Below are 144,179 nucleotides of genomic sequence, written 5' to 3'. Positions count from 1 at the left end.
TCACACATACTGTTGGCAGAGACAGACATGGTACATTATATCTAACATTCTGATCAGGTGCCTAAGATCACACTGTGACTGAAGCTTGATTCACCCATCACTGTGATCTAAAGCAGAGTCACACATACTGTTGGCAGAGACAGACACGGTACATTATATCTAACATTCTGATCATGTGCCTAAGATCACACTGTGACTGAAGCTTGATGTACACATCACTGTGATCTTAAGCAGAGTCACACATACTGTTGGCAGAGACAGACACGGTACATTATATGTAACATTCTAATCATGTGCCTAAGATCACACTGTGACTGAAGCTTGATTCACCCATCACTGTGATCTTAGGCAGAGTCACATATACTGTTGGCAGAGACAGACACGGTACATTATATGTAACATTCAGATCATGTGCCTAAGATCACACTATGACTGAAGCTTGATTCACCCATCACTGTGATCTTAGGCAGAGTCACACATACTGTTGGCAGAGACAGACACGGTACAATAAATCTAACATTCTGATCATGTACCTAAGATCACACTGTGACTGAAGCTTGATTGACCCATCACTGTGATCTTAGGCAGAGTCACACATACTGTTGGCAGAGACAGACACTGTACATTATATGTAACATTCTGATCATGTGCCTAAGATCACACTGTGACTGAAGCTTCATTCACCAATCACTGTGATCTTAGGCAGAGTCACACATACTGTTGGCAGAGACAGACACGGTACATTATATGTAACATTTTAATCATGTGCCTAAGATCACACAGTGACTGAAGCTTGATTCACCCATCACTGTGATCTTAGGCAGAGTCACACATACTGTTGGCAGAGACAGACACTGTACATTATATCTAAAATTCTGATCATTTGCCTAAGATCACGCTGTGACTGAAGCTTGATTCACCCATCACTGTCATCTTAGGCAGAGTCACACATACTGTTGGCGGAAACAGACATGGTACATTATATATAACATTCTGATCATGTGCCTAAGATCAAAATGTGACTGAAGCTTGATTCACACATCACTGTGATCTTAAGCACAGTCACACATACTGTTGGCAGAGGCAGACACGGTACATTACATGTAACATTCTAATCATGTGCCTAAGATCACACTGTGACTGAAGCTTGATTCACCCATCACTGTGATCTTAGGCAGAGTTACACATACTGTTGGCAGAGACAGACACGGTACATTATATGTAACATTCTGATCATGTGCCTAAGATCACACTGTGACTGAAGCTTGATTCACCCATCACTGTGATCTTAGGCAGAGTCACACATACTGTTGGCAGAGACAGACACGGTACATCTTATCTAACATTCTGTTCATGTGCCTAAGATCACACTGTGACTGAAGCTTGATTCACACATCACTGTGATCTTAAGCAGAGTCACACATACTGTTGGCAGAGACAGACACGGTACATGATATGTAACATTCTAATCATGTGCCCAAGATCACACTGTGACTGATGCTTGATTCACCCATCACTGTGATCTTAGGCACAGTCACACATACTGTTGGCAGAGACAGACACGGTACGTTATATGTAACATTCTGATTATGTGCCTAAGATCACACTATGACTGAATCATGATTCACCCATCACTGTGATTTTAGGCAGAGTCACACATACTGTTGGCAGAGACGACACGGTACAATAAATCTAACATTCTGATCATGTGCCTAAGATCACACTGTGACTGAAGCTTGATTCACACGGTATGCAACGTTTACCACGCAATTTTTACAACGCACTACCATTACAACGAAACTTTTACAACACAAAACTTTTACAACGCATACCTTTACAACGCATGTTTTTACAACGCAGATACCTTTACAACGCATACCATTACAACGTAAGTATTGGTATGTATATAATTATTTTTAAAATGTTATATGTTTGGGTTTTTGGGTAAAGGGGTATTTTTAGGGTTCAGGGTCAGTTTTCAGTTTTTGGGTAAAGGGGTATTTTTAGGGTTCAGGGTCAGTTTTCAGTTTTTGGGTAAAGGGGTATTTTTAGGGTTATTATTATTATTATTATTGCATTTCTTGAGCGCTCAGCTACCCGTAGGTTTCCCGGCGCTATGGGTGTGAAACAATATTAAAAATGAGAAGGGGAGGAAATCAGCAAACTTACATATTAAAAAGCCAGGTTTTGATACCCTTACGGAAGGTAAGAAGGCACATTTCGGAACGCAGAGGGGGGGGTAGAGAGTTCCAAAGAGAGGGCGCCAGCAGAGCAAAAGAGCGACCACCCATTTTTGCTCTCTTGATGCGTGGGATCCTGAGCTTGTTCTGGGTGGAGGACCTAAGTGTACGAGGTGGAAGATATTGCTGCACCAAAACAGATAGATAGGGAGGGGCTTTTCCTGTCAGAATTTTATGCATAAAACATAAAGCCTTGAATTTAACCCTGCTCTCAATCCGTAGCCAATGTAGGTTACGCAGGTGGGAAGAGGTTGAGGCTCTGGCGGGTAGATTGCAAATCAGGCGGACCGCCATATTTTGTACTACCTGGTACTTCTTAGTGACCTCCTTACAGGCACCTAGAAGTAAGATGTTGCCGTAGTCCAGGCGTGAGATGACAAGAGCCTGGACTACAGTCTTCAAGGTGTCAGCCGGCAGCATCCATGAGATTTTCCTAAGCCACCTGATGATGGTAGTACAGGTGGCAGAGACTTTCACGACATGCTGCCTGAAAGACAGTTGATTGTCCAGGAGGACCCCGAGGTTACGGGCAGACGAGGTTGGAATGGGAGGAGGGCCCATCTCCGGTGGCCAATGATGTGGGCCCCAGAGCGAGGTGTCGGAGCCAAACAGGAGCAGTTCTGTTTTCTCCCCGTTTAGTTTCAATTTATGCTCCAACATCCATGCCGCAATCTGCTTTAGTCCAGTTTGGAGAGAAGAGAAAGGGAGATGTTTGTTGGTGGAGAGAGAGTAGATGACTTGAGTGTCATCAGCGTAGGAGTAAATAGAGAGACCTGCCTGTTCCGCCAAAAAAGCAAGGGGTCTCACATATAGATTGAAAAAGAGAGGACTAAGAATAGATCCCTGAGGGACACCGTGCTTAGAGGGAAAGATAGAAGAGATGGAAGTAGAGGAAAAGACTTGAAACGTGCGATTAGATAAAAAGTTAGAGATCCAGGCCAGGGCAGCACCATCGACACCCACCTCTCTCAGGGTGGACAACAGGATGGAATGGGAGACGGTGTCGAATGCGGCACTCAAGTCAAGCAAAATGAGTGCCACCGTCTCCCCGTTGTCCACTTTCTGCCTGATGGATTCCGACACACCAAGGAGAGTGGTTTCAGTCGAGAAGCCAGCCCTGAACCCGGATTGTGAGCCATGAAGAAAATTAGAGGACTCCACGTGAAGATTAAGCAAAGAGTTGACATGTTTCTCCAAAATTTTTGAGAAACATGAAAGCAACGAAATGGGGCGGAAGTTAGAGGGATTGTTGGGGTCTAAGTTGGTCTTTTTTAATAATGGCACCACCATAGCGTGCTTCCATTCGTCGGGCACGATCGCTTCAGAAAGGGAGGCGTTCAAGACTTTCAAAATAATAAGGAGTAGAGAGGGATCCAAAGAACTCAGGATTTGAGGGGGCATAGGGTCGAGCGGAGACCCAGATTTTATGTCCTGTAAATACTTTTTTAAGAGCGGAAGGGAAATGGGATCCCAGGCGAGAAGTTTGGGAGGCATGGGGGTACTGCAGGAGGACGTGACAACTGGGGGGGTATCAACAGATAAGACGACATGAGTGGACACAGCGGGAGAGGAATCGAAAGTGTCATAGATCTTCTCGATCTTTTCGACGAAAAAGTTGGTCAAAGCTTCACACTGGAGGTTGTCAAGAATGGGGGCCTTGGGTGTAGCAGAAGCCCCTGACAGCTCCTTCACGATTTTGAACAGAGCCTGGGGTCTATTCTGTGCTGTAAGAAGCGTGGTGTTCGCAAAGGAAGCTCTCGCACTATCACATAACGTATGGTAGATTTTAAGAGCGGCCTTATATTCTACTTTCTGACCTGCATCATAATTGGAGCGCCATATGCGCTCCAGTTTTTTGCATTTAGATTTTTCCAGGCGGAGAGCGTCAGTAAACCAGGGAGCCGGTGGATGAAGAATATGTCGTTTGTTCTTTTGCATGGGGAGACAAGAGTCCAAGGCATTGGTCAACCAGCGTTTGATAGAAGGAAATTCCTCTGTAGACAGGTTCATAGACAGGGGAGGCTTGGAATTAGAAAGACACAGATTGAGTTTGTCTGCATCTAGGCGTTTCCAATTCCTACTGTCTTTAAGGGGATGAGTGGGCATGAAGGGGTTAGAGGAGGCCATTTCGATAGAAAAATTTACAATAAAATGATCCGACCAGGGGACCTGTAATGAGGATAGATACGAAATGGTCGAAAGGTTGGAAATGATGGGATCTAAAAGGTTGCCGGCCTTATGGGTAGGATCAGAGTTGTGGAGCTGAAGATCTAGAGCTGCCAGATCCTGTAAAAGACGTGTGGAAATGGCACACGAAGCAGAGTTGAAATGAATGTTAAGGTCTCCAATGACCATAAAATTATTGGATTGAGCCAAAAGTGGAGCAACAAGATCTGGCAGGGAGGAAGCCCAGTTACTCGCTGCGCCAGGGGGGCATTAGATCAATGTGCCGGTCAGAGTGAAATGTGGGGTGAGTGATAGCTTAAATAGACCAGCTTCACAATTGGGGAACTCAAGGTCTTCCCATTTACAGGAGAATTCTCTCCTAAAAATGATGGCAATTCCCCCACCCTCTTTAAGAGGCCGGTTTCGCCCAACATAGGTGTAATCGTTGGGGAGAGCCATGGCGATGTCAGGGCCAGAGCTATCATTTAGCCATGTTTCCGTCAGAAACATGGCAGCTGGACTAACAGTCTGTAAAAGATCGAAAATGTCTCTTTTATGTTTTACGAGAGAACGACAATTACTGCTAATAAATTTGAAAAAGGGGCCGGAGTTGGGTAAATTGGGAGGGGGAGAACTACACGGGAGGACAGGGTTCCAAAAGGTGGAAGACATAGAGTCTAACCGCGAGGGACAGGAGTCCAGTAAAATATTACAAGAGGGACAGGAGGTTGGAGCATTGTGACAATTAAATACAAGGTGTGAAGTACAAGGGGGTCCCCGCAGCTGTAGTAAAGCAGATCGGGAATACGTGACACCGTTTTGGGCATCGGGACTGAGCCCTGTGCCCGTCCTGTCGCGGACGGGCGCAGACGGGCTTGACTCTGGTGCGACTCCGGCGCGCCTCCGTCGCGCCCGCTGCGCACGTCCGCTGCGCAGACGCATGAGGCCCGTCTAAATAGGTAATGACGCCGGGGTGGGAGGAGTCAAGAGGGCGGGGTGGGGTAGGAGGTTAAAAACAACTAAAGTGCCACTCACCGCTTGTAGTCAGCGGGAGAAATGGAATTAAGGCTGCTAGCACTCAGCAGCAGAGAGGCCAACAAAACAAGGTTTTTAAAAGATTAATAAGGCTTCACAGCGCTCAACGCGCAAAACCTCTGCCCTCTGCCACAGAGCTTCGGTTCCTCGCGAGGCAAAGTGGGCGGAGCCTACATAGGCGATGACGCCGGGGTGGGAGGAGTCAAGAGGGCGGGGTGGGGTAGGAGGTTAAAAACAACTAAAGTGCCACTCACCGCTTGTAGTCAGCGGGAGAAATGGAATTAAGGCTGCTAGCACTCAGCAGCAGAGAGGCCAACAAAACAAGGTTTTTAAAAGATTAATAAGGCTTCACAGCGCTCAACGCGCAAAACCTCTGCCCTCTGCCACAGAGCTTCGGTTCCTCGCGAGGCAAAGTGGGCGGAGCCTAAATAGGCGATGACGCCGGGGTGGGAGGAGTTCAGGGTCAGTTTTCAGTTTTTGGGTAAAGGGGTATTTTTAGGGTTCAGGGTCAGTTTTCAGTTTTTGGGTAAAGGGGTATTTTTAGGGTTCAGGGTCAGTTTGGGGTTTTTGGGGTAAAGGGGTATTTTTAGCGTTCAGGGTCAGTTTTGGGTTTTTGGGGTAAAGGGGTATTTTTAGGGTTCAGGGTCAGTTTTCAGTTTTTGGGTAAAGGGGTATTTTTAGGGTTTAGGGTCAGTTTTCAGTTTTTGGGTAAAGGGGTATTTTTAGGGTTCAGGGTCAGTTTTGGGTTTTTGGGGTAAAGGGGTATTTTTAGGGTTCAGGGTCAGTTTTCAGTTTTTGGGTAAAGGGGTATTTTTAGGGTTCAGGGTCAGTTTTGGGTTTTTGGGGTACAGGGGTATTTTTTATAAATAAAATTACATTTAAATTAAATTAATTAAATAAAATTTTAATAAAATTAAATTATATTACAATATTTTTAATTAATTTAAATTAAAAAAAATCTTTTATACTTACCAATACTTACGTTGTAATGGTATGCGTTGTAAAGGTATATGCGTTGTAAAATCTTGCGTTGTAAAAGTTTTGTTGTAATGGTAGGCGTTGTAAAAGTATGCGTTGTAACGTCATACACCCGATTCACACATCACTGTGATCTTAAGCAGAGTCACACATAATGTTGGCAGAGACAGACACGGTACATGATATGTAACATTCTAATCATGCGCCTAAGATCACACTGTGACTGAAGCTTGATTCACCCATCACTGTGATCTTAGGCAGAGTCACACATACTGTTGGCAGAGACAGACACTGTACATTATATCTAACATTCTGATCATGTGCCTAAGATCACACTGTGACTGAAGCTAGATTCACCCATCACTGTGATCTTAGGCTGAGACACACATACTGTTGGCATGGACAGACACGGTATATTATATCTAACATTCTGATCATGTGCCTAAGATCACACTGTGACTGAATCTTGATTCACCCATCACTGTGATATTAGGCAGAGTCACACATACTGTTGGCAGAGACAGACACGGTACATTATACCTAACATTCTGAGCATGTTTCTAAGATCACACTGTGACTGATGCTTGATTCACCCATCACTGTGATCTTAGGCAGAGTCACACATACTATACTGTTGGCAGAAACAGACACGGTACATTATATCTAACATTCTGATCATGTGCCTAAGATCACACTGTGACTGAAGCTTCATTCACCCATCAGTGTGATCTTAAGCAGAGTCACACATACTGTTGGCAGAGACAGACATGGTACATTATATCTAACATTCTGATCATGTGCCTAAGATCACACTGTGACTGAAGCTTGATTCACCCATCACTGTGATCTTAGGCAGAGTCACACATACTGTTGGCAGAGACAGACATGGTACATTATATCTAACATTCTGATCATGTGCCTAAGATCACACTGTGACAGAAGCTTGATTTACACATCACTGTGATCTTAGGCAGAGTCACCCATACTGTTGGCAGAGACAGACACGGTACAATAAATCTAACATTCTGATCATGTGCCTAAGATCACACTGTGACTGAAACTTGATTCACCCATCACTGTCATCTTAGGCAGAGTCACACATACTGTTGGCAGAGACAGACACGGTACATTATATCTAACATTCTGATCATGTGCCTAAGATCACACTGTGACTGAAGCTTGATTCACCCATCACTGTGATCTTAGGCTGAGACACACATACTGTTGGCATGGACAGACACAGTACATTATATGTAACATTCTAATCATGTGCCTAAGATCACAATGTGACTGAAATTTGATTCACCCATCACTGTGATCTTAGGCAGAGTCACACATACTGTTGGCAGAGACAGACACGGTACATTATATCTAACATTCTGATCATGTGCCTAAGATCACACTGTGACTGAAGCTTGATTCACCCATCACGGTGATCTTAGGCTGAGACACACATACTGTTGGCATGGACAGACACGGTACATTATATCTAACATTCTGATCATGTGCCTAAGATCACACTGTGACTGAAGCTTGATTCACCCATCACTGTGATCTTAGGCAGAGTCACACATACTGTTGGCAGAGACAGACACGGTACATTATATCTAACATTCCGATCATGTGCCTAAGATCACACTGTGACTGATGCTTGATTCACCCATCACTGTGATCTTAGGCAGAGTCACACATACTGTTGGCAGAGACAGACACGGTACATTGTATCTAACATTCTGATCATGTGCCTAAGATCACACTGTGACTGAAGCTTGATTCACCCTTCACTGTGATCTTAGGCTGAGACACACATACTGTTGGCATGGACAGACACGGTACATTATATCTAACATTCTGATCATGTGCCTAAGATCACACTGTGACTGAAGCTTGATTCACCCATTGCTGTGATCTTAGGCAGAGTCACACATACTGTTGGCAGAGACAGACACGGTACATTATATGTAACATTCAGATCATGTGCCTAAGATCACACTATGACTGAAGCTTGATTCACCCATCACTGTGATCTTAGGCAGAGTCACACATACTGTTGGCAGAGACAGACACGGTACAATAAATCTAACATTCTGATCATGTGCCTAAGATCACACTGTGACTGAAGCTTGATTCACCCATCACTGTGATCTTAGGCAGAGTCACACATACTGTTGGCAGAGACAGACAGGGTACATTATATCTAACATTCTGATCATGTGCCTAAGATCACACTGTGACTGAAGCTTGATTCACCCATCACTGTGATCTTAGGCTGAGACACACATACTGTTGGCATGGACAGACACGGTACATTATATCTAACATTCTGATCATGTGCCTAAGATCACACTGTGACTGAAGCTTGATTCACCCATCACTGTGATCTTAGGCAGAGTCACACATACTGTTGGCAGAGACAGACACGGTACATTATATCTAACATTCTGATCATGTGCCTAAGATCACACTGTGACTGAAGCTTCATTCACCCATCAGTGTGATCTTAGGCAGAGTCACACATACAGGTGTCAGAGACAGACACGGTTCATTATATCTAACATTCCGATCATGTGCCTAAGATCACACTGTGACTGATGCTTGATTCACCCATCACTGTGATCTTAGGCAGAGTCACACATACTGTTGGCAGAGACAGACATGGTACATTATATCTAACATTCTGATCATGTGCCTAAGATCACACTGTGACTTAGAGCCTGATTGGCTGGCTTGGTGGCCATCGGGTATGTTCCCCCCTGCACAGGCATCCCAGGTGGCAAAAAATCTGGGAGTCAAGTTTAACAATAACCTGACGCTGAGATCCCAGATCCTTGGTTTGACGGGCACATGCTTCGGCATTCTTAAAATGCTCCGGAAGTTTTTGCCTCTGCTTACAGAAGAGCATAGAAAGATCACCGTGCAAGCCTTAATTGGCTCTAGACTGGACTACGCCAACGTCCTCTATTTAGGTCTTCCGGACAGCGGCTGCAGGTTGTGCAGAACTCTGCGGCTCGCGCTATCTTTGGCCTCCATAGGCGAGCTAGAGTGTCCGGTTTGGTGCAGTCGCTTCATTGGCTGCCCATCCGGAAGCGGATTATGTTCAAAGCGCTGACCCTGGCTCACAAAGCGCTTTTTGGCTCTGGAGCAAAGTACTTGCAGCGCAGGCTTGTCTTCCATCGCCCGGCTCGTTCTCTGCGGTCTGAATCCTTGTTTCTGGCCGTGGTTCCCCGAGTGAGGAAGGCCCGTATCGGGGGGCGCTCCTTCAGTCTGATGGCCCCTCAGCTCTGGAATACTTTGCCTCTCGCCTTGCGCAGTACATCCAGTCTTTTTTTGTTCTGGAAGGGCCTTAAGACCTGGCTTTTTAACCTTTAGTGTGTCATGTGTCTCCTGTTTATGTATGGTTTTGTGGTGTTATGTTGTTTCTCGCTGAGCTGCCAAAATAAAGCGCCGGGACACTCTTATTGAGTAGCCGTGCGCTATAGAAATTAAATTTAACATAACATAACATAACATAACTGAAGCTTGATTCACCCATCACTGTGATCTTAGGCAGAGTCACACATACTGTTGGCAGAGACAGACATGGTACATTATATCTAACATTCTGATCATGTGCCTAAGATCACACTGTGACTGAAGCTTGATTCACCCATCACTGTGATCTAAAGCAGAGTCACAAATACTGTTGGCAGAGACAGACACGGTACATTATATCTAACATTCTGATCATGTGCCTAAGATCACATTGTGACTGAAGCTTGATGTACACATCACTGTGGGTACAGAGCGGGAATATCGTCGTAAAAATATCGACTAACATTAATATCGTCACAGAAATATCGACAAGAAGAAATATCGATGACAAAAATATAGTTTGACAAGAATATCGACAGACAGGTAAGTAATATCGTTAACATTAATATAGTTGTAATAAATATCGTTTACAAAAACATCGTTTACAAAAATATCGTTTTTTAAATAATAATAAGTAATTAAGTGTTTTAATGAGTATTGGTTGTCAAAGTAGTATTTTTTGTAGTATTTTATTAGTTAATACCGTATTTTATGTTGAATTTAGTGTTAATAGTTCCGTAGCGGGTTGTGGGTTTATAGGGGAGTAGGGTGGGAAGTAATTTAAATATAATAAAATAATTGATTAATGTGTTAATTGAATATAAATAGTGTAATAAATAATAGTTAATTAATTTCAATTAGTTAATTGATTAATAATTATGTAAATTCATTATGTTAATTGTTTAATTAATTTTAGGTGTGTGTAGTTGAATTTTTAAGTGAAAAAGTAGTGAATTAATTACATTTTAATTGAATAAATATTTAATTAATGATTAATTAAATAAAAATTAAGATTTGTTAATTTTTAAACATTGTAAATATAATAAAATAATTGATTTATGAATGTGTTAATTGAATATAAATAGTGTAATAAATAATAGTTAATTAATTTCAATTCGTTAATTGATTAATAATTATGTAAATTAGTTATGTTAATTGTTTAATTAATTTTAGGTGTGTGTAGTTGAATTTTTAAGTGAAAAAGTAGTGAATTAATTACATTTTAATTGAATAATTATTTAATTAATGATTAATTAAATAAAAATAAAGATTTTTTAATTTTTAAACATTGTAAATAGATTTAGTAATTTTAACCCCTACACTATCCAACGCTTTCCCTACTGTTGCACCCTCTGGAGTGGGAATAGTAATTTTGACCCCTACGCTATCCAACGCTTTCCCTACTGTTGCACCCTCTGGAGTGGGAATAGTAATTTAAACCCCTACGCTATCCAACGCTTTCCCTACTGTTGCACCCTCTGGAGGGTATACAACCTTTACAACGCAACTTTTACCACGACCTACCATTACCACGCATTTTTTACAACGCAGGATCCATTACAACGCATACCATTACCACGCATGTATTTACAACGCAGGTACTTTTACAACGCATACCATTACAACGTAAGTATTGGTAAGTATATTATTTTATTAAAAATATTATTTGGTTTTTTTTGTAAAGGGGTATTTTTTGGGTTCAGGCTCAGTTTTGGGTTTTTGGGTAAAGGGGTATTTTTAGGGTTCAGGGTCAGTTTTCAGGTTTTGGGTAAAGGGGTATTTTTAGGGTTTAGGGTCAGTTTTCAGTTTTTGGGTAAAGGGGTATTTTTAGGGTTCAGGGTCAGTTTTCAGTTTTTGGGTAAAGGGGTATTTTTAGGGTTCAGGGTCAGTTTTCAGTTTTTGGGTAAAGGGGTATTTTTAGGGTTTAGGGTCAGTTTTCAGTTTTTGGGTAAAGGGGTATTTTTAGGGTTCAGGGTCAGTTTTCAGTTTTTGGGTAAAGGGGTATTTTTAGGGTTCAGGGTCAGTTTTCAGTTTTTGGGTAAAGGGGTATTTTTAGGGTTCAGGGTCAGTTTTCAGTTTTTGGGTAAAGGGGTATTTTTAGGGTTCAGGGTCAGTTTTTAGTTTTTGGGTAAAGGGGTATTTTTAGGGTTCAGGGTGTCAGTTTAGGGTTTTTGGGTAAAAGGGGTATTTTTTGGGCTCAGGCTCAGTTTTGGATTTTTGGGAAAAGGGTACAGTGTAAAAATTAAATATAATTAAATTTAAATTACATTAAATTAAATTGATTAAATTAAATTAAATTAATTAAATTAAATTAAATTAAATTAAATTAATTAAATTAAATTACATTAAATTACATTATATTAATTTTAATTAAATTAAATATTAAAAAATATTATATACTTACCAATACTTACGTTGTAATTGTATGCGTTGTAAAGGTATATGCGTTGTAAATACATGCGTGGTAATGGTATGTGTTGTCATGGATCCTGCGTTGTAAAAAATGCGTGGTAATGGTAGGCGTGGTAAAAGTATGCGTTGTAACGTCATACATCCCCTCTGGAGTGGAAATAGTAATTTAAACCCCTACGCTATCCAACGCTTTCCCTACTGTTGCACCCTCTGGAGTGGGAATAGTAATTTAAACCCCTACGCTATCCAACGCTTTCCCTACTGTTGCACCCTCTGGAGTGGGAATAGTAATTTTTACCCCTTCACTATCAAATGTTTTAATTAATAATATATTTTATATTTTAATTATATGTATGTATTATTGTTGTTATATAAAGTAATGTGTTAAATATATGTATATGTACACATTTATTAAGTTATAATGAAAAAGTGTATTTAATTTGTTTTCAATAGTCAAAAAATAAAAGTAATGTAATTTATTTTGTTAATAGTACTTATATTTATTTAATATTGAATGTAATTTTAATTAATTTAAAAATTCGATATTTTTTACAACGATATTTATTACAACGATATTTTTGAGTCGATATTTATGTACTTACCTGTTTAGGTATAGGGTGTCGATATTTTTGTAAACGATATTTTTCCAACGATATTTTTGTCAACGATATTTTTGTAATCGATATTTCAACACCCTACCATCACTGTGATCTTAAGCAGAGTCACACATACTGTTGGCAGAGACAGACACGGTACATTATATGTAACATTCTAATCATGTGCCTAAGATCACACTGTGACTGAAGCTTGATTCACCCATCACTGTGATCTTAGGCAGAGTCACACATACTGTTGGCAGAGACAGACACGGGAACATTATATCTAACATTCTGATCATGTGCCTAAGATCACACTGTGACTGAAGCTTGATTTACACATCACTGTGATCTTAGGCAGAGTCACACATACTGTTGACAGAGACAGACTCGGTACAATAAATCTAACATTCTGATCATGTGCCTCAGATCACACTGTGACTGAAGCTTGATTCACCCATCACTGTCATCTTATGCAGAGTCACAAATACTGTTGGCAGAGACAGACACGGTACATTATATGTAACATTCTAATCATGTGCACAAGATCACACTGTGACTGAAGCTTGATTCACCCATCACTGTGATCTTAGGCAGAGTCACACATACTGTTGGCAGAGACAGACACGGTACATTATATCTAACATTCTGAGCATGTTCCTAAGATCACACTGTGACTGATGCTTGATTCACCCATCACTGTGATCTTAGGCAGAGTCACACATACTATTGGCAGAAACAGACACGGTACATTATATCTAACATTCTGATCATGTGCCTAAGATCACACTGTGACTGAAGCTTGATTCACCCATCACTGTGATCTTAGGCAGAGTCACACATACTGTTGGCAGAGACAGACATAGTACATTATATCTAACATTCTGATCATGTGCCTAAGATCACACTGTGGCAGAAGCTTGATTTACACATCACTGTGATCTTAGGCAGAGTCACCCATACTGTTGGCAGAGACAGACACGGTACAATAAATCTAACATTCTGATCATGTGCCTAAGATCACACTGTGACTGAAGCTTGATTCACCCATCACTGTCATCTTAGGCAGAGTCACACATACTGTTGGCAGAGACAGACACGGTACATTATATCTAACATTCTGATCATGTGCCTAAGATCACACTGTGACTGAAGCTTGATTCACCCATCACTGTGATCTTAGGCTGAGACACACATACTGTTGGCATGGACAGACACAGTACATTATATGTAACATTCTAATCATGTGCCTAAGATCACACTGTGACTGAAGCTTGATTCACCCATCACTGTGATCTTAGGCAGAGTCACACATACTGTTGGCAGAGTCAGACACGGTACATTATATCTAACATTCTGATCATGTGCCTAAGATCACACTGTGACTGAAGCTTGATTCACCCATCACTGTGATCTTAGGCTGAGACACACATACTGTTGGCATGGACAGACACGGTACATTATATCTAACATTCTGATCATGTGCCTAAGATCACACTGTGACTGAAGCTTGATTCACCCATCACTGTGATCTTAGGCAGAGTCACACATACTGTTGGCAGAGACAGACACGGTACATTATATCTAACATTCCGATCATGTGCCTAAGATGACACTGTGACTGATGCTTGATTCACCCATCACTGTGATCTTAGGCAGAGTCACACATACTGTTGGCAGAGACAGACACGGTACATTGTATCTAACATTCTGATCATGTGCCTAAGATCACACTGTGACTGAAGCTTCATTCACCCATCAGTGTGATCTTAGGCAGAGTCACACATACTGTTGGCAGAGACAGACATGGTACATTATATCTAACATTCTGATCATGTGCCTAAGATCACACTGTGACTTCGAGCCTGATTGGCTGGCTTGGTGGCCATCGGGTATGTTCCCCCCTGCACAGGCATCCCAGGTGGCAAAAAATCTGGGAGTCAAGTTTGACAATAACCTGACGCTGAGATCCCAGATCCTTGGTTTGACGGGCACTTGCTTCGGCATTCTTAAAATGCTCCGGAAGTTTTTGCCTCTGCTTACAGAAGAGCATAGAAAGATCACCGTGCAAGCCTTAATTGGCTCTAGACTGGATTACGCCAACGTCCTCTATTTAGGTCTTCCGGACAGCGGCTGCAGGTTGTGCAGAACTCTGCGGCTCGCGCTATCTTTGGCCTCCATAGGCGAGCTAGAGTGTCCGGTTTGGTGCAGTCGCTTCATTGGCTGCCCATCCGGAAGCGGATTATGTTCAAAGCGCTGACCCTGGCTCACAAAGCGCTTTTTGGCTCTGGAGCAAAGTACTTGCAGTGCAGGCTTGTCTTCCATCGCCCGGCTCGTTCTCTGCGGTCTGAATCCTTGTTTCTGGCCGTGGTTCCCCGAGTGAGGAAGGCCCGTATCGGGGGGCGCTCCTTCAGTCCGAGGGCCCCTCAGCTCTGGAATACTTTGCCTCTCGCCTTGCGCAGTACATCCAGTCTTTTTTTGTTCTGGAAGGGCCTTAAGACCTGGCTTTTTAACCTTTAGTGTGTCATGTGTCTCCTGTTTATGTATGGTTTTGTGGTGTTATGTTGTTTCTCGCTGAGCTGCCAAAATAAAGCTCCGGGCGCTCTTATTGAGTAGCCGTGCGCTATAGAAATTAAATTTAACATAACATAACATAACATAACTGAAGCTTGATTCACCCATCACTGTGATCTTAGGCAGAGTCACACATACTGTTGGCAGAGACAGACATGGTACATTATATCTAACATTCTGATCAGGTGCCTAAGATCACACTGTGACTGAAGCTTGATTCACCCATCACTGTGATCTAAAGCAGAGTCACACATACTGTTGGCAGAGACAGACACGGTACATTATATCTAACATTCTGATCATGTGCCTAAGATCACACTGTGACTGAAGCTTGATGTACACATCACTGTGATCTTAAGCAGAGTCACACATACTGTTGGCAGAGACAGACACGGTACATTATATGTAACATTCTAATCATGTGCCTAAGATCACACTGTGACTGAAGCTTGATTCACCCATCACTGTGATCTTAGGCAGAGTCACATATACTGTTGGCAGAGACAGACACGGTACATTATATGTAACATTCAGATCATGTGCCTAAGATCACACTATGACTGAAGCTTGATTCACCCATCACTGTGATCTTAGGCAGAGTCACACATACTGTTGGCAGAGACAGACACGGTACAATAAATCTAACATTCTGATCATGTACCTAAGATCACACTGTGACTGAAGCTTGATTGACCCATCACTGTGATCTTAGGCAGAGTCACACATACTGTTGGCAGAGACAGACACTGTACATTATATGTAACATTCTGATCATGTGCCTAAGATCACACTGTGACTGAAGCTTCATTCACCAATCACTGTGATCTTAGGCAGAGTCACACATACTGTTGGCAGAGACAGACACGGTACATTATATGTAACATTTTAATCATGTGCCTAAGATCACACAGTGACTGAAGCTTGATTCACCCATCACTGTGATCTTAGGCAGAGTCACACATACTGTTGGCAGAGACAGACACTGTACATTATATCTAAAATTCTGATCATTTGCCTAAGATCACGCTGTGACTGAAGCTTGATTCACCCATCACTGTCATCTTAGGCAGAGTCACACATACTGTTGGCGGAAACAGACATGGTACATTATATATAACATTCTGATCATGTGCCTAAGATCACAATGTGACTGAAGCTTGATTCACACATCACTGTGATCTTAAGCACAGTCACACATACTGTTGGCAGAGGCAGACACGGTACATTACATGTAACATTCTAATCATGTGCCTAAGATCACACTGTGACTGAAGCTTGATTCACCCATCACTGTGATCTTAGGCAGAGTTACACATACTGTTGGCAGAGACAGACACGGTACATTATATGTAACATTCTGATCATGTGCCTAAGATCACACTGTGACTGAAGCTTGATTCACCCATCACTGTGATCTTAGGCAGAGTCACACATACTGTTGGCAGAGACAGACACGGTACATCTTATCTAACATTCTGTTCATGTGCCTAAGATCACACTGTGACTGAAGCTTGATTCACACATCACTGTGATCTTAAGCAGAGTCACACATACTGTTGGCAGAGACAGACACGGTACATGATATGTAACATTCTAATCATGTGCCCAAGATCACACTGTGACTGAAGCTTGATTCACCCATCACTGTGATCTTAGGCACAGTCACACATACTGTTGGCAGAGACAGACACGGTACGTTATATGTAACATTCTGATTATGTGCCTAAGATCACACTATGACTGAATCATGATTCACCCATCACTGTGATTTTAGGCAGAGTCACACATACTGTTGGCAGAGACGACACGGTACAATAAATCTAACATTCTGATCATGTGCCTAAGATCACACTGTGACTGAAGCTTGATTCACACGGTATGCAACGTTTACCACGCAATTTTTACAACGCACTACCATTACAACGAAACTTTTACAACACAAAAACTTTTACAACGCATACCTTTACAACGCATGTTTTTACAACGCAGATACCTTTACAACGCATACCATTACAACGTAAGTATTGGTATGTATATAATTATTTTTAAAATGTTATATGTTTGGGTTTTTGGGTAAAGGGGTATTTTTAGGGTTCAGGGTCAGTTTTCAGTTTTTGGGTAAAGGGGTATTTTTAGGGTTCAGGGTCAGTTTTCAGTTTTTGGGTAAAGGGGTATTTTTAGGGTTATTATTATTATTATTATTGCATTTCTTGAGCGCTCAGCTACCCGTAGGTTTCCCGGCGCTATGGGTGTGAAACAATATTAAAAATGAGAAGGGGAGGAAATCAGCAAACGTACATATTAAAAAGCCAGGTTTTGATACCCTTACGGAAGGTAAGAAGGCACATTTCGGAACGCAGAGGGGGGGGTAGAGAGTTCCAAAGAGAGGGCGCCAGCAGAGCAAAAGAGCGACCACCCATTTTTGCTCTCTTGATGCGTGGGATCCTGAGCTTGTTCTGGGTGGAGGACCTAAGTGTACGAGGTGGAAGATATTGCTGCACCAAAACAGATAGATAGGGAGGGGCTTTTCCTGTCAGAATTTTATGCATAAAACATAAAGCCTTGAATTTAACCCTGCTCTCAATCCGTAGCCAATGTAGGTTACGCAGGTGGGAAGAGGTTGAGGCTCTGGCGGGTAGATTGCAAATCAGGCGGACCGCCATATTTTGTACTACCTGGTACTTCTTAGTGACCTCCTTACAGGCACCTAGAAGTAAGATGTTGCCGTAGTCCAGGCGTGAGATGACAAGAGCCTGGACTACAGTTTTCAAGGTGTCAGCCGGCAGCATCCATGAGATTTTCCTAAGCCACCTGATGATGGTAGTACAGGTGGCAGAGACTTTCACGACATGCTGCCTGAAAGACAGTTGATTGTCCAGGAGGACCCCGAGGTTACGGGCAGACGAGGTTGGAATGGGAGGAGGGCCCATCTCCGGTGGCCAATGATGTGGGCCCCAGAGCGAGGTGTCGGAGCCAAACAGGAGCAGTTCTGTTTTCTCCCCGTTTAGTTTCAATTTATGCTCCAACATCCATGCCGCAATCTGCTTTAGTCCAGTTTGGAGAGAAGAGAAAGGGAGATGTTTGTTGGTGGAGAGAGAGTAGATGACTGGAGTGTCATCAGCGTAGGAGTAAATAGAGAGACCTGCCTGTTCCGCCAAAAAAGCAAGGGGTCTCACATATAGATTGAAAAAGAGAGGACTAAGAATAGATCCCTGAGGGACACCGTGCTTAGAGGGAAAGATAGAAGAGATGGAAGTAGAGGAAAAGACTTGAAACGTGCGATTAGATAAAAAGTTAGAGATCCAGGCCAGGGCAGCACCATCGACATCCACCTCTCTCAGGGTGGACAACAGGATGGAATGGGAGACGGTGTCGAATGCGGCACTCAAGTCAAGCAAAATGAGTGCCACCGTCTCCCCGTTGTCCACTTTCTGCCTGATGGATTCCGACACACCAAGGAGAGTGGTTTCAGTCGAGAAGCCAGCCCTGAACCCGGATTGTGAGCCATGAAGAAAATTAGAGGACTCCACGTGAAGATTAAGCAAAGAGTTGACATGTTTCTCCAAAATTTTTGAGAAACATGAAAGCAACGAAATGGGGCGGAAGTTAGAGGGATTGTTGGGGTCTAAGTTGGTCTTTTTTAATAATGGCACCACCATAGCGTGCTTCCATTCGTCGGGCACGATCGCTTCAGAAAGGGAGGCGTTCAAGACTTTCAAAATAATAAGGAGTAGAGAGGGATCCAAAGAACTCAGGATTTGAGGGGGCATAGGGTCGAGCGGAGACCCAGATTTTATGTCCTGTAAATACTTTTTTAAGAGCGGAAGGGAAATGGGATCCCAGGCGAGAAGTTTGGGAGGCATGGGGGTACTGCAGGAGGACGTGACAACTGGGGGGGTATCAACAGATAAGACGACATGAGTGGACACAGCGGGAGAGGAATCGAAAGTGTCATAGATCTTCTCGATCTTTTCGACGAAAAAGTTGGTCAAAGCTTCACACTGGAGGTTGTCAAGAATGGGGGCCTTGGGTGTAGCAGAAGCCCCTGACAGCTCCTTCACGATTTTGAACAGAGCCTGGGGTCTATTCTGTGCTGTAAGAAGCGTGGTGTTCGCAAAGGAAGCTCTCGCACTATCACATAACGTATGGTAGATTTTAAGAGCGGCCTTATATTCTACTTTCTGACCTGCATCATAATTGGAGCGCCATATGCGCTCCAGTTTTTTGCATTTAGATTTTTCCAGGCGGAGAGCGTCAGTAAACCAGGGAGCCGGTGGATGAAGAATATGTCGTTTGTTCTTTTGCATGGGGAGACAAGAGTCCAAGGCATTGGTCAACCAGCGTTTGATAGAAGGAAATTCCTCTGTAGACAGGTTCATAGACAGGGGAGGCTTGGAATTAGAAAGACACAGATTGAGTTTGTCTGCATCTAGGCGTTTCCAATTCCTACTGTCTTTAAGGGGATGAGTGGGCATGAAGGGGTTAGAGGAGGCCATTTCGATAGAAAAATTTACAATAAAATGATCCGACCAGGGGACCTGTAATGAGGATAGATACGAAATGGTCGAAAGGTTGGAAATGATGGGATCTAAAAGGTTGCCGGCCTTATGGGTAGGATCAGAGTTGTGGAGCTGAAGATCTAGAGCTGCCAGATCCTGTAAAAGACGTGTGGAAATGGCACACGAAGCAGAGTTGAAATGAATGTTAAGGTCTCCAATGACCATAAAATTATTGGATTGAGCCAAAAGTGGAGCAACAAGATCTGGCAGGGAGGAAGCCCAGTTACTCGCTGCGCCAGGGGGGCATTAGATCAATGTGCCGGTCAGAGTGAAATGTGGGGTGAGTGATAGCTTAAATAGACCAGCTTCACAATTGGGGAACTCAAGGTCTTCCCATTTACAGGAGAATTCTCTCCTAAAAATGATGGCAATTCCCCCACCCTCTTTAAGAGGCCGGTTTCGCCCAACATAGGTGTAATCGTTGGGGAGAGCCATGGCGATGTCAGGGCCAGAGCTATCATTTAGCCATGTTTCCGTCAGAAACATGGCAGCTGGACTAACAGTCTGTAAAAGATCGAAAATGTCTCTTTTATGTTTTACGAGAGAACGACAATTACTGCTAATAAATTTGAAAAAGGGGCCGGAGTTGGGTAAATTGGGAGGGGGAGAACTACACGGGAGGACAGGGTTCCAAAAGGTGGAAGACATAGAGTCTAACCGCGAGGGACAGGAGTCCAGTAAAATATTACAAGAGGGACAGGAGGTTGGAGCATTGTGACAATTAAATACAAGGTGTGAAGTACAAGGGGGTCCCCGCAGCTGTAGTAAAGCAGATCGGGAATACGTGACACCGTTTTGGGCATCGGGACTGAGCCCTGTGCCCGTCCTGTCGCGGACGGGCGCAGACGGGCTTGACTCTGGTGCGACTCCGGCGCGCCTCCGTCGCGCCCGCTGCGCACGTCCGCTGCGCAGACGCATGAGGCCCGTCTAAATAGGTAATGACGCCGGGGTGGGAGGAGTCAAGAGGGCGGGGTGGGGTAGGAGGTTAAAAACAACTAAAGTGCCACTCACCGCTTGTAGTCAGCGGGAGAAATGGAATTAAGGCTGCTAGCACTCAGCAGTAGAGAGGCCAACAAAACAAGGTTTTTAAAAGATTAATAAGGCTTCACAGCGCTCAACGCGCAAAACCTCTGCCCTCTGCCACAGAGCTTCGGTTCCTCGCGAGGCAAAGTGGGCGGAGCCTAAATAGGCGATGACGCCGGGGTGGGAGGAGTCAAGAGGGCGGGGTGGGGTAGGAGGTTAAAAACAACTAAAGTGCCACTCACCGCTTGTAGTCAGCGGGAGAAATGGAATTAAGGCTGCTAGCACTCAGCAGCAGAGAGGCCAACAAAACAAGGTTTTTAAAAGATTAATAAGGCTTCACAGCACTCAACGTGCAAAACCTCTGCCCTCTGCCACAGAGCTTCGGTTCCTCGCGAGGCAAAGTGGGCGGAGCCTACATAGGCGATGACGCCGGGGTGGGAGGAGTCAAGAGGGCGGGGTGGGGTAGGAGGTTAAAAACAACTAAAGTGCCACTCACCGCTTGTAGTCAGCGGGAGAAATGGAATTAAGGCTGCTAGCACTCAGCAGCAGAGAGGCCAACAAAACAAGGTTTTTAAAAGATTAATAAGGCTTCACAGCGCTCAACGCGCAAAACCTCTGCCCTCTGCCACAGAGCTTCGGTTCCTCGCGAGGCAAAGTGGGCGGAGCCTAAATAGGCGATGACGCCGGGGTGGGAGGAGTTCAGGGTCAGTTTTCAGTTTTTGGGTAAAGGGGTATTTTTAGGGTTCAGGGTCAGTTTTCAGTTTTTGGGTAAAGGGGTATTTTTAGGGTTCAGGGTCAGTTTGGGGTTTTTGGGGTAAAGGGGTATTTTTAGCGTTCAGGGTCAGTTTTGGGTTTTTGGGGTAAAGGGGTATTTTTAGGGTTCAGGGTCAGTTTTCAGTTTTTGGGTAAAGGGGTATTTTTAGGGTTTAGGGTCAGTTTTCAGTTTTTGGGTAAAGGGGTATTTTTAGGGTTCAGGGTCAGTTTTGGGTTTTTGGGGTAAAGGGGTATTTTTAGGGTTCAGGGTCAGTTTTCAGTTTTTGGGTAAAGGGGTATTTTTAGGGTTAAGGGTCAGTTTGGGGTTTTTGGGGTACAGGGGTATTTTTTATAAATAAAATTACATTTAAATTAAATTAATTAAATAAAATGTTAATAAAATTAAATTATATTACAATATTTTTAATTAATTTAAATTAAAAAAAATCTTTTATACTTACCAATACTTACGTTGTAATGGTATGCGTTGTAAAGGTATATGCGTTGTAAAATCTTGCGTTGTAAAAGTTTTGTTGTAATGGTAGGCGTTGTAAAAGTATGCGTTGTAACGTCATACACCCGATTCACACATCACTGTGATCTTAAGCAGAGTCACACATACTGTTGGCAGAGACAGACACGGTACATGATATGTAACATTCTAATCATGTGCCTAAGATCACACTGTGACTGAAGCTTGATTCACCCATCACTGTGATCTTAGGCAGAGTCACACATACTGTTGGCAGAGACAGACACTGTACATTATATCTAACATTCTGATCATGTGCCTAAGATCACACTGTGACTGAAGCTAGATTCACCCATCACTGTGATCTTAGGCTGAGACACACATACTGTTGGCATGGACAGACACGGTATATTATATCTAACATTCTGATCATGTGCCTAAGATCACACTGTGACTGAATCTTGATTCACCCATCACTGTGATATTAGGCAGAGTCACACATACTGTTGGCAGAGACAGACACGGTACATTATACCTAACATTCTGAGCATGTTTCTAAGATCACACTGTGACTGATGCTTGATTCACCCATCACTGTGATCTTAGGCAGAGTCACACATACTATACTGTTGGCAGAAACAGACACGGTACATTATATCTAACATTCTGATCATGTGCCTAAGATCACACTGTGACTGAAGCTTCATTCACCCATCAGTGTGATCTTAAGCAGAGTCACACATACTGTTGGCAGAGACAGACATGGTACATTATATCTAACATTCTGATCATGTGCCTAAGATCACACTGTGACTGAAGCTTGATTCACCCATCACTGTGATCTTAGGCAGAGTCACACATACTGTTGGCAGAGACAGACATGGTACATTATATCTAACATTCTGATCATGTGCCTAAGATCACACTGTGACAGAAGCTTGATTTACACATCACTGTGATCTTAGGCAGAGTCACCCATACTGTTGGCAGAGACAGACACGGTACAATAAATCTAACATTCTGATCATGTGCCTAAGATCACACTGTGACTGAAACTTGATTCACCCATCACTGTCATCTTAGGCAGAGTCACACATACTGTTGGCAGAGACAGACACGGTACATTATATCTAACATTCTGATCATGTGCCTAAGATCACACTGTGACTGAAGCTTGATTCACCCATCACTGTGATCTTAGGCTGAGACACACATACTGTTGGCATGGACAGACACAGTACATTATATGTAACATTCTAATCATGTGCCTAAGATCACAATGTGACTGAAGTTTGATTCACCCATCACTGTGATCTTAGGCAGAGTCACACATACTGTTGGCAGAGACAGACACGGTACATTATATCTAACATTCTGATCATGTGCCTAAGATCACACTGTGACTGAAGCTTGATTCACCCATCACGGTGATCTTAGGCTGAGACACACATACTGTTGGCATGGACAGACACGGTACATTATATCTAACATTCTGATCATGTGCCTAAGATCACACTGTGACTGAAGCTTGATTCACCCATCACTGTGATCTTAGGCAGAGTCACACATACTGTTGGCAGAGACAGACACGGTACATTATATCTAACATTCCGATTATGTGCCTAAGATCACACTGTGACTGATGCTTGATTCACCCATCACTGTGATCTTAGGCAGAGTCACACATACTGTTGGCAGAGACAGACACGGTACATTGTATCTAACATTCTGATCATGTGCCTAAGATCACACTGTGACTGAAGCTTCATTCACCCATCAGTGTGATCTTAGGCAGAGTCACACATACTGTTGGCAGAGACAGACATGGTACATTATATCTAACATTCTGATCATGTGCCTAAGATCACACTGTGACTTAGAGCCTGATTGGCTGGCTTGGTGGCCATCGGGTATGTTCCCCCCTGCACAGGCATCCCAGGTGGCAAAACATCTGGGAGTCAAGTTTGACAATAACCTGACGCTGAGATCCCAGATCCTTGGTGTGACGGGCACTTGCTTCGGCATTCTTAAAATGCTCCGGAAGTTTTTGCCTCTGCTTACAGAAGAGCATAGAAAGATCACCGTGCAAGCCTTAATTGGCTCTAGACTGGACTACGCCAACGTCCTCTATTTAGGTCTTCCGGACAGCGGCTGCAGGTTGTGCAGAACTCTGCGGTTCGCGCTATCTTTGGCCTCCATAGGCGAGCTAGAGTGTCGGGTTTGGTGCAGTCGCTTCATTGGCTGCCCATCCGGAAGCGGATTATGTTCAAAGCGCTGACCCTGGCTCACAAAGCGCTTTTTGGCTCTGGAGCAAAGTACTTGCAGCGCAGGCTTGTCTTCCATCGCCCGGCTCGTTCTCTGCGGTCTGAATCCTTGTTTCTGGCCGTGGTTCCCCGAGTGAGGAAGGCCCGTATCGGGGGAAGCTCCTTCAGTCTGAGGGCCCCCCAGCTCTGGAATACTTTGCCTCTCGCCTTGCGCAGTACATCCAGTCTTTTTTTGTTCTGGAAGGGCCTTAAGACCTGGCTTTTTAACCTTTAGTGTGTCATGTGTCTCCTGTTTATGTATGGTTTTGTGGTGTTGTGTTGTTTCTCGCTGAGCTGCCAAAATAAAGCGCCGGGACGCTCTTATTGAGTAGCCGTGCGCTATAGAAATTAAATTTAACATAACATAACATAACATAACTGAAGCTGGATTCACCCATCACTGTGATCTTAGGCAGAGTCACACATACTGTTGGCAGAGACAGACATGGTACATTATATCTAACATTCTGATCATGTGCCTAAGATCACACTGTGACTGAAGCTTGATTCACCCATCACTGTGATCTAAAGCAGAGTCACACATACTGTTGGCAGAGACAGACACGGTACATTATATGTAACATTCTGATCATGTGCCTAAGATCACACTGTGACTGAAGCTTGATTTTCACATCACTGTGATCTTAAGCAGAGTCGCACATACTGTTGGCAGAGACAGACACGGTACATTATATGTAACATTCTGATCATGTGCCTAAGATCACACTGTGACTGAAGCTTGATTCACCCATCACTGTGATCTTAGGCTGAGACACACATACTGTTGGCAGAGACAGACACGGTACATTATATCTAACATTCTGATCATGTGCCTAAGATCACACTGTGACTGAAGCTTGATTCAGCCATCACTGTGATCTTAGGCAGAGTCACACATACTGTTGGCAGAGACAGACACGGTACATTATATCTAACATTCTGATCATGTGCCTAAGATCACACTGTGACTGAAGCTTGATTCACCCATCACTGTGATCTTAGGCTGAGACACACATACTGTTGGCAGAGACAGACACGGTACATTATATCTAACATTCTGATCATGTGCCTAAGATCACACTGTGACTGAAGCTTGATTCAGCCATCACTGTGATCTTAGGCAGAGTCACACATACTGTTGGCAGAGACAGACACGGTACATTATATCTAACATTATGATCATGTGCCTAAGATCACACTGTGACTGAAGCTTGATTCACCCATCACTGTGATCTTAGGCTGAGACACACATACTGTTGGCAGAGACAGACACGGTACATTATATCTAACATTCTTGTAGTGTAGCTCCTATTTTCCCAATAGGCTCTGCGCATTGGAATAGTACCTACAGCAGTAAAGGCCTAGGCCAGACGTTAACTAGGTCTACTACTGTCGATACTAGACTTAAGTTTTGGGTTTGCCAGCGTAGCTCAGAGTTCGCTAGAAACTTTCTCGAATGTTCAAGGAGGAATTAACTTCCCTGATTAGACAAGAAGGGATTTAGTTTCTGACAACCATAGAACATGACAACTTTGCTCTCCCCTAATCAAGAGTCAATCTCGAGAGTAGTGTGAGCACAAGGCAATTATTTTACTCAGTCAGTACGTGCATTCTTAGTCTCATCAGATTGTAGAGAAAAGGAAGAGACGGGCGTGTTCAATAAAAAGGTGTTATTTATTGATCAGTCTCTTTTCTCGTACAAGAGAAATGGATCGATATTATTGCAATACTTATAGTTAAGTAAAGTGCATACATTAAAAGCAATAGTATAAAATAATACTGTAAAAACATTGATATGGTTTCTGAGCCATATGATGTTCAAAATGATTAAAATATATTTACATACACATATACATTTGACTAAACGTACTCAACTGGTGTTTCTAAATACGCCTACCCCGTGTACCTGACCTAAGTCTAATGCGTGGGCGGGAATAGAAAGTTACAGTTTAAGTTAAGTTTGTTTTTGCCAAGTGAATAACTAAAGGAATTCTCTGTGAGGGGTTATTCAGTTCTGTACCTGGAAGTTAGGATGAATGAGGAATGGTATCTCTTTCTCTGCTCTCGATATTCCAGGCTGCCTGCGAGGGCTGCCCGAAAGCGCCGGTGCTGGGTCTCTCGGCTTGAGATAGCAGCGCGTCTCTCAGCGCATCAGGAAGACGGGGCTGCTGCCAGCGGGGTCTGCTTCTGCTCTCGGCTTCGGCAAGGATGGCTGCTCCGTCTTGTCACCACGCGTGTGTTTGCATAGGGCAAGATCGGCAATATTTATACCTTAAAGGTGCCGAGATTGACGTAAGGATGGACATAGATACGTCAATAAAGATGTCATACGACTTGCTCGTTAGCACATTCTTTACTAAAGTTCTCTGTGAAATCAAAACAATGGCCGCACGGATTTTCCAGGTTGTCATAGGTTTGATTTGTTATGAGAACGTCGTATGCCTTATCAGGGGCTGGAGGAATGTCGCTTGTCTAATTAGATCTCAAGCGTTATGACCTAATCAGATAACACGTTCCTGTGCCGTAGTGTGACTGCGTCAGATAACGGTATCTGCATCATGGGGGCTGTTCTTGCCTCATGGGCTGATTGTTAGTTAACTAGATAGTTAGTTTAACCAGAATAGGGTCAGGAATAGGGGGATCGATTCAGAACCTATAGGAATACATGACACCCACTCCACGCTAACTATGGTCATATTTACTAATCTATGCATAGTATAACATAGTACAACATACTATAGAGTATAGTGTATACCTTACCACCCCAAAATACATAAATGCATTTTGAAATTTTCAAATATACTGGAAAATTGCAGTCATATATATTGTATGCACTTAAGCTATGAATTAAATGCAAAAGTAAACACGCATTTGTATGCATTATTGCTTATTTGGTATATGAGAAATACACATGAAATGGCTCTTAATATGGCTATACAGAAAGGAAGTTCGAGACCATTTCATCACATAATAAAATATTTGTGAACATCCCATCGGGCAACTAAAGTTTATAAAGTATCTAAAAATAGAAATGTTAGTTCTCTAGGAATAGTTTCTTACTTTAAGCAGAAGATAAGTGGCCTGAAAATTTCGTAAAAAATAATTTGGAGCTGCTAAAAAATTGTTGTCCGTGAACTGGTGGGAAGAATTGTTCATGTGACTTTATTTTTAAAGTTGAAGGCCGAATTCAGGGAACGCAGTGTGCGAGCTTGCTCAAAAGTCTCTATTTCTGTTCTGGAGAGAACATCATATCATTAAGGCTTTCGAAAAAACTGTCAACAGCTTCATGGGAAAGTTCCACTAAGTCGGAAATAGGTGAAACCATGCATTTGTGCGCATGATTGTCTGCATTGACATTCTGATTCGCATTGCTGACAGAAGGTCGTACCTGATCGATGCTGCTTTCATCTTGAACTTCACTACTCTTCAATCGTAGTGGTGAAGATTCCACGAATGCCGTCATCAGGATTGGCAGCCTTTGAGGGCAGCACAAAGCGTGAACCTTGGTAGGAACCAACAATGTATCTGCATCCACTGGCGCATCCGATTGTAGCGTCAGACAGGTGTCTAACACGCATTCTTCTCCGCATAGTGACTAGATAAGGAGTCCCGGGCATAAGACTACAACATCTGCGGTCTACAATAAGAATGTAACTCCCATTATAGAGTCTTTGAAAGAATGGTTCTATTTCAGTTGCAAGTGTGCCTTGCTGGTGACATGAAAGGTTGTATGAATTCCCTTCACAGGCTCCATGCAAACTAATTCCGTTACACAGAAGCGTGCCGCTTAGTGACATAGCACAATTGTTGCCACTAAGAAACACTTTCTGTCCTTTATTACTGACACATGCATGTGAATAGGGCAGGTTCCAAGTTGTTTTAAGGTACCCCTTTCCCAATTTCTCGTACATGCCAGCCTGTATATATTTTTGGCAGTATTGAAACCTGAAGGTTGAGATTGGAATATTTATGATTCCGTGTATTATCCATTCACTGACAGGTCGTTCTGACATTGTCATTGGTAATCTTTCTAGTTTTTCAATGCTCAAGATTGTATAATCAGCACCCTTTTGCGCCATACCGATTTGTCTATCAGTAAGGTTAAAGATTTGGAATAGTGACGTTGTGTTGATTAAACGCCAAGGCACATAGCCTGAACGCAGATTTTGTAACGTCCAGCCAAGCTGTACAATGGAACGCAATTGTGACTGACCATGTTGTAATAACAGTAAGTCTTGCGATAATATATCGATTGCTGAAGACACAATGCTGTCCAATGAAAAAATTCTGGAGGACAGAGTCATTAACCCATTGTCCACTACAGAAAGTGATTTTTCCAAATTAATACGGTCAATTTCCCGTATTCTCTCTGCTGTTTCAATTTGAGTAACCTTCCAGGCCTCATTGTATGCTGCATATACAGAGGCTGCTATGAAACGCTTTTGACGCTGTTTGCGTGGTCCCAGTATGAAATCACGCAAGTCAGCACCATCAGTAAGTAAAGTTAGGTGTTGCTTAATTTCAGGCAGTGTGGAAGTTTGTAGCCATTGAAGGCATAATTTCCCCACACTGTAGGTTGTTATTATCCCTGGGTGATGTCTTTGAGGATATCTAGGGTCTGGCCTGGTCATTTTGAAACCCTGTGTTTTATTCAGGAATCTTTCTTGACAGTTATTTGTATCTGTGGGCCAGATCAACCATTGTTTCCAATCAGAATGTGTTCTGTTTTGGTTTAGTATATGGTTTACGTCTATCTCTTCATCTGTATCAGAGCTATTGCTAAACATTGTTGGCTTTGGAATAGACGGGTGATTTAAATCTTTGATTTTGGCTAAGCCAAGACAGGTGGTTTGTTGAACAGTGTCATTTAAAAATATCTTTTGTTCTGGGATCATGCAGGCTCTAAACAAAGCTTCTAAACCCTGTACTTGCCAATCTTTTGTACCCCAAACACTTTTCAAATCAACATTTTTGTCCCAATAATCAAATCCAAAAGTATTCATTTTTTCAAAGAATGAATCTGAATATATCAACTTTGTGTTGGTTATCATGGTTTTCATCCCTGTCTTGTTTGACAATTTAAAATAAAATGTTTCAGCATTACTTGTGTTAAAACCTGAAAAATATGAATATTTGTCATAAACGGTTCTGGAGCTCCCTTTTGGAGGTGTTGCACAATGTTCCCATTGATTATAATTTAAAACATTTCTAGGTTGTGCAGATCTATGTAAAAAGTGATTACCATAGTGGTTATAGCAATACATACTGTCATAATTTGTAGAACCCTGCAAATAATCATGTTTTGTAAATTTAGCAGACATTACTAAGTCAGACATCATGTTATTAATGCTTTCGAAGTCCCAATCATCAGCAAATGAGTTTGGTTTTGCAAAGTCACTCAAGGAGATCTTGATTTGGTGTGGATATTTCAGGATCTCGACCGGACCATAAATTTCATAGTCAGTGTTGTCCCAGGCTACCCCACCAGGTATAGGATTGGCTGTGAAGTTGGCTGAAGAAAGTTCTCTTTTCTCGACGTGTGAAGATGTGTGTGGTTTGAGGACCAAGTTGATGTTCTGACTTGCTGTGTCCATTTTAGCATATTTTCCCTCAACGAAGCGTCCCAAAGTTAATACCATGATGAGCCAAAGTATGAGGATAAATGCACCAAAACCCACCCAAAATTCAATCCATGGATAAATCAGATATGTTTCTTTCAGTTGTTTCAAAAGTTCATTAGCTATGTCTTTAAAGGATTTTGATGATGGCTGTGTCTTTGATTCACTGAAGCCTTCAGAGGAATCATCGAAGTTGATGAAGTACCCGGATGCAGTTCTGTCAATTGTTCCAATTGCTTCAGGATTTTTGTTTCTTGCATTTTCACTTGGTACTTCATTATAGATTGGTGTGTCTCTGCTAAATGTTTTTATTTGGGTTTTCAGAGGTCTTAGTTCTATTGCATTGTTGCATAGCCCTTGTTGTTCTTCTGTAGGCGTTTCGAATGTGATGAGCCTCTTTGTTAGGACCTCTGTACTGGTAGCAAACCTTGGTGTTCTGCTACTTATTGGGAGTCCACTTGGCCTACTGTTTGTTATTGGCCACATGTTGTGGTTTTACCAGGTCGATGGATACAACTCGGTTCTCCTTTTTTCCAGCAAGTGGCGGTAGTACAACTGATCTTGTCCCGTTGACAGACAAGACAGGAACTGCTTTTCTGTAAGAAGGCCCAAATTCCTTCTTTACCGCGATCTTCTCCCTGACTAGATCCCCGACTTTTGGAATCCAGACAGGTCTTGCTGGGACAGGTGGTGATTCTTCAGTGGTCGTTGGCTGTTGTTTCAACTGTATGTTGCTCAGGTCTTTTCTTGTTTTGTTTAAGTCCTGCAAAATAGCCAAACGGTCTTTGACATCAAAGCTTTTTTCTTTAACCACTGAAGTCTGACTGTCGAGGTCAGAGATAATCATTCTAGTTCCAAATAATAATTCGTACGGACTGAATCCCTTCAGAGAATTTCTTGGCAAGTTATTTAGACTACGTTGGACACTTATTAGATGTTTGACCCACCCAGCTCCCGAACCTAATATCCTTTCCATTATAGATTGCTTTCTGCCTTGGTTTTTTCTTTACACTATCCCGTACCCTCAGGAAGGAAGTGAGAAGATTCCCGCTGGACTGTGCTCATTCGGCCATGTTTCCCCCCAGGCTGGTGTGCCTGAGTGAAAACAATGGTCGAACGTAGCATGCTCTTAGCGTATATACCATTTAGACTCGCAAATCTTTGTATAACAGTCCGGACGTCAGCCGAGTGCTGGTGATCTACATTATAAGTGGAAACTAGCCTGTATATGTCAATCGCAAGCCATTCTTTTTACTGGTGATGTTATCTGCAGTCAGATTCCACCGTATTATAGTTTTTCTCTCCCCACTGCGATTTCTGTTGCAGTTTGGGCAGTTTTTTACAAACATGGTATGATGTAGGCTCATGCCTGGCCACCAGTATCGTGATTGTAATTCTTCCAGAGAATCCTTCAGTTTGAGGTGTCCAAGACCCTCACCCATATGTGCATCTGCGATTAACAAGTGTCTCCTGTCCATGTTTGGAATCACTCTATCCCCCACTCCAGGGATTCGAGCAAAAGGGACGGAGTTTGCATCTATTATGTATGTATAATTGAGTGGATAGTTGATCGGTAACGCTGAGCAGTCGCCTTTTGATGACGTTTTCACCGCCAGCAATGTTTCACCGTCAATGTATTTTAATGTACGCTTTTTTCGAACTACGGAGCCGATTTAGTGGCTGCCGCTGCGGCTGTTTCAGCCAATGAATTCCCTACAACGTGAACGCCATCACGTTGATGACTCAGTGAGTGAGTCACGTGAGTCTTTGGTAGTTCTTTTTGTAAAAGAGCTATTTGTTCCCAGAGTAGTTTCTGCTTTATTGGTGCATCTGTGTCATCTTTGTAACCGTTCTGAATCCATGTCTGCAAATCGCTGTTATATGATTTGACGCAGTAATATGAATCTGACACTATAAGTGTCGGAAATTCGCGATCCGCATTATCTAGCGCCATTTTTAATGCGATTATTTCAGTTTGTTGTTCTGAATTAGTTTCTACTGAGTGTGATTTTGTTAATAGAGGTTTTAATATACCTCCGCGTCACACTTCTTTTGTAATCTCACATGTGGGGTTGTATGCTTGTTCTCCCCAAACGGAGGGTTGAGCATGTCCGTCTGTATAGATTACACAGGCGTAATGTCGTAGAGGCAGAATGTCGATTGGCAGAGGATACGTCTTTTCATACTTTAGATTTTTTAATTCTTCTAGTTCTGGATCAAAGTAGTAGTATACTTTGTCCGTTGTGATTGAATTCACCCATTGTATCCATTCCGGATTCAATGTTGTTGTTGGTAAATTACACGGTGTTGTTAGTGCCTCAAAGGCTGATTCTGCTGTTCTGACTGTGATATGTCTACCGTCAGCTATGTCTTTGTCTCTAGCTATTGTGGTTTGAACTGCACGAATGGTTTTTTCTGTATTACTGAATTTCTGTTCAGCTTCTGTATACAAGTGTGATTTGAATGCAATTGGTACCATTTCTCCCTCATTAGAGGTCAGGTATGTGAATCCGCATCTCCCTGGGATGACTCGAATCACAAGATTGCGTGTGTTATCACGTGTTTCTAATTTTGTTTTAATTAGCATGTCTGTTTGTAAGGATCTCAAAATTTCTGTGTGTGTTTGAGTCCAATTGGATCTTTTAAAGTCTGGTTTAATTAGATCATAAAGGGGTTTGACCCTTTCTGCGTAATTTGCAATGTATGTTCTTCCGAAATTTAGGAAGCCTAGAATTGACTGTAGGTTTTTTAGTGTTTTAGGAGCTTGGATTACGGCACATTTCTCTAGGAAATTGTCTGCCAGGCTTTTACCTTCACTTGATAACTCATATCCTAAGAACAGGACTGTCAGATGGGCAATTCTGGATTTTTTAAAGTTGAATTTGTAACCCTCTGCAGCGAACCCAAGTATTATGGTGTTCACTCTTTTCAAGTGAGTCTCCAAGTCATCATCTGTTAAGTAAATGTCATCGACATAAGATAATGCTTCATCATCATATAGTTGTAGTAATTCTGTTACTCTCGCTGAGAATACCCCCGGGCTGTTCTTGTACCCCTGGGCTAACCGACAGAATTGTTTTTGAGTGCCATTTACTGAGAATGCAGTTAAATATCTGCTCTCTGGTGCTATATTTTGACAAAAGAATCCATTGGAGATGTCCAAGGTAGTTTTGTATTTTTTGCGCACTATGTTATTCATTAGTGCAGCACTGTGTGAGTTTTGCACTGCAAACGTTTTGCAACATGTGTTAAGGTGTCGGTAATCCAAAACTAGACGATATGAATTGTCTGGTTTGGAGACCGGAAACAAAGGATTGTTCATTTGTGAGGTGCAAGTTTCAATCACCCCCTGGTATTCTAGCTGATCTAGTATTTCATTTACCTGTTTTTTAGCTTCTTGCTTAATTGGGTACTGCCTTTGTGCAGTAGGTTGTGATTTTAACTGGATTTTGTGAGGAGGAGAATCCTCATCCCATCCTACATGATTTTTATATAAAGCAGGTGCTAAGGCCACTGCCCACTTTCTAGCAAGTGTGTATTTTTTATGGATCGGAATTTGATTCGAGAAGGCAGGCATAATTACTTCTTCGCCATGAGTGCACTCCCCGACAAACTCTGGTGGCCAGTCTTTTTCAGCTAGGAGGATATCATAGCCCTTGGAGAGGTTATCCCAAAATAGTCCCCTTATTTTCCTAGTCTTATCTCCCTCTATACGTAATGTTATCTCGTATATCTTGTGGGGTTTGCTAACTCTGGTGTCTGCAGTTTCCACTTGAAGATATTCATTCGTGTCCACTGTCTCCAGATGATTCATAAGGACTTTTCGAGCTATGCTCACTTCTGCTGCACTGTCTAGCATTGTCTGAGCCCACTCTCCGTTTTTCAGTTGTGTCCTCAGTATTCTCGGCATTGTTAACTACCTTGATACTGGCTACCTTCTTTTTTGGAAATTGTAATTTCTTTTTTAGCTGAGCAGGTTCCTTGTCTTTGGACTTGGCGTGCTCTTCTCTTTGTTCTGATCGTCCTCTTCTTTCCGATTTCTGCGAGGAATTCTGAAAAGATTGAGAGGGACGTGTATCAATGTCTTGATATCTATCAGGTTTTTTAATATTATCCCTATTTCTAAGGTTATATCTATTCCCAGAGGGGTCACTCTGCGGTGACCTGTGTCTCTGGTTCGGAGATTTCTCCCTTCGCCTAGGAGACCTTCCTCGGGACTGGAATTTCTTTTCTTTAGGATTGGATTGTTTGTTTCCATCCCAGTTCTTTTTTGTTGAATTATTATTAAAAAATATTTTTTCTGGACTTTCAGTCAGTTGCGGTTTTACTGGTATTCCACCTAAACTATCTCTACCTAGTTCCTCATAGGATTTTTCTATGATTCTGGCAATTTCAGCTGGTTGGTCTGCTATATCTGTCTCTTTTAACCTCTGGCGGATCGCCACGTTTGCTGCTTCACCTTTTATGTTGGCTAATAATATAGCCGAGACCTGCTTGAAGTCTTTCAGTAATTTCATACCAAGAGTTAAAGCAGGTTCTGGACCGTATTCATCTTGAATTTGTTTTAGCACATCTGGTATCACCGAAATGGATGGAACACCGTGCGTTTTTGTGTAGATTGAAGCAAAGACTGTACCCCAAGTGTCACACTCCTCAATGTGTGGTGCGATTCCCATTGGGAGACATATAGTCAGAATCCTGTGTTTTTCTAGCGGGGTGGTGTCAGGAAACACCGCCTCTATTTGGGTGATTTTCTGTGCCAACCAGAATGGTATCTGTTCCCGTTTAGCCGGAACTTTCCCTAGGCAGGATTGGATGTTCTGTGGTGTGATTTTATTTGTGTTCCCCTGGTGAGGGGTCAGCTGTGGTAGTTTAATCGCTGGCTGAATTGTTGAAGTCCGCATTACATACTGGACTAATTGTCTATGAATTTTTATTAATTGTTTCAGCTGTGTTAATAGTTCAGCTGCAGGCATCCTATCGATGTCTGGATGTGGTGTGTATCCGGCTAAGACCGGCCACGTTGCTCCTGGTCTACCTAAAGGACCGAGCCTTGTAATGTGATTGTTATGTATTAGGGCGCCATCAAATAAGGGCAAATGCTCTTGGAATTTGAGTGGTACTTCCACCTCCTCGAAAGGAGTGTACTCATTAGGAGGTTCCTCTATTTTGTAAAAGTGGAAGTACTTTGTTACAGCATTAGCTGCTGGAAAATGTATCCATGAATAGTATACCTCTGTCTGCCGATATTCGTGTGCCTCAATTACGAATATGACTGTTCCACCTCTAGGTGTCAGTCCATTTTCTATAAGTTTTAAGGTTATAGATTTCCTTTTGATGACCGGGATGAGTATTATATCCCAGTCCGCATCTAGTGCTGCAGTATCAGCTGCTGCTATTTCAGCTGCTAACCTAACTGCCTCTCTTTCATCATCCCTGTCTCCCATTTTACCGACAGGATGGTATTATGTTTATTTGCAGATCAGGTTTCTTATGGAAACAGAGATTAGATGCACAATATTTTGGAACAGTGTATCCTTCAACGTTGACTATACCAAGAACCATACATAGGAGTTCCCTCCTGCGAGGTTTTGGAGGATATTACCTTTCACCCACTCCAGACGTCTTTGGAGTATTTGGGAAAAGGGGTCTGAGTGAGAAAGCACGACTGAGTTACTCTAAATGTCTTACGTTAGTTTTATCGCCCTTTCCAAACGCGTTGGGCCCCATGTAGAGTAGCTCCTATTTTCCCAATAGGCTCTGCGCATTGGAATAGTACCTACAGCAGTAAAGGCCTAGGCCAGACGTTAACTAGGTCTACTACTGTCGATACTAGACTTAAGTTTTGGGTTTGCCAGCGTAGCTCAGAGTTCGCTAGAAACTTTCTCGAATGTTCAAGGAGGAATTAACTTCCCTGATTAGACAAGAAGGGATTTAGTTTCTGACAACCATAGAACATGACAACTTTGCCCTCCCCTAATCAAGAGTCAATCTCGAGAGTCGTGTGAGCACAAGGCAATTATTTTACTCAGTCAGTACGTGCATTCTTAGTCTCATCAGATTGTAGAGAAAAGGAAGAGACGGGCGTGTTCAATAAAAAGGTGTTATTTATTGATCAGTCTCTTTTCTCGTACAAGAGAAATGGATCGATATTATTGCAATACTTATAGTTAAGTAAAGTGCATACATTAAAAGCAATAGTATAAAATAATACTGTAAAAACATTGATATGGTTTCTGAGCCATATGATGTTCAAAATGATTAAAATATATTTACATACACATATACATTTGACTAAACGTACTCAACTGGTGTTTCTAAATACGCCTACCCCGTGTACCTGACCTAAGTCTAATGCGTGGGCGGGAATAGAAAGTTACAGTTTAAGTTAAGTTTGTTTTTGCCAAGTGAATAACTAAAGGAATTCTCTGTGAGGGGTTATTCAGTTCTGTACCTGGAAGTTAGGATGAATGAGGAATGGTATCTCTTTCTCTGCTCTCGATATTCCAGGCTGCCTGCGAGGGCTGCCCGAAAGCGCCGGTGCTGGGTCTCTCGGCTTGAGATAGCAGCGCGTCTCTCAGCGCGTCAGGAAGGCGGGGCTGCTGCCAGCGGGGTCTGCTTCTGCTCTCGGCTTCGGCAAGGATGGCTGCTCCGTCTTGTCACCACGCGTGTGTTTACATAGGGCAAGATCGGCAATATTTATACCTTAAAGGTGCCGAGATTGACGTAAGGATGGACATAGATACGTCAATAAAGATGTCATACGACTTGCTCGTTAGCACATTCTTTACTAAAGTTCTCTGTGAAATCAAAACAATGGCCGCACGGATTTTCCAGGTTGTCATAGGTTTGATTTGTTATGAGAACGTCGTATGCCTTATCAGGGGCTGGAGGAATGTCGCTTGTCTAATTAGATCTCAAGCGTTATGACCTAATCAGATAACACGTTCCTGTGCCGTAGTGTGACTGCGTCAGATAACGGTATCTGCATCATGGGGGCTGTTCTTGCCTCATGGGCTGATTGTTAGTTAACTAGATAGTTAGTTTAACCAGAATAGGGTCAGGAATAGGGGGATCGATTCAGAACCTATAGGAATACATGACATTCTAATCATGTGCTTAAGATCACACTGTTACTGAAGCTTGATTCACCCATCACTGTGATCTTAAGCAGAGTCACACATACTGTTGGCAGATACAGACACGGTACATTATATGTAACATTCTGATCATGTGCCTAAGATCACACTGACTGAAGCTTGATTCACCCATCACTGTGATCTTAGGCAGAGTCACACATACTGTTGGCAGAGACAGACACAGTACATTATATCTAACATTATGATCATGTGCCTAAGATCACACTGCGACTGAAGCTTGATTCACACATCACTGTGATCTTAAGCAGAGTCACACATACTGTTGGCAGAGACAGACACGGTACATGATATGTAACATTCTAATCATGTGCCTAAGATCACACTGTGACTAAAGCTTGATTCACCCATCACTGTGATCTTAGGCAGAGTCACACATACTGTTGGCAGAGACAGACACGGTACATTATATGTAACATTCTGATCATGTGCCTAAGATCACACAGTGACTGAAGCTTGATTCACCCATCACTGTGATCTTAGGCAGAGTCACACATACTGTTGGCAGAGACAGACATGGTACATTATATGTAACATTCTAATCATGTGCCTAAGATCACACTGTGACTGAAGCTTGATTCACCCATCATTGTGATCTTAGGCAGAGTCACACACACTGTTGGCAGAGACAGACACGGTACATTATATGTAACATTCTGATCATGTGCCTAAGATCACACTGTGACTGAAGATTGATTCACACATCACTGTGATCTTAAGCAGAGTCACACATACAGTTGGCAGAGACAGACACGGTACATTATATGTAACATTCTAATCATGTGCCTAAGATCACACTGTGACTGAAGCTTGATTCACCCATCATTGTGATCTTAGGCAGAGTCACACACACTGTTGGCAGAGACAGACACGGTACATTATATGTAACATTCTGATCATGTGCCTAAGATCACACTGTGACTGAAGCTTGATTCACCCATCACTGTGATCTTAGGCAGAGTCACACATACTGTTGGCAGAGACAGACACGGTACATTATATCTAACATTATGATCATGTGCCTAAGATCACACTGTGACTGAAGTTTGATTCACACATCACTGTGATCTTAAGCAGAGTCACACATACTGTTGGCAGAGACAGACACGGTACATGATATGTAACATTCTAATCATGTGCCTAAGATCACACTGTGACTGAAGCTTGATTCACCCATCACTGTGATCTTAGGCAGAGTCACACATACTGTTGGCAGAGACAGACACAGTACATTATATGTAACATTCTGATCATGTGCCTAAGACCAAACTATGACTGAAGCTTGATTCACACATCACTGTGATCTTAAGCAGAGTCACACCTACTGTTGGTAGAGAAAGACACGGTACATTATATGTAACATTCTGAGTATGTGCCTAAGATCACACTGTGACTGAAGCTTGATTCACCCATCACTGTGATCTTAGGCTGAGACACACATACTGTTGGCAGAGACAGACGCAGTACATTATATCTAACATTCTAATCATGTGCTTAAGATCACACTGTGACTGAAGCCTGATTCACCCATCACTGTCATCTTAGGCAGAGTAACACATACTGTTGTCAGAGACAGACACGGTACATTATATCTAACATTGTGATCATGTGCCTAAGATAACACAGTGACTGATGCTTCATTCACCCATCACTGTGATCTTAGGCAGAGTCACACATACTGTTGGCAGAGACAGACATGGTACATTATATCTAACATTCTGATCATGTGCCTAAGATCACACTGTGACTGAAGCTTCATTCACCCATCAGTGTGATCTTAGGCAGAGTCACACATACTGTTGGCAGAGACAGACACGGTACAATAAATCTAACATTCTGATCATGTGCCTAAGATCACACTGTGACTGAAGCTTGATTCACCCATCACTGTCATCTTAGGCAGAGTCACACATACTGTTGGCAGAGACAGACACGGTACATTATATGTAACATTCTGATCATGTGCCTAAGATCACACTGTGACTGAAGCTTGATTCACACATCACTGTGATCTTAAGCAGAGTCACACATACTGTTGGCAGAGACAGACACAGTACATGATATGTAACATTCTAATCATGTGCCCAAGATCACACTGTGACTGAAGCTTGATTCACCCATTACTGTGATCTTAGGCACAGTCACACATACTGTTGGCAGAGACAGACACGGTACATGATATGTAACATTCTAATCATGTGCCTAAGATCACACTATGACTGAATCTTGATTCACCCATCACTGTGATCTTAGGCAGAGTCACACATACTGTTGGCAGAGACAGACACGGTACATTATATGTAACATTCTGATTATGTGCCTAAGATCACACTATGACTGAATCTTGATTCACCCATCACTGTGATCTTAGGTAGAGTCACACATACTGTTGGCAGAGACAGACACGGTACAATAAATCTAACATTCTGATCATGTGCCTAAGATCACACTGTGACTGAAGCTTGATTCACCCATCACCTTCATCTTAGGCAGAGTCACACATACTGTTGGCAGAGACAGACACGGTACATTATATGTAACACTCTGATCATGTGCCTAAGATCACACTATGACTGAAGCTTAATTCACACATCACTGTGATCTTAAGCCGAGTCACACATACTGTTGGTAGAGAAAGACACGGTACATTATATGTAACATTCTAATCATGTGCCTTAGATCACACTGAGACTGAAGCTTGATTCACCCATCACTGTGATCTTAGGCAGATTCACACATACTGTTGGCAGAGACAGACACGGTACATTATATCTAACATTCTGAACATGTGCCTAAGATCACACTGTGACTGAAGCTTGATTCACCCATCACTGTGATCTTAGGCTGAGACACACATACTGTTGGCAGAGACAGATACGGTACATTATATCTAACATTCTGATCATGTGCCTAAGATCACACTGTGACTGAAGCTTGATTCAGCCATCACTGTGATCTTAGGCAGAGTCACACATACTGTTGGCAGAGACAGACACAGTACATTATATCTAACATTATGATCATGTGCCTAAGATCACACTGTGACTGAAGCTTGATTCACCCATCACTGTGATCTTAGGCTGAGACACACATACTGTTGGCAGAGACAGACACAGTACATTATATCTAACATTCTAATCATGTGCTTAAGATCACACTGTTACTGAAGCTTGATTCACCCATCACTGTGATCTTAAGCAGAGTCACACATACTGTTGGCAGAGACAGACACGGTACATTATATGTAACATTCTGATCATGTGCCTAAGATCACACTGTGACTGAAGTTTGATTCACCCATCACTGTGATCTTAGGCAGAGTCACACATACTGTTGGCAGAGACAGACACGGTACATTATATCTAACATTATGATCATGTGCCTAAGATCACACTGTGACTGAAGCTTGATTCACACATCACTGTGATCTTAAGCAGAGTCACACATACTGTTGGCAGAGACAGACACGGTACATGATATGTAACATTCTAATCATGTGCCTAAGATCACACTGTGACTGAAGCTTGATTCACCCATCACTGTGATCTTAGGCAGAGTCACACATACTGTTGGCAGAGACAGACACGGTACATTATATCTAACATTATGATCATGTGCCTAAGATCACACTGTGACTGAAGCTTGATTCACACATCACTGTGATCTTAAGCAGAGTCACACATACTGTTGGCAGAGACAGACATGGTACATTATATGTAAGATTCTAATCATGTGCCTAAGATCACACTGTGACTGAAGCTTGATTCACCCATCACTGTGATCTTAGGCAGAGTCACACATACTGTTGGCAGAGACAGACACGGTACATTATATGTAAAATTCTGATCATGTGCCAAAGATCACACTGTGACTGAAGCTTTATTCACCCATCACTGTGATCTTAGGCAGAGTAACACATACTGTTGGCAGAGACAGACATGGTACATTATATGTAACATTCTGATCATGTGCCTAAGATCACACTGTGACTGAAGCTTGATTCACCCATCAGTGTGCTCTTAAGCAGAGTCACACATACTGTTGGCAGAGACAGACATGGTACATTATATCTAACATTCTGATCATGTGCCTAAGATCACATTGTGACTGAAGCTTGATTCACCCATCACTCTGATCTTAGGCAGAGTCACACATACTGTTGGCAGAGACAGACACGGTACATTATATGTAACATTCTGATCATGTGCCTAAGATCACACTGTGACGGAAGCTTGATTCACCCATCACTGTGATCTTAGGCAGAGTCACACATACTGTTGGCAGAGACGGACATGGTACATTATATGTAACATTCTTATCATGTGCCTAAGATCACACTGTGACTGAACTTGATTTACCCATCACTGTGATCTTAGGCAGAGTCACACATACTGTTGGCAGAGACAGACATGGTATATTATATCTAACATTCTGATCATGTGCCTAAGATCACACTGTGACTGAAGCTTCATTCACCCATCACTGTGATCTTAGGCAGAGACACACATACTGTTGGCAGAGACAGACATGGTACATTATATCTAACAGTCTGATCATGTGCCTAAGATCACGCTGTGACTGAAGCTTGATTCACCCATCACTGTGATCTTAGGCAGAGTCACACATACTGTTGGCAGAGACAGACACGGTACATTATATGTAACATTCTGATCATGTGCCTAAGATCACACTGTGACTGAAGCTTGATTCACCCATCACTGTGATCTTAGGCAGAGTCACACATACTGTTGGCAGAGAAAGACACGGTACATTATATCTAACATTATGATCATGTGCCTAAGATCACACTGTGACTGAAGCTTGATTCACACATCACTGTGATCTTAAGCAGAGTCACACATACTGTTGGCAGAGACAGACACGGTACATGATATGTAACATTCTAATCATGTGCCTAAGATCACACTGTGACTGAAGCTTGATTCACCCATCACTGTGATCTTAGGCAGAGTCACACATACTGTTGGCAGAGACAGACACGGTACATTATATCTAACATTATGATCATGTGCCTAAGATCACACTGTGACTGAAGCTTGATTCACCCATCACTGTGATCTTAGGCAGAGTCACACATACTGTTGGCAGAGACAGACACGGTACATGATATGTAACATTCTAATCATGTGCCTAAGATCACACTGTGACTGAAGCTTGATTCACCCATCACTGTGATCTTAAGCAGAGTCACACATACTGTTGGCAGAGACAGACATGGTACATTATATCTAACAGTCTGATCATGTGCCTAAGATCACGCTGTGACTGAAGCTTGATTCACCCATCACTGTCATCTTAGGCAGAGTCACACATACTGTTGGCAGAGACAGACACGGTACATTATATGTAACACTCTGATCATGTGCCTAAGATCACACTGTGACTGAAGCTTGATTCACCCATCACTGTGATCTTAGGCAGAGTCACACATACTGTTGGCAGAGACAGACACGGTACATTATATGTAAAATTCTGATCATGTGCCAAAGATCACACTGTGACTGAAGCTTTATTCACCCATCACTGTGATCTTAGGCAGAGTAACACATACTGTTGGCAGAGACAGACATGGTACATTATATGTAACATTCTGATCATGTGCCTAAGATCACACTGTGACTGAAGCTTGATTCACCCATCAGTGTGCTCTTAAGCAGAGTCACACATACTGTTGGCAGAGACAGACATGGTACATTATATCTAACATTCTGATCATGTGCCTAAGATCACATTGTGACTGAAGCTTGATTCACCCATCACTCTGATCTTAGGCAGAGTCACACATACTGTTGGCAGAGACAGACACGGTACATTATATGTAACATTCTGATCATGTGCCTAAGATCACACTGTGACTGAAGCTTGATTCACCCATCACTGTGATCTTAGGCAGAGTCACACATACTGTTGGCAGAGACGGACATGGTACATTATATGTAACATTCTGATCATGTGCCTAAGATCACACTGTGACTGAACTTGATTTACCCATCACTGTGATCTTAGGCAGAGTCACACATACTGTTGGCAGAGACAGACATGGTATATTATATCTAACATTCTGATCATGTGCCTAAGATCACACTGTGACTGAAGCTTCATTCACCCATCACTGTGATCTTAGGCAGAGACACACATACTGTTGGCAGAGACAGACATGGTACATTATATCTAACAGTCTGATCATGTGCCTAAGATCACGCTGTGACTGAAGCTTGATTCACCCATCACTGTCATCTTAGGCAGAGTCACACATACTGTTGGCAGAGACAGACACGGTACATTATATGTAACACTCTGATCATGTGCCTAAGATCACACTGTGACTGAAGCTTCATTCTCCCATCACTGTAATCTTAGGCAGAGTCACACATACTATTGGGGGAAACAGACATGGTACATTATATCTAACATTCTGATCATGTGCCTAAGATCACAATGAGACTGAAGCTTGATTCACACATCACTGTGATCTTAGGCAGATTCCCACATACTGTTGGCAGAGACAGACACGGTACATTATATGTAACATTCTCATAATGTGCCTAAGATCACACTATGACTGAAGCTTGATTCACCCATCACTGTGATCTTAAGCAGAGTCAAACATACTGTTGGCAGCAGCAGACACGGTACAATAAGTCTAAAATTCTGATCATGTGCCTAAGATCACACTGTGACTGAAGCTTGATTCACCCATCACTGTCATCTTAGGCAGAGTCACACATACTGTTGGCAGAGAAAGACACAGTACATTATATGTAACATTCTAATCATGTGCCTTAGATCACACTGTGAATGAAGCTTGATTCACCCATCACTGTGATCTTAGGCAGAGTCACACATACTGTTGGCAGAGACAGACACGGTACATTATATGTAACATTATGGGTATGTGCCTAAGATCACACTGTGACTGAAGCTTGATTCACCCATCACTGTGATCTTAGGCTGAGACACACATACTGTTGGCAGAGACAGACACGGTACATTATATCTAACATTCTAATCATGTGCTTAAGATCACACTGTGACTGAAGCTTGATTCACCCATCACTGTCATCTTAGGCAGAGTCACACATACTGTAGGCAGAGACAGACACGGTACATTATATCTAACATTGTGATCATGTGCTTAAGATCACACTGTGACTGATGCTTCATTCACCCATCACTGTGATCTTAGGCAGAGTCACACATACTGTTGGCAGAGACAGACATGGTACATTATATCTAACATTCTGATCATGTGCCTAAGATCACACTGTGAGTGAAGCTTGATTCAGCCATCACTGTGATCTTAGGCTGAGACACACATACTGTTGGCAGAGACAGACACGGTACATTATATCTAACATTCTAATCATGTGCTTAAGATCACACTGTGACTGAAGCTTGATTCACCCATCACTGTCATCTTAGGCAGAGTCACACATACTGTTGGCAGAGACAGACACGGTACATTATATCTAACATTGTGATCATGTGCTTAAGATCACACTGTGACTGATGCTTCATTCACCCATCACTGTGATCTTAGGCAGAGTCACACATACTGTTGGCAGAGACAGACATGGTACATTATATCTAACATTCTGATCATGTGCCTAAGATCACACTGTGAGTGAAGCTTGATTCAGCCATCACTGTGATCTTAGGCTGAGACACACATACTGTTGGCAGAGACAGACACGGTACATTATATCTAACATTCTAATCATGTGCTTAAGATCACACTGTGACTGATGCTTCATTCAGCCATCACTGTCATCTTAGGCAGAGTCACACATACTGTTGGCAGAGACAGACATGGTACATTATATGTAAGATTCTAATCATGTGCCTAAGATCACACTGTGACTGAAGCTTGATTCACCCATCACTGTGATCTTAGGCAGAGTCACACATACTGTTGGCAGAGACAGACACGGTACATTATATGTAAAATTCTGATCATGTGCAAAAGATCACACTGTGACTGAAGCTTTATTCACCCATCACTGTGATCTTAGGCAGAGTAACACATACTGTTGGCAGAGACAGACATGGTACATTATATGTAACATTATGATCATGTGCCTAAGATCACACTGTGACTGAAGCTTGATTCACCCATCAGTGTGCTCTTAAGCAGAGTCACACATACTGTTGGCAGAGACAGACATGGTACATTATATCTAACATTCTGATCATGTGCCTAAGATCACATTGTGACTGAAGCTTGATTCACCCATCACTCTGATCTTAGGCAGAGTCACACATACTGTTGGCAGAGACAGACACGGTACATTATATGTAACATTCTGATCATGTGCCTAAGATCACACTGTGACTGAAGCTTGATTCACCCATCACTGTCATCTTAGGCAGAGTCACACATACTGTTGGCAGAGAAAGACACAGTACATTATATGTAACATTCTAATCATGTGCCTTAGATCACACTGTGAATGAAGCTTGATTCACCCATCACTGTGATCTTAGGCAGAGTCACACATACTGTTGGCAGAGACAGACACGGTACATTATATGTAACATTATGGGTATGTGCCTAAGATCACACTGTGACTGAAGCTTGATTCACCCATCACTGTGATCTTAGGCTGAGACACACATACTGTTGGCAGAGACAGACACGGTACATTATATCTAACATTCTAATCATGTGCTTAAGATCACACTGTGACTGAAGCTTGATTCACCCATCACTGTCATCTTAGGCAGAGTCACACATACTGTAGGCAGAGACAGACACGGTACATTATATCTAACATTGTGATCATGTGCTTAAGATCACACTGTGACTGATGCTTCATTCACCCATCACTGTGATCTTAGGCAGAGTCACACATACTGTTGGCAGAGACAGACATGGTACATTATATCTAACATTCTGATCATGTGCCTAAGATCACACTGTGAGTGAAGCTTGATTCAGCCATCACTGTGATCTTAGGCTGAGACACACATACTGTTGGCAGAGACAGACACGGTACATTATATCTAACATTCTAATCATGTGCTTAAGATCACACTGTGACTGAAGCTTGATTCACCCATCACTGTCATCTTAGGCAGAGTCACACATACTGTTGGCAGAGACAGACACGGTACATTATATCTAACATTGTGATCATGTGCTTAAGATCACACTGTGACTGATGCTTCATTCACCCATCACTGTGATCTTAGGCAGAGTCACACATACTGTTGGCAGAGACAGACATGGTACATTATATCTAACATTCTGATCATGTGCCTAAGATCACACTGTGAGTGAAGCTTGATTCAGCCATCACTGTGATCTTAGGCTGAGACACACATACTGTTGGCAGAGACAGACACGGTACATTATATCTAACATTCTAATCATGTGCTTAAGATCACACTGTGACTGATGCTTCATTCAGCCATCACTGTCATCTTAGGCAGAGTCACACATACTGTTGGCAGAGACAGACATGGTACATTATATGTAAGATTCTAATCATGTGCCTAAGATCACACTGTGACTGAAGCTTGATTCACCCATCACTGTGATCTTAGGCAGAGTCACACATACTGTTGGCAGAGACAGACACGGTACATTATATGTAAAATTCTGATCATGTGCAAAAGATCACACTGTGACTGAAGCTTTATTCACCCATCACTGTGATCTTAGGCAGAGTAACACATACTGTTGGCAGAGACAGACATGGTACATTATATGTAACATTATGATCATGTGCCTAAGATCACACTGTGACTGAAGCTTGATTCACCCATCAGTGTGCTCTTAAGCAGAGTCACACATACTGTTGGCAGAGACAGACATGGTACATTATATCTAACATTCTGATCATGTGCCTAAGATCACATTGTGACTGAAGCTTGATTCACCCATCACTCTGATCTTAGGCAGAGTCACACATACTGTTGGCAGAGACAGACACGGTACATTATATGTAACATTCTGATCATGTGCCTAAGATCACACTGTGACTGAAGCTTGATTCACCCATCACTGTGATCTTAGGCAGAGTCACACATACTGTTGGCAGAGACAGACATGGTATATTATATCTAACATTCTGATCATGTGCCTAAGATCACACTGTGACTGAAGCTTCATTCACCCATCACTGTGATCTTAGGCAGAGACACACATACTGTTGGCAGAGACAGACATGGTACATTATATCTAACAGCCTGATCATGTGCCTAAGATCACACTGTGACTGAAGCTTCATTCTCCCATCACTGTAATCTTAGGCAGAGTCACACATACTGTTGGCGGAAACAGACATGGTACATTATATCTAACATTCTGATCATGTGCCTAAGATCACAATGTGACTGAAGCTTGATTCACACATCACTGTGATCTTAGGCAGATTCACACATACTGTTGGCAGAGACAGACACGGTACATTATATGTAACATTCTCATAATGTGCCTAAGATCACACTATGACTGAAGCTGGATTCACCCATCACTGTGATCTTAAGCAGAGTCAAACATACTGTTGGCAGCAGCAGACACGGTACAATAAGTCTAAAATTCTGATCATGTGCCTAAGATCACACTGTGACTGAAGCTTGATTCACCCATCACTGTCATCTTAGGCAGAGTCACACATACTGTTGGCAGAGAAAGACACAGTACATTATATGTAACATTCTAATCATGTGCCTTAGATCACACTGTGAATGAAGCTTGATTCACCCATCACTGTGATCTTAGGCAGAGTCACACATACTGTTGGCAGAGACAGACACGGTACATTATATGTAACATTCTGGGTATGTGCCTAAGATCACACTGTGACTGAAGCTTGATTCACCCATCACTGTGATCTTAGGCTGAGACACACATACTGTTGGCAGAGACAGACACGGTACATTATATCTAACATTCTAATCATGTGCTTAAGATCACACTGTGACTGAAGCTTGATTCACCCATCACTGTCATCTTAGGCAGAGTCACACATACTGTTGGCAGAGACAGACACGGTACATTATATCTAACATTCTGATCATGTGCTTAAGATCACACTGTGACTGATGCTTCATTCACCTATCACTGTGATCTTAGGCAGAGTCACACATACTGTTGGCAGAGACAGATATGGTACATTATATCTAACATTCTGATCATGTGCCTAAGATCACACTGTGAGTGAAGCTTGATTCAGCCATCACTGTGATCTTAGGCTGAGACACACATACTGTTGGCAGAGACAGACACGGTACATTATATCTAACATTCTAATCATGTGCTTAAGATCACACTGTGACTGATGCTTCATTCACCCATCACAGTCATCTTAGGCAGAGTCACACATACTGTTGGCAGAGACAGACACGGTACATTATATCTAACATTGTGATCATGTGCTTAAGATCACAATGTGACTGATGCTTCATTCACGCATCACTGTGATCTTAGGCAGAGTCACACATACTGTTGGCAGAGACAGACATGGTACATTATATCTAACATTCTGATCATGTGCCTAAGATCACACTGTGAGTGAAGCTTAATTCACCCATCACTGTGATCTTAAGCAGAGTCACACATACTGTTGGCAGCAGCAGACACGGTACAATGAGTCTAAAATTCTGATAATGTGCCTAAGATCACACTGTGACTGAAGCTTGATTCACCCATCACTGTCATCTTAGGCAGAGTCACACATACTGTTGGCAGAGAAAGACACAGTACATTATATGTAACATTCTAATAATGTGCCTTAGATCACACTGTGACTGAAGCTTGATTCACCCATCACTCTGATCTTAGGCAGAGTCACACATACTGTTGGCAGACACAGACACAGGTACATTATATGTAACATTCTGAGTATGTGCCTAAGATCACACTGTGACTGAAGCTTGATTCACCCATCACTGTGATCTTAGGCAGAGTCACACATACTGTTGGCAGAGACAGACACGGTACATTATATCTAACATTCTGATCATGTGCCTAAGATCACACTATGACTGAAGGTTGATTCACACATCACTGTGATCTTAGGCAGAGTCACACATTCTGTTGGCAGAGACAGACACGGTACATTATATGTAACATTCTAATCATGTGCCTAAGATCACACTGTGATTGAAGCTTGATTCACCTATCACTGTGATCTTAGGCAGAGTCACGCATACTGTTGGCAGAGACAGACACGGTACGTTATATCTAACATCCTGATCATGTTCCTAAGATCACACTGTGACTGAAGCTTGATTCACCCATCATGGTGATCTTAGGCTGAGACACAAATACTATTGGCAGAGACAGACAGAGTACATTATATCTAACATTCTAATCATGTGCTTAAGATCACACTGTGACTGAAGCTTGATTCACCCATCTCTGTGATCTTAGGCAGAGTCACACATACTGTTGGCAGAGACAGACACGGTACATTATATCTAACATTATGATCATGTGCCTAAGATCACACTGTGACTGAAGCTTGATTCACCCATCACTGTGATCTTAGGCTGAGACACACATACTGTTGGCAGAGACAGACACGGTACATTATATCTAACATTCTAATCATGTGCTTAAGATCACACTGTTACTGAAGCTTGATTCACCCATCACTGTGATCTTAAGCAGAGTCACACATACTGTTGGCGGAAACAGACATGGTACATTATATCTAACATTCTGATCATGTGCCTAAGATCACAATGTGACTGAAGCTTGATTCACACATCACTGTGATCTTAGGCAGATTCACACATACTGTTGGCAGAGACAGACACGGTACATTATATGTAACATTCTCATAATGTGCCTAAGATCACACTATGACTGAAGCTGGATTCACCCATCACTGTGATCTTAAGCAGAGTCAAACATACTGTTGGCAGCAGCAGACACGGTACAATAAGTCTAAAATTCTGATCATGTGCCTAAGATCACACTGTGACTGAAGCTTGATTCACCCATCACTGTCATCTTAGGCAGAGTCACACATACTGTTGGCAGAGAAAGACACAGTACATTATATGTAACATTCTAATCATGTGCCTTAGATCACACTGTGAATGAAGCTTGATTCACCCATCACTGTGATCTTAGGCAGAGTCACACATACTGTTGGCAGAGACAGACACGGTACATTATATGTAACATTCTGGGTATGTGCCTAAGATCACACTGTGACTGAAGCTTGATTCACCCATCACTGTGATCTTAGGCTGAGACACACATACTGTTGGCAGAGACAGACACGGTACATTATATCTAACATTCTAATCATGTGCTTAAGATCACACTGTGACTGAAGCTTGATTCACCCATCACTGTCATCTTAGGCAGAGTCACACATACTGTTGGCAGAGACAGACACGGTACATTATATCTAACATTCTGATCATGTGCTTAAGATCACACTGTGACTGATGCTTCATTCACCTATCACTGTGATCTTAGGCAGAGTCACACATACTGTTGGCAGAGACAGATATGGTACATTATATCTAACATTCTGATCATGTGCCTAAGATCACACTGTGAGTGAAGCTTGATTCAGCCATCACTGTGATCTTAGGCTGAGACACACATACTGTTGGCAGAGACAGACACGGTACATTATATCTAACATTCTAATCATGTGCTTAAGATCACACTGTGACTGATGCTTCATTCACCCATCACAGTCATCTTAGGCAGAGTCACACATACTGTTGGCAGAGACAGACACGGTACATTATATCTAACATTGTGATCATGTGCTTAAGATCACAATGTGACTGATGCTTCATTCACGCATCACTGTGATCTTAGGCAGAGTCACACATACTGTTGGCAGAGACAGACATGGTACATTATATCTAACATTCTGATCATGTGCCTAAGATCACACTGTGAGTGAAGCTTAATTCACCCATCACTGTGATCTTAAGCAGAGTCACACATACTGTTGGCAGCAGCAGACACGGTACAATGAGTCTAAAATTCTGATAATGTGCCTAAGATCACACTGTGACTGAAGCTTGATTCACCCATCACTGTCATCTTAGGCAGAGTCACACATACTGTTGGCAGAGAAAGACACAGTACATTATATGTAACATTCTAATAATGTGCCTTAGATCACACTGTGACTGAAGCTTGATTCACCCATCACTCTGATCTTAGGCAGAGTCACACATACTGTTGGCAGACACAGACACAGGTACATTATATGTAACATTCTGAGTATGTGCCTAAGATCACACTGTGACTGAAGCTTGATTCACCCATCACTGTGATCTTAGGCAGAGTCACACATACTGTTGGCAGAGACAGACACGGTACATTATATCTAACATTCTGATCATGTGCCTAAGATCACACTATGACTGAAGGTTGATTCACACATCACTGTGATCTTAGGCAGAGTCACACATTCTGTTGGCAGAGACAGACACGGTACATTATATGTAACATTCTAATCATGTGCCTAAGATCACACTGTGATTGAAGCTTGATTCACCTATCACTGTGATCTTAGGCAGAGTCACGCATACTGTTGGCAGAGACAGACACGGTACGTTATATCTAACATCCTGATCATGTTCCTAAGATCACACTGTGACTGAAGCTTGATTCACCCATCATGGTGATCTTAGGCTGAGACACAAATACTATTGGCAGAGACAGACAGAGTACATTATATCTAACATTCTAATCATGTGCTTAAGATCACACTGTGACTGAAGCTTGATTCACCCATCTCTGTGATCTTAGGCAGAGTCACACATACTGTTGGCAGAGACAGACACGGTACATTATATCTAACATTATGATCATGTGCCTAAGATCACACTGTGACTGAAGCTTGATTCACCCATCACTGTGATCTTAGGCTGAGACACACATACTGTTGGCAGAGACAGACACGGTACATTATATCTAACATTCTAATCATGTGCTTAAGATCACACTGTTACTGAAGCTTGATTCACCCATCACTGTGATCTTAAGCAGAGTCACACATACTGTTGGCAGAGACAGACATGGTACATTATATCTAACATTCTGATCATGTGCCTAAGATCACGCTGTGACTGAAGCTTGATTCACCCATCACTGTCATCTTAGGCAGAGTCACACATACTGTTGGCAAAGACAGACACGGTACATTATATGTAACACTCTGATCATGTGCCTAAGATCACACTGTGACTGAAGCTTCATTCTCCCATCACTGTAATCTTAGGCAGAGTCACACATACTGTTGGCGGAAACAGACATGGTACATTATATCTAACATTCTGATCATGTGCCTAAGATCACAATGTGACTGAAGCTTGATTCACACATCACTGTGATCTTAGGCAGATTCACACATACTGTTGGCAGAGACAGACACGGTACATTATATGTAACATTCTCATAATGTGCCTAAGATCACACTATGACTGAAGCTTGATTCACCCATCACTGTGATCTTAAGCAGAGTCAAACATACTGTTGGCAGCAGCAGACACGGTACAATAAGTCTAAAATTCTGATCATGTGCCTAAGATCACACTGTGACTGAAGCTTGATTCACCCATCACTGTCATCTTAGGCAGAGTCACACATACTGTTGGCAAAGAAAGACACAGTACATTATATGTAACATTCTAATCATGTGCCTTAGATCACACTGTGACTGAAGCTTGATTCACCCATCACTGTGATCTTAGGCAGAGTCCCACATACTGTTGCCAGAGACAGACACGGTACATTATATGTAACATTCTGGGTATGTGCCTAAGATCACACTGTGACTGAAGCTTGATTCACCCATCACTGTGATCTTAGGCTGAGACACACATACTGTTGGCAGAGACAGACACGGTACATTATATATAACATTCTAATCATGTGCTTAAGATCACACTGTGACTGAAGCTTGATTCACCCATCACTGTCATCTTAGGCAGAGTCACACATACTGTTGGCAGAGACAGACACGGTACATTATATCTAACATTGTGATCATGTGCCTAAGATCACACTGTGACTGATGCTTCATTCACCCATCACTGTGATCTTAGGCAGAGTCACACATACTGTTGGCAGAGACAGACATGGTACATTATATCTAACATTCTGATCATGTGCCTAAGATCACACTGTGACTGAAGCTTGATTCAGCCATCACTGTGATCTTAGGCTGAGACACACATACTGTTGGCAGAGACAGACACGGTACATTATATCTAACATTCTAATCATGTGCTTAAGATCACACTGTGACTGAAGCTTGATTCACCCATCACTGTGATCTTAGGCAGAGTCACACATACTGCTGGCAGAGACAGACACGGTACATTATATCTAACATTCTGATCATGTGCCTAAGATCACACTATGACTGAAGCTTGATTCACACATCACTGTGATCTTAGGCAGAGTCACACATTCTGTTGGCAGAGACAGACACGGTACATTATATGTAACATTCTAATCATGTGCCTAAGATCACACTGTGATTGAAGCTTGATTCACCTATCACTGTGATCTTAGGCAGAGTCACGCATACTGTTGGCAGAGACAGACACGGTACATTATATCTAACATCCTGATCATGTTCCTAAGATCACACTGTGACTGAAGCTTGATTCACCCATCATGGTGATCTTAGGCTGAGACACAAATACTGTTGGCAGAGACAGACACAGTACATTATATCTAACATTCTAATCATGTGCTTAAGATCACACTGTGACTGAAGCTTGATTCACCCATCACTGTGATCTTAGGCAGAGTCACACATACTGCTGGCAGAGACAGACACGGTACATTATATCTAACATTCTGATCATGTGCCTAAGATCACACTATGACTGAAGCTTGATTCACACATCACTGTGATCTTAGGCAGAGTCACACATTCTGTTGGCAGAGACAGACACGGTACATTATATGTAACATTCTAATCATGTGCCTAAGATCACACTGTGATTGAAGCTTGATTCACCTATCACTGTGATCTTAGGCAGAGTCACACATACTGTTGGCAGAGACAGACACGGTACATTATATCTAACATCCTGATCATGTTCCTAAGATCACACTGTGACTGAAGCTTGATTCACCCATCATGGTGATCTTGCTGAGACACAAATACTGTTGGCAGAGACAGACACAGTACATTATATCTAACATTATGATCATGTGCCTAAGATCACACTGTGACTGAAGCTTGATTCACCCATCACTGTGATCTTAGGCTGAGACACACATACTGTTTTCAGAGACAGACACGGTACATTATATCTAACATTCTAATCATGTGCTTAAGATCACATTGTGACTGAAGCTTCATTCTCCCATCACTGTAATCTTAGGCAGAGTCACACATACTGTTGGCGGGAACAGACATGGTACATTATATCTAACATTCTGATCATGTGCCTAAGATCACAATGTGACTGAAGCTTGATTCACACATCACTGTGATCTTAGGCAGATTCACACATACTGTTGGCAGAGACAGACACAGTACATTATATGTAACATTCTCATAATGTGCCTAAGATCACACTATGACTGAAGCTTGATTCACCCATCACTGTGATCTTAAGCAGAGTCAAACATACTGTTGGCAGCAGCAGACACGGTACAATAAGTCTAAAATTCTGATCATGTGCCTAAGATCACACTGTGACTGAAGCTTGATTCACCCATCACTGTCATCTTAGGCAGAGTCACACATACTGTTGGCAGAGAAAGACACAGTACATTATATGTAACATTCTAATCATGTGCCTTAGATCACACTGTGACTGAAGCTTGATTCACCCATCACTGTGATCTTAGGCAGAGTCACACATACTGTTGGCAGAGACAGACACGGTACATTATATGTAACATTCTGGGTATGTGCCTAAGATCACACTGTGACTGAAGCTTGATTCACCCATCACTGTGATCTTAGGCTGAGACACACATACTGTTGGCAGAGACAGACACGGTACATTATATATAACATTCTAATCATGTGCTTAAGATCACACTGTGACTGAAGCTTGATTCACCCATCACTGTCCTCTTAGGCAGAGTCACACATACTGTTGGCAGAGACAGACACGGTACATTATATGTAACATTCTAATCATGTGCCTAAGATCACACTGTGATTGAAGCTTGATTCACCTATCACTGTGATCTTAGGCAGATTCACGCATACTGTTGGCAGAGACAGACACGGTACATTATATCTAACATCCTGATCATGTTCCTAAGATCACACTGTGACTGAAGCTTGATTCACCCATCATGGTGATCTTAGGCTGAGACACAAATACTGTTGGCAGAGACAGACACAGTACATTATATCTAACATTCTAATCATGTGCTTAAGATCACACTGTGACTGAAGCTTGATTCACCCATCACTGTGATCTTAGGCAGAGTCACACATACTGTTGGCAGACACAGACACGGTACATTATATCTAACATTATGATCATGTGCCTAAGATCACACTGTGACTGAAGCTTGATTCACCCATCACTGTGATCTTAGGCTGAGACACACATACTGTTGGCAGAGACAGACACGGTACATTATATCTAACATTCTAATCATGTGCTTAAGATCACACTGTGACTGAAGCTTGATTCACCCATCACTGTCATCTTAGGCAGAGTCACACATACTGTTGGCAGAGACAGACACGGTACATTATATGTAACACTCTGATCATGTGCCTAAGATCACACTGTGACTGAAGCTTCATTCTCCCATCACTGTAATCTTAGGCAGAGTCACACATACTGTTGGCGGAAACAGACATGGTACATTATATCTAACATTCTGATCATGTGCCTAAGATCACAATGTGACTGAAGCTTGATTCACACATCACTGTGATCTTAGGCAGATTCACACATACTGTTGGCAGAGACAGACACAGTACATTATATGTAACATTCTCATAATGTGCCTAAGATCACACTATGACTGAAGCTTGATTCACCCATCACTGTGATCTTAAGTGATTCACCCATCACTGTGATCTTAGGCTGAGACACACATACTGTTGGCAGAGACAGACACGGTACATTATATATAACATTCTAATCATGTGCTTAAGATCACACTGTGACTGAAGCTTGATTCACCCATCACTGTCCTCTTAGGCAGAGTCACACATACTGTTGGCAGAGACAGACACGGTACATTATATCTAACATTCTGATCATGTGCCTAAGATCACACTGTGACTGATGCTTCATTCACCCATCACTGTGATCTTAGGCAGAGTCACACATACTGTTGGCAGAGACAGACATGGTACATTATATCTAACATTCTGATCATGTGCCTAAGATCACACTGTGACTGAAGCTTCATTCACCCATCACTGTGATCTTAGGCAGAGTCACACATACTGTTGGCAGAGACAGACACGGTACATTATATCTAACATTATGATCATGTGCCTAAGATCACACTGTGACTGAAGCTTGATTCACACATCACTGTGATCTTAAGCAGAGTCACACATACTGTTGGCAGAGACAGACACGGTACATGATATGTAACATTCTAATCATGTGCCTAAGATCACACTGTGATTGAAGCTTGATTCACCTATCACTGTGATCTTAGGCAGAGTCACGCATACTGTTGGCAGAGACAGACACGGTACATTATATCTAACATCCTGATCATGTTCCTAAGATCACACTGTGACTGAAGCTTGATTCACCCATCATGGTGATCTTAGGCTGAGACACAAATACTGTTGGCAGAGACAGACACAGTACATTATATCTAACATTCTAATCATGTGCTTAAGATCACACTGTGACTGAAGCTTGATTCACCCATCACTGTGATCTTAGGCAGAGTCACACATACTGCTGGCAGAGACAGACACGGTACATTATATCTAACATTCTGATCATGTGCCTAAGATCACACTATGACTGAAGCTTGATTCACACATCACTGTGATCTTAGGCAGAGTCACACATTCTGTTGGCAGAGACAGACACGGTACATTATATGTAACATTCTAATCATGTGCCTAAGATCACACTGTTATTGAAGCTTGATTCACCTATCACTGTGATCTTAGGCAGAGTCACGCATACTGTTGGCAGAGACAGACACGGTACATTATATCTAACATCCTGATCATGTTCCTAAGATCACACTGTGACTGAAGCTTGATTCACCCATCATGGTGATCTTGCTGAGACACAAATACTGTTGGCAGAGACAGACACAGTACATTATATCTAACATTATGATCATGTGCCTAAGATCACACTGTGACTGAAGCTTGATTCACCCATCACTGTGATCTTAGGCTGAGACACACATACTGTTTTCAGAGACAGACACGGTACATTATATCTAACATTCTAATCATGTGCTTAAGATCACATTGTGACTGAAGCTTGATTCACCCATCACTGTCATCTTAGGCAGAGTCACACATACTGTTGGCAGAGACAGACACGGTACATTATATGTAACACTCTGATCATGTGCCTAAGATCACACTGTGACTGAAGCTTCATTCTCCCATCACTGTAATCTTAGGCAGAGTCACACATACTGTTGGCGGGAACAGACATGGTACATTATATCTAACATTCTGATCATGTGCCTAAGATCACAATGTGACTGAAGCTTGATTCACACATCACTGTGATCTTAGGCAGATTCACACATACTGTTGGCAGAGACAGACACAGTACATTATATGTAACATTCTCATAATGTGCCTAAGATCACACTATGACTGAAGCTTGATTCACCCATCACTGTGATCTTAAGCAGAGTCAAACATACTGTTGGCAGCAGCAGACACGGTACAATAAGTCTAAAATTCTGATCATGTGCCTAAGATCACACTGTGACTGAAGCTTGATTCACCCATCACTGTCATCTTAGGCAGAGTCACACATACTGTTGGCAGAGAAAGACACAGTACATTATATGTAACATTCTAATCATGTGCCTTAGATCACACTGTGACTGAAGCTTGATTCACCCATCACTGTGATCTTAGGCAGAGTCACACATACTGTTGGCAGAGACAGACACGGTACATTATATGTAACATTCTGGGTATGTGCCTAAGATCACACTGTGACTGAAGCTTGATTCACCCATCACTGTGATCTTCGGCTGAGACACACATACTGTTGGCAGAGACAGACACGGTACATTATATATAACATTCTAATCATGTGCTTAAGATCACACTGTGACTGAAGCTTGATTCACCCATCACTGTCCTCTTAGGCAGAGTCACACATACTGTTGGCAGAGACAGACACGGTACATTATATGTAACATTCTAATCATGTGCCTAAGATCACACTGTGATTGAAGCTTGATTCACCTATCACTGTGATCTTAGGCAGAGTCACGCATACTGTTGGCAGAGACAGACACGGTACATTATATCTAACATCCTGATCATGTTCCTAAGATCACACTGTGACTGAAGCTTGATTCACCCATCATGGTGATCTTAGGCTGAGACACAAATACTGTTGGCAGAGACAGACACAGTACATTATATCTAACATTCTAATCATGTGCTTAAGATCACACTGTGACTGAAGCTTGATTCACCCATCACTGTGATCTTAGGCAGAGTCACACATACTGTTGGCAGAGACAGACACGGTACATTATATCTAACATTATGATCATGTGCCTAAGTTCACACTGTGACTGAAGCTTGATTCACCCATCACTGTGATCTTAGGCTGAGACACACATACTGTTGGCAGAGACAGACACGGTACATTATATCTAACATTCTAATCATGTGCTTAAGATCACACTGTGACTGAAGCTTGATTCACCCATCACTGTCATCTTAGGCAGAGTCACACATACTGTTGGCAGAGACAGACACGGTACATTATATGTAACACTCTGATCATGTGCCTAAGATCACACTGTGACTGAAGCTTCATTCTCCCATCACTGTAATCTTAGGCAGAGTCACACATACTGTTGGCGGAAACAGACATGGTACATTATATCTAACATTCTGATCATGTGCCTAAGATCACAATGTGACTGAAGCTTGATTCACACATCACTGTGATCTTAGGCAGATTCACACATACTGTTGGCAGAGACAGACACAGTACATTATATGTAACATTCTCATAATGTGCCTAAGATCACACTATGACTGAAGCTTGATTCACCCATCACTGTGATCGTAAGTGATTCACCCATCACTGTGATCTTAGGCTGAGACACACATACTGTTAGCTGAGACAGACACGGTACATTATATATAACATTCTAATCATGTGCTTAAGATCACACTGTGACTGAAGCTTGATTCACACATCACTCTCCTCTTAGGCAGAGTCACACATACTGTTGGCAGAGACAGACATGGTACATTATATCTAACATTCTGATCATGTGCCTAAGATCACACTGTGACTGATGCTTCATTCACCCATCACTGTGATCTTAGGCAGAGTCACATATACTGTTGGCAGAGACAGACATGGTACATTATATCTAACATTCTGATCATGTGCCTAAGATCACACTGTGACTGAAGCTTCATTCACCCATCACTGTGATCTTAGGCAGAGTCACACATACTGTTGGCAGAGACAGACACGGTACATTATATCTAACATTATGATCATGTGCCTAAGATCACACTGTGACTGAAGCTTGATTCACCCATCATTGTGATCTTAAGCAAAGTCACACATACTGTTGGCAGAGACAGACACGGTACATTATATGTAACATTCTGATCATGTGCCTAAGATCACACTGTGACTGAAGCTTGATTCACCCATCACTGTGATCTTAGGCAGAGTCACACATACTGTTGGCAGAGACAGACACGGTACATTATATCTAACATTATGATCATGTGCCTAAGATCACACTGTGACTGAAGCTTGATTCACACATCACTGTGATCTTAAGCAGAGTCAAACATACTGTTGGCAGCAGCAGACACAGTACAATAAGTCTAAAATTCTGATCATGTGCCTAAGATCACACTGTGACTGAAGCTTGATTCACCCATCACTGTCATCTTAGGAAGAGTCACACATACTGTTGGCAGAGAAAGACACAGTACATTATATGTAACATTCTAATCATGTGCCTTAGATCACACTGTGACTGAAGCTTGATTCACCCATCACTGTGATCTTAAGCAGAGTCACACATACTGTTGGCAGAGACAGACACGGTACATTATATGTAACATTCTGGGTATGTGCCTAAGATTACACTGTGACTGAAGCTTGATTCACCCATCACTGTGATCTTAGGCTGAGACACACATACTGTTGGCAGAGACAGACACGGTACATTATATATAACATTCTAATCATGTGCTTAAGATCACACTGTGACTGAAGCTTGATTCACCCATCACTGTCCTCTTAGGCAGAGTCACACATACTGTTGGCAGAGACAGACACGGTACATTATATCTAACATTCTGATCATGTGCCTACGATCACACTGTGACTGATGCTTCATTCACCCATCACTGTGATCTTAGGCAGAGTCACACATACTGTTGGCAGAGACAGACATGGTACATTATATCTAACATTCTGATCATGTGCCTAAGATCACACTGTGACTGAAGCTTGATTCAGCCATCACTGTGATCTTAGGCTGAGACACACATACTGTTGGCAGAGACAGACACGGTACATTATATCTAACATTCTAATCATGTGCTTAAGATCACTCTGTGACTGAAGCTTGATTCACCCATCATTGTGATCTTAAGCAAAGTCACACATACTGTTGGCAGAGACAGACACGGTACATTATATGTAACATTCTGATCATGTGCCTAAGATCACACTGTGACTGAAGCTTGATTCACCCATCACTGTGATCTTAGGCAGAGTCACACATACTGTTGGCAGAGACAGACACGGTACATTATATCTAACATTATGATCATGTGCCTAAGATCACACTGTGACTGAAGCTTGATTCACACATCACTGTGATCTTAAGCAGAGTCACACATACTGTTGGCAGAGACAGACACGGTACATGATATGTAACATTCTAATCATGTGCCTAAGATCACACTGTGACTGAAGCTTGATTCACCCATCACTGTGATCTTAGGCAGAGTCACACATACTGTTGGCAGAGACAGACATTGTACAATAAATCTAACATTCTGATCATGTGCCTAAGATCACACTGTGACTGAAGCTTGATTCACCCATCACTGTCATCTTAGGCAGAGTCACACATACTGTAGGCAGAGACAGACACGGTACATTATATCTAACATTCTGATCATGTGCCTAAGATCACACTGTGACTGATGCTTCATTCACCCATCACTGTGATCTTAGGCAGAGTCACACATACTGTTGGCAGAGACAGACATGGTACATTATATCTAACATTCTGATCATGTGCCTAAGATCACACTGTGACTGAAGCTTCATTCACCCATCACTGTGATCTTAGGCAGAGTCACACATACTGTTGGCAGAGACAGACACGGTACATTATATCTAACATTATGATCATGTGCCTAAGATCACACTGTGACTCAAGCTTGATTCACACATCACTGTGATCTTAAGCAGAGTCACACATACTGTTGGCAGAGACAGACACGGTACATGATATGTAACATTCTAATCATGTGCCTAAGATCACACTGTGACTGAAGCTTGATTCACCCATCATTGTGATCTTAAGCAAAGTCACACATACTGTTGGCAGAGACAGACACAATACATTATATGTAACATTCTGATCATGTGCCTAAGATCACACTGTGACTGAAGCTTGATTCACCCATCACTGTGATCTTAGGCAGAGTCACACATACTGTTGGCAGAGACAGACACGGTACATTATATCTAACATTATGATCATGTGCCTAAGATCACACTGTGACTGAAGCTTGATTCACACATCACTGTGATCTTAAGCAGAGTCAAACATACTGTTGGCAGCAGCAGACACAGTACAATAAGTCTAAAATTCTGATCATGTGCCTAAGATCACACTGTGACTGAAGCTTGATTCACCCATCACTGTCATCTTAGGAAGAGTCACACATACTGTTGGCAGAGAAAGACACAGTACATTATATGTAACATTCTAATCATGTGCCTTAGATCACACTGTGACTGAAGCTTGATTCACCCATCACTGTGATCTTAAGCAGAGTCACACATACTGTTGGCAGAGACAGACACGGTACATTATATGTAACATTCTGGGTATGTGCCTAAGATCACACTGTGACTGAAGCTTGATTCACCCATCACTGTGATCTTAGGCTGAGACACACATACTGTTGGCAGAGACAGACACGGTACATTATATATAACATTCTAATCATGTGCTTAAGATCACACTGTGACTGAAGCTTGATTCACCCATCACTGTCCTCTTAGGCAGAGTCACACATACTGTTGGCAGAGACAGACACGGTACATTATATCTAACATTCTGATCATGTGCCTACGATCACACTGTGACTGATGCTTCATTCACCCATCACTGTGATCTTAGGCAGAGTCACACATACTGTTGGCAGAGACAGACATGGTACATTATATCTAACATTCTGATCATGTGCCTAAGATCACACTGTGACTGAAGCTTGATTCAGCCATCACTGTGATCTTAGGCTGAGACACACATACTGTTGGCAGAGACAGACACGGTACATTATATCTAACATTCTAATCATGTGCTTAAGATCACTCTGTGACTGAAGCTTGATTCACCCATCATTGTGATCTTAAGCAAAGTCACACATACTGTTGGCAGAGACAGACACGGTACATTATATGTAACATTCTGATCATGTGCCTAAGATCACGCTGTGACTGAAGCTTGATTCACCCATCACTGTGATCTTAGGCAGAGTCACACATACTGTTGGCAGAGACAGACACGGTACATTATATCTAACATTATGATCATGTGCCTAAGATCACACTGTGACTGAAGCTTGATTCACACATCACTGTGATCTTAAGCAGAGTCACACATACTGTTGGCAGAGACAGACACGGTACATGATATGTAACATTCTAATCATGTGCCTAAGATCACACTGTGACTGAAGCTTGATTCACCCATCACTGTGATCTTAGGCAGAGTCACACATACAGTTGGCAGAGACAGACATTGTACAATAAATCTAACATTCTGATCATGTGCCTAAGATCACACTGTGACTGAAGCTTGATTCACCCATCACTGTCATCTTAGGCAGAGTCACACATACTGTTGGCAGAGACAGACACAGTACATTATATGTAACATTCTGATCATGTGCCTAAGACCACACTATGACTGAAGCTTGATTCACACATCACTGTCATCTTAAGCAGAGTCACACCTACTGTTGGTAGAGAAAGACACGGTACATTATATGTAACATTCTTATCATGTGCCTTAGATCACACTGTGACTGAAGCTTGATTCACCCATCACTGTGATCTTAGGCAGAGTCACACATTCTGTTGGCAGAGACAGACACGGTACATTATATGTAACATTCTGAGTATGTGCCTAAGATCACACTGTGACTGAAGCTTGATTCACCTATCACTGTGATCTTAGGCTGAGACACACATACTGTTGGCAGAGACAGACGCAGTACATTATATCTAACATTCTAATCATGTGCTTAAGATCACACTGTGACTGAAGCTTGATTCACCTATCACTGTCATCTTAGGCAGAGTAACACATACTGTTGGCAGAGACAGACACGGTACATTATATCTAACATTGTGATCATGTGCCTAAGATAACACTGTGACTGATGCTTCATTCACCCATCACTGTGATCTTAGGCAGAGTCACACATACTGTTGGCAGAGACAGACATGGTACATTATATCTAACATTCTGATCATGTGCCTAAGATCACACTGTGACTGAAGCTTCATTCACCCATCAGTGTGATCTTAGGCAGAGTCACACATACTGTTGGCAGAGACAGACACGGTACAATAAATCTAACATTCTGATCATGTGCCTAAGATCACACTGTGACTGAAGCTTGATTCACCCATCACTGTCATCTTAGGCAGAGTCACACATACTGTTGGCAGAGACAGACACGGTACATTATATGTAACATTCTGATCATGTGCCTAAGATCACACTGTGACTGAAGCTTGATTCACCCATCACTGTCATCTTAGGCAGAGTCACACATACTGTTGGCAGAGACAGACACGGTACATGATATGTAACATTGTAATCATGTGCCCAAGATCACACTGTGACTGAAGCTTGATTCACCCATTACTGTGATCTTAGGCACAGTCACACATACTGTTGGCAGAGACAGACACGGTACATGATATGTAACATTGTAATCATGTGCCCAAGATCACACTGTGACTGAAGCTTGATTCACCCATTACTGTGATCTTAGGCACAGTCACACATACTGTTGGCAGAGACAGACACGGTACATGATATGTAACATTCTAATCATGTGCCTAAGATCACACTATGACTGAATCTTGATTCACCCATCACTGTGATCTTAGGCAGAGTCACACATACTGTTGGCAGAGACAGACACGGTACATTATATGTAACACTCTGATCATGTGCCTAAGATCACACTATGACTGAAGCTTAATTCACACATCACTGTGATCTTAGGCAGATTCACACATACTGTTGGCAGAGACAGACACGGTACATTATATGTAACATTCTGAGTATGTGCCTAAGATCACACTGTGACTGAAGCTTGATTCACCCATCACTGTGATCTTAGGCTGAGACACACATACTGTTGGCAGAGACAGACATGGTACATTATATCTAACATTCTAATCATGTGCTTAAGATCACACTGTGACTGAAGCTTGATTCACCCATCACTGTGATCTTAAGCAGAGTCACACATACTGTTGGCAGAGACAGACACGGTACATTATATGTAACATTCTGATCATGTGCCTAAGATCACACTGTGACTGAAGCTTGATTCACCCATCACTGTGATCTTAGGCAGAGTCACACATACTGTTGGCAGAGACAGACAAGGTACATTATATCTAACATTATGATCATGTGCCTAAGATCACACTGTGACTGAAGCTTGATTCACACATCACTGTGATCTTAAGCAGAGTCACACATACTGTTGGCAGAGACAGACACGGTACATTATATCTAACATTATGATCATGTGCCTAAGATCACACTGTGACTGAAGCTTGATTCACACATCACTGTGATCTTAAGCAGAGTCACACATACTGTTGGCAGAGACAGACATGGTACATTATATATAGGATTCTAATCATGTGCCTAAGATCACACTGTGACTGAAGCTTGATTCACCCATCACTGTGATCTTAGGCAGAGTCACACATACTGTTGGCAGAGACAGACACGGTACATTATATGTAAAATTCTGATCATGTGCCAAAGATCACACTGTGACTGAAGCTTGATTCACCCATCAGTGTGCTCTTAAGCAGAGTCACACATACTGTTGGCAGAGACAGACATGGTACATTATATCTAACATTCTGATCATGTGCCTAAGATCACATTGTGACTGAAGCTTGATTCACACATCACTGTGATCTTAAGCAGAGTCACACATACTGTTGGCAGAGACAGACACGGTACATGATATGTAACATTCTAATCATGTGCCTAAGATCACACTGTGACTGAAGCTTGATTCACCCATCACTGTGATCTTAGGCAGAGTCACACATACTGTTGGCAGAGACAGACATGGTACAATAAATCTAACATTCTGATCATGTGCCTAAGATCACACTGTGACTGAAGCTTGATTCACCCATCACTGTCATCTTAGGCAGAGTCACACATACTGTTGGCAGAGACAGACACAGTACATTATATGTAACATTCAGATCATTTGCCTAAGATCACACTATGACTGAAGCTTGATTCACACATCACTGTGATCTTAAGCAGAGTCACACCTACTGTTGGTAGAGAAAGACACGGTACATTATATGTAACATTCTTATCATGTGCCTTAGATCACACTGTGACTGAAGCTTGATTCACCCATCACTGTGATCTTAGGCAGAGTCACACATACTGTTGGCAGAGACAGACACGGTACATTATATGTAACATTCTGAGTATGTGCCTAAGATCACACTGTGACTGAAGCTTGATTCACCTATCACTGTGATCTTAGGCTGAGACACACATACTGTTGGCAGAGACAGACGCAGTACATTATATCTAACATTCTAATCATGTGCTTTAGATCACACTGTGACTGAAGCTTGATTCAACCATCACTGTCATCTTAGGCAGAGTAACACATACTGTTGGCAGAGACAGACACGGTACATTATATCTAACATTGTGATCATGTGCCTAAGATAACACTGTGACTGATGCTTCATTCACCCATCACTGTGATCTTAGGCAGAGTCACACATACTGTTGGCAGAGACAGACATGGTACATTATATCTAACATTCTGATCATGTGCCTAAGATCACACTGTGACTGAAGCTTCATTCACCCATCAGTGTGCTCTTAAGCAGAGTCACACATACTGTTGGCAGAGACAGACATGGTACATTATATCTAACATTCTGATCATGTGCCTAAGATCACATTGTGACTGAAGCTTGATTCACCCATCACTCTGATCTTAGGCAGAGTCACACATACTGTTGGCAGAGACAGACACGGTACATTATATGTAACATTCTGATCATGTGCCTAAGATCACACTGTGACTGAAGCTTGATTCACCCATCACTGTGATCTTAGGCAGAGTCACACATACTGTTGGCAGAGACGGACATGGTACATTATATGTAACATTCTGATCATGTGCCTAAGATCACACTGTGACTGAAGCTTCATTCACCCATCACTGTGATCTTAGGCAGAGACACACATACTGTTGGCAGAGACAGACATGGTACATTATATCTAACAGTCTGATCATGTGCCTAAGATCACGCTGTGACTGAAGCTTGATTCACCCATCACTGTCATCTTAGGCAGAGTCACACATACTGTTGGCAGAGACAGACACGGTACATTATATGTAACACTCTGATCATGTGCCTAAGATCACACTGTGACTGAAGCTTCATTCTCCCATCACTGTAATCTTAGGCAGAGTCACACATACTATTGGGGGAAACAGACATGGTACATTATATCTAACATTCTGATCATGTGCCTAAGATCACAATGAGACTGAAGCTTGATTCACACATCACTGTGATCTTAGGCAGATTCCCACATACTGTTGGCAGAGACAGACACGGTACATTATATGTAACATTCTCATAATGTGCCTAAGATCACACTATGACTGAAGCTTGATTCACCCATCACTGTGATCTTAAGCAGAGTCAAACATACTGTTGGCAGCAGCAGACACGGTACAATAAGTCTAAAATTCTGATCATGTGCCTAAGATCACACTGTGACTGAAGCTTGATTCACCCATCACTGTCATCTTAGGCAGAGTCACACATACTGTTGGCAGAGAAAGACACAGTACATTATATGTAACATTCTAATCATGTGCCTTAGATCACACTGTGAATGAAGCTTGATTCACCCATCACTGTGATCTTAGGCAGAGTCACACATACTGTTGGCAGAGACAGACACGGTACATTATATGTAACATTATGGGTATGTGCCTAAGATCACACTGTGACTGAAGCTTGATTCACCCATCACTGTGATCTTAGGCTGAGACACACATACTGTTGGCAGAGACAGACACGGTACATTATATCTAACATTCTAATCATGTGCTTAAGATCACACTGTGACTGAAGCTTGATTCACCCATCACTGTCATCTTAGGCAGAGTCACACATACTGTAGGCAGAGACAGACACGGTACATTATATCTAACATTGTGATCATGTGCTTAAGATCACACTGTGACTGATGCTTCATTCACCCATCACTGTGATCTTAGGCAGAGTCACACATACTGTTGGCAGAGACAGACATGGTACATTATATCTAACATTCTGATCATGTGCCTAAGATCACACTGTGAGTGAAGCTTGATTCAGCCATCACTGTGATCTTAGGCTGAGACACACATACTGTTGGCAGAGACAGACACGGTACATTATATCTAACATTCTAATCATGTGCTTAAGATCACACTGTGACTGAAGCTTGATTCACCCATCACTGTCATATTAGGCAGAGTCACACATACTGTTGGCAGAGACAGACACGGTACATTATATCTAACATTGTGATCATGTGCTTAAGATCACACTGTGACTGAAGCTTTATTCACCCATCACTGTGATCTTAGGCAGAGTAACACATACTGTTGGCAGAGACAGACATGGTACATTATATGTAACATTATGATCATGTGCCTAAGATCACACTGTGACTGAAGCTTGATTCACCCATCAGTGTGCTCTTAAGCAGAGTCACACATACTGTTGGCAGAGACAGACATGGTACATTATATCTAACATTCTGATCATGTGCCTAAGATCACATTGTGACTGAAGCTTGATTCACCCATCACTCTGATCTTAGGCAGAGTCACACATACTGTTGGCAGAGACAGACACGGTACATTATATGTAACATTCTGATCATGTGCCTAAGATCACACTGTGACTGAAGCTTGATTCACCCATCACTGTGATCTTAGGCAGAGTCACACATACTGTTGGCAGAGACGGACATGGCACATTATATGTAACATTCTGATCATGTGCCTAAGATCACACTGTGACTGAACTTGATTTACCCATCACTGTGATCTTAGGCAGAGTCACACATTCTGTTGGCAGAGACAGACATGGTATATTATATCTAACATTCTGATCATGTGCCTAAGATCACACTGTGACTGAAGCTTCATTCACCCATCACTGTGATCTTAGGCAGAGACACACATACTGTTGGCAGAGACAGACATGGTACATTATATCTGACAGCCTGATCATGTGCCTAAGATCACACTGTGACTGAAGCTTCATTCTCCCATCACTGTAATCTTAGGCAGAGTCACACATACTGTTGGCGGAAACAGACATGGTACATTATATCTAACATTCTGATCATGTGCCTAAGATCACAATGTGACTGAAGCTTGATTCACACATCACTGTGATCTTAGGCAGATTCACACATACTGTTGGCAGAGACAGACACTGTACATTATATGTAACATTCTCATAATGTGCCTAAGATCACACTATGACTGAAGCTGGATTCACCCATCACTGTGATCTTAAGCAGAGTCAAACATACTGTTGGCAGCAGCAGACACGGTACAATAAGTCTAAAATTCTGATCATGTGCCTAAGATCACACTGTGACTGAAGCTTGATTCACCCATCACTGTCATCTTAGGCAGAGTCACACATACTGTTGGCAGAGAAAGACACAGTACATTATATGTAACATTCTAATCATGTGCCTTAGATCACACTGTGAATGAAGCTTGATTCACCCATCACTGTGATCTTAGGCAGAGTCACACATACTGTTGGCAGAGACAGACACGGTACATTATATGTAACATTCTGGGTATGTGCCTAAGATCACACTGTGACTGAAGCTTGATTCACCCATCACTGTGATCTTAGGCTGAGACACACATACTGTTGGCAGAGACAGACACGGTACATTATATCTAACATTCTAATCATGTGCTTAAGATCACACTGTGACTGAAGCTTGATTCACCCATCACTGTCATCTTAGGCAGAGTCACACATACTGTTGGCAGAGACAGACACGGTACATTATATGTAACATTCTCATAATGTGCCTAAGATCACACTGTGACTGAAGCTTGATTCACCCATCACTGTCATCTTAGGCAGAGTCCCACATACTGTTGCCAGAGACAGACACGGTACATTATATGTAACATTCTGGGTATGTGCCTAAGATCACACTGTGACTGAAGCTTGGTTCACCCATCACTGTGATCTTAGGCTGAGACACACATACTGTTGGCAGAGACAGACACGGTACATTATATATAACATTCTAATCATGTGCTTAAGATCACACTGTGACTGAAGCTTGATTCACCCATCACTGTCATCTTAGGCAGAGTCACACATACTGTTGGCAGAGACAGACACGGTACATTATATCTAACATTGTGATCATGTGCCTAAGATCACACTGTGACTTATGCTTCATTCACCCATCACTGTGATCTTAGGCAGAGTCACACATACTGTTGGCAGAGACAGACATGGTACATTATATCTAACATTCTGATCATGTGCCTAAGATCACACTGTGACTGAAGCTTGATTCAGCCATCACTGTGATCTTAGGCTGAGACACACATACTGTTGGCAGAGACAGACACGGTACATTATATCTAACATTCTAATCATGTGCTTAAGATCACACTGTGACTGAAGCTTGATTCACCCATCACTGTGATCTTAGGCAGAGTCACACATACTGCTGGCAGAGACAGACACGGTACATTATATCTAACATTCTGATCATGTGCCTAAGATCACACTATGACTGAAGCTTGATTCACACATCACTGTGATCTTAGGCAGAGTCACACATTCTGTTGGCAGAGACAGACACGGTACATTATATGTAACATTCTAATCATGTGCCTAAGATCACACTGTGATTGAAGCTTGATTCACCTATCACTGTGATCTTAGGCAGAGTCACGCATACTGTTGGCAGAGACAGACACGGTACATTATATCTAACATCCTGATCATGTTCCTAAGATCACACTGTGACTGAAGCTTGATTCACCCATCATGGTGATCTTAGGCTGAGACACAAATACTGTTGGCAGAGACAGACACAGTACATTATATCTAACATTCTAATCATGTGCTTAAGATCACACTGTGACTGAAGCTTGATTCACCCATCACTGTGATCTTAGGCAGAGTCACACATACTGTTGGCAGAGACAGACACGGCACATTATATCTAACATTATGATCATGTGCCTAAGATCACACTGTGACTGAAGCTTGATTCACCCATCACTGTGATCTTAGGCTGAGACACACATACTGTTTTCAGAGACAGACACGGTACATTATATCTAACATTCTAATCATGTGCCTAAGATCACACTGTGACTGAAGCTTGATTCACCCATCACTGTCATCTTAGGCAGAGTCACACATACTGTTGGCAGAGACAGACACGGTACATTATATGTAACACTCTGATCATGTGCCTAAGATCACACTGTGACTGAAGCTTCATTCTCCCATCACTGTAATCTTAGGCAGAGTCACACATACTGTTGGCGGGAACAGACATGGTACATTATATCTAACATTCTGATCATGTGCCTAAGATCACAATGTGACTGAAGCTTGATTCACACATCACTGTGATCTTAGGCAGATTCACACATACTGTTGGCAGAGACAGACACAGTACATTATATGTAACATTCTCATAATGTGCCTAAGATCACACTATGACTGAAGCTTGATTCACCCATCACTGTGATCTTAAGCAGAGTCAAACATACTGTTGGCAGCAGCAGACACGGTACAATAAGTCTAAAATTCTGATCATGTGCCTAAGATCACACTGTGACTGAAGCTTGATTCACCCATCACTGTCATCTTAGGCAGAGTCACACATACTGTTGGCAGAGAAAGACACAGTACATTATATGTAACATTCTAATCATGTGCCTTAGATCACACTGTGAATGAAGCTTGATTCACCCATCACTGTGATCTTAGGCAGAGTCACACATACTGTTGGCAGAGACAGACACGGTACATTATATGTAACATTATGGGTATGTGCCTAAGATCACACTGTGACTGAAGCATGATTCACCCATCACTGTGATCTTAGGCTGAGACACACATACTGTTGGCAGAGACAGACACGGTACATTATATCTAACATTCTAATCATGTGCTTAAGATCACACTGTGACTGAAGCTTGATTCACCCATCACTGTCATCTTAGGCAGAGTCACACATACTGTAGGCAGAGACAGACACGGTACATTATATCTAACATTGTGATCATGTGCTTAAGATCACACTGTGACTGATGCTTCATTCACCCATCACTGTGATCTTAGGCAGAGTCACACATACTGTTGGCAGAGACAGACATGGTACATTATATCTAACATTCTGATCATGTGCCTAAGATCACACTGTGAGTGAAGCTTGATTCAGCCATCACTGTGATCTTAGGCTGAGACACACATACTGTTGGCAGAGACAGACACGGTACATTATATCTAACATTCTAATCATGTGCTTAAGATCACACTGTGACTGAAGCTTGATTCACCCATCACTGTCATATTAGGCAGAGTCACACATACTGTTGGCAGAGACAGACACGGTACATTATATCTAACATTGTGATCATGTGCTTAAGATCACACTGTGACTGAAGCTTTATTCACCCATCACTGTGATCTTAGGCAGAGTAACACATACTGTTGGCAGAGACAGACATGGTACATTATATGTAACATTATGATCATGTGCCTAAGATCACACTGTGACTGAAGCTTGATTCACCCATCAGTGTGCTCTTAAGCAGAGTCACACATACTGTTGGCAGAGACAGACATGGTACATTATATCTAACATTCTGATCATGTGCCTAAGATCACATTGTGACTGAAGCTTGATTCACCCATCACTCTGATCTTAGGCAGAGTCACACATACTGTTGGCAGAGACAGACACGGTACATTATATGTAACATTCTGATCATGTGCCTAAGATCACACTGTGACTGAAGCTTGATTCACCCATCACTGTGATCTTAGGCAGAGTCACACATACTGTTGGCAGAGACGGACATGGCACATTATATGTAACATTCTGATCATGTGCCTAAGATCACACTGTGACTGAACTTGATTTACCCATCACTGTGATCTTAGGCAGAGTCACACATTCTGTTGGCAGAGACAGACATGGTATATTATATCTAACATTCTGATCATGTGCCTAAGATCACACTGTGACTGAAGCTTCATTCACCCATCACTGTGATCTTAGGCAGAGACACACATACTGTTGGCAGAGACAGACATGGTACATTATATCTGACAGCCTGATCATGTGCCTAAGATCACACTGTGACTGAAGCTTCATTCTCCCATCACTGTAATCTTAGGCAGAGTCACACATACTGTTGGCGGAAACAGACATGGTACATTATATCTAACATTCTGATCATGTGCCTAAGATCACAATGTGACTGAAGCTTGATTCACACATCACTGTGATCTTAGGCAGATTCACACATACTGTTGGCAGAGACAGACACTGTACATTATATGTAACATTCTCATAATGTGCCTAAGATCACACTATGACTGAAGCTGGATTCACCCATCACTGTGATCTTAAGCAGAGTCAAACATACTGTTGGCAGCAGCAGACACGGTACAATAAGTCTAAAATTCTGATCATGTGCCTAAGATCACACTGTGACTGAAGCTTGATTCACCCATCACTGTCATCTTAGGCAGAGTCACACATACTGTTGGCAGAGAAAGACACAGTACATTATATGTAACATTCTAATCATGTGCCTTAGATCACACTGTGAATGAAGCTTGATTCACCCATCACTGTGATCTTAGGCAGAGTCACACATACTGTTGGCAGAGACAGACACGGTACATTATATGTAACATTCTGGGTATGTGCCTAAGATCACACTGTGACTGAAGCTTGATTCACCCATCACTGTGATCTTAGGCTGAGACACACATACTGTTGGCAGAGACAGACACGGTACATTATATCTAACATTCTAATCATGTGCTTAAGATCACACTGTGACTGAAGCTTGATTCACCCATCACTGTCATCTTAGGCAGATTCACACATACTGTTGGCAGAGACAGACACGGTACATTATATGTAACATTCTCATAATGTGCCTAAGATCACACTGTGACTGAAGCTTGATTCACCCATCACTGTCATCTTAGGCAGAGTCCCACATACTGTTGCCAGAGACAGACACGGTACATTATATGTAACATTCTGGGTATGTGCCTAAGATCACACTGTGACTGAAGCTTGGTTCACCCATCACTGTGATCTTAGGCTGAGACACACATACTGTTGGCAGAGACAGACACGGTACATTATATATAACATTCTAATCATGTGCTTAAGATCACACTGTGACTGAAGCTTGATTCACCCATCACTGTCATCTTAGGCAGAGTCACACATACTGTTGGCAGAGACAGACACGGTACATTATATCTAACATTGTGATCATGTGCCTAAGATCACACTGTGACTTATGCTTCATTCACCCATCACTGTGATCTTAGGCAGAGTCACACATACTGTTGGCAGAGACAGACATGGTACATTATATCTAACATTCTGATCATGTGCCTAAGATCACACTGTGACTGAAGCTTGATTCAGCCATCACTGTGATCTTAGGCTGAGACACACATACTGTTGGCAGAGACAGACACGGTACATTATATCTAACATTCTAATCATGTGCTTAAGATCACACTGTGACTGAAGCTTGATTCACCCATCACTGTGATCTTAGGCAGAGTCACACATACTGCTGGCAGAGACAGACACGGTACATTATATCTAACATTCTGATCATGTGCCTAAGATCACACTATGACTGAAGCTTGATTCACACATCACTGTGATCTTAGGCAGAGTCACACATTCTGTTGGCAGAGACAGACACGGTACATTATATGTAACATTCTAATCATGTGCCTAAGATCACACTGTGATTGAAGCTTGATTCACCTATCACTGTGATCTTAGGCAGAGTCACGCATACTGTTGGCAGAGACAGACACGGTACATTATATCTAACATCCTGATCATGTTCCTAAGATCACACTGTGACTGAAGCTTGATTCACCCATCATGGTGATCTTAGGCTGAGACACAAATACTGTTGGCAGAGACAGACACAGTACATTATATCTAACATTCTAATCATGTGCTTAAGATCACACTGTGACTGAAGCTTGATTCACCCATCACTGTGATCTTAGGCAGAGTCACACATACTGTTGGCAGAGACAGACACGGCACATTATATCTAACATTATGATCATGTGCCTAAGATCACACTGTGACTGAAGCTTGATTCACCCATCACTGTGATCTTAGGCTGAGACACACATACTGTTTTCAGAGACAGACACGGTACATTATATCTAACATTCTAATCATGTGCCTAAGATCACACTGTGACTGAAGCTTGATTCACCCATCACTGTCATCTTAGGCAGAGTCACACATACTGTTGGCAGAGACAGACACGGTACATTATATGTAACACTCTGATCATGTGCCTAAGATCACACTGTGACTGAAGCTTCATTCTCCCATCACTGTAATCTTAGGCAGAGTCACACATACTGTTGGCGGGAACAGACATGGTACATTATATCTAACATTCTGATCATGTGCCTAAGATCACAATGTGACTGAAGCTTGATTCACACATCACTGTGATCTTAGGCAGATTCACACATACTGTTGGCAGAGACAGACACAGTACATTATATGTAACATTCTCATAATGTGCCTAAGATCACACTATGACTGAAGCTTGATTCACCCATCACTGTGATCTTAAGCAGAGTCAAACATACTGTTGGCAGCAGCAGACACGGTACAATAAGTCTAAAATTCTGATCATGTGCCTAAGATCACACTGTGACTGAAGCTTGATTCACCCATCACTGTCATCTTAGGCAGAGTCACACATACTGTTGGCAGAGAAAGACACAGTACATTATATGTAACATTCTAATCATGTGCCTTAGATCACACTGTGACTGAAGCTTGATTCACCCATCACTGTGATCTTAGGCAGAGTCACACATACTGTTGGCAGAGACAGACACGGTACATTATATGTAACATTCTGGGTATGTGGCTAAGATCACACTGTGACTGAAGCTTGATTCACCCATCACTGTGATCTTAGGCTGAGACACACATACTGTTGGCAGAGACAGACACGGTACATTATATATAACATTCTAATCATGTGCTTAAGATCACACTGTGACTGAAGCTTGATTCACCCATCACTGTCCTCTTAGGCAGAGTCACACATACTGTTGGCAGAGACAGACACGGTACATTATATGTAACATTCTAATCATGTGCCTAAGATCACACTGTGATTGAAGCTTGATTCACCTATCACTGTGATCTTAGGAAGAGTCACGCATACTGTTGGCAGAGACAGACACGGTACATTATATCTAACATCCTGATCATGTTCCTAAGATCACACTGTGACTGAAGCTTGATTCACCCATCATGGTGATCTTAGGCTGAGACACAAATACTGTTGGCAGAGACAGACACAGTACATTATATCTAACATTCTAATCATGTGCTTAAGATCACACTGTGACTGAAGCTTGATTCACCCATCACTGTGATCTTAGGCAGAGTCACACATACTGTTGGCAGAGACAGACACGGTACATTATATCTAACATTATGATCATGTGCCTAAGATCACACTGTGACTGAAGCTTGATTCACCCATCACTATGATCTTAGGCTGAGACACACATACTGTTGGCAGAGACAGACACGGTACATTATATCTAACATTCTAATCATGTGCTTAAGATCACACTGTGACTGAAGCTTGATTCACCCATCACTGTCATCTTAGGCAGAGTCACACATACTGTTGGCAGAGACAGACACGGTACAATATATGTAACACTCTGATCATGTGCCTAAGATCACACTGTGACTGAAGCTTCATTCTCCCATCACTGTAATCTTAGGCAGAGTCACACATACTGTTGGCGGAAACAGACATGGTACATTATATCTAACATTCTGATCATGTGCCTAAGATCACAATGTGACTGAAGCTTGATTCACACATCACTGTGATCTTAGGCAGATTCACACATACTGTTGGCAGAGACAGACACAGTACATTATATGTAACATTCTCATAATGTGCCTAAGATCACACTATGACTGAAGCTTGATTCACCCATCACTGTGATCTTAAGCAGAGTCAAACATACTGTTGGCAGCAGCAGACACGGTACAATAAGTCTAAAATTCTGATCATGTGCCTAAGATCACACTGTGACTGAAGCTTGATTCACCCATCACTGTCATCTTAGGCAGAGTCACACATACTGTTGGCAGAGAAAGACACAGTACATTATATGTAACATTCTGGGTATGTGCCTAAGATCACACTGTGACTGAAGCTTGATTCACCCATCACTGTGATCTTAGGCTGAGACACACATACTGTTGGCAGAGACAGACACGGTACATTATATATAACATTCTAATCATGTGCTTAAGATCACACTGTGACTGAAGCTTGATTCACCCATCACTGTCCTCTTAGGCAGAGTCACACATACTGTTGGCAGAGACAGACACGGTACATTATATCTAACATTCTGATCATGTGCCTAAGATCACACTGTGACTGATGCTTCATTCACCCATCACTGTGATCTTAGGCAGAGTCACACATACTGTTGGCAGAGACAGACATGGTACATTATATCTAACATTCTGATCATGTGCCTAAGATCACACTGTGACTGAAGCTTGATTCACCCATCATTGTGATCTTAAGCAAAGTCACACATACTGTTGGCAGAGACAGACACGGTACATTATATGTAACATTCTGATCATGTGCCTAAGATCACACTGTGACTGAAGCTTGATTCACCCATCACTGTGATCTTAGGCAGAGTCACACATACTGTTGGCAGAGACAGACACGGTACATTATATCTAACATTATGATCATGTGCCTAAGATCACACTGTGACTGAAGCTTGATTCACACATCACTGTGATCTTAAGCAGAGTCAAACATACTGTTGGCAGCAGCAGACACAGTACAATAAGTCTAAAATTCTGATCATGTGCCTAAGATCACACTGTGACTGAAGCTTGATTCACCCATCACTGTCATCTTAGGCAGAGCCACACATACTGTTGGCAGAGAAAGACACAGTACATTATATGTAACATTCTAATCATGTGCCTTAGATCACACTGTGACTGAAGCTTGATTCACCCATCACTGTGATCTTAAGCAGAGTCACACATACTGTTGGCAGAGACAGACACGGTACATTATATGTAACATTCTGGGTATGTGCCTAAGATCACACTGTGACTGAAGCTTGATTCACCCATCACTGTGATCCTAGGCTGAGACACACATACTGTTGGCAGAGACAGACACGGTACATTATATATAACATTCTAATCATGTGCTTAAGATCACACTGTGACTGAAGCTTGATTCACCCATCACTGTCCTCTTAGGCAGAGTCACACATACTGTTGGCAGAGACAGACACGGTACATTATATCTAACATTCTGATCATGTGCCTACGATCACACTGTGACTGATGCTTCATTCACCCATCACTGTGATCTTAGGCAGAGTCACACATACTGTTGGCAGAGACAGACATGGTACATTATATCTAACATTCTGATCATGTGCCTAAGATCACACTGTGACTGAAGCTTGATTCAGCCATCACTGTGATCTTAGGCTGAGACACACATACTGTTGGCAGAGACAGACACGGTACATTATATATAACATTCTAATCATGTGCTTAAGATCACTCTGTGACTGAAGCTTGATTCACCCATCATTGTGATCTTAAGCAAAGTCACACATACTGTTGGCAGAGACAGACACGGTACATTATATGTAACATTCTGATCATGTGCCTAAGATCACACTGTGACTGAAGCTTGATTCACCCATCACTGTGATCTTAGGCAGAGTCACACATACTGTTGGCAGAGACAGACACGGTACATTATATCTAACATTATGATCATGTGCCTAAGATCACACTGTGACTGAAGCTTGATTCACACATCACTGTGATCTTAAGCAGAGTCACACATACTGTTGGCAGAGACAGACACGGTACATGATATGTAACATTCTAATCATGTGCCTAAGATCACACTGTGACTGAAGCTTGATTCACCCATCACTGTGATCTTAGGCAGAGTCACACATACTGTTGGCAGAGACAGACATTGTACAATAAATCTAACATTCTGATCATGTGCCTAAGATCACACTGTGACTGAAGCTTGATTCACCCATCACTGTCATCTTAGGCAGAGTCACACATACTGTTGGCAGAGACAGACACAGTACATTATATGTAACATTCTGATCATGTGCCTAAGACCACACTATGACTGAAGCTTGATTCACACATCACTGTCATCTTAAGCAGAGTCACACCTACTGTTGGTAGAGAAAGACACGGTACATTATATGTAACATTCTTATCATGTGCCTTAGATCACACTGTGACTGAAGCTTGATTCACCCATCACTGTGATCTTAGGCAGAGTCACACATACTGTTGGCAGAGACAGACACGGTACATTATATGTAACATTCTGAGTATGTGCCTAAGATCACACTGTGACTGAAGCTTGATTCACCTATCACTGTGATCTTAGGCTGAGACACACATACTGTTGGCAGAGACAGACGCAGTACATTATATCTAACATTCTAATCATGTGCTTAAGATCACACTGTGACTGAAGCTTGATTCACCTATCACTGTCATCTTAGGCAGAGTAACACATACTGTTGGCAGAGACAGACACGGTACATTATATCTAACATTGTGATCATGTGCCTAAGATAACACTGTGACTGATGCTTCATTCACCCATCACTGTGATCTTAGGCAGAGTCACACATACTGTTGGCAGAGACAGACATGGTACATTATATCTAACATTCTGATCATGTGCCTAAGATCACACTGTGACTGAAGCTTCATTCACCCATCAGTGTGATCTTAGGCAGAGTCACACATACTGTTGGCAGAGACAGACACGGTACAATAAATCTAACATTCTGATCATGTGCCTAAGATCACACTGTGACTGAAGCTTGATTCACCCATCACTGTCATCTTAGGCAGAGTCACACATACTGTTGGCAGAGACAGACACGGTACATTATATGTAACATTCTGATCATGTGCCTAAGATCACACTGTGACTGAAGCTTGATTCACACATCACTGTGATCTTAAGCAGAGTCACACATACTGTTGGCAGAGACAGACACGGTACATGATATGTAACATTGTAATCATGTGCCCAAGATCACACTGTGACTGAAGCTTGATTCACCCATTACTGTGATCTTAGGCACAGTCACACATACTGTTGGCAGAGACAGACACGGTACATGATATGTAACATTCTAATCATGTGCCTAAGATCACACTATGACTGAATCTTGATTCACCCATCACTGTGATCTTAGGCAGAGTCACACATACTGTTGGCAGAGACAGACACGGTACATTATATGTAACATTCTGATTATGTGCCTAAGATCACACTATGACTGAATCTTGATTCACCCATCACTGTGATCTTAGGCAGAGTCACACATACTGTTGGCAGAGACAGACACGGTACAATAAATCTAACATTCTGATCATGTGCCTAAGATCACACTGTGACTGAAGCTTGATTCACCCATCACCTTCATCTTAGGCAGAGTCACACATACTGTTGGCAGAGACAGACACGGTACATTATATGTAACACTCTGATCATGTGCCTAAGATCACACTATGACTGAAGCTTAATTCACACATCACTGTGATCTTAGGCAGATTCACACATACTGTTGGCAGAGACAGACACGGTACATTATATGTAACATTCTGAGTATGTGCTTAAGATCACACTGTGACTGAAGCTTGATTCACCCATCACTGTCATCTTAGGCAGAGTCACACATACTGTTGGCAGAGACAGACATGGTACATTATATCTAACATTCTGATCATGTGCCTAAGATCACACTGTGACTGAAGCTTGATTCACCCATCACTGTGATCTTAGGCTGAGACACACATACTGTTGGCAGAGACAGACACGGTACATTATATCTAACATTCTGATCATGTGCCTAAGATCACACTGTGACTGAAGCTTGATTCAGCCATCACTGTGATCTTAGGCAGAGTCACACATACTGTTGGCAGAGACAGACACAGTACATTATATCTAACATTCTAATCATGTGCTTAAGATCACACTGTTACTGAAGCTTGATTCACCCATCACTGTGATCTTAAGCAGAGTCACACATACTGTTGGCAGAGACAGACACGGTACATTATATGTAACATTCTGATCATGTGCCTAAGATCACACTGTGACTGAAGCTTGATTCACCCATCACTGTGATCTTAGGCAGAGTCACACATACTGTTGGCAGAGACAGACAAGGTACATTATATCTAACATTATGATCATGTGCCTAAGATCACACTGTGACTGAAGCTTGATTCACACATCACTGTGATCTTAAGCAGAGTCACACATACTGTTGGCAGAGACAGACACGGTACATTATATCTAACATTATGATCATGTGCCTAAGATCACACTGTGACTGAAGCTTGATTCACACATCACTGTGATCTTAAGCAGAGTCACACATACTGTTGGCAGAGACAGACATGGTACATTATATATAGGATTCTAATCATGTGCCTAAGATCACACTGTGACTGAAGCTTGATTCACCCATCACTGTGATCTTAGGCAGAGTCACACATACTGTTGGCAGAGACAGACACGGTACATTATATGTAACATTCTGAGTATGTGCCTAAGATCACACTGTGACTGAAGCTTGATTCACCTATCACTGTGATCTTAGGCTGAGACACACATACTGTTGGCAGAGACAGACGCAGTACATTATATCTAACATTCTAATCATGTGCTTTAGATCACACTGTGACTGAAGCTTGATTCAACCATCACTGTCATCTTAGGCAGAGTAACACATACTGTTGGCAGAGACAGACACGGTACATTATATCTAACATTGTGATCATGTGCCTAAGATAACACTGTGACTGATGCTTCATTCACCCATCACTGTGATCTTAGGCAGAGTCACACATACTGTTGGCAGAGACAGACATGGTACATTATATCTAACATTCTGATCATGTGCCTAAGATCACACTGTGACTGAAGCTTCATTCACCCATCAGTGTGATCTTAGGCAGAGTCACACATACTGTTGGCAGAGACAGACACGGTACAATAAATCTAACATTCTGATCATGTGCCTAAGATCACACTGTGACTGAAGCTTGATTCACCCATCACTGTCATCTTAGGCAGAGTCACACATACTGTTGGCAGAGACAGACACGGTACATTATATGTAACATTCTGATCATGTGTCTAAGATCACACTGTGACTGAAGCTTGATTCACACATCACTGTGATCTTAAGCAGAGTCACACATACTGTTGGCAGAGACAGACACGGTACATGATATGTAACATTCTAATCATGTGCCCAAGATCACACTGTGACTGAAGCTTGATTCACCCATTACTGTGATATTAGGCACAGTGACACATACTGTTGGCAGAGACAGACACGGTACATGATATGTAACATTCTAATCATGTGCCTAAGATCACACTATGACTGAATCTTGATTCACCCATCACTGTGATCTTAGGCAGAGTCACACATACTGTTGGCAGAGACAGACACGGTACATTATATGTAACATTCTGATTATGTGCCTAAGATCACACTATGACTGAATCTTGATTCACCCATCACTGTGATCTTAGGCAGAGTCACACATACTGTTGGTAGAGAAAGACACGGTACATTATATGTAACATTCTAATCATGTGCCTTAGATCACACTGAGACTGAAGCTTGATTCACCCATCACTGTGATCTTAGGCAGATTCACACATACTGTTGGCAGAGACAGACACGGTACATTATATATAACATTCTGAGTATGTGCCTAAGATCACACTGTGACTGAAGCTTGATTCACCCATCACTGTGATCTTAGGCTGAGACACGCATACTGTTGGCAGAGACAGACATGGTACATTATATCTAACATTCTAATCATGTGCTTAAGATCACACTGTGACTGAAGCTTGATTCACCCATCACTGTGATCTTAGGCAGAGTCACACATACTGTTGGCAGAGACAGACACGGTACATTATATGTAACATTCTGAGTATGTGCCTAAGATCACACTGTGACTGAAGCTTGATTCACCTATCACTGTGATCTTAGGCTGAGACACACATACTGTTGGCAGAGACAGACGCAGTACATTATATCTAACATTCTAATCATGTGCTTAAGATCACACTGTGACTGAAGCTTGATTCACCCATCACTGTCATCTTAGGCAGAGTAACACATACTGTTGGCAGAGACAGACACGGTACATTATATCTAACATTGTGATCATGTGCCTAAGATAACACTGTGACTGATGCTTCATTCACCCATCACTGTGATCTTAGGCAGAGTCACACATACTGTTGGCAGAGACAGACATGGTACATTATATCTAACATTCTGATCATGTGCCTAAGATCACACTGTGACTGAAGCTTCATTCACCCATCAGTGTGATCTTAGGCAGAGTCACACATACTGTTGGCAGAGATAGACACGGTACAATAAATCTAACATTCTGATCATGTGCCTAAGATCACACTGTGACTGAAGCTTGATTCACCCATCACTGTCATCTTAGGCAGAGTCACACATACTGTTGGCAGAGACAGACATGGTACATTATATGTAACATTCTGATCATGTGCCTAAGATCACACTGTGACTGAAGCTTGATTCACACATCACTGTGATCTTAAGCAGAGTCACACATACTGTTGGCAGAGACAGACACGGTACATGATATGTAACATTCTAATCATGTGCCCAAGATCACACTGTGACTGAAGCTTGATTCACCCATTACTGTGATCTTAGGCAAAGTCACACATACTGTTGGCAGAGACAGACACTGTACATGATATGTAACATTCTAATCATGTGCCTAAGATCACACTATGACTGAATCTTGATTCACCCATCACTGTGATCTTAGGCAGAGTCACACATACTGTTGGCAGAGACAGACACGGTACATTATATGTAACATTCTGATTATGTGCCTAAGATCACACTATGACTGAATCTTGATTCACCCATCACTGTGATCTTAGGCAGAATCACACATACTGTTGGTAGAGAAAGACACGGTACATTATATGTAACATTCTAATCATGTGCCTTAGATCACACTGAGACTGAAGCTTGATTCACCCATCACTGTGATCTTAGGCAGATTCACACATACTGTTGGCAGAGACAGACACGGTACATTATATATAACATTCTGAGTATGTGCCTAAGATCACACTGTGACTGAAGCTTGATTCACCCATCACTGTGATCTTAGGCTGAGACACACATACTGTTGGCAGAGACAGACACAGTACATTATATCTAACATTCTAATCATGTGCTTAAGATCACACTGTTACTGAAGCTTGATTCACCCATCACTGTGATCTTAAGCAGAGTCACACATACTGTTGGCAGAGACAGACACTTTACATTATATGTAACATTCTGATCATGTGCCTAAGATCACACTGTGACTGAAGCTTGATTCACCCATCACTGTGATCCTAGGCAGAGTCACACATACTGTTGGCAGAGACAGACACGGTACATTATATCTAACATTATGATCATGTGCCTAGGATCACACTGTGACTGAAGCTTGATTCACACATTACTGTGATCTTAAGCAGAGTCACACATACTGTTGGCAGAGACAGACACGGTACATGATATGTAACATTCTAATCATGTGCCTAAGATCACACTGTGACTGAAGCTTGATTCACCCATCACTGTGATCTTAGGCAGAGTCACACATACTGTTGGCAGAGACAGACACGGTACATTATATCTAACATTATGATCATGTTCCTAAGATCACACTGTGACTGAAGCTTGATTCACACATCACTGTGATCTTAAGCAGAGTCACACATACTGTTGGCAGAGACAGACATGGTACATTATATATAAGATTCTAATCATGTGCCTAAGATCACACTGTGACTGAAGCTTTATTCACCCATCACTGTGATCTTAGGCAGAGTCACACATACTGTTGGCAGAGACAGACATGGTACATTATATCTAACATTCCGATCATGTGCCTAAGATCACACTGTGACTGAAGCTTGATTCACCCATCACTGTGATCTTAGGCAGAGTCACACATACTGTTGGCAGAGACAGACACGGTACATTATATGTAAAATTCTGATCATGTGCCAAAGATCACACTGTGACTGAAGCTTGATTCACCCATCAGTGTGCTCTTAAGCAGAGTCACACATACTGTTGGCAGAGACAGACACGGTACATTATATGTAACATTCTGATCATGTGCCTAAGATCACACTGTGACTGAAGCTTGATTCACCCATCACTGTGATCTTAGGCAGAGTCACACATACTGTTGGCAGAGACGGACATGGTACATTATATGTAACATTCTGATCATGTGCCTAAGATCACACTGTGACTGAACTTGATTTACCCATCACTGTGATCTTAGGCAGAGTCACACATACTGTTGGCAGAGACAGACATGGTATATTATATCTAACATTCTGATCATGTGCCTAAGATCAAACTGTGACTGAAGCTTCATTCACCCATCACTGTGATCTTAGGCAGAGACACACATACTGTTGGCAGAGACAGACATGGTACATTATATCTAACAGTCTGATCATGTGCCTAAGATAACGCTGTGACTGAAGCTTGATTCACCCATCACTGTCATCTTAGGCAGAGTCACACATACTGTTGGCAGAGACAGACACGGTACATTATATGTAACACTCTGATCATGTGCCTAAGATCACACTGTGACTGAAGCTTCATTCTCCCATCACTGTAATCTTAGGCAGAGTCACACATACTGTTGGCGGAAACAGACATGGTACATTATATCTAACATTCTGATCATGTGCCTAAGATCACAATGTGACTGAAGCTTGATTCACACATCACTGTGATCTTAGGCAGATTCACACATACTGTTGGCAGAGACAGACACGGTACATTATATGTAACATTCTCATAATGTGCCTAAGATCACACTATGACTGAAGCTTGATTCACCCATCACTGTGATCTTAAGCAGAGTCAAACATACTGTTGGCAGCAGCAGACACGGTACAATAAGTCTTAAATTCTGATCATGTGCCTAAGATCACACTGTCACTGAAGCTTGATTCACCCATCACTGTCATCTTAGGCAGAGTCACACATACTGTTGGCAGAGAAAGACACAGTACATTATATGTAACATTCTAATCATGTGCCTTAGATCACACTGTGAATGAAACTTGATTCACCCATCACTGTGATCTTAGGCAGAGTCACACATACTGTTGGCAGAGACAGACACGGTACATTATATGTAACATTCTGGGTATGTGCCTAAGATCACACTGTGACTGAAGCTTGATTCACACATCACTGTGATCTTAGGCTGAGACACACATACTGTTGGCAGAGACAGACACGGTACATTATATCTAACATTCTAATCATGTGCTTAAGATCACACTGTGACTGAAGCTTGATTCACCCATCACTGTCATCTTAGGCAGAGTCACACATACTGTTGGCAGAGACAGACACGGTACATTATATCTAACAATGTGATCATGTGCCTAAGATCACACTGTGACTGATTCTTCATTCACCCATCACTGTGATCTTAGGCAGAGTCACACATACTGTTGGCAGAGACAGACATGGTACATTATATCTAACATTCTGATCATGTGCCTAAGATCACACTGTGACTGAAGCTTGATTCAGCCATCACTGTGATCTTAGGCTGAGACACACATACTGTTGGCAGAGACAGACACGGTACATTATATCTAACATTCTAATCATGTGCTTAAGATCACACTGTGACTGAAGCTTGATTCACCCATCATTGTGCTCTGAAGCACAGTCACACATACTGTTGGCAGAGACAGACATGGTACATTATATCTAACATTCTGATCATGTGCCTAAGATCACACTATGACTGAAGCTTGATTCACACATCACTGTGATCTTAAGCAGAGTCACACATACTGTTGACAGAGACAGACACGGTACATTATATGTAACATTCTAATCATGTGCCTAAGATCACACTGTGATTGAAGCTTGATTCACCTATCACTGTGATCTTAGGCAGAGCCACACATACTGTTGGCAGAGAAAGACACGGTACATTATATGTAACATTCTCATCATGTGCCTAAGATCACACTATGACTGAAGCTTAATTCACCCATCACTGTGATCTTAAGCAGAGTCACACATACTGTTGGCAGCAGCAGACACGGTACAATAAGTCTAAAATTCTGATAATGTGCCTAAGATCACACTGTGACTGAAGCTTGATTCACCCATCACTGTCATCTTAGGCAGAGTCACACATACTGTTGGCAGAGAAAGACACAGTACATTATATGTAGCATTCTAATCATGTGCCTTAGATCACACTGTGACTGAAGCTTGATTCACCCATCACTCTGATCTTAGGCAGAGTCACACATACTGTTGGCAGAGACAGACACGGTACATTATATGTAACATTCTGAGTATGTGCCTAAGATCACACTGTGACTGAAGCTTGATTCACCCATCACTGTGATCTTAGGCTGAGACACACATACTGTTGGCAGAGACAGACACGGTACATTATATCTAACATTCTAATCATGTGCTTAAGATCACACTGTGACTGAAGCTTGATTCACCCATCACTGTCATCTTAGGCAGAGTCACACATACTGTTGGCAGAGACAGACACGGTACATTATATCTAACATTGTGATCATGTGCCTAAGATCACACTGTGACTGATGCTTCATTCACCCATCACTGTGATCTTAGGCAGAGTCACACATTCTGTTGGCAGAGACAGACATGGTACATTATATCTAACATTCTGATCATGTGCCTAAGATCACACTGTGACTGAAGCTTCATTCACCCATCAGTGTGATCTTAGGCAGAGTCGCACATACTGTTGGCAGAGACAGACATGGTACATTATATCTAACATTCTGATCATGTGCCTAAGATCACACTGTGACTGAAGCTTGATTCAGCCATCACTGTGATCTTAGGCTGAGACACACATACTGTTGGCAGAGACAGACACGGTACATTATATCTAACATTCTAATCATGTGCTTAAGATCACACTATGACTGAAGCTTGATTCACACATCACTGTGATCTTATGCAGAGTCACACATTCTGTTGGCAGAGACAGACACGGTACATTATATGTAACATTCTAATCATGTGCCTAAGATCACACTGTGATTGAAGCTTGATTCACCTATCACTGTGATCTTAGGCAGAGTCACACATACTGTTGGCAGAGACAGACACGGTACATTATATCTAACATCCTGATCATGTTCCTAAGATCACACTGTGACTGAAGCTTGATTCACCCATCATGGTGATCTTAGGCTGAGACACAAATACTGTTGGCAGAGACAGACACAGTACGTTATATCTAACATTCTAATCATGTGCTTAAGATCACACTGTGACTGAAGCTTGATTCACCCATCACTGTGATCTTAGGCAGAGTCACACATACTGTTGGCAGAGACAGACACGGTACATTATATCTAACATTATGATCATGTGCCTAAGATCACACCGTGACTGAAGCTTGATTCACCCATCACTGTGATCTTAGGCTGAGACACACATACTGTTGGCAGAGACAGACACGGTACATTATATCTAACATTCTAATCATGTGCTTAAGATCACACTGTTACTGAAGCTTTATTCACCCATCACTGTGATCTTAAGCAGAGTCACACATACTGTTGGCAGAGACAGACACGGTACATTATATGTAACATTCTGATCCTGTGCCTAAGATCACACTGTGACTGAAGCTTGATTCACACATCACTGTGATCTTAAGCAGAGTCACACATACTTTTGGCAGAGACCGACACGGTACATTATATGTAAGATTCTAATCATGTGCCTAAGATCACACTGTGACTGAAGCTTGATTCACCCATCACTGTGATCTTAGGCAGAGTCACACATACTGTTGGCAGAGACAGACACGGTACATTATATGTAAAATTTTGATCTTGTGCCAAAGATCACACTGTGACTGAAGCTTGATTCACCCATCACTGTCATCTTAGGCAGAGTCACACATACTGTTGGCAGAGACAGACACGGTACATTATATCTAACATTGTGATCATGTGCCTAAGATCACACTGTGACTGATGCTTCATTCACCCATCACTGTGATCTTAGGCAGAGTCACACATACTGTTGGCAGAGACAGACATGGTACATTATATCTAACATTCTGATCATGTGCCTAAGATCACACTGTGACTGAAGCTTCATTCACCCATCAGTGTGATCTTAGGCAGAGTCACAAATACTGTTGGCAGAGACAGACATGGTACATTATATCTAACATTCTGATCATGTGCCTAAGATCACACTGTGACTGAAGCTTGATTCAGCCATCACTGTGATCTTAGGCTGAGACACACATACTGTTGGCAGAGACAGACACGGTACATTATATCTAACATTCTAATCATGTGCTTAAGATCACACTGTGACTGAAGCTTGATTCACCCATCACTGTGATCTTAAGCAAAGTCACACATACTGTTGGCAGAGACAGACATGGTACATTATATCTAACATTCTGATCATGTGCCTAAGATCACACTATGACTGAAGCTTGATTCACACATCACTGTGATCTTAAGCAGAGTCACACATACTGTTGGCAGAGACAGACACGGTACATTATATGTAACATTCTAATCATGTGCCTAAGATCACACAGTGATTGAAGCTTGATTCACCTATCACAGTGATCTTAGGCAGAGTCACACATACTGTTGGCAGAGACAGACACAGTACATTATATCTAACATCCTGATCATGTTCCTAAGATCACACTGTGACTGAAGCTTGATTCACACATCACTGTGATCTTAGGCAGAGTCACACATACTGTTTGCAGAGACAGACACGGTACATTATATGTAACATTCTGATCATGTGCCTAAGATCACACTGTGACTGAAGCTTCATTCACCAATCACTGTGATCTTAGGCAGAGTCACACATACTGTTGGCAGAGACAGACACGGTACATTATATCTAACATTCTGATCATGTTCCTAAGATCACACTGTGACTGAAGCTTGATTCACCCATCACTGTGATCTTAGGCTGAGACACACATACTGTTGGCAGAGACAGACACAGGACATTATATCTAACATTCTAATCATGTGCTTAAGATCACACTGTGACTGAAGCTTGATTCACCCATCACTGTGATCTTAGGCAGAGTCACACATACTGTTGGCAGAGACAGACAAATTACATTATATCTAACATTCTGATCATGTGCCTAAGATCATACTGTGACTGAAGCTTCATTCACCCATCACTGTGATCTTAGGCAGAGTCACAAATACTGTTGGCAGAGACAGGCATTGTACATTATATCTAACATTCTGATCATGTGCCTAAGATCAACCTGTGACAGAAGCTTGATTCATCCATCAGTGTGATCTTAGGAAGAGTCACACATACTTTTGCCAGAGACAGACATGGTACATTATATCTAACATTCTGATCATGTGCCTAAGATCACACTGTGACTGAAGCTTGATTCACCCATCACTGTCATCTTAGGCAGAATCACACATACTGTAAGCAGAGACAGACACGGTACATTATATGTAACATTCTGATCATGTGCCTAAGATCACACTGTGACTGAAGCTTCATTCACCCATCACTGTGATCTTAGGCAGAGTCACACATACTGTTGGCAGAGACAGACATGGTACATTATATCTAACATTCTGATCATGTGCCTACGATCACACTGTGACTGAAGCTTGATTCACCCATCACTGTGATCTTAAGCAGAGTCACACATACTGTTGGCAGAGACAGACACGGTACATTATATGTAACATTTTGATCATGTGCATAAGATCACACTGTGACTGAAGCTTGATTCACCCATCAGTGTGATCTTAAGCAGAGTCACACATACTGTTGGCAGAGACAGACATGGTACATTATATCTAACATTCTGATCATGTGCCTAAGATCACACTGTGACTGAAGCTTGATTCACCCATCACTGTGATCTTAGGCAGATTCACACATACTGTTGGCAGAGACAGCCATGGTACATTATATGTAACATTCTAATCATGTGCCTAAGTTCACACTATGACTGAAGCTTGATTCACCCATCACTGTGATCTTAAGCAGAGTCCCACATACTGTTGGCGGAAACAGACACGGTACAATAAATCTAACATTCTGATCATGTGCCTAAGATCACACTGTAACTGAAGCTTGATTCACCCATAACTGTCATCTTAGGTAGAGTCACACATACTGTTGGCAGAGACAGACACAGTACATTATATGTAACATTCTGATCATGTGCCTAAGATCACACTGTGACTGAACTTCATTCACCCATCACTGTGATCTTATGCAGAGCCACACATACTGTTGGCAGAGACAGACATGGTACATTATATCTAACATTCTGATCATGTGCCTAAGATCACACTATGACTGAAGCTTGATTCACACATCACTGTTATCTTAAGCAGAGTCACACATACTGTTGACAGAGACAGACACGGTACATTATATGTAACATTCTAATCATGTGTCTAAGATCACACTGTGATTGAAGCTTGATTCACCTATCACTGTGATCTTAGGCAGAGTCACACATACTGTTGGCAGAGACAGACACGGTACATTATATCTAACATTCTGATCATGTTCCTAAGATCACACTGTGACTGAAGCTTGCTTCACCCATCATGGTGATCTTACGCTGAGACACACATACTGTTGGCAGAGACAGACACAGTACATTATATCTAACATTCTAATCATGTGCTTAAGATCACACTGTGACTGAAGCTTGATTCACCCATCACTGTGATCTTAGGCAGAGTCACACATACTGTTGGCAGTGACAGACATGCTACATTATATCTAACATTCTGATCATGTGCCTAAGATCACACTGTGACTGAAGCTTCATTCACCCATCACTGTGATCTTAGGGAGAGTCACACATACTGTTGGCAGTGACAGACATGGTACATTATATCTAACATTCTGATCATGTGCCTAAGATCACACTGTGACTGAAGCTTCATTCACCCATCACTGTGATCTTAGGGAGAGTCACACATACTGTTGGCAGAGACAGACACGGTACATTATATGTAACATTATGATCATGTGTATAAGATCACACTGTGACTGAAGCTTGATTCACCCATCACTGTGATCTTAAGCAGAGTCACACATACTGTTGGCAGAGACAGACACAGTACATTATATGTAACATTCTAATCATGTGCCTAAGATCACACTGTGACTGAAGCTTGATTTACCCATCACTGTGATCTTAGGCAGAGTCACACATACTGTTTGCATAGACAGACTCGGTACATTATATGTAACATTCTGATCATGTGCCTAAGATCACACTATGACTGAAGCTTGATTCACCCATCACTGTGATCTTAGGCAGAGTCACACATACTGTTGGCAGATACTCACACGGTACAATAAATCTAACATTCTGATCATGTGCCTAAGATCACACTGTGACTGAAGCTTGATTCACCCATCACTGTCATCTTAGGCAGAGTCACACATACTGTTGGCAGAGACAGACACGGTACATTATATGTAATATTCTAATCATGTGCCTAAGATCACACTGTGACTGAAGCTTGATTCACCCATCACTGTGATCTTAGGCAGAGTCACACATACTGTTGGCAGAGACAGACACGGTACATTATATCTAACATTCTGATCATGTGCCTAAGATCACACTGTGAATGAAGCTTGATTCACCCATCACTGTGATCTTAGGCTGAGACACACATACTGTTGGCAGAGATAGACACGGTACATTATATCTAACATTCTGATCATGTGCCTAAGATCACACTGTGACTGAAGCTTGATTCACCCATCACTGTGATCTTAGGCAGAGTCACACATACTGTTGGCAGAGACAGACACGGTACATTATATGTAACATTCTGATCATGTGCCTAAGATCACACTATGACTGAAGCTTCATTCACCAATCACTGTGATCTTAGGCAGAGTCACACATACTGTTGGCAGAGACAGACACGGTACATTATATCTAACATTCTGATCATGTTCCTAAGATCACACTGTGACTGAAGCTTGATTCACCCATCACTGTGATCTTAGGCTGAGACACACATACTGTTGGCAGAGACAGACACAGGACATTATATCTAACATTCTAATCATGTGCTTAAGATCACACTGTGACTGAAGCTTGATTCACCCATCACTGTGATCTTAGGCAGAGTCACACATACTGTTGGCAGAGACAGACAAATTACATTATATCTAACATTCTGATCATGTGCCTAAGATCATACTGTGACTGAAGCTTCATTCACCCATCACTGTGATCTTAGGCAGAGTCACAAATACTGTTGGCAGAGACAGGCATTGTACATTATATCTAACATTCTGATCATGTGCCTAAGATCAACCTGTGACAGAAGCTTGATTCATCCATCAGTGTGATCTTAGGAAGAGTCGCACATACTTTTGCCAGAGACAGACATGGTACATTATATCTAACATTCTGATCATGTGCCTAAGATCACACTGTGACTGAAGCTTGATTCACCCATCACTGTCATCTTAGGCAGAATCACACATACTGTAAGCAGAGACAGACACGGTACATTATATGTAACATTCTGATCATGTGCCTAAGATCACACTGTGACTGAAGCTTCATTCACCCATCACTGTGATCTTAGGCAGAGTCACACATACTGTTGGCAGAGACAGACATGGTACATTATATCTAACATTCTGATCATGTGCCTACGATCACACTGTGACTGAAGCTTGATTCACCCATCACTGTGATCTTAAGCATAGTCACACATACTGTTGGCAGAGACAGACACGGTACATTATATGTAACATTTTGATCATGTGCATAAGATCACACTGTGACTGAAGCTTGATTCACCCATCAGTGTGATCTTAAGCAGAGTCACACATACTGTTGGCAGAGACAGACATGGTACATTATATCTAACATTCTGATCATGTGCCTAAGATCACACTGTGACTGAAGCTTGATTCACCCATCACTGTGATCTTAGGCAGATTCACACATACTGTTGGCAGAGACAGCCATGGTACATTATATGTAACATTCTAATCATGTGCCTAAGTTCACACTATGACTGAAGCTTGATTCACCCATCACTGTGATCTTAAGCAGAGTCACACATACTGTTGGCGGAAACAGACACGGTACAATAAATCTAACATTCTGATCATGTGCCTAAGATCACACTGTAACTGAAGCTTGATTCACCCATAACTGTCATCTTAGGTAGAGTCACACATACTGTTGGCAGAGACAGACACAGTACATTATATGTAACATTCTGATCATGTGCCTAAGATCACACTGTGACTGAACTTCATTCACCCATCACTGTGATCTTATGCAGAGCCACACATACTGTTGGCAGAGACAGACATGGTACATTATATCTAACATTCTGATCATGTGCCTAAGATCACACTATGACTGAAGCTTGATTCACACATCACTGTTATCTTAAGCAGAGTCACACATACTGTTGACAGAGACAGACACGGTACATTATATGTAACATTCTAATCATGTGTCTAAGATCACACTGTGATTGAAGCTTGATTCACCTATCACTGTGATCTTAGGCAGAGTCACACATACTGTTGGCAGAGACAGACACGGTACATTATATCTAACATTCTGATCATGTTCCTAAGATCACACTGTGACTGAAGCTTGCTTCACCCATCATGGTGATCTTACGCTGAGACACACATACTGTTGGCAGAGACAGACACAGTACATTATATCTAACATTCTAATCATGTGCTTAAGATCACACTGTGACTGAAGCTTGATTCACCCATCACTGTGATCTTAGGCAGAGTCACACATACTGTTGGCAGTGACAGACATGCTACATTATATCTAACATTCTGATCATGTGCCTAAGATCACACTGTGACTGAAGCTTCATTCACCCATCACTGTGATCTTAGGGAGAGTCACACATACTGTTGGCAGAGACAGACACGGTACATTATATGTAACATTATGATCATGTGTATAAGATCACACTGTGACTGAAGCTTGATTCACCCATCACTGTGATCTTAAGCAGAGTCACACATACTGTTGGCAGAGACAGACACAGTACATTATATGTAACATTCTAATCATGTGCCTAAGATCACACTGTGACTGAAGCTTGATTTACCCATCACTGTGATCTTAGGCAGAGTCACACATACTGTTTGCATAGACAGACTCGGTACATTATATGTAACATTCTGATCATGTGCCTAAGATCACACTATGACTGAAGCTTGATTCACCCATCACTGTGATCTTAGGCAGAGTCACACATACTGTTGGCAGATACACACACGGTACAATAAATCTAACATTCTGATCATGTGCCTAAGATCACACTGTGACTGAAGCTTGATTCACCCATCACTGTCATCTTAGGCAGAGTCACACATACTGTTGGCAGAGACAGACACGGTACATTATATGTAACATTCTGATCATGTGCCTAAGATCACACTACGACTGAAGCTTGATTCACACATCACTGTGATTTTAAGCAGAGTCACACATACTGTTGGCAGAGAAAGACACGGTACATTATATGTAACATTCTAATCATGTGCGTAAGATCACACTGTGACTGAAGCTTGATTCACCCATCACTGTGATCTTAGGCTGAGACACACATACTGTTGGCAGAGACGGACATGGTCCATTATATCTAACATTCTGATCATGTGCCTAAGATCACACTGTGACTGAAGCTTGATTCACACATCACTGTGATCCTAAGCAGTGCCACGCATACTGTTGGCAGAGACAGACACGGTACATTATATGTAACATTCTGATCATGTGCCTAAGATCACACTGTGACTGAAGCTTGATTCACCCATCACTGTGATCTTAGGCAGAGTCACACATACTGTTGGCAGAGACAGACACGGTACATTATATCTAACATTCTGAGCATGTGCCTAAGATCACACTGTTACTGAAGCTTGATTCACCCATCACTGCTATCTTAAGCAGAGTCACACATACTGTTGGCAGAGACAGACACGGTACATTATATGTAACATTCTGATCATGTGCCAAAGATCACACTGTGACTAAAGCTTTATTCACCCATCACTGTGATCTTAGGCAGAGTCACACATACTGTTGGCAGAGACAGACACGGTACATTATATGTAACATTCTGATCATGTGCCTAAGATCACACTGTGACTGAAGCTTGATTCACCTATCACTGTGATCTTAGGCAGAGTCACACATACTGTTGGCTGAGATAGACATGGTACATTATATGTAACATTCTAATCATGTGCCTAAGAACACACTGTGACTGAAGCTTGATTCACCCATCACTGTGATCTTAGGCAGAGTCACACATACTGTTGGTAGAGACAGACACGGTACAGTATATGTAACATTCTGATCATGTGCCTAAGATCACACTGTGACTGAAGCTTGATTCACCCATCACTGTGATCTTAGGCAGAGTCACATATACTGTTGGCAGAGACAGACACGGTACATCGTATCTAACATTCTGCTCATGTGCCTAAGCTCACACTGTGACTGAAGCTTGATTCACCCATCACTGTCATCTTAGGCAGAGTCACACATACTGTTGGCAGAGACAGACACGGTACATTATATGTAACATTCTGATCATGTGCCAAAGATCACACTGTGACTGAAGCTTTATTCACCCATCACTGTGATCTTAAGCAGAGTCACACATACTGTTGGCAGAGACAGACATGGTACATTATATGTAACATTCTAATCATGTGCCTAAGAACACACTGTGACTGAAGCTTGATTCACCCATCACTGTGATCTTAGGCAGAGTCACACATACTCTTGGCAGAGACAGACACGGTACATTATATGTAACATTCTGATCATGTGCCTAAGATCACACTGTGACTGAAGCTTGATTCACCCATCACTGTGATCTTAGGCAGAGTCACACATACTGTTGGCAGAGACAGACATGGTACATTATATCTAACATTCTGATCATGTGCCTAAGATCAACCTGTGACTGAAGCTTGATTCACCCATCACTATGATCTTAAGCAGAGTCACACATACTGTTTGCATAGATAGACTCGGTACATTATATGTAACATTCTGATCATGTGCCTAAGATCACACTATGACTGAAGCTTGATTCACCCATCACTGTGATCTTAGGCAGAGTCACACATACTGTTGGCAGATACACACACGGTACAATAAATCTAACATTCTGATCATGTGCCTAAGATCACACTGTGACTGAAGCTTGATTCACCCATCACTGTCATCTTAGGCAGAGTCACACATACTGTTGGCAGAGACAGACACGGTACATTATATGTAACATTCTGATCATGTGCCTAAGATCACACTACGACTGAAGCTTGATTCACACATCACTGTGATCTTAGGGAGAGTCACACATACTGTTGGCAGAGACAGACACGGTACATTATATGTAACATTATGATCATGTGTATAAGATCACACTGTGACTGAAGCTTGATTCACCCATCACTGTGATCTTAAGCAGAGTCACACATACTGTTGGCAGAGACAGACACAGTACATTATATGTAACATTCTGATCATGTGCCAAAGATCACACTGTGACTGAAGCTTTATTCACCCATCACTGTGATCTTAGGGAGAGTCACACATACTGTTGGCAGTGACAGACATGGTACATTATATCTAACATTCTGATCATGTGCCTAAGATCACACTGTGACTGAAGCTTCATTCACCCATCACTGTGATCTTAGGGAGAGTCACACATACTGTTGGCAGAGACAGACACGGTACATTATATGTAACATTATGATCATGTGTATAAGATCACACTGTGACTGAAGCTTGATTCACCCATCACTGTGATCTTAAGCAGAGTCACACATACTGTTGGCAGAGACAGACACAGTACAATAAATCTAACATTCTGATCATGTGCCTAAGATCACACTGTGACTGAAGCTTGATTCACCCATCACTGTCATCTTAGGCAGAGTCACACATACTGTTGGTAGAGACAGACACGGTACAGTATATGTAACATTCTGATCATGTGCCTAAGATCACACTGTGACTGAAGCTTGATTCACCCATCACTGTGATCTTAGGCAGAGTCACATATACTGTTGGCAGAGACAGACACGGTACATCGTATCTAACATTCTGCTCATGTGCCTAAGCTCACACTGTGACTGAAGCTTGATTCACCCATCACTGTCATCTTAGGCAGAGTCACACATACTGTTGGCAGAGACAGACACGGTACATTATATGTAACATTCTGATCATGTGCCAAAGATCACACTGTGACTGAAGCTTTATTCACCCATCACTGTGATCTTAGGGAGAGTCACACATACTGTTGGCAGTGACAGACATGGTACATTATATCTAACATTCTGATCATGTGCCTAAGATCACACTGTGACTGAAGCTTCATTCACCCATCACTGTGATCTTAGGGAGAGTCACACATACTGTTGGCAGAGACAGACACGGTACATTATATGTAACATTATGATCATGTGTATAAGATCACACTGTGACTGAAGCTTGATTCACCCATCACTGTGATCTTAAGCAGAGTCACACATACTGTTGGCAGAGACAGACACAGTACATTATATGTAACATTCTAATCATGTGCCTAAGATCACACTGTGACTGAAGCTTGATTTACCCATCACTGTGATCTTAGGCAGAGTCACACATACTGTTTGCATAGACAGACTCGGTACATTATATGTAACATTCTGATCATGTGCCTAAGATCACACTATGACTGAAGCTTGATTCACCCATCACTGTGATCTTAGGCAGAGTCACACATACTGTTGGCAGATACACACACGGTACAATAAATCTAACATTCTGATCATGTGCCTAAGATCACACTGTGACTGAAGCTTGATTCACCCATCACTGTCATCTTAGGCAGAGTCACACATACTGTTGGCAGAGACAGACACGGTACATTATATGTAACATTCTGATCATGTGCCTAAGATCACACTACGACTGAAGCTTGATTCACACATCACTGTGATTTTAAGCAGAGTCACACATACTGTTGGCAGAGAAAGACACGGTACATTATATGTAACATTCTAATCATGTGCGTAAGATCACACTGTGACTGAAGCTTGATTCACCCATCACTGTGATCTTAGGCTGAGACACACATACTGTTGGCAGAGATGGACATGGTCCATTATATCTAACATTCTGATCATGTGCCTAAGATCACACTGTGACTGAAGCTTGATTCACACATCACTGTGATCCTAAGCAGTGCCACGCATACTGTTGGCAGAGACAGACACGGTACATTATATGTAACATTCTGATCATGTGCCTAAGATCACACTGTGACTGAAGCTTGATTCACCCATCACTGTGATCTTAGGCAGAGTCACACATACTGTTGGCAGAGACAGACACGGTACATTATATCTAACATTCTGAGCATGTGCCTAAGATCACACTGTTACTGAAGCTTGATTCACCCATCACTGCTATCTTAAGCAGAGTCACACATACTGTTGGCAGAGACAGACACGGTACATTATATGTAACATTCTGATCATGTGCCAAAGATCACACTGTGACTAAAGCTTTATTCACCCATCACTGTGATCTTAGGCAGAGTCACACATACTGTTGGCAGAGACAGACACGGTACATTATATGTAACATTCTGATCATGTGCCTAAGATCACACTGTGACTGAAGCTTGATTCACCTATCACTGTGATCTTAGGCAGAGTCACACATACTGTTGGCTGAGATAGACATGGTACATTATATGTAACATTCTAATCATGTGCCTAAGAACACACTGTGACTGAAGCTTGATTCACCCATCACTGTGATCTTAGGCAGAGTCACACATACTGTTGGTAGAGACAGACACGGTACAGTATATGTAACATTCTGATCATGTGCCTAAGATCACACTGTGACTGAAGCTTGATTCACCCATCACTGTGATCTTAGGCAGAGTCACATATACTGTTGGCAGAGACAGACACGGTACATCGTATCTAACATTCTGCTCATGTGCCTAAGCTCACACTGTGACTGAAGCTTGATTCACCCATCACTGTCATCTTAGGCAGAGTCACACATACTGTTGGCAGAGACAGACACGGTACATTATATGTAACATTCTGATCATGTGCCAAAGATCACACTGTGACTGAAGCTTTATTCACCCATCACTGTGATCTTAAGCAGAGTCACACATACTGTTGGCAGAGACAGACATGGTACATTATATGTAACATTCTAATCATGTGCCTAAGAACACACTGTGACTGAAGCTTGATTCACCCATCACTGTGATCTTAGGCAGAGTCACACATACTCTTGGCAGAGACAGACACGGTACATTATATGTAACATTCTGATCATGTGCCTAAGATCACACTGTGACTGAAGCTTGATTCACCCATCACTGTGATCTTAGGCAGAGTCACACATACTGTTGGCAGAGACAGACATGGTACATTATATCTAACATTCTGATCATGTGCCTAAGATCAACCTGTGACTGAAGCTTGATTCACCCATCACTATGATCTTAAGCAGAGTCACACATACTGTTGGCAGAGACAGACACAGTACATTATATGTAACATTCTGAGCATGTGCCTAAGATCACACTGTGACTGAAGCTTGATTCACCCATCACTGTGATCTTAGGCAAAGTCACATATACTGTTGGCAGAGACAGACACGGTACATCATATCTAACATTCTGCTCATGTGCCTAAGCTCACACTATGACTGAAGCTTGATTCACACATCACTGTGATCTTAAGCAGAGTCACACATACTGTTGGCAGAGACGGACATGGTACATTGTATCTAACATTCTGATCATGTGCCTAAGATCACACCTTGACTGAAGCTTGATTCACACATCACTGTGATCCTAAGCAGTGTCACACATACTGTTGGCAGAGACAGACACGGTACATTATATGTAACATTCTAATCATGTGCCTAAGATCACACTGTGACTGAAGCTTGATACACCCATCACTGTGTTCTTAGGCAGAGTCACACATACTGTTGGCAGAGACAGACACGGTACAATAAATCTAACATTCTGATCATGTGCCTAAGATCACACTGTGACTGAAGCTTGATTCACCCATCAGTGTGATCTTAGGCAGAGTCACACATACTATTGGCAGAGACAGACACGGTACAATAAATCTAACATTCTGATCATGTTCCTAAGATCACACTGTGACTGAAGCTTGATTCACCCATCACTGTGATCTTAGGCAGAGTCACACATACGGTTGGCAGAGACAGACACTGTACATTAAATCTAACATTCTGATCATGTGCCTAAGATCACACTGTGACTGAAGCTTGATTCACACATCACTGTGATCTTAGGCAGAGTCACACATACTGTTTGCAGAGACAGACACGGTACATTATATGTAACATTCTGATCATGTGCCTAAGATCACACTGTGACTGAAGCTTTATTCACCCATCACTGTGATCTTATGCAGAGTCACACATACTGTTGGCAGAGACAGACATGGCACATTATATCTATCATTCTGATCATGTGCATAAGATCACACTGTGACTGAAGCTTGATTCACCCATCACTGTCATCTTAGGCAGAGTCACACATACTGTTGGCAGAGACAGACACAGTACATTATATGTAACATTCTGATCATGTGCCAAAGATCACACTGTGACTAAAGCTTTATTCACCCATCACTGTGGTCTTAGGCAGAGTCACACATACTGTTGGCAGAGACAGACACGGTACATTATATGTAACATTCTGATCATGTGCCTAAGATCACACTGTGACTGAAGCTTGATTCACCTATCACTGTGATCTTAGGCAGAGTCACACATACTGTTGGCTGAGATAGACATGGTACATTATATGTAACATTCTAATCATGTGCCTAAGAACACACTGTGACTGAAGCTTGATTCACCCATCACTGTGATCTTAGGCAGAGTCACACATACTGTTGGTAGAGACAGACACGGTACATTATATGTAACATTCTGATCATGTGCCTAAGATCACACTGTGACTGAAGCTTGATTCACCCATCACTGTGATCTTAGGCATAGTCACATATACTGTTGGCAGAGACAGACACGGTACATCGTATCTAACATTCTGCTCATGTGCCTAAGCTCACACTGTGACTGAAGCTTGATTCACCCATCACTGTCATCTTAGGCAGAGTCACACATACTGTTGGCAGAGACAGACACGGTACATTATATGTAACATTCTGATCATGTGCCTAAGATCACACTGTGACTGAAGCTTAATTCACCCATCAGTGTGATCTTAAGCAGAGTCACACATACTGTTGGCAGAGACAGACATGGTACATTATATCTAACATTCTGATCATGTGCCTAAGATCACACTGTGACTGAAGCTTGATTCACCCATCACTCTGATCTTAGGCAGAGTCACACATACTCTTGGCAGAGACAGACACGGTACATTATATGTAACATTCTGATCATGTGCCTAAGATCACACTGTGACTGAAGCTTGATTCACCCATCACTGTGATCTTAGGCAGAGTCACACATACTGTTGGCAGAGACAGACATGGTACATTATATGTAACATTCTAATCATGTGCCTAAGAACACACTGTGACTGAAGCTTGATTCACCCATCACTGTGATCTTAGGCAAAGTCACATATACTGTTGGCAGAGACAGACACGGTACATTATATGTAACATTCTGATCATGTGCCTAAGATCACACTGTGACTGAAGCTTGATTCACCCATCACTGTGATCTTAGGCAAAGTCACATATACTGTTGGCAGAGACAGACACGGTACATCATATCTAACATTCTGCTCATGTGCCTAAGCTCACACTGTGACTGAAGCTTGATTCACACATCACTGTGATCTTAAGCAGAGTCACACATACAGTTGGCAGAGACAGACACGGTACATTATATGTAGCATTCTAATCATGTGCCTAAGATCACACTGTGACTGAAGCTTGATTCACCCATCATTGTGATCTTAGGCAGAGTCACACATACCGTTGGCAGAGACAGACACGGTACATTATATGTAACATTCTGATCATGTGCCTAAGATCACACTGTGACTGAAGCTTGATTCACCCATCACTGTGATCTTAGGCAGAGTCACACATACTGTTGGCAGAGACGGACATGGTACATTATATCTAACATTCTGATCATGTGCCTAAGATCACACTGTGACTGAAGCTTGATTCACACATCACTGTGATCCTAAGCAGTGTCACACATACTGTTGGCAGAGACAGACACGGTACATTATATGTAACATTCTAATCATGTGCCTAAGATCACACTGTGACTGAAGCTTGATACACCCATCACGTTGATCTTAGGCAGAGTCACATATACTGTTGGCAGAGACAGACACGGTACATCATATCTAACATTCTGCTCATGTGCCTAAGCTCACACTGTGACTGAAGCTTGATTCACCCATCATTGTGATCTTATGCAGAGTCACACATACTGTTGGCAGAGACAAACATGGTACATTATATCTAACATTCTGATCATGTGCCTAAGATCACACTGTGACTGAAGCTTGATTCACCCATCAGTGTGATCTTAGGCAGAGTCACACATACTGTTGGCAGAGACAGACACGGTACAATAAATCTAACATTCTGATCATGTTCCTAAGATCACACTGTGACTGAAGCTTGATTCACCCATCACTGTGATCTTAGGCAGAGTCACACATACGGTTGGCAGAGACAGACACTGTACATTAAATCTAACATTCTGATCATGTGCCTAAGATCACACTGTGACTGAAGCTTGATTCACACATCACTGTGATCTTAGGCAGAGTCACACATACTGTTTGCAGAGACAGACACGGTACATTATATGTAACATTCTGATCATGTGCCTAAGATCACACTGTGACTGAAGCTTCATTCACCCATCACTGTGATCTTATGCAGAGTCACACATACTGTTGGCAGAGACAGACATGGCACATTATATCTATCATTCTGATCATGTGCATAAGATCACACTGTGACTGAAGCTTGATTCACCCATCACTGTCATCTTAGGCAGAGTCACACATACTGTTGGCAGAGACAGACACGGTACATTATATGTAACATTCTGATCATGTGCCAAAGATCACACTGTGACTAAAGCTTTATTCACCCATCACTGTGATCTTAGGCAGAGTCACACATACTGTTGGCAGAGACAGACACGGTACATTATATGTAACATTCTGATCATGTGCCTAAGATCACACTGTGACTGAAGCTTGATTCACCTATCACTGTGATCTTAGGCAGAGTCACACATACTGTTGGCTGAGATAGACATGGTACATTATATGTAACATTCTAATCATGTGCCTAAGAACACACTGTGACTGAAGCTTGATTCACCCATCACTGTGATCTTAGGCAGAGTCACACATACTGTTGGTAGAGACAGACACGGTACATTATATGTAACATTCTGATCATGTGCCTAAGATCACACTGTGACTGAAGCTTGATTCACCCATCACTGTGATCTTAGGCATAGTCACATATACTGTTGGCAGAGACAGACACGGTACATCGTATCTAACATTCTGCTCATGTGCCTAAGCTCACACTGTGACTGAAGCTTGATTCACCCATCATTGTCATCTTAGGCAGAGTCACACATACTGTTGGCAGAGACAGACACGGTACATTATATGTAACATTCTGATCATGTGCCTAAGATCACACTGTGACTGAAGCTTAATTCACCCATCAGTGTGATCTTAAGCAGAGTCACACATACCGTTGGCAGAGACAGACATGGTACATTATATCTAACATTCTGATCATGTGCCTAAGATCACACTGTGACTGAAGCTTGATTCACCCATCACTCTGATCTTAGGCAGAGTCACACATACTCTTGGCAGAGACAGACACGGTACATTATATGTAACATTCTGATCATGTGCCTAAGATCACACTGTGACTGAAGCTTGATTCACCCATCACTGTGATCTTAGGCAGAGTCACACATACTGTTGGCAGAGACAGACATGGTACATTATATGTAACATTCTAATCATGTGCCTAAGAACACACTGTGACTGAAGCTTGATTCACCCATCACTGTGATCTTAGGCAAAGTCACATATACTGTTGGCAGAGACAGACACGGTACATTATATGTAACATTCTGATCATGTGCCTAAGATCACACTGTGACTGAAGCTTGATTCACCCATCACTGTGATCTTAGGCAAAGTCACATATACTGTTGGCAGAGACAGACACGGTACATCATATCTAACATTCTGCTCATGTGCCTAAGCTCACACTGTGACTGAAGCTTGATTCACACATCACTGTGATCTTAAGCAGAGTCACACATACAGTTGGCAGAGACAGACACGGTACATTATATGTAGCATTCTAATCATGTGCCTAAGATCACACTGTGACTGAAGCTTGATTCACCCATCATTGTGATCTTAGGCAGAGTCACACATACCGTTGGCAGAGACAGACACGGTACATTATATGTAACATTCTGATCATGTGCCTAAGATCACACTGTGACTGAAGCTTGATTCACCCATCACTGTCATCTTAGGCAGAGTCACACATACTGTTGGCAGAGACAGACACAGTACATTATATGTAACATTCTGATCATGTGCCAAAGATCACACTGTGACTAAAGCTTTATTCACCCATCACTGTGATCTTAGGCAGAGTCACACATACTGTTGGCAGAGACAGACACGGTACATTATATGTAACATTCTGATCATGTGCCTAAGATCACACTGTGACTGAAGCTTGATTCACCTATCACTGTGATCTTAGGCAGAGTCACACATACTGTTGGCTGAGATAGACATGGTACATTATATGTAACATTCTAATCATGTGCCTAAGAACACACTGTGACTGAAGCTTGATTCACCCATCACTGTGATCTTAGGCAGAGTCACACATACTGTTGGTAGAGACAGACACGGTACATTATATGTAACATTCTGATCATGTGCCTAAGATCACACTGTGACTGAAGCTTGATTCACCCATCACTGTGATCTTAGGCATAGTCACATATACTGTTGGCAGAGACAGACACGGTACATCGTATCTAACATTCTGCTCATGTGCCTAAGCTCACACTGTGACTGAAGCTTGATTCACCCATCACTGTCATCTTAGGCAGAGTCACACATACTGTTGGCAGAGACAGACACGGTACATTATATGTAACATTCTGATCATGTGCCTAAGATCACACTGTGACTGAAGCTTAATTCACCCATCAGTGTGATCTTAAGCAGAGTCACACATACTGTTGGCAGAGACAGACATGGTACATTATATCTAACATTCTGATCATGTGCCTAAGATCACACTGTGACTGAAGCTTGATTCACCCATCACTCTGATCTTAGGCAGAGTCACACATACTCTTGGCAGAGACAGACACGGTACATTATATGTAACATTCTGATCATGTGCCTAAGATCACACTGTGACTGAAGCTTGATTCACCCATCACTGTGATCTTAGGCAGAGTCACACATACTGTTGGCAGAGACAGACATGGTACATTATATGTAACATTCTAATCATGTGCCTAAGAACACACTGTGACTGAAGCTTGATTCACCCATCACTGTGATCTTAGGCAAAGTCACATATACTGTTGGCAGAGACAGACACGGTACATTATATGTAACATTCTGATCATGTGCCTAAGATCACACTGTGACTGAAGCTTGATTCACCCATCACTGTGATCTTAGGCAAAGTCACATATACTGTTGGCAGAGACAGACACGGTACATCATATCTAACATTCTGCTCATGTGCCTAAGCTCACACTGTGACTGAAGCTTGATTCACACATCACTGTGATCTTAAGCAGAGTCACACATACAGTTGGCAGAGACAGACACGGTACATTATATGTAGCATTCTAATCATGTGCCTAAGATCACACTGTGACTGAAGCTTGATTCACCCATCATTGTGATCTTAGGCAGAGTCACACATACCGTTGGCAGAGACAGACACGGTACATTATATGTAACATTCTGATCATGTGCCTAAGATCACACTGTGACTGAAGCTTGATTCACCCATCACTGTGATCTTAGGCAGAGTCACACATACTGTTGGCAGAGACGGACATGGTACATTATATCTAACATTCTGATCATGTGCCTAAGATCACACTGTGACTGAAGCTTGATTCACACATCACTGTGATCCTAAGCAGTGTCACACATACTGTTGGCAGAGACAGACACGGTACATTATATGTAACATTCTAATCATGTGCCTAAGATCACACTGTGACTGAAGCTTGATACACCCATCACGTTGATCTTAGGCAGAGTCACATATACTGTTGGCAGAGACAGACACGGTACATCATATCTAACATTCTGCTCATGTGCCTAAGCTCACACTGTGACTGAAGCTTGATTCACCCATCATTGTGATCTTATGCAGAGTCACACATACTGTTGGCAGAGACAAACATGGTACATTATATCTAACATTCTGATCATGTGCCTAAGATCACACTGTGACTGAAGCTTGATTCACCCATCAGTGTGATCTTAGGCAGAGTCACACATACTGTTGGCAGAGACAGACACGGTACAATAAATCTAACATTCTGATCATGTTCCTAAGATCACACTGTGACTGAAGCTTGATTCACCCATCACTGTGATCTTAGGTAGAGTCACACATACGGTTGGCAGAGACAGACACTGTACATTAAATCTAACATTCTGATCATGTGCCTAAGATCACACTGTGACTGAAGCTTGATTCACACATCACTGTGATCTTAGGCAGAGTCACACATACTGTTTGCAGAGACAGACACGGTACATTATATGTAACATTCTGATCATGTGCCTAAGATCACACTGTGACTGAAGCTTCATTCACCCATCACTGTGATCTTATGCAGAGTCACACATACTGTTGGCAGAGACAGACATGGCACATTATATCTATCATTCTGATCATGTGCATAAGATCACACTGTGACTGAAGCTTGATTCACCCATCACTGTCATCTTAGGCAGAGTCACACATACTGTTGGCAGAGACAGACACGGTACATTATATGTAACATTCTGATCATGTGCCAAAGATCACACTGTGACTAAAGCTTTATTCACCCATCACTGTGATCTTAGGCAGAGTCACACATACTGTTGGCAGAGACAGACACGGTACATTATATGTAACATTCTGATCATGTGCCTAAGATCACACTGTGACTGAAGCTTGATTCACCTATCACTGTGATCTTAGGCAGAGTCACACATACTGTTGGCTGAGATAGACATGGTACATTATATGTAACATTCTAATCATGTGCCTAAGAACACACTGTGACTGAAGCTTGATTCACCCATCACTGTGATCTTAGGCAGAGTCACACATACTGTTGGTAGAGACAGACACGGTACATTATATGTAACATTCTGATCATGTGCCTAAGATCACACTGTGACTGAAGCTTGATTCACCCATCACTGTGATCTTAGGCATAGTCACATATACTGTTGGCAGAGACAGACACGGTACATCGTATCTAACATTCTGCTCATGTGCCTAAGCTCACACTGTGACTGAAGCTTGATTCACCCATCACTGTCATCTTAGGCAGAGTCACACATACTGTTGGCAGAGACAGACACGGTACATTATATGTAACATTCTGATCATGTGCCTAAGATCACACTGTGACTGAAGCTTAATTCACCCATCAGTGTGATCTTAAGCAGAGTCACACATACTGTTGGCAGAGACAGACATGGTACATTATATCTAACATTCTGATCATGTGCCTAAGATCACACTGTGACTGAAGCTTGATTCACCCATCACTCTGATCTTAGGCAGAGTCACACATACTCTTGGCAGAGACAGACACGGTACATTATATGTAACATTCTGATCATGTGCCTAAGATCACACTGTGACTGAAGCTTGATTCACCCATCACTGTGATCTTAGGCAGAGTCACACATACTGTTGGCAGAGACAGACATGGTACATTATATGTAACATTCTAATCATGTGCCTAAGAACACACTGTGACTGAAGCTTGATTCACCCATCACTGTGATCTTAGGCAAAGTCACATATACTGTTGGCAGAGACAGACACGGTACATTATATGTAACATTCTGATCATGTGCCTAAGATCACACTGTGACTGAAGCTTGATTCACCCATCACTGTGATCTTAGGCAAAGTCACATATACTGTTGGCAGAGACAGACACGGTACATCATATCTAACATTCTGCTCATGTGCCTAAGCTCACACTGTGACTGAAGCTTGATTCACACATCACTGTGATCTTAAGCAGAGTCACACATACAGTTGGCAGAGACAGACACGGTACATTATATGTAGCATTCTAATCATGTGCCTAAGATCACACTGTGACTGAAGCTTGATTCACCCATCATTGTGATCTTAGGCAGAGTCACACATACCGTTGGCAGAGACAGACACGGTACATTATATGTAACATTCTGATCATGTGCCTAAGATCACACTGTGACTGAAGCTTGATTCACCCATCACTGTGATCTTAGGCAGAGTCACACATACTGTTGGCAGAGACGGACATGGTACATTATATCTAACATTCTGATCATGTGCCTAAGATCACACTGTGACTGAAGCTTGATTCACACATCACTGTGATCCTAAGCAGTGTCACACATACTGTTGGCAGAGACAGACACGGTACATTATATGTAACATTCTAATCATGTGCCTAAGATCACACTGTGACTGAAGCTTGATACACCCATCACGTTGATCTTAGGCAGAGTCACATATACTGTTGGCAGAGACAGACACGGTACATCATATCTAACATTCTGCTCATGTGCCTAAGCTCACACTGTGACTGAAGCTTGATTCACCCATCATTGTGATCTTATGCAGAGTCACACATACTGTTGGCAGAGACAAACATGGTACATTATATCTAACATTCTGATCATGTGCCTAAGATCACACTGTGACTGAAGCTTGATTCACCCATCAGTGTGATCTTAGGCAGAGTCACACATACTGTTGGCAGAGACAGACACGGTACAATAAATCTAACATTCTGATCATGTTCCTAAGATCACACTGTGACTGAAGCTTGATTCACCCATCACTGTGATCTTAGGCAGAGTCACACATACGGTTGGCAGAGACAGACACTGTACATTAAATCTAGCATTCTGATCATGTGCCTAAGATCACACTGTGACTGAAGCTTGATTCACACATCACTGTGATCTTAGGCAGAGTCACACATACTGTTTGCAGAGACAGACACGGTACATTATATGTAACATTCTGATCATGTGCCTAAGATCACACTATGACTGAAGCTTCATTCACCCATCACTGTGATCTTATGCAGAGTCACACATACTGTTGGCAGAGACAGACATGGCACATTATATCTATCATTCTGATCATGTGCATAAGATCACACTGTGACTGAAGCTTGATTCACCCATCACTGTCATCTTAGGCAGAGTCACACATACTGTTGGCAGAGACAGACACGGTACATTATATGTAACATTCTGATCATGTGCCAAAGATCACACTGTGACTAAAGCTTTATTCACCCATCACTGTGATCTTAGGCAGAGTCACACATACTGTTGGCAGAGACAGACACGGTACATTATATGTAACATTCTGATCATGTGCCTAAGATCACACTGTGACTGAAGCTTGATTCACCTATCACTGTGATCTTAGGCAGAGTCACACATACTGTTGGCTGAGATAGACATGGTACATTATATGTAACATTCTAATCATGTGCCTAAGAACACACTGTGACTGAAGCTTGATTCACCCATCACTGTGATCTTAGGCAGAGTCACACATACTGTTGGTAGAGACAGACACGGTACATTATATGTAACATTCTGATCATGTGCCTGTTAGAATTGGGGGTCTCTGGTTGGCGCAAGTAAGTACTTGTGACAAGCAGGGACCCTCTCCTCTAAGTCAGGGCAAAGGATGACCCTTCAGAATTACCCTTGCTCACCCTCTAGGTGCGTGGCGTGAGCAGCCAAGGCGATTCTCCAGGCGTTAGTCAGTTAAGCATTTGTAGACACACACACAGTAAAATATACCAATCCCCCCACAAATGGACACCAGGCTGTGAGTATATAAAAATACGCTTCTTTATGTAAAATATATATATCTCTTAGGTCAGACTTATCACAAGATCAAATAACGGTTCTGTATGCCCACAGGTTGTAAATAGGCAAGCTCTCTTTTAGTTATAGTTCAAAAATGCACTGTTCTTCTCTTAAGTTGTATTCCGCAATGTTCTCTTGATTCTTTGTTTGTTTCTGCACTCGGGTGCGCTTTAGGCGGGTGAAATCCCGACGCCCTGCCAAGTCTCACGCTTCCCGCGTGAGGCGCGATCGGCCCGGCCGGGTCCCTGACAGCTGATGGCCCTCCTGGTCTGCGGGACCCCCTCGGGGGGGAAACACCGACCTCAGAGCTGTCCAGGTGGAGGGGAGGCCCACGGACCCAGCGCAGCCCCAGTCACTCGGTCAGGGGCCCTGGTTGCAGCCTCGTCTCCCCGACAGCTAAAGGATTCCAGCGGGAGGGGCTGGAGCGCTCTTCTCAGCGCGGAGCTGCAGGCAGGCACACAGAGCGGCGCGAGTCAGCGGAACAGGGGCGGCTCGCACCGCGGGTGATATTCACAATTCCTGGGCCCTTGTAGGCAGGCTGGCAACCCTAAAATCAAGGGTAGAAACAAACGTTGCGGGCCCCGAGCCCGTTGACGGTCTCGGTGGCGGCTTTCCTCCGGGGACAAAGGCGAGGTGCCCAGCGGCTCAGGCAGAGCGGGGCTGGCACCCGAGGCGTCCGTCCAGGTCGGAGGTCTGTCCCCTGGGTCTGTTTGCGTCCGGTGGGGATTTCTGGCGGGAGGGTGAGGCACAGCAGCGGGCCCTCTTAGGCGGTCGACACAGCGATCCCCTCAGCGGGGGAAGAGCGGCTCAACGGAGCGGAGCTCTTCCTCGGCGGGGACGAGGAGACACAGTCGGTCACGGCCTCAGGGAGGGGCTGGGGGGCACCACAGCAGTGAGCCTTCCAGGCGGTCAACACAGCGATCTCCTCAGCGGGGGGAGAGCGGCTCAACGGAGCGGAGCTCTTCCTCGGCGGGGACGAGGAGACACAGTCGGTCACGGCCTCAGAGAGGGGCTGGGGGGCACCAAAGTCACAGCTCCGGCAGTAGTAGATATCCCGGTTAATTACCGGCAGACGAGCAGAGGCAGGTTGAGCCAGATGGTCCTGTGGCTCAGGTCAGGGGGCAAGCTCAGTCAAGCCCTTGGAGAATGTTTAAGCACAAAGCAGTAAAGTCTTTTCTCATCAAGTCTTTTCCTCTCCTTTCTCAGCAAGGCAAGCAGCAGGCCAGTTCTCCCAGCGTCTCTTCTCCTTCTAGTCGGGCAGAGGTCCTTCGTGGTGAAACAGGATTCTGATTTACAAGGAGCAGGGCTCCTACTTTTATACACAGTTTCTTTTGTTCTCACTGGCCAGGGGGGCCTCTGCATAACTGCTTCAGTCTCTGAGTACTTTGTTGTGGGTACTTATGCTTCTGCATTCAGTGTGAGGGCAGGCACATCAGCCGCTCCCCAGGGGGGCGGAGCCGGCATTGAGAGGGCAGGAGTGGCCTGAGTACTTTGTTGACAAGCTTCGGTCCTTCCTGGGCCAGGTGCAGGCTGAGTCATCAGTCGCTCCCCAGGAGGGCGGAGCCAGCGTTGTGGTGGCAGAGCACAGCCTGATGCATCATTCAGGGGAAACTCCCACCACCCACTAAGGTGTCATCCTGCTATTCACTACCTGTCAACTCCCAGCCCTGTCACTCACACACATCAGACAGTCAGATCCACATCCAAGCAGAGGCGGGCTGAAATGGTTAGGCAAGCAAATGCTAACTTTCTAAAAGTAGCATTTGCAAACACAGGATATTAAAATAAACTTTACTAAAAGAAGTATTTTATTATTCTGAGTTCAGGCATACTAAACATGAATTTCTACCATGTTCCCTGAGCCTGCTGGGATTATAGAGTGTAATAATTCCAGCAGCCCATCTGGCCTAGAAGGGAACTGGTAGCCTTACAATAGTGAAAAACGAATTTGGCAGTAATTCACTATTAGAACATGCCACACACATCAGGGCATGTTCTACCTTACACTTACAATGCACCCTGCCCTCAGGCCTACCATAGGGGTGACTAATATGAAGTTAAGGGAAGGTTTAGGGGCTGGCAAGTGTGTGCACTTGCCCAGCCAGGGTGACAGTACCAGACTGCACGCAGGTTCTGCAATGGCAGACCCTAGACACATTTTAAGGCTGCTTCTGTGGGTGGCGCAACCAGCGCTGCAGGCCCACTAGCAGTATTGGCATTCACAAGCCCTGGCACTCCTGGTGCACTTTACTGGGGACTGACAGTAAATCCAATGAACCAATCAGGTATATCAATCACATGTACACTTTACAGTAGGGAGCACTTGCACTGCGGCACGGATTGGCCGTGGCGCAGTGCCCTGAGTCGCGGACACCAGCAAAAACATCTGAGGCACAACAGCAAAAAGTGGAAGGGAAACTCACGCCAAGGTGCCAGGTCTAACACGTGTCCCCTCCAGCTGAAATGTGGGGGGAACTACCCTTCCCCAGGGAGTTCCACATCACTAAGGCGGAAAAACCTGGACAGACCGTCAGCGTTGGCGTGATCTGTGCCAGGGCGGTGTTCCACCGTAAAGTCCATACCCTGTAGGGAGATGGACCACCTCAACAGTTTTGGGTTCTCACCCCTCATCTGCATCAACCATCTGAGGGGCCTGTGGTCTGTCTGAACCCGGAAGTGAGACCCAAACAAGTAGGGTCTTAGCTTCTTCAGTGCCCAGACCACAGCAAATGCTTCACGCTCTATTGCACTCCACCTACATTCCCGTGGAAGTAACCTCCTACTGATGAAGGCTACAGGGTGGTCCCAGCCCTCCTCAGTCATCTGTGAGAGAACAGCCCCTACACCATGCTCTGAAGCGTCTGTTTGCACTATGAATTCCTTGGAGAAATCAGGAGCCAGGAGCACGGGCGCCGTGCACATGGCAGCCTTCAGGGTGTCAAAAGCCTTCTGACAGGTGTCAGTCCAAATCACATTCCTGGGCTGCTTCTTAGAAGTCAGCTCTGTCAAGGGGGTCACAATAGTGCCATAGCCCTTGACAAACCTCCTGTAATACCCAGTGAGCCCCAGGAAGGCTCTCACTGCAGTCTGGGTCTTGGGGGGTTCCCAAGCCAGGATGGTCTCAATTTTGGGTTGCAAGGGTGCCACCTTGCCACTCCCCACTTGGTGTCCCAAGTACACCACGGAACCCTGCCCAATCTGGCACTTGCTCGCCTTGATTGTGAGGCCTGCCTTGCGCAGGGCCATCAACACTTCCCAGAGGTGCCGCAGGTGTTCTGGCCAGGTGCCACTGAACACTGCGATGTCATCCAGGTAGGCGGCACTGAACTCATCCAGCCCAACCAACACCTGGTTGACCAACCTCTGAAAGGTGGCAGGGGCATTCTTCATCCCAAATGGCATAACCCGGAACTGGAAATGCCCATCTGGTGTGGAGAATGCGGACCTCTCCTTTGCCCCATCGGTCAAGGCGATCTGCCAGTACCCAGACGTTAAATCAAACGTGCTGAGGAACCGGGCAGCCCCTAGCCGATCAATGAGCTCGTCAGCTCTGGGGATAGGGTGCGCGTCAGTCTTGGTGACTGAATTGAGTCCTCTGTAGTCCACACAGAACCGGAGTTCAGGTGTGGCTCCCGGCGCAGCAGCCTTTGGGACCAAGACCACGGGGCTGGACCAAGGACTGCTGGAAGACTCAATCACCCTAAGAGCAAGCATCTTGGAGACCTCCTCCTTGATGCAGGCCCGGACCCTGTCAGTTACCCTGTAAGCCTTATGCTTCACAGGTAAGCTGTCTCCTGTGTCCACATCATGGACGCACCAATCTGTGACACTAGGAACCAGGGAGAACAGGTCTGGAAACTGCCCCAGCAACTGGCGGCAGTCTTCCTGTTGCTCAGGGGTCAGGGTGGGTGAGAGGTTAACTCCATCCACTGACCCATCTTTCTCACAGGCCACTAAGAGGTCAGGAAGAGGCTCAGACTCCTCTTCCATTCCATCATCAGTGGCCAACAGCATGCCCACTTCGGACCTTTTCAAGTGGGGCTTGAGGCGGTTGACATGTAAGACCCTTAAAGGATTCCTGGGCGTCTTCATGTCCACCAAGTATGTCACTGAGCTCTTGCGCTCCACAACCTCAAATGGGCCTGTCCACTTATCCTGAAGTGCACAGGGTTCCACTGGGGCCAAGACATACACCTCTTGTCCAGGCTGAAGCTCTACCAGAGTGGCATTCTGGTCGTACCACCGCTTCATCTCCTCCTGGCTAGCTTCCAGATTTGCCTCAGCAAGTTGTCTGAAGTGCCTGGTTTGGTTTCTGAAGGCCAGCATGTAGCTATATACATTCTGGGGAGGTTTCCTGGGAGATTGCTCCCAGCCTTCCTTTACCAAACTCAGTGGTCCTCTCACGGGGTGACCATACAGCAGCTCAAAGGGGCTGAACCCTAGAGACTTCTGTGGCACCTCGCGGTATGCAAAGAGCAGGCATGGTAAGAGGACGTCCCACTTACGCCTCATTGGACCTTCCAGGCCCATGATCATGCCCTTCAGGGTTCGGTTGAATCTTTCAACCAACCCATTTCCTTGGGGATGGTAAGGTGTGGTGAACTTGTAGGTCACACCACACTCTTGCCACAGGGACTTCATATACTTGGATATGAAGTTGGTCCCTCTGTCGCTCACCACCTCTAGAGGGAACCCCACTCTGGAGAAAATTCCCATTAGTGCACGCCCCACCACGGGGGCCGTCACTGTCCTCAGAGGGATGGCTTCAGGGTACCGGGTGGCATGATCCACCAAGACCAGGATGAACCTGTTGCCCATGGCTGTCTTGGGGTCCAGAGGCCCAACAATGTCAATACCCACTCGTTGGAATGGAGTACTGACCACAGGGAATGGTTGGAGTGGAGCCTTGTTCTTCCCTCCACTCTTTCCACTTGCCTGGCAAGTTGGACAGGTCCTACAATGAGCATCTGAGCTCTTGTGCATTTGGGGCCAGTAAAAGTGGGTGACAAGCCTGTCATAGGTCTTGTCCATCCCCAAATGTCCTGCTAACGGCACATCATGAGCCAGTCCCAGTAGGAAGGCTCTGAACTTCTGGGGTACCACCAGCACACGGGCTGACCCAGGTTCAGCAGTCTTAGGCTCGGAATACAGGAGGTCATTCTCCCAGTACACATAATGTGTTTTGGCCTGAACACCATTGGCCTGGTCTGCAGCCTGCTGCCGCATACCCACGAGAGAAGGGCATTCTTTCTGCTCCTTGCAGAATTCCTCCCTGGAGGGGCCTCCTTCTTGCTGCCAATGGGTCAGCTCAGGCAGGTCCCCCAGTTCAGCAATCTGTTCCCCTGTAGGCTCCAGGGCATCCCCCTCAAGGTCTGCTTCCTCCTGGACCGTGGGAACAGGAGGGGCCGGTTTCCCGCGCCCCCTGCGCCTTCTCCCTAAGGCCGGTTCCTGGGCCTCTCCTTCAGGTCCCAGGACTTCTTGATCACCCCTACTGGCTGCCATTGACCGGGTGGTCACGCACGCCCAGTCAGGTAGACCCACCATCTTCAGGTGAGTCGTTTTCTCCACCTTTTCCCAAGGGGAGTCCTCCAAGTCATTCCCTAGCAAACAGTCAACAGGCATGGCGTTCCTCACACAGACCTGCAGAGTACCAGAGACCCCCCCCCACTCGAAGGGAACTTGAGCCATCGGACACTGACTCTCTGAATTATCAGCATTGATAACCCTACAGTAGGCATGGGGTACAACCTGCTCTTGAGACACCAGGTGATGCCTCACTGCAGTCACACTGGCTCCTGTGTCTCTAAGAGCCTCAGCTTTCTTACCATTGATGGTAACCACCTGCCCATATTTTTTAGTGTTAGAGGGCAGGTAGTTGGTAGGGACCATCTCACTGTCTCCTAGTGAGACTAGGGTCATCTGAACAGGATCTCCACCCCCCGGGACCATCACTTCTTCTCCTAAGTGAACACTGGTCACTTGTCGGGGCGGAGCACCAGTGGGTGCTGGTTTTCCAAACAGGCGACACTTGGGGTCACTGGCTATGTGCCCCGGGTCACCACATTTGTAACAATTGAAGGGCCCCTTTGGAACAGGTCTACCTGTCGGGGCCCCATTCTGCTTTGGGGGTGGGGGAGGCTGAGAACCCTTCTGCTGGTTCCCTTGGGGATTACTTTGGGGGCCTTTAGGGAACCCTTTCTGTTTACCCCTGTCCCCCCCACTCTTCTGCTGGGGACCCTGCCCACCCTTGGCGGAGTCTCCCACTGGACCCTTGTGGACCCTGGTGCTGAGCCAGCGGTCCGCCTCCTCAGCAAGCTTCCTCGGGTTGGACAGCTTGCTATCAATCAGGTGCTGGCGTAACTCAGGAAAACAGTTATCAGACAAGTGCTCCCATGCAATTAAATCAAAGAGACTTTGAAAATCATTCACCTTGTTACCCTTCACCCAACCATCCAGGGCTCTGCAAAAAAAATTCACATACTCCACATACGTAGTCCCAGGACGCTTTGCACACCCCCTGAACCTCTGTCTATATAATTCAGGGGTAAGCCCATACCTGGTCATTAAGGCCTCCTTCATGTGGGGATAAGAAATCTGTTCTGCAGTGGGCAAATCTAGCAGGGTGTCCCGCCCTTCGCTAAGGAACCTTCCCCACAACCCCGCTCCCCAATCTTTCTCAGGGACCCGGTGGGAGGACATGGCTACCTCATATGCCCTAAACCACTGTCCTATGTCATCCCCCCTAAAGAATTCTTTAACTATATCTTTGGGGATGTACACCTTGGACTCTACCTGCACCGGCGTTGTGCTGCCACCAGAAGGAGCTGTTCCCAAACCTCTTTGATCCAACTCCTTCATTCTCAGGTCATGGTCCAGCTGGCGTTGCTGTGCCTCCATGGCCAATCTTTGCTTGTCCATTTCCAGTTTTTGTTTTTCCATTTCCATTTGCCCAGCTAATCTTGCCATCTCCATTGCATGTGCCCTGTCTGCGGCCCTGTCTGCCAGCTCCTCTGGTGACAGGCCTCTGGGGGGCTCTCCAGCGCCATCTGGTGGAATGATATCCACCGGGGTCTGTGGATCTCTTGACTCCCTCCAAGCTCTCAGCGCCGTCACGAGTTGGGTCTTGTTGCTCAATCCACCTTTGGCAATTCTGCATTTTGTGCAGAGATCTTTCAGCTGGTCATTGGTTAAGCTCCTCAAGGCTCCCTCTCTCCAATCTATGTCATCTGCTCCAGAGAAGGTAGAGAGCGCTCTTCCGGCAGGAAGTGAGCCAGGCATGGCTTCAGTAATGGCAGATGTCTCAACAAAATTAGCAAAAAGGAACTGGAAACCTGTGGCTGCGTTATAGATCTGCTCTCCCTATGTGGTGATCAGTAATTCACTGTATGTAAACTACAAATGCAAATTCGCAAATCCTCACCGCTGCGACCAATGTTAGAATTGGGGGTCTCTGGTTGGCGCAAGTAAGTACTTGTGACAAGCAGGGACCCTCTCCTCTAAGTCAGGGCAAAGGATGACCCTTCAGAATTACCCTTGCTCACCCTCTAGGTGCGTGGCGTGAGCAGCCAAGGCGATTCTCCAGGCGTTAGTCAGTTAAGCATTTGTAGACACACACACAGTAAAATATACCAATCCCCCCACAAATGGACACCAGGCTGTGAGTATATAAAAATACGCTTCTTTATGTAAAATATATATATCTCTTAGGTCAGACTTATCACAAGATCAAATAACGGTTCTGTATGCCCACAGGTTGTAAATAGGCAAGCTCTCTTTTAGTTATAGTTCAAAAATGCACTGTTCTTCTCTTAAGTTGTATTCCGCAATGTTCTCTTGATTCTTTGTTTGTTTCTGCACTCGGGTGCGCTTTAGACGGGTGAAATCCCGACGCCCTGCCAAGTCTCACGCTTCCCGCGTGAGGCGCGATCGGCCCGGCCGGGTCCCTGACAGCTGATGGCCCTCCTGGTCTGCGGGACCCCCTCGGGGGGGAAACACCGACCTCAGAGCTGTCCAGGTGGAGGGGAGGCCCACGGACCCAGCGCAGCCCCAGTCACTCGGTCAGGGGCCCTGGTTGCAGCCTCGTCTCCCCGACAGCTAAAGGATTCCAGCGGGAGGGGCTGGAGCGCTCTTCTCAGCGCGGAGCTGCAGGCAGGCACACAGAGCGGCGCGAGTCAGCGGAACAGGGGCGGCTCGCACCGCGGGTGATATTCACAATTCCTGGGCCCTTGTAGGCAGGCTGGCAACCCTAAAATCAAGGGTAGAAACAAACGTTGCGGGCCCCGAGCCCGTTGACGGTCTCGGTGGCGGCTTTCCTCCGGGGACAAAGGCGAGGTGCCCAGCGGCTCAGGCAGAGCGGGGCTGGCACCCGAGGCGTCCGTCCAGGTCGGAGGTCTGTCCCCTGGGTCTGTTTGCGTCCGGTGGGGATTTCTGGCGGGAGGGTGAGGCACAGCAGCGGGCCCTCTTAGGCGGTCGACACAGCGATCCCCTCAGCGGGGGAAGAGCGGCTCAACGGAGCGGAGCTCTTCCTCGGCGGGGACGAGGAGACACAGTCGGTCACGGCCTCAGGGAGGGGCTGGGGGGCACCACAGCAGTGAGCCTTCCAGGCGGTCAACACAGCGATCTCCTCAGCGGGGGGAGAGCGGCTCAACGGAGCGGAGCTCTTCCTCGGCGGGGACGAGGAGACACAGTCGGTCACGGCCTCAGAGAGGGGCTGGGGGGCACCAAAGTCACAGCTCCGGCAGTAGTAGATATCCCGGTTAATTACCGGCAGACGAGCAGAGGCAGGTTGAGCCAGATGGTCCTGTGGCTCAGGTCAGGGGGCAAGCTCAGTCAAGCCCTTGGAGAATGTTTAAGCACAAAGCAGTAAAGTCTTTTCTCATCAAGTCTTTTCCTCTCCTTTCTCAGCAAGGCAAGCAGCAGGCCAGTTCTCCCAGCGTCTCTTCTCCTTCTAGTCGGGCAGAGGTCCTTCGTGGTGAAACAGGATTCTGATTTACAAGGAGCAGGGCTCCTACTTTTATACACAGTTTCTTTTGTTCTCACTGGCCAGGGGGGCCTCTGCATAACTGCTTCAGTCTCTGAGTACTTTGTTGTGGGTACTTATGCTTCTGCATTCAGTGTGAGGGCAGGCACATCAGCCGCTCCCCAGGGGGGCGGAGCCGGCATTGAGAGGGCAGGAGTGGCCTGAGTACTTTGTTGACAAGCTTCGGTCCTTCCTGGGCCAGGTGCAGGCTGAGTCATCAGTCGCTCCCCAGGAGGGCGGAGCCAGCATTGTGGTGGCAGAGCACAGCCTGATGCATCATTCAGGGGAAACTCCCACCACCCACTAAGGTGTCATCCTGCTATTCACTACCTGTCAACTCCCAGCCCTGTCACTCACACACATCAGACAGTCAGATCCACATCCAAGCAGAGGCGGGCTGAAATGGTTAGGCAAGCAAATGCTAACTTTCTAAAAGTAGCATTTGCAAACACAGGATATTAAAATAAACTTTACTAAAAGAAGTATTTTATTATTCTGAGTTCAGGCATACTAAACATGAATTTCTACCATGTTCCCTGAGCCTGCTGGGATTATAGAGTGTAATAATTCCAGCAGCCCATCTGGCCTAGAAGGGAACTGGTAGCCTTACAATAGTGAAAAACGAATTTGGCAGTAATTCACTATTAGAACATGCCACACACATCAGGGCATGTTCTACCTTACACTTACAATGCACCCTGCCCTCAGGCCTACCATAGGGGTGACTAATATGAAGTTAAGGGAAGGTTTAGGGGCTGGCAAGTGTGTGCACTTGCCCAGCCAGGGTGACAGTACCAGACTGCACGCAGGTTCTGCAATGGCAGACCCTAGACACATTTTAAGGCTGCTTCTGTGGGTGGCGCAACCAGCGCTGCAGGCCCACTAGCAGTATTGGCATTCACAAGCCCTGGCACTCCTGGTGCACTTTACTGGGGACTGACAGTAAATCCAATGAACCAATCAGGTATATCAATCACATGTACACTTTACAGTAGGGAGCACTTGCACTGCGGCACGGATTGGCCGTGGCGCAGTGCCCTGAGTCGCGGACACCAGCAAAAACATCTGAGGCACAACAGCAAAAAGTGGAAGGGAAACTCACGCCAAGGTGCCAGGTCTAACAGTGCCTAAGATCACACTGTGACTGAAGCTTGATTCACCCATCACTGTGATCTTAGGCAGAGTCACATATACTGTTGGCAGAGACAGACACGGTACATCGTATCTAACATTCTGCTCATGTGCCTAAGCTCACACTGTGACTGAAGCTTGATTCACCCATCACTGTCATCTTAGGCAGAGTCACACATACTGTTGGCAGAGACAGACACGGTACATTATATGTAACATTCTGATCATGTGCCAAAGATCACACTGTGACTGAAGCTTTATTCACCCATCACTGTGATCTTAGGCAGAGTCACACATACTGTTGGCAGAGACAGACATGGTACATTATATCTAACATTCTGATCATGTGCCTAAGATCACACTGTGACTGAAGCTTGATTCACCCATCACTCTGATCTTAGGCAGAGTCACACATACTCTTGGCAGAGACAGACACGGTACATTATATGTAACATTCTGATCATGTGCCTAAGATCACACTGTGACTGAAGCTTGATTCACCCATCACTGTGATCTTAGGCAGAGTCACACATACTGTTGGCAGAGACAGACATGGTACATTATATGTAACATTCTAATCATGTGCCTAAGAACACACTGTGACTGAAGCTTGATTCACCCATCACTGTGATCTTAGGCAAAGTCACATATACTGTTGGCAGAGACAGACACGGTACATTATATGTAACATTCTGATCATGTGCCTAAGATCACACTGTGACTGAAGCTTGATTCACCCATCACTGTGATCTTAGGCAAAGTCACATGTACTGTTGGCAGAGACAGACACGGTACATCATATCTAACATTCTGCTCATGTGCCTAAGCTCACACTGTGACTGAAGCTTGATTCACACATCACTGTGATCTTAAGCAGAGTCACACATACAGTTGGCAGAGACAGACACGGTACATTATATGTAGCATTCTAATCATGTGCCTAAGATCACACTGTGACTGAAGCTTGATTCACCCATCATTGTGATCTTAGGCAGAGTCACACATACCGTTGGCAGAGACAGACACGGTACATTATATGTAACATTCTGATCATGTGCCTAAGATCACACTGTGACTGAAGCTTGATTCACCCATCACTGTGATCTTAGGCAGAGTCACACATACTGTTGGCAGAGACGGACATGGTACATTATATCTAACATTCTGATCATGTGCCTAAGATCACACTGTGACTGAAGCTTGATTCACACATCACTGTGATCCTAAGCAGTGTCACACATACTGTTGGCAGAGACAGACACGGTACATTATATGTAACATTCTAATCATGTGCCTAAGATCACACTGTGACTGAAGCTTGATACACCCATCACGTTGATCTTAGGCAGAGTCACACATACTGTTGGCAGAGACAGACACGGTACATTATATGTAACATTCTGATCATGTGCCTAAGATCACACTGTGACTGAAGCTTGATTCACCCATCACTGTGATCTTAGGCAGAGTCACATATACTGTTGGCAGAGACAGACACGGTACATCATATCTAACATTCTGCTCATGTGCCTAAGCTCACACTGTGACTGAAGCTTGATTCACCCATCATTGTGATCTTATGCAGAGTCACACATACTGTTGGCAGAGACAAACATGGTACATTATATCTAACATTCTGATCATGTGCATAAGATCACACTGTGACTGAAGCTTGATTCACCCATCACTGTCATCTTAGGCAGAGTCACACATACTGTTGGCAGAGACAGACACGGTACATTATATGTAACATTCTGATCATGTGCCAAAGATCACACTGTGACTGAAGCTTTATTCACCCATCACTGTGATCTTAGGCAGAGTCACACATACTGTTGGCAGAGACAGACATGGTACATTATATGTAACATTCTGATCATGTGCCTAAGATCACACTGTGACTGAAGCTTAATTCACCCATCAGTGTGATCTTAAGCAGAGTCACACATACTGTTGGCAGAGACAGACAAGGTACATTATATCTAACATTCTGATCATGTGCCTAAGATCACACTGTGACTGAAGCTTGATTCACCCATCACTCTGATCTTAGGCAGAGTCACACATACTGTTGGCAGAGACAGACACGGTACATTATATGTAACATTCTGATCATGTGCCTAAGATCACACTGTGACTGAAGCTTGATTCACCCATCACTGTGATCTTAGGCAGAGTCACACATACTGTTGGCAGAGACAGACATGGTACATTATATGTAACATTCTAATCATGTACCTAAGAACACACTGTGACTGAAGCTTGATTCACCCATCACTGTGATCTTAGGCAGAGTCACACATACTGTTGGCAGAGACAGACACGGTACATTATATGTAACATTCTGATAATGTGGCTAAGATCACACTGTGACTGAAGCTTGATTCACCCATCACTGTGATCTTAGGCAAAGTCACATATACTGTTGGCAGAGACAGACACAGTACATCATATCTAACATTCTGCTCATGTGCCTAAGCTCACACTGTGACTGAAGCTTGATTCACACATCACTGTGATCTTAAGCAGAGTCACACATACAGTTGGCAGAGACAGACACGGTACATTATATGTAGCATTCTAATCATGTGCCTAAGATCACACTGTGACTGAAGCTTGATTCACCCATCACTGTGATCTTAGGCAGAGTCACACATACCGTTGGCAGAGACAGACACAGTACATTATATGTAACATTCTGATCATGTGCCTAAGATCACACTGTGACTGAAGCTTGATTCACCCATCACTGTGATCTTAGGCAGAGTCACACATACTGTTGGCAGAGACGGACATGGTACATTATATCTAACATTCTGATCATGTGCCTAAGATCACACTGTGACTGAAGCTTGATACACCCATCACTGTGATCTTAGGCAGAGTCACACATACTGTTGGCAGAGACAGACACGGTACATTATATGTAACATTCTGATCATGTGCCTAAGATCACACTGTGACTGAAGCTTGATTCACCCATCACTGTGATCTTAGGCAGAGTCACATATACTGTTGGCAGAGACAGACACGGTACATCATATCTAACATTCTGCTCATGTGCCTAAGCTCACACTGTGACTGAAGCTTGATTCACCCATCATTGTGATCTTATGCAGAGTCACACATACTGTTGGCAGAGACAAACATGGTACATTATATCTAACATTCTGATCATGTGCATAAGATCACACTGTGACTGAAGCTTGATTCACCCATCACTGTGATCTTAGGCAAAGTCACATATACTGTTGGCAGAGACAGACACGGTACATCATATCTAACATTCTGCTTATGTGCCTAAGCTCACACTGTGACTGAAGCTTGATTCACACATCACTGTGATCTTAAGCAGAGTCACACATACAGTTGGCAGAGACAGACACGGTACATTATATGTAACATTCTGATCATGTGCCTAAGATCACACTGTGACTGAAGCTTGATACACCCATCACTGTGATCTTAGGCAGAGTCACACATACTGTTGGCAGAGACAGACACGGTACATTATATGTAACATTCTGATCATGTGCCTAAGATCACACTGTGACTGAAGCTTGATTCACCCATCACTGTGATCTTAGGCAGAGTCACATATACTGTTGGCAGAGACAGACACAGTACATCATATCTAACATTCTGCTCATGTGCCTAAGCTCACACTGTGACTGAAGCTTGATTCACCCATCATTGTGATCTTATGCAGAGTCACACATACTGTTGGCAGAGACAAACATGGTACATTATATCTAACATTCTGATCATGTGCATAAGATCACACTGTGACTGAAGCTTGATTCACCCATCACTGTGATCTTAGGCAAAGTCACATATACTGTTGGCAGAGACAGACACGGTACATCATATCTAACATTCTGCTTATGTGCCTAAGCTCACACTGTGACTGAAGCTTGATTCACACATCACTGTGATCTTAAGCAGAGTCACACATACAGTTGGCAGAGACAGACACGGTACATTATATGTAGCATTCTAATCATGTGACTAAGATCACACTGTGACTGAAGCTTGATTCACCCATCATTGTGATCTTAGGCAGAGTCACACATACCGTTGGCAGAGACAGACACGGTACATTATATGTAACATTCTGATCATGTGCCTAAGATCACACTGTGACTGAAGCTTGATTCACCCATCACTGTGATCTTAGGCAGAGTCACACATACTGTTGGCAGAGACGGACATGGTACATTATATCTAACATTCTGATCATGTGCCTAAGATCACACTGTGACTGAAGCTTGATACACCCATCACTGTGATCTTAGGCAGAGTCACACATACTGTTGGCAGAGACAGACACGGTACATTATATGTAACATTCTAATCATGTGCCTAAGAACACACTGTGACTGAAGCTTGATACACCCATCACTGTGATCTTAGGCAGAGTCACACATACTGTTGGCAGAGACAGACACGGTACAATAAATCTAACATTCTGATCATGTGCCTAAGATCCCACTGTGACTGAAGCTTGATTCACCCATCAGTGTGATCTTAGGCAGAGTCACACATACTGTTGGCAGAGACAGACACGGTACAATAAATCTAACATTCTGATCATGTTCCTAAGATCACACTGTGACTGAAGCTTGATTCACCCATCACTGTGATCTTAGGCAGAGTCACACATACGGTTGGCAGAGACAGACACGGTTCATTAAATCTAACATTCTTGTGGTGTTGGGTTCAAATCAGGCCTACATACTCTGCTAAACTCTCGGACACCTTAGTATAGAATTTGGCACGGACACTGGAAAATGCAAAAGACAAGTTTATTAAGACCCCATGGGGTGATGGTACATTCCTACAGCACCCTTCGGCAATGTAAGAAGTAGCACACCGAACATTGGTGCGCGACCTCTTTTATACAGTTTAATAGCAATAAAATGGTAGGCGGTTACACGTTACACATTTTAGGTACATATAAGGTCATTTTTGGAACACAGCCAGCATGTGGGAGGAGTTCAGTAGCACCGGTCAGTTAGTGCTAACATTCCTAAAGAATGACCAGTTGATGCATAGTGCGCATGTGCGCTTGACCAGTACTAAAAATAGCCTGTTGCCGAGCAGAATAGATGACCATGGGTATCGAGAAAAGACGAAGGGGCACACTGACCACGAGGCAGCGTTCATAGCAAATGGAAGCCAGAAGGATTCAAAATGGCCCCCCGTTCGTTTTGGTCAAGTTAACGAAAAAGGCCGTGTAGCTGTGCTAAACGCTAACTCAGGAGCTGCCAAAACACGACAGACGGCCCTTTTAGCGTTTAGCAAAAGCTACCGCATAATGAACGTAATCAGAATTCTCGTCATCAATGTTGATGGCCATTATTTTCAGCACTTTGTCGGTGGTCAACTTCTCTTGCTTAACAATAGCTCGTTTGGACGGAATACAGGCTGTGATACATACAGAACATAATGCTGGGCCACATTGAATACATAGACAAAGGGAAAACAATACTCCAATGAAAATACATACAATAGTTAATAATTTCCAACCCCAAGTACTGAGTAGGGTCCAGAACCAACCAGAAAAGGTCCATGTTCCATTTTCTGGGTGGATCTCAGCAGCTATCTTATGTAGTTTCGTAATTGAGTCATACACGGAAGGTGAATTATCTGGCACATACACACAGCAACTACTTCCGATAATGCGGCATGCTCCACCCCGATCAGCTAATATCACGTCTAGAACCATCCGGTTCTGGAGCGTCACAATTCTGGTAATTTGCAATTCTTCAGTTATATTCCCTAATGCAGAGGCAGTTTCATTAGCGACGGCTTCCACCACACGTGTAAGCCGCCTTATCTTTCTGCTATTCAGTGCAGCTCCTACAAATGAAAATAAACCCAAATTGAAATCTACATATTGCTGTAAAGTGGTATCAGTTTGGTCTATTCCATCAAGATCTAATGTTCTTTTAACTCTGTTTAGTATGAAATCATGATACAGAACGTAATCATTGTGATACATAGGAGGAGCAATAAATACAGGTGGCAATACAAAAGCTATGTAACATGTTCCTAACCATCCCAATGGCAGACGATGGTATCCCTTATTTCCACAAATGAAATATGTATTACGTGAAGCTACAAATGCAATTCCATTTGGCGTGTCAAAGGTAAGTGTAATATTACATTCGCTGCGGCCTACAGGGATTGTACCTTTATTTCTAATACACAGATCTGCTTTTGTGTCAATAACCGTTATTACATGTAAGCTCGTTACATTTATAAGTCTTTGATTCGTATAGACACGAGGTGCAGAAACATTGTCCGGACGATACTCTTCCCATTCAAATTTAGTTCCTTCAGCTTGTGGGTAACCATCTTTGTCATTAAAACATATCTTGTTCAATCGAAAGAGTAGTCCACCTTTCGTTGGCCATCGCAAAGTGAAAAGAAGAGTGTACCAAGCATTGTAAGAACCATTATGAGAAAACGGGAGAGGAATGAGTGGAGTTCCTCCCCTCTTCTGATGTCCGGGCAACATTCCACATACCCAACAATTTGATGTGTTGGTCATGTTGTGAGTATGATGCAAAATCTGAATAAAACTGTTATTCAAATAAGTCTGTCTATGTCTCTCTTCATGATAAGGCAAAGTAAAATGAAAATGTTCAGATGGGCTTGGAGTGGTGGGCAGTAGGTGTTCTCGTGCAGGAAACAATTGTTCTATAGTCCAAGCTACTACTGCGATCACCACTATGGTCAAGACAAACAAAACAGCACCAAGAATTCTCCCTTTTCGTGTCGAAGCGGATGCCATAGTTCGCAAAACAATAATCTTCAAGAGCAACCCTAAACGGAAAAATAAAAACGATGGTTCTGGACTGAGGCTGCCGTTGGTTTGTTCTCCGAGATTCAAGACGGGTGTCGCTACACTGGACAGAACTGATCCCCCCCCCTTGATATTCCCGGCTTCCGTTTCACAAACCTCAGAGCGGTTACCAACCAGTTTCAAAAAGTGCAAAAAGAAATTATTTCCTGGGACGTAGATTGTACTTCACTCCATCAGAAACAGTGTGGTCCGGGAAGGCTCCCTCCAATTCATCAGACGTAACAGCTGGGCTCTTTTCTGCATCCAAAATCTTTCTGTAGTCGGATAGCACCACAGGGCTCACCAGATCCGGAGAAACGCGACGGCAATGGCTGGAATGAATCCACCGTTTCTTGTTGGTGACTCTTACTGCGGTCCGAGTCGCCAGCAGCACCTGCTCAGGGCCATGCCATCTCGGTTCCAAACTGCTGGATCGCTCGAACACGCGGACCATCACGTGGTCCCCAGGATGAAGATCGTGAGCCTCACCAGTGGAGTTATCAGGGAGCGCTTCTCGAACCTGTTGATGAATAGAAAGCAAATCATTTGTTAATCGTGCCAAGTAATCGTTCATCATTATACAAGGTACATCATGTATCAAACGAGGTTTAGGAACTCCCCAAATATTCATCGGCCTTCCAAACACCACTTCATAGGGTGTAAGACCAGATCGAGAATGTGGCACTGATCGAATAGACAGCAATGCCAAAGGCAAAGCATCCGGCCATTTCAAAGATGTGGATGCCACAATCTTTGCTAGCTTCAGCTTCAGAGTTGCATTGTATCTTTCTACCAAACCTGCTGATTGCGGATGAAAGACAGCGTGGAACCGTTGCTTGATTCCCAATCCTTTCAGGACGTACTCCACTACTTTCCCAATAAAATGAGGACCATTATCGTTCCACATAAATTTACAAACACCATAGCGCGGGAAGTACTCTTTGAGTAACACCTTAGCTGTTGTCAATGCTGTATTGTCTTTCGTAGGGTAAGCCTCGATACATTTACTAAAGGCGCACACCACCACTAGGACATACTTGAGGTTATTACAGCGCTCCAGCAGGATGTAATCCATTTGCAGTACTTCGAACGGTGCAGTAGGTGGAACGAACCCTCCTTTAGGAGTATGAGTCCCTTGTCCAGGATTGTGCTGTAAACATATCAAACAGGTCTGAACCACTCTCTTAGCCGTACTAGAAATTTCAGGATTTTCCCAAACCCGTGTAAGCAATTTAGTAATTGCAAGAGCTCCAATGTGTGCCAGCCCATGTGTCATTCACACCATTGTTTGTAAATAGGCCATAGGTAATTTCCATTTTTCCATATCTTTACTCCGCCAGCAACCCTCATCGTCCAACACTCCTTCAGTGGCCCATTTCATAAGTTCTGCTTCAGATGCTGACCTCTGTATATCTAATATTTCTTCTCTAGCATCGTGCCATCGCTCAGCTTATAATTTCACCACGTACATGGGGGAATTATTTTGTAGCATAGCGGTCTCTCTCGCAATGCGATCTGCGAAAGCATTGCCTTGTCCTATTCTGTCCGTCACCTTTTTGTGTGCACTGCATTTGACTATTGCTACTTTCTTTGGACATAATAGTGCATTTAGGAGATCGCGTACCAATTCTCCATGCATGATGTGTACTCCGTGTGAAGTCAAGAATCCTCGTTCCTTCCAGAGTAGGCCAAAATCATGCACTACTCCAAAAGCGTAACGACTATCCGTGTAAATGTTCACACATAGCCCAGCACTTAACTCACATGCTTTCGTTAAGGCTATCAATTCAGCTGCTTGGGCCGATTTCTGGGGGATTCGTGCTGCTTCTACCACTGTCTTAAGTGTCGTGATCGCATAAGCTGCGGAAGTCGTACCATCTGGTAATTTCACACACGATCCATCGACCCACAGTTCCCCATCTACATCTGGAAATGGTGTATCCTGCAAGTCGATACGACCTTTTGTCTGTTCCTCAGTCAGAAAAACACAGTCATGTTGTTCTTCCTTCTGGGTCTCAGCAACAGGATCCGGCAGTAAAGTAGCAGGGTTCAGTGTCGCACATCGCTTTAGTGTGATGTGCGGCGCCAACAACGTTAGCTCATATCCTGTTAGGCGGGCGCTAGTTAGATGGTGTGCCACAGGGATCGATCCTGAGCCCTTTGTTTTTTAATTTGTACCTACGACCATTGGCCAATGATGCAGAAAATGTTGGTCTTATTTTAATGACTTATGCAGATGATTCTCAAATTCTGTTTTCACTTTCCAAATCTGACTCGTCTGCTCCATCTGCATTAAAAATAGGCCTGCAGGAAATATTTAGTTGGATGTCAGCTAATCAACTTAAATTAAATGGGGAGAAAACAGAGGTCCTCCTCTTAGGGAATAGTAAAGATCTCTGGAGTGATCCCCATTGGCCATCGTCATTAGGTAATCTTCCACCCCCAGCCTCTCAGGTTAGAAACCTTGGGGTCATCATAGATGACAATCTATCTATGACTCAGCAAGCCAATAAAGTGGCAGGCATTTGTTTTACCATTCTTAAATGGCTTCGCAAAATTGTCTGGATGCTACCACCTACTACCCAGAAAACCGTGGTCAATGCCTTAGTGACATCTCGGCTTGATTACGGTAACATCTTGTACCTGGGCTCAAACAAAGCAGTAATAAGACGTCTGCAACTGGTGCAAAACGCTGCTGCCAGACTGCTTTGCAGAATCCCTAGATCCGCTAGGATCACCAAACATCTTAGGGACCTCCATTGGCTCAGGGTTGAAAACCGGATTCGTTTCAAAACCCTGACCTACCTATTTAAAATCAAAGCTGGCACTGCCCCCAAATACCTTCAAGACCTTGCTAAACCCTACCTCCCAAATCGCAGTCTTCGTTCATGCAATGCTGCGAACTTTGCGGTACCGAGGTTCAAACGGGCTAGAATAGGCGGGAGATCTTTTTCCTATTTGGGCCCAACCTTGTGGAACACATTACCCATTCATATACGCAAGGAGGAAAGCTATATGAATTTCAGAAAAAGTGTAAAAACCTGGCTGTTCGACAAATAAGTGCATTTAATATTCTCTATCCAGATGTGTGTTGTGTTTTGCTGATCCGGCGCCGGGAACCCCTTTGTGGGTAGCTGTGCGCCTTACAAGTGTTATAAAATAAAATAAATAAATAAATGCTGTGTTTTCGTTTGATTCAACAACGCATCTACCGCATGGGGAACTAACACCAACAATTTGTGTGACAGAACTATTCCCTCACTTTGTCGTATCGCTACTGCTGTTGCTGCAACTGCTCGGAAACATCCAGGCAATCCTCTAGCCACAGGGTCGAGTACCGCCGAGAAGTATGCACAAGGTCTCTGTTTGTCTCCGTGTGCTTGCACTAAGACTGACAATGCGCACCCATCCTTCTCGTGTACATACAATGTAAAGATCTTCGTGTAATCAGGTGTACCTAACACTGGTGCAGAACAAAGAGCTTGTCTCAATTGTTCAAAAGCATTCTGACATTCATCCGTCCATTCAATGGGAATCGGTGTATCTTTAGCCAATAATGCCAACAAGGGCTTAACAATGTGTGAAAAACCCAATATCCATTGCCTACAAAAAGACGTCAGACCTATGAAGGCACGAACATCTTTCTGAGTGCGGGGAACTAGTGTCTCTAAAACTGCTTGAATTCGATCAGGTGTTAATGCACGGCCCTCCTTAGACAAAAGATGACCGAGGTAGGTCACCTTGGGTCTACAATACTGCAACTTTTTCTTCGAAACCTTATGATTATTTTTGGCTAAGAAGGAAAGCAAGGAAAGGGTACTTTTCTCACATTGTTCTTGTGTGTCTGCTGCAAGTAAGATGTCATCCACATACTGAATAAGAGCCACCCCATCTTGTAATTCAAAGGAATCAAGCTGCCTTTTCAAAGCCTGACTATAAATGCTAGGACTTTCAGTATAGCCTTGAGGAACTCGACAAAATCTGTACGATTTATTATTTAATGTAAAACCGAATAGATATCGACTGTCAGGATGTACAGGAATCGAGAAGAAGGCATTCTTCAAATCGATGACTGTAAAAATAGTTACCGTCGGTGGAACAAACGTAAGCAACGTGGTGATGTCAGACACCACCGGGTACTGAGGTACTACTATCTTGTTGATCTCCCTCAAATCAATAATAAAACGGTAAACCTTAGCATCTGTATCTCGTTTCAGGATCGGTAGAATTGGGCTGTTGCAAACATTGTAGGGGACTTCCTCAACTACTCCTGCCAAAACCAAATCTTTCACAATATGTATCAAAGCAATTTCACCTTCTCTTGAAATGTTATATTGTGGGACACGTGGCAGAGATACTCCCTCCTTTACCGTGATATGTACCGGGGGAATACTCATCTGTCCTACATCAGTATCAGAAGTGGCCCACAATGATTTTGGTAGGGAGGCTAATACTTCAGATTCATGGAGAAGACACACTCGCTCTATTTCTGGATAATTTTCATTCAACACAACCCGCACTCCTTCTGGGGCACAGCGAATAGTAGCTCGAAAATGTTTTAACATATCGAGTCCCATAATATTATCTGGTGTATTTGGAGACAGCAAAAAGGGACAAGGGGCAGCAAATTTATCAACATGAAATGCAACAGGTTGAGACAATGGGCTAGAAGTAGGTGTTCCATCGAACCCTATAGCTGTAATTACCTCGCCGGACAGGGGAGCCCTTGGTACCAAGTGTTTGGACAAAGCGCTACGAGTAGCTCCTGTATCGACCAGAAATTGATCAGTGGAACCCAAAACATGTGCTTTTATGTATGGACCCCTTTGATCAACCGGTACCTCAACCGATTCCACACCCCATCCTACGCAACCCTATGCATAGAGCTCATCACGTTGTTCAACAGAGCCACTCTCATTTATCTGATATTGATTGCGATTATCGAATGTATTATAATCTGTCTGACCACGACCCCTTGTTCCATATCCTCCCCGATCATTCGTCCCATAACCTCCTCGATCATTTGTCCCATAACCTCTCGGTCCTCCATAATTATTCCTGGACCTACCATTTCCTCGTCCCCTCCAATTACTCTGTTCTCAAAACAATGGACAATCTGCAATCCAATGTCCAAACTGTTTACCGTATGCACACTGATTCACAGATATGTCGGAACGAGGAGGAGGAGCGTTATTGTACGATCCTCGTCCCCCTCGATTGTTTCCCCTCGTAGCCTGCACCTGAGCCAACATTACCTTCGTCTTTAAATCCTTTGCTTTCTTATCACTACTTTCCTTTGCCTCCAATTCCTGTCGTTCATAATATTGAGCCATAGTCAATAAAGAAGCAGGGGTTGCCGTGGTCCACAAACTTTCACTCGTCTTTAATCGTTTTGCAATCTCCGGTAGGAGATTAGCCACATATTTGTCAACGAATAAATGTCGGCCTGTATCTTCTGTCAATGATTGTCCACTGTAATCATGGAACGCTTCCTCAAAGCGAGAAAAGAAATCTGAAACCGATTCATCCGTTTTCTGTTTACAAGAGGCTAATATGGTCCAATCAATCTTTTTAGCGGGAACGAGCGTTTTTAATTTATTTAGTATGCACCCTGGAAGGTCCAATATTAATTGACAAGGCTTACATGCTGGTTCCCTGTCTAAGTCAGCTTGAACTATATCTTTCCAACCTCCCCCAAGAGTCGTGGGATCATCAAACTTACGAATCGCTCTCCACATATCAGGGGGCAATATTAGCCCAAAAAACAGATCAATATCAACTAACGTCATAATACATGATGAAATCGCGCTTTCAACACTTTCATAGAAAGCCGCTGGATTTTTACGGGGATCAGGCAAAGCATTCTTAAGCGCCATAACATCTGCTCTATTCCAAGGCGTATAAACCCAGTTATATATAAAATACCCCTTGGCGTCTTAGATGTTTTATCATCATCTGTGCCATCCCCTTTATGAGGGACATACAAAGGCGCAGCTTCTCGCATAGGTCTAATATTAATCGCGGCGATCTTATCTGTTCCAAAGATAGAGCATTCTTTGGATATCTCCGTCGATCCGGACGCAGGCGGACCCTTTGACTTTTCCAACTCCCGTAGTCGTGTCGCCTCATTCCGTAGCTGAACCAAACGTTTGAAAAATTCATCCGCATCTGAAAGAACAAAGAGACCTTTACGAAAGTTATCGCGACCCTTGGATATATCCTTCGGTTCTAATTCCGTAGAACACCTCCTAAATCGTTCAACAACCTCATCACCAAAGTGATCTAAAAAATACAACCTCTCCCTATCGGACCATTCTTCCATTTGCTTACTAATGTCAGAGACAGTTACAGAATTAACATTTAACTTTCGTGCAAACGAACGCAATTCCGCAGTTTGATCCGACGATAACCTTGTACGCTGTGCATTCTGATCGTCCTCATCCGAGTCCTTGTTCGGAGCCTTAGGTGCGACGTACGGAGGCTGACAGCGATCTAGTAATGAAAAATCATCTGTTTCATTAGTAAGGACCGGATAAAGAGGACGCCGGATGGGAAACTGACCATTAACTTGCAAATTGTGTTCTCGAGTCTCCCTCTCTTTCTGTTCCTGTAACTCCTTCTCCTGTAGCTGTAAAGCTTTGTCACGTGCAGCCTTCCGCTGCACCTTCTCCGCCAAGGCTTCCTCACGCTTCACTCGTTCACGCACCTCTTTCTCCCACATACGCACACAATCAAACATATCTTGTCTAGACCTTCGCTGAAACAAACACTGCTCCACATACTGAACCTTTCGTAAATCAAATGACCCATGTAGTGGCCACTGTAATTCACGATCGGCTTTACTGTATTTGTGCCATAATGTGCTATACATTATTGGCGGAATGCCAAATTTTACATACATCTCACGATTTGGAGTCCCCTCTGGGGGAGCCGGCTGTGATTTATTTAATCGATAATTGGTACCATTCTCAAAGCAGCACATTCCTCGGAGCGTGCTGAAAACAGGCATGTTCAAAAATACCAAGAAAACGTGATACTACATAAAATGGCACTTAATGTGTTTCATACACGGTGTGCCGTTCAAATCAAAGAAATCAGAGAAATATCCCTACATGCCTGCCTATGTGAGGTGCACTCCACATATAAATCAAATTCAAAGATTCAAATGTTAGCTAACTCAACAAATTCAAATTCAAATTCAAAAAGCCATAGTAAGTGTCAGTAGACTACCTCACCAATCAGAAGCTTACAACAAATTCAAAAAGCCATAGTAAGTGTCAATAGACTACCTCACCAATCAGAAGCTTACCAAATATCTTCAAACGTCCAAGATCCATCTGCCAAGTTCTGTGATCGAATCAGCCAAAACGGCACTACACGACAATCCAAGATCAGAATCTCAGTCGAGGACCGGCGCCACCTGGAAGGTCAGATCAGAAGGAAGGAAAGAAACACCGTGGATGCCAAGACTCGGGTCACTCAATGGCAGCGATCGCTTCCATGGCGAGTTTCCAAACCTTCGTCGCGACCTCTCCTTCGGGCATCCGAGTCGCCGATGAGTCCCTTCGTGGTCGCCAATTGTGGTGTTGGGTTCAAATCAGGCCTACATACTCTGCTAAACTCTCGGACACCTTAGTATAGAAGTTGGCACGGACACTGGAAAATGCAAAAGACAAGTTTATTAAGACCCCATGGGGTGGTGGTACATTCCTACAGCACCCTTCGGCAATGTAAGAAATAGCACACCGAACATCGGTGCGCGACCTCTTTTATACAGTTTAATAGCAATAAAATGGTAGGCGGTTACAATTTACACATTTTAGGTACATATAAGGTCATTTTTGGAACACAGCCAGCATGTGGGAGGAGTTCAGTAGCACCGGTCAGTTAGTGCTAACATTCCTAAAGAATGACCAGTTGATGCATAGTGCGCATGTGCGCTTGACCAGTACTAAAAATAGCCTGTTGCAGAGCAGAATAGATGACCATGGGTATCGAGAAAAGACGAAGGGGCACACTGACCACGAGGCAGCGTTCATAGCAAATGGAAGCCAGAAGGATTCAAAATGGCCCCCCGTTCGTTTTGGTCAAGTTAACGAAAAAGGCCGTGTAGCTGTGCTAAACGCTAACTCAGGAGCTGCCAAAACACGACATTCTGATCATGTGCCTAAGATCACACTGTGACTGAAGCTTGATTCAGACATCACTGTGATCTTAGGCAGAGTCACACATACTGTTGGCAGAGACAGACATGGTACATTATATCTATCATTCTGATCATGTGCATAAGATCACACTGTGACTGAAGCTTGATTCACCCATCACTGTCATCTTAGGCAGAGTCACACATACTGTTGGCAGAGACAGACACGGTACATTATATGTAACATTCTGATCATGTGCCAAAGATCACACTGTGACTGAAGCTTTATTCACCCATCACTGTGATCTTAGGCAGAGTCACACATACTGTTGGCAGAGACAGACATGGTACATTATATGTAACATTCTGATCATGTGCCTAAGATCACACTGTGACTGAAGTTTGATTCACCCATCACAGTGATCTTAGGCAGAGTCACACATACTGTTGGCAGAGACAGACACGGTACAAGATATGTAACATTCTGATCATGTGCCTAATATCACACTGTGACTGAAGCTTGATTCACCCATCACTGTGATCTTAGGCAGAGTCACACATACTGTTGGCTGAGACAGACATGGTACATTATATGTAACATTCTAATCATGTGCCTAAGAACACACTGTGACTGAAGCTTGATTCACCGTTCACTGTGATCTTAGGCAGAGTCACACATACTGTTGGCAGAGACAGACACAGTACATTATATGTAACATTCTGATCATGTGCCTAAGATCACACTGTGACTGAAGCTTGATTCACCCATCACTGTGATCTTAGGCAGAGTCACATATACTGTTGGCAGAGACAGACACGGTACATCATATCTAACATTCTGCTCATGTGCCTAAGCTCACACTGTGACTGAAGCTTGATTCACCCATCATTGTGATCTTAGGCAGAATCACACATACTGTTGGCAGAGACAGACACGGTACATTATATGTAACATTCTGATCATGTGCCTAAGATCACACTGTGACTGAAGCTTGATTCACCCATCACTGTGATCTTAGGCAGAGTCACACATACTGTTGGCAGAGACAGACACGGTACATTATATCTAACATTATGATCATGTGCCTAAGATCACACTGTGACCGAAGCTTGATTCACATATCACTGTGATCTTAAGCAGAGTCACACATACTGTTGGCAGAGACAGACACGGTACATTATATGTAACATTCTAATCATGTGCCTAAGATCATACTGTGACTGAAGCTTGATACACCCATCACTGTGATCTTAGGCAGAGTCACACATACTGTTGGCAGAGACAGACACGGTACAATAAATCTAACATTCTGATCATGTGCCTAAGATCACACTGTGACTGAAGCTTGATTCACACATCACTCTGATCTTAGGCAGAGTCACACATACTGTTGGCAGAGACAGACACGGTACATTATATGTAACATTCTGATCATGTGCCTAAGATCACACTGTGACTGAAGCTTGATTCACACATCACTGTGATCCTAAGCAGAGTCACACATACTGTTGGCAGGGACAGACACGGTACATTATATGTAACATTCTAATTATGTGCCTAGGATCACACTGTGACTGAAGCTTGATTCACCCATCACTGTGATCTTAGTTAGAATCACACATACTGTTGGCAGAGACAGACACAGTACATTATATGTAACATTCTGATCATGTGCCTAAGATCACACTGTGACTGAAGCTTGATTCACCCATCACTGTGATCTTAGGCAGAGTCACACATACTGTTGGCAGAGACAGACACGGTACATTATATCTAACATTCTGATCATGTGCCTAAGATCACACTGTTACTGAAGCTTGATTCACCCATCACTGTGATCTTAAGCAGAGTCACACATACTGTTGGCAGAGACAGACACGGTACAATAAATCTAACATTTTGATCATGCTCATAAGATCACACTGTGACTGAAGCTTGATTCACCCATCACTGTGATCTTAGGCAGAGTCACACATACTGTTGGCAGAGACAGACACGGTACACTATATGTAACATTCTGATCATGTGCCTAAGATCACACTATGACTGAAGCTTGATTCACCCATCACTGTGATCTTAGGCAGAGTCACACATACTGTTGGCAGAGACAGACACGGTACATTATATCTAACATTCTGATCATGTGCCTAAGATAACACTGTGACTGAAGCTTCATTCACCCATCACTGTGATCTTAGGCAGAGTCACACATACTGTTGGCAGAGACAGACATGGTACATTATATCTAACATTCTGATCATGTGCCTAAGATCACACTGTGACTGAAGCTTAATTCACACATCACTGTGATCCTAAGCAGAGTCACACATACTGTTGGCAGGGACAGACACGGTACATTATATGTAACATTCTAATTATGTGCCTAGGATCACACTGTGACTGAAGCTTGATTCACCCATCACTGTGATCTTAGTTAGAGTCACACATACTGTTGGCAGAGACAGACATGGTACATTATATCTAACATTCTGATCATGTGCCTAAGATCACACTGTGACTGAAGCTTGATTCACACATCACTGTGATTCTAAGCAGAGTCACACATACTGTTGGCAGGGACAGACACGGTACATTATATGTAACATTTTAATTATGTGCCTAGGATCACACTGTGACTGAAGCTTGATTCACCCATCACTGTGATCTTAGTTAGAGTCACACATACTGTTGGCAGAGACAGACATGGTACATTATATCTAACATTCTGATCATGTGCCTAAGATCACACTGTGACTGAAGCTTGATTCACACATCACTGTGATCCTAAGCAGAGTCACACATACTGTTGGCAGGGACAGACACGGTACATTATATGTAACATTCTAATTATGTGCCTAGGATCACACTGTGACTGAAGCTTGATTCACCCATCACTGTGATCTTAGTTAGAGTCACACATACTGTTGGCAGAGACAGACACGGTACATTATATGTAACATTCTGATCATGTGCCTAAGATCACACTGTGACTGAAGCTTGATTCACCCATCACTGTGATCTTAGGCAGAGTTACACATACTGTTGGCAGAGACAGACACGGTACATTATATCTAACATTCTGATCATGTGCCTAAGATCACACTGTTACTGAAGCTTGATTCACCCATCACTGTGATCTTAAGCAGAGTCACACATACTGTTGGCAGAGACAAACACGGTACAATAAATCTAACATTTTGATCATGTTCCTAAGATCACACTGTGACTGAAGCTTGATTCACCCATCACTGTGATCTTAGGCAGAGTCACACATACTGTTGGCAGAGACAGACACGGTACACTATATGTAACATTCTGATCATGTGCCTAAGATCACACTATGACTGAAGCTTGATTCACCCATCACTGTGATCTTAGGCAGAGTCACACATACTGTTGGCAGAGACAGACACAGTACAATGAATGTAACATTCTGATCATGTGCCTATGATCACACTGTGACTGAAGCTTGATTCACCCATCACTGTCATCTTAGGCAGAGTCACACATACTGTTAGCAGAGACAGACACGGTATATTATATGTAACATTCTAATCATGTGCCTAAGATCACACTGTGACTGAAGCTTGATTCACCCATCACTGTGATCTTAGGCAGAGTCACACATACTGTTGGCAGAGACAGACACGGTACATTATATCTAACATTCTGATCATGTGCCTAAGATCACAGTGTGACTGAAGCTTGATTCACCCATCACTGTGATCTTAGGCAGAGTCACACATACTGTTGGCAGAGACAGACACGGTACATTATATGTAACATTCTGAGCATGTGCCAAAGATCACACTGTGACTGAAGCTTTATTCACCCATCACTGTGATCTTAGGCAGAGTCACACATACTGTTGGCAGAGACAGACATGGTACATTATATGTAACATTCTGATCATGTGCCTAAGATCACACTGTGACTGAAGCTTGTTTCACCCATCAGTGTGATCTTAAGCAGAGTCACACATACTGTTGGCAGAGACAGACATGGTACATTATATCCATCATTCTGATCATGTGCCTAAGATCACACTGTGACTGAAGCTTGATTCACCCATCACTCTGATCTTAGGCAGAGTCACACATACTGTTGGCAGAGACAGACACGGTACATTATATGTAACATTCTGATCATGTGCCTAAGATCACACTGTGACTGAAGCTTGATTCACCCATCACTGTGATCTTAGGCAGAGTCACCCATACTGTTGGCAGAGACGGACATGGTACATTATATGTAACATTCTGATCACGTGACTAAGATCACACTGTGACTGAACTTGATTCACCCATCACTACGATCTTAGGCAGAGTCACACATACTGTTGGCAGAGACAGACATGGTACATGATATCTAACATTCTGAACATGTGCCTAAGATCACACTGTGACTGAAGCTTCATTCACCCATCACTGTGATCTTAGTTAGAGTCACACATACTGTTGGCAGAGACAGACATGGTACATTATATCTAACATTCTGATCATGTGCCTAAGATCACACTGTGACTGAAGCTTGATTCACACATCACTGTGATCCTAAGCAGAGTCACACATACTGTTGGCAGGGACAGACACGGTACATTATATGTAACATTTTAATTATGTGCCTAGGATCACACTGTGACTGAAGCTTGATTCACCCATCACTGTGATCTTAGTTAGAGTCACACATACTGTTGGCAGAGACAGACATGGTACATTATATCTAACATTCTGATCATGTGCCTAAGATCACACTATGACTGAAGCTTGATTCACCCATCACTGTGATCTTAGGCAGAGTCACACATACTGTTGGCAGAGACAGACACAGTACAATGAATGTAACATTCTGATCATGTGCCTATGATCACACTGTGACTGAAGCTTGATTCACCCATCACTGTCATCTTAGGCAGAGTCACACATACTGTTAGCAGAGACAGACACGGTATATTATATGTAACATTCTAATCATGTGCCTAAGATCACACTGTGACTGAAGCTTGATTCACCCATCACTGTGATCTTAGGCAGAGTCACACATACTGTTGGCAGAGACAGACACGGTACATTATATCTAACATTCTGATCATGTGCCTAAGATCACAGTGTGACTGAAGCTTGATTCACCCATCACTGTGATCTTAGGCAGAGTCACACATACTGTTGGCAGAGACAGACACGGTACATTATATGTAACATTCTGAGCATGTGCCAAAGATCACACTGTGACTGAAGCTTTATTCACCCATCACTGTGATCTTAGGCAGAGTCACACATACTGTTGGCAGAGACAGACATGGTACATTATATGTAACATTCTGATCATGTGCCTAAGATCACACTGTGACTGAAGCTTGTTTCACCCATCAGTGTGATCTTAAGCAGAGTCACACATACTGTTGGCAGAGACAGACATGGTACATTATATCCATCATTCTGATCATGTGCCTAAGATCACACTGTGACTGAAGCTTGATTCACCCATCACTCTGATCTTAGGCAGAGTCACACATACTGTTGGCAGAGACAGACACGGTACATTATATGTAACATTCTGATCATGTGCCTAAGATCACACTGTGACTGAAGCTTGATTCACCCATCACTGTGATCTTAGGCAGAGTCACCCATACTGTTGGCAGAGACGGACATGGTACATTATATGTAACATTCTGATCACGTGACTAAGATCACACTGTGACTGAACTTGATTCACCCATCACTACGATCTTAGGCAGAGTCACACATACTGTTGGCAGAGACAGACATGGTACATGATATCTAACATTCTGAACATGTGCCTAAGATCACACTGTGACTGAAGCTTCATTCACCCATCACTGTGATCTTAGTTAGAGTCACACATACTGTTGGCAGAGACAGACATGGTACATTATATCTAACATTCTGATCATGTGCCTAAGATCACACTGTGACTGAAGCTTGATTCACACATCACTGTGATCCTAAGCAGAGTCACACATACTGTTGGCAGGGACAGACACGGTACATTATATGTAACATTTTAATTATGTGCCTAGGATCACACTGTGACTGAAGCTTGATTCACCCATCACTGTGATCTTAGTTAGAGTCACACATACTGTTGGCAGAGACAGACATGGTACATTATATCTAACATTCTGATCATGTGCCTAAGATCACACTGTGACTGAAGCTTGATTCACACATCACTGTGATCCTAAGCAGAGTCACACATACTGTTGGCAGGGACAGACACGGTACATTATATGTAACATTCTAATTATGTGCCTAGGATCACACTGTGACTGAAGCTTGATTCACCCATCACTGTGATCTTAGTTAGAGTCACACATACTGTTGGCAGAGACAGACACGGTACATTATATGTAACATTCTGATCATGTGCCTAAGATCACACTGTGACTGAAGCTTGATTCACCCATCACTGTGATCTTAGGCAGAGTTACACATACTGTTGGCAGAGACAGACACGGTACATTATATCTAACATTCTGATCATGTGCCTAAGATCACACTGTTACTGAAGCTTGATTCACCCATCACTGTGATCTTAAGCAGAGTCACACATACTGTTGGCAGAGACAAACACGGTACAATAAATCTAACATTTTGATCATGTTCCTAAGATCACACTGTGACTGAAGCTTGATTCACCCATCACTGTGATCTTAGGCAGAGTCACACATACTGTTGGCAGAGACAGACACGGTACACTATATGTAACATTCTGATCATGTGCCTAAGATCACACTATGACTGAAGCTTGATTCACCCATCACTGTGATCTTAGGCAGAGTCACACATACTGTTGGCAGAGACAGACACAGTACAATGAATGTAACATTCTGATCATGTGCCTATGATCACACTGTGACTGAAGCTTGATTCACCCATCACTGTCATCTTAGGCAGAGTCACACATACTGTTAGCAGAGACAGACACGGTATATTATATGTAACATTCTAATCATGTGCCTAAGATCACACTGTGACTGAAGCTTGATTCACCCATCACTGTGATCTTAGGCAGAGTCACACATACTGTTGGCAGAGACAGACACGGTACATTATATCTAACATTCTGATCATGTGCCTAAGATCACAGTGTGACTGAAGCTTGATTCACCCATCACTGTGATCTTAGGCAGAGTCACACATACTGTTGGCAGAGACAGACA

Source organism: Lissotriton helveticus, chromosome 4_2 (genome assembly GCF_964261635.1).
Source record: "Lissotriton helveticus chromosome 4_2, aLisHel1.1, whole genome shotgun sequence".
Classification (NCBI taxonomy): Eukaryota; Metazoa; Chordata; class Amphibia; order Caudata; family Salamandridae; genus Lissotriton; species Lissotriton helveticus.
Note: the sequence above shows the minus strand (reverse complement) of the source record.